Source organism: Telmatherina bonti, assembly GCF_933228915.1.
Source record: "Telmatherina bonti genome assembly, chromosome: 17".
Taxonomy (NCBI): Eukaryota; Metazoa; Chordata; class Actinopteri; order Atheriniformes; family Telmatherinidae; genus Telmatherina; species Telmatherina bonti.
In genome coordinates, this window is record NC_136615.1 from 8,480,494 (window position 1) to 8,624,672 (window position 144,179).

The window sequence follows — 144,179 nt, forward strand, 5'->3', positions numbered from 1 at the left end:
ACCAGTCTTTCCTTAAACTTATCCACGTGGTTTGTGTTTCTAAAAGTGGCATTTTGTTGCATAAACATAAGAAAACAAAGTAAGTGACACATAAAGGAAACCAGTTGTGTGTCTGTTCAGCACTGGTCCTACTGGAATGTGCAGAAACACTTTCCATCATGTAATGGTCTGCAACCTTTCAGACCAAATAAAACCATAATCTGTGTGAAGAGATATTTGCCGTCGATGGAAAAGGGTTTTATTCTGGAAGCTGTAGGTTTCTCTTCTGTCAGCCTGTCGGGAGAATACTGACCAATCAGGTTTTAGTGGCTTTGCTTCTGTGCTGGTTTTCACGTGGAAAACAAAATACTTTTCCAAGAATCCTGAAAGCTTTGTCTGTAATCAACCAACGTGCCGAGTTTTTACCAGATCCACAGAAAACCAGACTCCGTGCGGGGACAGGGGAGGGGTCTTGGGAAATAGCTTTAGCTTTAGCTTCTCTAAAGCTCAGAAATAGTGAGGAGATAATGACTCGCTAGTTGTTACTGATGCATTTTCACACAGTTAAGCCAAAGGATTTAGTTTAGACTGAAACGTTAAACTTGGTTTTAGCAGGTGCAATGTGACAAGAATTTTATTTTCACTGACAAAGACGGTAGAGTCCAGTAGAGACCAGCTAACAACTAGCCGCCAGCTCGGTAACGGCAACACTTTTTATTGATTTCTGAAATGATAAGACTTAGGATATGGATATGTTTATAAGGTCACATATATGGGTTTCTGTTTTATTCATCTTTATTTGGCCAGGTATTAATTCATCACTCTATTAAAATAATAAAAATACATATGTCTGGTTTTTTTTTTACATTTCTGGTTCAGTTTTTTGTGCTTTTAGAAATAGGTGGTGATTTGCAAATGAGAATAAGTTCTTAAACATTTTACCTGGACAAATAAAATTAGTAAAAGAAGGAAAAATCTGAATAAAATTCATGTCAGAAATGTTTTCATTTGTAAATTTATGATGATTTGAAAAGTTTCAGATCTAAATGTTTGTTGTAAGATGTTATTTTAACATCCAGTCTTAGAAATAATCATAAATATTATATATATATATATATATATATATATATATATATATATATATATATATATATATATATATATGTATATGTATATATATATATATATATATATATATATATATATATATATGTATATATATATATATATATATATATATATATATATATATATATATATATATGTATATATATATATATATATATATATATATATATATATATATATGTATATATGTATATATAGATATATATATATATATATTTATTTATTTATTTATTTATTTTTTAAAAAAAAGCCATTTATGGGTATTTTAAATTAAGTTGTGGCTTTCTGCTTTCAGTAAAATAGCTTTATACCTCCACTGAGATATGCCGTCTCATAACATCTGGGATGTTCCAGATAACAAAAAGCAGACTCCATCAGTGTTTCCAATTTCAGAGAAAGTTTAGAGGTGACCCCACATCCATTTTCAGCTGTTTCAAACTCTAAATAGCTCAATCTGAATGATTTCTTATCCTTTTCATGCTCACTGGTGGAGCTCTAAGCTCAGGGAGGTCAGGCTGGAAGGTCAGCGCTTTGTGTCCTTCCAGACCAAACTGTGAGTCAGCTGATGGAAAGACTGCAGATGAAAAGAGTGTTTTTGTCTCTGTAAAACTCTCCCGCTGTCTGTTGCATCCGATCAAAGCTATTAGAGTCCACAGCAGGGAAAACAGGAATCCAATCTTCCTCGTCACCTGCTCCCACCACAGCTGCTGAATCGAACACGTCGGTGCAGGTAGCGAGCACTCATGTTTGAACAAGTGATGGAAAAATAATTTGACACAAACAAAGAGAGGCAGAAAAGACCCACTTCTTATTCGTCTTCTTCATTTGTCTGTTTATCAGGATAAACAGCTGCTTTCTTAGAAAAGTTAGGTTGGAAAAAGGGAGAATTTGGCTTGTTGACACAAGAAAGCTGCGACCGGCAGCAAGAAAGAATAACTGCTGGGTGTGAGTGATGATGAGGACGGAAAAAAAGAATTAAAACAACAAAATTTCACAACTTTTTAACAAGTGGACATTTTTGTAAAATGATAGGATGTGATTATAAAGTTGTCAACATTCAATCTGTTGATTTGGCCTGTTCCTGGTAAATAAAAGCAGTTTATTTACAAGAACAGATAAAAACAAACACATTAATCAGCTTTGACTCATTTATGTGGTTTGTGTGTTTAAAATAATAAAAACTAGAAACACATCTGACTGACAGAACTCTGTCTTCCGAAAGTAATTGTCACTAATGAGAACCTAATGATGGTTTATAAATCAATTATAATCCATAATGTTTACATTTAAAAGCCTTTAATCTCTGTCACCCTGCACAGTGACATTTAAATCCTTACACAGATTTACCCATGAATGTTTCATGTGATTAAAACATGCACACAAATTCATTATTCTTTTGATGAAACTAAGCAACATCAAGCAAAATCATCTGATCCATGAAGAAAATTCATGTTTAAACAGATTATTTTCACACTAAATGTTTGTATTTATATGTAATAATTGTGTTATGCACAGATTGCACAGAATGTTTATTGAACCTGCCAATCGCGTAGCAACAGAGAAATCCTCTTAATATTCATTTTATCGGCTATAATTTCCCTTTTTCTCCTGATGTGTCTTACAGTCATTTAGCTTCCTTTTCTCAACATTGTTGTTTTCTTGCTTTCACAGTACGAGGCTGAACAGTGGTCAGGATCGTGCAGAAGGATTGCATGTTCTCCATGTGCATACATGAGCTCTGCAGGAAGCATCCTCCCATAGCACAAAGACACGCATGCAAGGTAACTTCATCACTTTACATTCTGGCTTGGCGTCAGCGGGAGGTGCTTGTCTGGCAACGGGCAAACCAGCCAGAAGGGCCCTCTGAGGGCCAACCCACTTCGAATCAAAGCAGATCAGTGACAAGGAGTTTGCAACAACAGAACTCCCTGAAGGGGCTCCACCTCTCAGTCTTACTTCCAGCTCTGTGTCATGCAACCAAACAGGAGAAACCAGGTTTATAAAAAGGATTTTTTCAGATCTGAAAGTGAGAAAAGAAAAAACAGGAAGAGTAAAGAAGAGACCAAGACAGTAAGTAGTGCAGATAATCCAGACTGTAGCTCACTGCAGCTCAGACTGTCCTCCTGGTGACGGTGTGGGTGTCAGGAGTATCAAAAAAATATCAAAAAAATAACTTGGATGATATCAGATTAAAGTTCAGTTTAAAGCTGACAATGTTGAATAGAAGAAACCTGAGCGCTGTTGTGTGCATGTGGTGTCCACTCAGCTTTCTGCTTCTGTAAACTACTTCTGTCTCTATTAGCTGTAAATATGATCCTAACAGGTCATGATGCAGGTATCAGCACGTAGTTTAATATTCATAAATCACACTGCTTCTGCTTAATTTAAAGGAAATGGTGAATAATGAAGTAGAGACCAGTAGATGAAATGAACCCTGTTAAAAAGTTTAAAAGTTTAAAAGTTGGAATTGAAGAGTTTCATGCTGTAAAAATGTCAGGGTTTGGACTCTTTGTGCTTTAGTTTTAGGTTTCCCGTTTTATTTTGTAGTTTTTCCTGTTTAGTTCTCTTCGTTCTTGTTTTGCTTCATTGTTTTCCTGTTGATGTAGTTCACCTGGGTTCATTTAGTAGATTTGTTTCACCGGTGTCTTGTTGTGTTCAGTGTATTGATGCCCTGTGTTTCTGTTCAGGTTTTTGCTGGATCATTGTGTTAGTTAGTCCTGAGTCTCTGTGTTAAGTTAAATCAGCCGAAAAACCTGCATCCCTGTGCCGTCATCCCTGCATTTGCCATTCACCCCCCACGCTGCCAGCGTGACAGAACAACATCCTTACAGCCATTATGAACACATTATTGACATGTTTTTAACAATAAAATATCATATTAAAAGGAAAACTATCATCTCCTTCTTCACTGCTGAGACTATGAAAGCTGTGCACGTGTCCAGTCGACTTTATGCTTCTGTAAACTACGTCTGTATTAGCTGTAAATATAACCCTAAAAGGTCATGATGCAGGTGTGGTGATGATGAGTCGGTTTAATTAGCTATGAAGCCACATGGATAAATAAAAATAAATGAATAAATCTACAGAAATTCTCAGAAAGTACAAACATGGGGCATATTTTCCATTTGGTGGATGATGGTTTCCAGCATGAAATATCCAGTTTGAGCCAGTTGTGGGCAAAACTATCATCAGAAACCAGAGAACCATGAGCTGCACGGTGCAAATCACACACGTCCATAAAGGCTGCAGGAAATGAAAACTGCAGGCTGTGCAAGCTGGGAGCTGCTGTTGGTAAACATACAGAGCATGGAGGGATCAGCGGGCATTTGAACGTCTAGCAGGAAAAAAGCTTTCACTCATGCACACCTCGTGCACAGTCCATCAGGTAAATAAATGAGAGGGATATTCTGTTTCTGCACTGGAGAAGGGGGGGGCGTAGAGAATGCATGAATTCATGTGCTGCTGAGTCGACATCGTGATCTATTTTCTCTCTGTTTGTCTCTTTGTTGCAGGATATTGATGTAAACTTCCATGAAGCTGTGAAACTGAGCTGATTACTCTTTCATGGTGTCTGCTTCAGATAGTTTCACACCTTCCAGCTTTATTCCGAAGATTTTCTGAAACATTTCTGCGATACGTTTGGCCAGAGACGAAGTCATCAGCTGCAAGTTGGAAACAGACTGGTGTTCTGACCTGCTGTCTGAGCAAACAACACCGCTGCGTTGCATGATGTAACGTTCTTCACACGGCCTCCAGCGGTCTCCGTTTCATCAACTGCAGACGCCGTCTTTGATGTTTCCTGGTTTGTGAGGAACTCTGGATAACCCACCCTGAAAATGTTTTATTCCACCATCACCTCACGCCACACGAGCCGTCTCTTCTTATCTGCAGCAGGTACCATCACAGCCGGACTCCACCTGTCTGGGTCTCCATGGAAACACCACCTCACTAGTATTCATTGTAATTAGGGTCCGAGCCATACGAGGAGCCTATTATTTATTATTCTTCTCATCACAACTCGCCCCTTTATGACCCCCTTAACCCCCGTGAAAATTTGCGAAACTTGGCACACAACTCAAACCTGGTGAAAATAGCAATTATCTATGGTCCGCATACAATTCAATGCAAAAATGCCTCGACAGCGCCCCCTAGAAACGCCAAAAATGGTGCATAGAAAAAAAGTTTAGTTTGACGTAGGAGAACGAAATTCAGCACACGTGTCTATCATGTCAAGACGAGTAGAAAAGTCAATGAAACACACATTGCCATGACAACAGTGGGTCCGCCATCTTGGCATTTACGACCATTTTTTTGTCCGCTTTTTTCAATTTGGGCACATTGTATTTGAATGAATTAGTCTGAGGGGATTCATGCAATTGGCTCCACATTCGGCAGAAAGCTTCGTGACAAGATGGGGACCAAAAGATAGTGAAATCTTTTCAATAGGACAAGGTGTGTTACCATGGCAACCCATGAAAAAAAGCCTTCTCGCCATTAACACGGTTCACTCATATCTTCACAGAAATACATCTGATCTGCACCAAAATTAAAAGCATTCATATTTGGTTGGTCCTTGACACATTGAAACATGTTTTGTGGGGGGGGTCTACCTAGGGGTCTACTTCAAAGTAGACGTTTGACTCCTAGGTCAAAGTAGACGTTTGATGTCAAACGTCTACTTTGAAATTCGGCAGACATGTGTAACATCCCAAGACGAGAAAAAAAGCCCATTAAGTACTCCTTGCCATACCAACTTTGTGTCCGCCATCTTTGCGTTTTGGCCCATTTTGCACTGTGTGTGCATTGTTTTTTTCTAAACTTCTTTGGGATTCATGCCACTGACTTCAGACTCACCAGTGAGCTTTGTAATGAGTTCGGGTGGAGGGGTCGGCATGAGGCTCGGACCTGTTGGATGGCGCTTGTAGCTTTAATTAATTTTATGATTTTAGATGTTCATCTTTTGCAGTTAGATTTTTATTCATGTTTATTGTTATTTCAGTTGAAATGAGTTAATATTCAGTTAAAGAAGAAGAAGAAAAAGAAAGGAGAAGCTTCAGAGACTTCTGGATACCTCTAGTCTTCAGTCGAGTCCCTATGATAACTAAACACCCCCACCCCATGAAATCACTTCTGGATCAGGTCTTTGTAGTTTTGTTTCCAGAACATAGAAATGTATTTTGCAGAAATGTAAACGTTCAGCTGTTTGGCATCAGTGTAAAGTTGCTTTATCTTTGCTAAAAGTCTTCATCTATTCAGAACTTTGTTTTGCATTTCCGTTTGCATCAAAGTTTGTCAAGGTTTTTTATATATATTGTGCTGTTTTTTTCTGAAATGTAAAGTTGTTTTGCTCCTGCTAAAAGTGCTCGGCTTTATATTTTCGCTTTGTATCTATGTAAACATGGTTCCTATGGCATATGCCCCCATATAAATTAATCTAATCAAAGCATCTTTCACCTGTTTTTTTTTAGATAGATAGATAGATAGATAAATACTTTATTAATCCCGAAGGAAATTGTGCAGTTGTCCGTTGCTCACATTCATAAAACAGCAAAAGAGAAAATTTAAAGTTTAAAAAAACCAGACAAATAAATAATTCAACAGCATTAAAAGATAAAGTGCTACAGGTTAAGGTGCTACAAGTTAAGGCACTGAAAAAAACAAAGTTCAGGACTAGTATCAGTCTCTTTTTTCCTATCAATCAGAAGTTTATCAACTCTTTCTTCTAAATAACTGGGCCCTTGTAATAATTAATCATCAGCATCTTCTAGCCAGATGTATTCAGGCTGTGCGCTCCATGCTGAGTGCGCCGAAATGGAGCATGTGGTCCAGTGGTCACTAGGCTGGAATCTTTTGTTTTGTCACCTTAAAAACAAGTTACAGGTTTTGGGATGGCCTGGAACTTAAATCCTATTGAGAATCTTTGGTCCATCATTAAAAACAGACTCAGATAAATGGACTCCACCATGAAAACAAAACATATTGAGGCCATAATTCCCGCTTGGTATTTGGTGATTCCATGCCAAATCAGGTCCAGGAGGTATTAAAGAACAAGGGTGGACATACTTCCTATTGAAACGTAAAACAAGAGTTGAAATTCAGCTCATAAAGGTTATATTTTTATTAATTCCTGATTTTCTTTTTTTTTTTTCTTGATCAGATTAGTTTGCACAGAGGTGTAAAGGAGCGTTGTGATATTGTCTGCTCTTCCACCAAATTGTTCTGCTTCTGTTACATACTTAGAACATTGAGATAACATGCTTGTATGTGTGAATTTAGGACTTTACAGACACGCGGTGAGATCCAAATGTACAAAAACTTTATCAATAATCTCATCCAACTGGATGTAATCACACCATCTGCATCAGTGAAACCAGTTTAAAATACAGTTTAAATTATGTGTCAACAACTTTATTCCATGTTCTACTATGAAGATCTTTTAGTCAGCAGATTATTATGAACTCATTTAGACCCAAATTGTCCCCGAAGATAAGATAAGAGAGTTAATTCATCCCCAACAGGTGAAATTTAGGTGAATTTATCCATGAGCACTACGATGTTAGTCATGATTAATCCCAGTACAATCCAAGACCACAACAGACAGAAGTAGATAAAATAAGTTAGAAGCGACTATTAAAGTTCACGTTATGGACTCTAATATCAGGACAAGCGACCTCCTGATCCTCTCAGTCCTAAAATAATATAAATATAATATTACATAAATATTTCATATATTTCAATAAATGCAAGTTCACATTTATAAACTGCATTTACATTTAGATTTACATCATTTCATCCTGCCTTGACTTGATCCCCCGTTATGAGCCAAATCATATCCATCAGCCACTGTCGCCTTGACAACGCAAACAAAAGTTTAATAAACACAAATGACAAAGTTGTGTTTCTTTTTTTTTTTTTTTTTTTTTTTTTTTTTTTAACCTAAAATTACTTTAGGGGGTACTTGGCTAAAAAAAAATATTTTACAAGGTTGCAAAAAAGGTTGAGAACCGCTGATCCATGGTGATGATATGTGGCATGATGGAGACCTGTAGAGTTGGACGTGTCAAAGGTGAGGGGATAACCATGGATGTTTGATACCTACATGCAGAATCAGGTCTAAATGGGTTAAAAACAACTAAAAGCTTCACTTCCTGCATCAAATCAATCCGTTTGCAAACTCCAGACTCCACTCAGCCTGAGCTGTTTACCAGCCTTGGGGATTTTTTCCAACCTCGACTGTAAAGGTTGAAGCGATGCTTTCTGTGTGCACAGAACACCAATGATTTGCATGTTTATCAGTTTGGAAGTTGAATCTATTTGAAGGTTGTGTTTTCCAGTCCTGATCCTCAGGCCTTCTTGCTTTGCATGCTTTTTTTTTTTTTTTTTTTTATGTTTTCCCGCTCTAACACACCTGATTTTAGAAAAATAGGTCATCAGCTGCTCGTCAAGCTCTGCAGCGGTCTGATAACGATGCAGCCGTTTGAATCGGATGTGATGGAGCAGGAGAAACGTGTCAGACATGCAGAGCAGGGAGGCCTCAAGACAAAAAAACTGCTAGAACATGGTACATAAATTTAGATATCTGCAAATGGTTGCATGAGCATTGATGGAGAAGCTTAACTGGGTGTGCAGGAAGAGCAGACTGGGAGCAGAGAAGCCTGCAGAGGCTCCTTTACTGGTGGAGAGGTTGTGTCTTTGCCAGGAGCTGGCGCCAAGTCCAAGGTCATCTGTCATGGCTTCTGACTGCTGCTTAGCTGCGAGGTTGTAAACAAAATAAAGCCAGCAATAGGACAGTTATGTCTGAATGGTTTAATTAAATTTATTATCAAACATGTTGGATGTTTTCCCAAATTCTACAATATAAAATCAGATTCATGATAAAGGAGCCACTCTAATTTTTTTTTTTTTTTTTTTTTTTTTTTTTTTTACTCAGTCTTAATTAAAATGATTTATATAGATTCAAATATGAAAAATAATTCAGGATTATCATCAATTTATTACAAATATGAATTTTTCACACATTAATGAATCTTAATTATGTGAAAGATCTTGATTCCGATTTTCCTCTGAACTCTGTTTTTAAGTCTATAAGTGACACCAAATTACTCTGGAAAAATGTGCTTCTTTTGTCAAAAAAATTAAATAATTTAGAATATAACTCCATTTTTATAAAAATTGTGTAATGACCAACGAATATTCCTTTGTTTCCTTATATGTGCCCCACAGAGCAGCAGCAGAGCAGCAGCTTGGCGAGGGGAAAAGACAGATTAGATGTGCTTGTGTTGCCCGGAGGAGTCCTCACTCCTCATACAGTGTCAGATATGAAGAAGTGTGTTAGCCAAGCCAAACTGACACGGTCACATCTGATTATCCCACAAAGGGCTCTTTAAACAAAGCATTTCTATCAGATATGCAGATTAGAGGAATCACTGTGCGCCGCTGCAGCAATTACTACCATAACTTACTAAGCATGTTATTACTGCTTTAGATAATTCTAATAATCTGACACTTTATTAAATGTAGTATGAAGAGAGAATTTAGATTATTATGTTAATTGTTTAACCAAACATAGAATGTCCTTTTGTAATAATAATTCAAGAGTAATTTGTTTTATATTTTCTGTATTATTTATTTATTAATGTGGGAATGAAGCATGAAGGCAGAAAATCTGAAGCGGCTTTATTTGACCTTATCTCACACTGAATTATGTAATGAATGCATTACTGATATGATGTTTTTGTGATGCGGCTGTTCTGATTGATTTGCAGCATCACAGAATTATATATAAATAGGGTTTTGTTTTTTTGTTTTTTTTTTAAAGCAAACACAGAGCAGTAATTTGGATCGGACGACCTCTGCTGCAGATCTGCACCTCACACGATGAACCCAACAATTTCTAAAAGCCAGCAGGCCTCAGAACTAATAACTCAGTCATACTAGAACATCAGTGATGCTAGTTTGTTTTCATGTCAGCACACATTATCAATAATCTGTCTGAATCCTGATAAATCTGCCAAACTTCAGCTCAAACTATAAACTTATAAAAAAAAAGAGAGACAACTCAGCTTCCAATCAGGGAGCTGGAAGATGCTTTAGCTCTAACTGATGATTGGTTAGTTTAAGGATTTAACCCAGGGGTCTTCAACTCAGTCCTACGAGGGTTTCCATGTTTTCCTGCTTCAACACACCTTAATCAAATTAAACTGATCTAACAGCCCATTCTGCACAATGACACATTAAACTGAGTCAGCTCTGTTGGAGCAGGGATACATGAAAACCTGCTGGACTGCAGATCTCCCAGGTCTGATCTGAGTACTCCTGATTTAACCAGTTAAAATCCTGTAATTATCACCTGAAATGGATAAAAGACTTGTTGTTGAACGGCTATTTCTCTGATGGAACCGGAAGGTTTTTGTTGCCGTATTATCTGCTACTGAAGTACATCATGGTGTATATTTGTAAAAATGTAAATATGTATAAGGGTACAACTATATACAGCTAGGTATCATTATGTATGTGTATGAATGTGTAGGTATAGGTATAGGTATATATATATATATATATATATATATATATATATATATATATATATATATATATATATATATATATATATATATATATTTATATATATATATAGCATGGACATATTGCATTTTCCATAAATTTCACCTGAAAGCCAAATATCCCTAGCTTTTTGTGAGTAGTGTATATATATATATATATATATATATATATATATATATATATATATATATATATATATATAAAGTTGACCTGTCTGAAATAAAAAAAAAAAAAAAAAAGACAACAACAACAAAAAACAAAACAAAACGTAAATTGCATTTGCAACGGGTCTGAAATAAATGTTTACTGAATCTTTTCTAACTGTATGATTACAGTCTGGAAGGTATATATCAGGGTCATTCAATTCAAACTAAGTGTATCCAACAGCCTATGAAGTTATGTACAACAAGTCATAATTTGAGTTAGTAAGGCAGATTGCAGCAGGGAAACATTGAAAACCTGCAGGATGTTCTGGGACTAAGATGAATGGCCTGGTATATATCATTCCCATCTACAGAATATTGGCTTAGTACTTAGTAAAATACATATTTATATGTCATATCCTGCCCACACGTTAAGCTCTTTTTAGGCAACAGACCTTAAGAGTCATGGGGGATGTGTGTTACAGAACCAATCAAATTATGGGTCTTTCTGAAGGTTTAACACTTTTCTACAAAACTGATGACATGACTGTGACGGTGCTTTGATTTATTGATAATCACACGATCCATATGCATGTGACGCAAAAAACAGGTGATTAATGCTGGATCTGTCTGTACAATTTTTATTAATGTCAATTTTCCAAAATATTTACTGTTTCTTATAAGTATATTTACACACCATTTATACGACTTTTATTCTCTCTCTTTTTTTAAAGGTTTTTTATTTATTTATTTATTTATTTTTATTGGAACCAAAAATATTTTTGGATTTAATGTATATTTATGTCTGTAACTATTTGTTCATAACTATTTTTATTTTTTATTTTTTATTTTTTTTTATGAATTTGACTGGTCATTCTTGGAAATGAGTTAAACCTGCATCAATAAAGTAAAAAAGTTAATGAATAAATAAGACAAAAAGAATTAAATATGACTGCTTTTCCTTGTTGATGATCCAGATCATTCTGCTGTTAACAGTTGCCACAATCTTTTAATTCCTTACCACATTTTTGTTATTTATTTATTTATTTATTCATCCATTTATTTATATGTTTAGTGTGCATATTTATTGGACAAATCTACAGTCAGACACCAGCAGCAGCTTCTTCTCCTCCCGCTCCTGCAGGAAAGGTGAACTGCGCCATCTAGTGGCGACGCGGCGCCACAAACAGCAGGATTTCTGTCCAGATGCAGCTGGTAGCATGACAACCAGGATCAATTCAAAGCCAAATCAGATCGGATAATTATAGCCTTGCAGATCATGTATTGATTAGACGTTAAATGAAAATTCCTGGGATTCTTCATGACTGAAAGTGTGTGCAACAGCTATTTGTGTGTGTAAAATAATCCTACCAGAGTGTTTGCGTGTTCTACTGAACAGGCATCTGATTTCTTTAACTTAAATGATTAATTTGTCGTTTTTGTGGTTTTTGAAGAGCTGACATATAAAAATAACGCACATTTGATTTTGGAAATCTGCACTAATAATGTTTGAATTGTAACTGATGAATCAGATGGATGGATTTAAACAGGTCGTCAATTGTTTATCAGTATCTAATATATAATCGGCTGACAGATGTTTTGTCAATCCCTGAAGCAACTGATTAGCTAAACAAATTGTTTTAAGGTTTAATAATAAACCAGTATTAGTCATGTTTCCATTAATGGTATAAAAGGAATATAAAATGATATTATATTTGATGATGACTATATTTATAAATGAATATAAAATGGGTATGTAGCCATCATGATAGCTGACAGAATGACTATTTAGATCTTGTTTATGTTTTTATCTGCTTGTGTACTTGTTTGTCTTTTGTATTGAGGACTACAGACAGCAAATTAGCATAATGCTAGATCTGGCCCTGGTCCCCCAGGGTGTCTGTCTTGGGCACCAGGTGTGTGCTTGCCTGCACTGGGTGGCTGCCTAGGGGAGCCTGGTCTTCCTGGGCCTTGGGGAGGCTCTGCCTTGGGGGAGTGGGTTGCTTTTCAGCCTCTGTCTGCCTCTGAGGGGCTGGCACCTGGTTGCCATCCTGTGCCATCCTGTGCCACCTGGGGCCTGCGCTTCATGGCTGCGGTCCCCCTCTACTGCCTTTTGGGTGGATATGTAGTCCCTCTGTGGTGGTGGGCTGGGATATGTGGGGTGGCTGCCGGTCTTCCAGGTCCCGTAGGCCCCCTTGTCTGCCTCTGATATTTGTGGGGGCCTGTTAACACTTATATCGTCACAAATCACATTCATTCCTGATATTTTGCTCCACATTTACTAACCTGCTGCCGATCCAGCCATTGTCTCGTCCAATGGGTCTAATCACCAGCTACAGCTTATGTTTCGCTTATTGTGTGGACAAAGTTTTTTCTTGAAACATTTTTTCCTCCATTTACAGTTGTGTTCATATGTATTCATCCCCTTTCATTAAAGAAAAGGCTGAATTTACAACAGTCACTCAAATAACTGGAGACTTAAAAAAGGAACAATAACTAAAAATGTGCAAAAATATCATTTAGTAATATAAGACACTGTTTTTTCATTTAATTGAGTTGAAGAAAGAAAAAAAAAAACAAACAAACAAATGTGTCCTGGACAAATTAGAGACTTTTCTGTTGAACAGTGGGACAAAATACCTGTCAACAGGTGCAGAAGTCTGACTGAGAGGAACAGAAAACACCTGACTGGAGCGGAAACATTAAAGGATTGTTCTACTAAATATTACTTTATGAGTGATGTAATATGTAATAAATTATCTTATTTGTTTGCTTTTTAAAAAATATTTCTATTGAACCAGAATTGGAAAATAATGTAATGATTTTCATAAAATTCTTATTTATTATTACTTTAGTCAATTTCAGCTGATTTTACAGGCAGCTGTTTTTTTCATTCTTTAATGAAAGGGTATGAATGAGGTGCTACAAACATAATGATCATGCTAAAAACATCCTGGTGACAAGCTGTGTGAAACAACAGATGTAGATGACATTGTGGTACATTTGCCACATGTACACCTATTAACAGGGACATAAAAGGCGAGTATAAAATGTTATTTTTACCAGGTATTTTATTTAACAGATAGAATGTCCTGATGCTGCTACAGGTTGAAATGTTTATAAGTCACTTTAAAGTTTTAGGTCCTTCTGGGCCTTCCTTCAGACTGTTTCCAAACTGTTTTTTAAAGTAACATTACCCTGGCGAAGCTGGACTTTTATACATGTGGTGGCCACAGAGGTGGCATGACTTTATCAGATCGGCCATGTCTGACCACAGTGACTTATGTTACAACACATTTATTCTCATTTTCATGCTGTAGCTACTTTAAAATCTATTAGCAGCCCTACTAGCCTCCTGTTTGGATGCTGTATCACGTAGCTGTCTCATGTAGCAGTATCATGTAGCACCAGCTTTGATTATTTTCAGCTACAATGACAAAATCTTGATTAACTAAGTAGACATGAAGTCCCTAAATATACTCTCTGAAAACTAAATATCACATGGTTTTCCCACATAACATGGTTTTCCAGCCTTTGACTGCATTGGGACTTGAACGTAGCTTCATGCTAACATCAGGTTAATAGCCTTACATGACATCAGTAGTTGTGCTTGAACAGGAACAACATATCTTGTCAAGAAATGCACCAAAATATCCAGATTTTAAATGGTGACAAGTTAGGAAACTTCTTTGAAATTTACTTCAAACTGGTGCAGTGTTACTGGTGATCCATGCTGGTCTGGAAAGACCTGCCAATCATGCCAGATGGTACCTGGGGTGACCAATCAGACTGGCAACCTGTCCAGCTCCACCATTGTAACGTTGTCCTCAGTAACATCAATGATTTTCTCATTATAGAGGAGTGAGGAAAATGTGAATGGCTGCCCAACAATTTATTGATTTAACTCTACATGCTGTAACTGTTCCTCCACTAACACACACATACATCTGCATTACATCCAAACTCGATACTCAGACCGAGAGTGCCGTGACACACAACGGTCGCAGCATTTTGCTCTATCAGTTTCATTCAGAAGAGAAAAGATAGTCCACATTTTCTGTTTTATATCCAGCAGCATATTCAGAAGAAACCTGCAGACTTCTCAGCTTCTTCACATCAGGTAAGACACAAACCACAACACCACTTGTTGAGCATGTCATCTGAAGACAAAAAAAACCTGTTTAATAGTTAAAAATGTTGTTTTTGCTCTGGATTTGGAATTATTCTTTGTAGTTTTCTGCTAAAATTTAAATGTGCTCAAAGAAAATGTTTGAGTTTGTACTTTCTAAAAACAATTTACTGCATCTCTGACTGGTTTTTTTTTGTCTCCACATGAATAAAAAATGCATTATAATATCGATATAAAAGCAAACATTAGGAAGACAGTTACATCCTCATTGTGAGCTGTACTATTTGAGTTTCTCTTGATAGTTTGTGAGTTTCTGTTACACTGCATTGTGTGTGGTACCTGCCTGCTTAGATTTTTTTCACTTTGTATCAGATGAATATACCAGTGTGCAGCTTTAGTGTTACCTGAGACAGCCATGAGTGACTGACAGCTGCTGATAAAGAGAATAAGCCTGAAATCAACAAATCTGAAATGTTTGAAAAAACAAAATATTTGAAGCATCTTGCGCCTCTAAAATTCCCCTCATGTGTCATCCACCAGTGCATTTCCCAGGTGTAAGGTTGTTAGAATACACCTGGTTTTAAGTTTAGATCATTTAAAAATCATACACTGTTGTACAAAGGTTGAATCTTCTTAAAAAGTCGCCTAATCATTCCATAACTCCAAGCTTTGATGGAAATTTGTTGCAAACTTCAGCAGACAAAAACCACAAAAAGTTGCATGTTCGCTGATGTTTATTTATGCTGCTGCTTATCATCTCAGTGAATAAAAACCTCTTGAAACATTCTTTATTTGTAAATGAATCAGTGTAAACATTATTGGATCTTCTGATGGCATGTTTATACGCCTTTTCCATTAGTATCAGCTTGTCTCAACTTAACTCGCCTTAACTCGGTTTGTAGGGTTTTCCACTCGGCTGTTGGAGGTTCTAAGCGAGCTGAGTCGGGTTGTGTGTGATGTCGCCAGACTACATGCCGCTATTAGTCAGGGGCGCAGCCAATCAGAGGTCAGGGTGTGACATCACTGGAAGAGCGACTACAACTCATAAAAAAATTTAAAAAAATTTCCTTTACGTGACGACAAAAGTCTGTTCCATGGTCCAACACTGAGGTGGAGACATTTGTTTGCTTGGTTGCTGAGGACAGGATACAGAGGGAACTAGATGGAGCGACACGAAATGAAAAAATCTATCAAGAGCTTTCAAACTCAAGTTTTCAGCAGTGTCGAGAGAAGCTAAAAAAGCTCAGAAGTGACTATCGGCAGGTCAAGGACCACAATGGTCGGAGTGGATCAAACAGACGAGACTGGAAGTAGTTCCAACAGATGGATAAGATTAATGGTCAACAACCGGCGAGCCACAGACCAAGTAGCAGATTGCCTCTAGGTCCTGTGTTGTTATAGAGCTTGTCGTGCACAACACTGATGTCAGAGTGATTTCACACAAACCCGCCCCCTTTAGACCTGGTACTAAACTGTAATGGAAAAGAAACAGGACCAAGTTGAGACGAGTTAAGCTGAGACAAGCTGATACTAATGGAAAAGAGGCATTAGATGGTTTCTTGACAGGCCAGTTGCCACCCTCTTTAAAGAAATGTTCAATCTGCTATGCAGGTTGTATGCAGTCTAGAAATGTCAGTTTGTTGCAGTTGTGTAACTTCGATGACAAGCATGTATGAATGAATGAATAAAAATCATGATGCCACCTGTTGCCTGGGTGTGTGGGCACAGCTTGGCTCGGATGGAGCATAGCCTGTAAGCATGACCTGCAAGCATGATCTGCAAGCATGTTCTGCAAGCATGTTCTGTAAGCATGACCTGCAAGCATGTTCTGCAATCATGACCTGCAAGCATGTTCTGCAAGCATGTTCTGCAATCATGACCTGCAAGCATGTTCTGCAAGCATGTTCTGCAAGCATGACCTGCAAGCATGTTCTGCAAGCATGATCTGCAAGCATGTTCTGCAAGCATGATCTGCATGCATGATCTGCAAGCATGTTCTGCAAGCATGACCTGCAAGCATGTTCTGCAATCATGTTCTGCAATCATGACCTGCAAGCATGTTCTGTAAGCATGTTCTGTAAGCATGACCTGCAAGCATGTTCTGCAAGCATGTTCTGCAATCATGACCTGCAAGCATGTTCTGCAAGCATGTTCTGCAATCATGACCTGCAAGCATGTTCTGCAAGCATGTTCTGCAAGCATGTTCTGCAAGCATGACCTGCAAGCATGTTCTGCAAGCATGATCTGCAAGCATGTTCTGCAATCATGATCTGCATGCATGATCTGCAAGCATGTTCTGCAAGCATGACCTGCAAGCATGATCTGCAATCATGTTCTGCAATCATGACCTGCAAGCATGTTCTGTAAGCATGACCTGCAAGCATGTTCTGCAAGCATGTTCTGCAAGCACGATCTGCAAGCATGATCTGCAAGCATGTTCTGCAAGCATGTTCTGCAAGCATGTTCTGTAAGCATGACCTGCATGCATATTCTGCAAGCATGACCTGCAAGCATGTTCTGCAAGCATGTTCTGCAAGTATGTTCTGCAAGCATGTTCTGCAAACATGATCTGTAAGCATGTTCTGCAAGCATGTTCTGCAAGAATGTTCTATAATCATGTTCTGCAAGCACGTTCTGCAAGCATGCTCTGTAAGCATGTCCTATAAGCATGTTCTGCAAGAATGTCCTGCAAGCATGTTCTGCAAGCATGATCTGCAAGCATGTTCTGCAATCATGTTCTGGAAGCATGTTCTGCAAGCATGTTCTGCAAGCATGACCACAGCTCACTCGTTCCTTTCCAGAAAGGTTTGGGCAGAAATGATAAACTAACCAAATAAAATGAAAAAGTTGTGATTGTAGTAAAATGTGACCTTGTGCAGCCTGCATGAAGCAGAACGATGCCATCCATGTTGCAGCTTGCAGACTTCTCCAGAGCTTATCAGCCTCCAGCAAGCTGAGGGTTAGCACTGGCAAATGATTTGTTTGGCTTGTTGGTGTGGGGAAAAAGCTCTTTTTTGTGTGTAAAAATGGCATTTTTGAGTTGTATTTTCTGAAAATTACTCTACTTTCCCCCCCTTGACCAAATGTTGCCTCCCTATATGGCTCTAAAAATGACACCAATATGCTGAAGGTGGCCAGCAGCCACTACATTTATTTTCATATGATCTTAACAGAGAGGCTTTAATGAAAGATATTTATAACTTATACTTAGAAGTTCTATTTAAATACTCTGTTATAATTTGTTTTTGTCATTTTTGTACATGTATAATTTACTTTCTGGGGTTTATATAGTATTTTTTTCATATAATTTTGATTTATGAACATTTATGGCAGCAATTGTCTGAAATTCTTATTATTGTTCGGAAGAATGGTGTCCTGGATGTTTGTGCTCTGGAGTTGTCACTGAAAAAAGACTATAATGCATTTTATTTCCCCTTTTTACATCTTCGAGTGATAAAATTCTGCTTTTAGGATTCAGATTCAGTTGAACATTATTGGTCATTTAGGTGTCAGTAACCGTCATGTATGTATTACATGAAAAACAAAACAGACTTCTGGATGCTTTGGTTGTATTTCAGCTTTATTTTAACATTTATAAATATAATTAGAATAAAATAAAATGTCCTTTCTGTGTTCAGGCTGCAGAGATTAGTGGAATATAAACATAATATGACTGTGTTGACCTGACAGACTTGATAATCCTGAACATTATGAACTGAAAAATGTCTATGTGCTAAGAATGCTACTTATTACACTCTCTGTGTGTGTATGTGTGTGCGTGGCTGTGCACATGAGTGTGTGCATGACTGCACTCATGTGACTGTCCTTCACAGTCACTGATCAGGCTTCAGGAACTAGTGAACAATCAGAAATGACATGTATTGATCAGCCTAGAAACCTCCCCCACACCAGCTTTAGAGAGAGACGCCTACGTCACGAGTGGACAAGAACACTCATGGATCGGGTCACCATGAACTGATGACACCAAAAACTGAAACAGAGAAACTCTGATTTCATTTGTTTTCATTTGCTGAACAGTTAAACTAAAAGTATAATCTCAGATTTCTGATGTTCCGTCGAACAATAACAGTCATCAAAATACCACTTTTTATTGAAATAATTATTAATTCAGAATGGTAACGAACGACTGTGTTAATAGTTTATGCTTTTTAAATAAAAATAAAAAAAAATCATCAGCCTACTTTTATGGTTTGCAGCAGCCCATAAAAGTTGGGCTGGAAGCAGCATCCATGAACAAGCGAAGGTTTTTTTATTTTAAAATTTTTTTATTTTAGAACGAATGTATGAAAGAAGATAAGAAAAGAACAAATATATGTACTTACCTGTACATTTGTATGTATTACACACACTTATACATACACTTACTCAGGAGAAAAATAATAATATTCATAATATTAATATTTTTAATAATAACATTAAAAATAATTCCTCATCAATTCAATAATTAAATAAATTAAGTGAAGAAAAGGAGTTTGAAAATAAGGAGAGGGAAGAAGGTTGGCCAAATATGGGAGAAAATCATTGAAGTTTTAAAAAACAATGTTTCTCACAGGAAGACTGGAAGAGATTTGCAGATTTCTCCCTCCTCAGAGCAGATTTTTAAACCAGTCTGGAGGAATTTCAGAGTGGGAGCAGGTAGTGGGATTTCCAAACTGTCTCCTCTGGTTTCCATGTTCTGAGCCACCGTGCGGTCCTGAGGGGCCGTTGGGGGGTTTTCCATTGAGTTTTCCTCTCGTCATGGATTGAACTGTTGAGGTTGCAGTGACATATGTGTTGCCATGGGAACCTGCAGGTCATGTGAGTTACTGTAGGGCCAGCAGGAATCCTGACCAGAGTAGGAATCATCTCATCCTCCATGTTTCTGCACGTCTCTTCCAGGATGGACCACCATGACTGGCAGCAGGGGAGGAACAGAGGTCACAGGCACTACAACGATGACGATGGTGAGGATAAAAAAAATCCCCGGGTTCGCCGTTTGGTTTTGCATTCAGAAATGTTTCCATGTTTGGAAAACTGACATATACACCTCATATGAAGGGAACAATGTTTATTTTTAGTTTGTCACAATAGATTTATGTCAGCCGATGTGTTGAGGCATTTATCCATCAACCAGTCGATAAAAGGGCGTGTCCTGTCCCTTTAAAAAGGTTGTGTTATGCTCTTTGTGGATGATTATCCACTGCAAAGTCATAAAGTCAATATCGAAGAGAATAATCATCTCTCACTGCCCTTAGCTGTCTCAAACTTCAGTTATTTGATGTTTGTTTTTTTTACATAAATCCTGTCCAGTGGCTAATTTGGCACCAGAATAAATAACTGCTTAGATTTGTCCGTCCACCAGTCAATTGACTGACCAGGACAGACGGAGGTTTAGGTACCTGTGTACCTAAACATACGTAATGCAGATAGTAGCACCGTGTAAAACTAAAGTTCAGTCTGGGCTGCTTTCATTAAAGAGATTATTATAATTATGTACAGTAACAAAACCCACTTAAAATGCTCAACATTGGCTGTTTGCTCAGTTCTGGAAGGTACAGCTGAGTACAAAGCAGGGAAGTAGGGCTGTGACGACATGCTTTTGTCCCGATTCGATTACGATTTGTTGGGTGCCGATTTGATTTAAATAACAATTCTCACAATTCTTTGATATCGCTGATTTTTGTAGATTAAAAACAAAAAATATGTCTAAAACTTTTTTTTGCTTGTCATTTTACTTGATTTGAATGAGCAAAAAACAACACAGTAGCCAGACCATCATTCTGCTGCTATAATGTCCAAGAAGACAGGTGAAAAGATCAATAAAATCAATAAAAATGAACAAAATTTTACAATGGATTATTTTTGTTTATTTGGGGAAAAAAAATTTTTTTTTTAACAAAAAATCAATTTTAAAATTGTGAAGCAAAAAAAATCCAGATTTTTGGATTTTTCAATTCAATTTTCCCACTCCTACAGGGAAGCATCGACAACTAACATTACGTCAGGCACTGTTTCAGTCAGGAGGAGTTTGGGAAGAGTTGGGATGTGAAGCAGCTTGATGAGGATGCAACAAGCAGCAGGAGTTAATACGTACAAAAAAGAAGCAAATTGATGAAATAATGTTGTAGGATGAGACTGAGCAGCTGACATGCAGCACATGGGAGGAGCTTTATTACACAGCTTGCTTTAGCTTTAAGCATTTACACAGGATTCATGCTCTTTCTGGCAAATATTAACAACTTATTGAGCCTTTCATCACACATCTAATACAAAATTATAGCACAGTGAAGTAATGGTTTAATGCAATGCTTAATTTCTAAACTTAAAACGGTACGCTCCAGACTGATTCACTGAGATATGTACATTCCTAGCGCCCATGCTTAATAACTTTATTTTCCTTCCCTGGTACATCACATTATAGCTGTGTTTTGCTTTATGAAACCACGTCAAAGGCCAGTGTCTGAATATCAACACTGTTTTGAACAAGCACATTGCCTGATTAGGGACAGAAACACAGCAGCACATTATTGGAGGAAGTGTGGACAAGAAAGACGGAAAGTGACAGATGAGAAAAGAGTCAACATCAGACTGACTTTTACCTGCTGGAGAGATCTCAGAGAAGAGACTGGATGAAAGGTGAAACATATGGGCTATTTTGTAACGTAGCGTCATAAAAGTAGGGTCAGTGCACATCATTGTGGATGATTTTATGTCAGACGAATAGCACATGTAAAGCTTGTTACATAATGTAAAAATACACAGAAGTTTGTTCTTGTTATCAAGATGGTAAAAACAAGAAAAAGTTTGTTTTTGCTCAGTTATTTTATACTTCATTACAAGCCTAGTCTGCAATAAGGTGCTGATTAGTGAGAAGTGGTGTCCGTGTCTTTATCTACAACATACAAGTGTCTTGGTTATGTGCATGCGGGGATGTCTTTATGCTGCATGTGTTAGATATTTGTACTTTCTCACCACTTCATCTGGCTATTCTTTCAACCTATTCGTTCAACCTTGTTCAATCTTACTACTTTCAGTTTCATGCTGTTTCAAATGATGACGCCCACTTAAAAATTTCCAACCAATCACTAACTTGCTTTCTGATGTCGAGTAAGCAAAACATTCTGCTTGTCTGATGTGTGGAAAACAAGACACAAAAATTTCTAACACAGCTCTAAAAGACGCCGTTTTGTAACTGCGGTCTCAACAGCGTTACTTCTTACGGAGTATAACGGCCTAAAGGCCAGAAAAATATGATTTGAAGCAGTCTGTCCAAAACCAGTTTCATTATTACCGTGATCGATTTTTTTTTTTTATTGTCATTTCCTTTTTATTGAGGTTTTGGTTTTTTTGGCTGAATTTCCCCACAAAATCCTGTCCTTCTCTTTCAGATGCCCAGCCATTCTACATCGGCGTTCCAGTTTCCCACAGGCGGAAAAGGCGCCGACGTCAGTCCCGTGCCAGCGACCCTGACCGTGACTTTCGACACATGCACTATGACCACCATCCACACTACGAACATGCGCCGCGAGGATACTACGAGGATAGAGAGGAGCACTATAAAGATGATGAAAGCAGCACAGGGTGTCAAGAACCCGCCGATCCCTCAGGTTAGAAACTGGACCTCAGCTTCACCAACAGGACTATTTAAAGATAAAGTCCAGTTCTTCATAATCATTATTAAATTCAATCATATTATTGTTCATTGTTTCTATAATATAATTTCATGCTCTTTGCGAAGGAAAATATTGCATCGACGCTTCTTTAAATCAGTCCTCGTCCTGAGCGGGGACCAGCAGGCAGGAAATGCAATAAGAAGGTTCTGTAGAGAACATCTCTGTTCCCAGCTATTATTGAAATAATAGCAACGGTGAATGCTCATTTATTGAACTATGATGAATGATTGAAATAAAATTGCACAAGTATAAGTAATTGGAAAAAAAAAAAAAGAAGCACAACTGACATTTTTTCCTAATAGCCCCACATCAGGATTGAACCCATGAACTTTTGTATTGAAGCACACTGACTTCCTCACTACACCACTAGCACGCTTAGTTATGACTTGGAAAAAGCGTTCATGTTTTTTCCACTTTTGATGGGAACGCCTTTTTTTTTCCCTTCCAGCAGGGTGTAATTAGCAGGATTGCAAAAACATGTGCGAGGTTCAACTAAACTCCAGTGAAGACATGAAAGACTTTGTTCAATGTGAAAAACTTTTTTAGCGTGTTTGAGGTTTATCAAAGTCTTGAAATGTTGCAGGGAGCATTGTTGGAACAAATCCTTCATATTTGTGACATTTGCAAATAGATTCCTTTGCTCCTTGAAGTGTGCAGCTGAGACCAATAGTTCACATTGTGCAGCCTGCAGAACTGCATGCCATCACACAAGCAACAGCCAACAAATGACAGCGGAGCTATATGTTAAATGCTGCATTTGAACCTGTGCCTTGGATGTGTACCTGTGTACTGGTGCACAAAATGGACCAATCGCTGAGCTGACTTCTATATATCTAAAAAATGATAAAGATTAGAAATGACAAAAGTCGTAGCACACTTCTCCTGAACGACATGCAGGGTTTAAGATGTGAATGGTTGAAATGACTAGAACAGTGTAGGAGGAGTAGCACGGCAAAGTTTGGCGGAATAATAAAAATGGCTGAACAGAATCTCAATAGGACATTCACATTAATAAGAATTTACAGGAATCAGCATTGAGATTAACTAAGATGCTAAACATATTGGCACCTTTGGTGGATGAAGTGATTTAGTGCAGACCAGTGTGTGTAGTGAAGAGAAAAATAAAGCATCCATGGACGTCTGGGGTTGGTGACTACAGATGTGTATCCTGATGGTCAGTTCCACTGGTTTAATCCCAAAATACCAGTTTAGAGCTGAATGGTGAGGAGATGCAGCAGTACCATGTCCATACAGCCAACAGTCGTATGGAGATGGTTCTGTAGAGAACATCTCTGTTCCCATTCAGTGAGAGGCCTCCAAGTTCAGACAACATCTTTAACTGTTTCTGCTGCACATTTATTTGGATAATAACAAGTTTTATAAATCTTTCCCCAAGAATTCCTGACTTCTCTAAGACTTTGTCACTGTAGTGAGAGGCGCGTGACCTGATCGGACGTTTGTTAGGCAGATAATCCATAGATCTTGCATTAACAGTGTGTGAAGAGGCATGCATGTATGTGCTGAATATTTTGCAGCATGGTTACTGTTCCCAAGGGGCTATGAAGTCCGAAGCCTGTAAGCTGATTAGAGCTGAGGAACTCCAAGCTGTGTGCGCGTGTGTGTGAGTACTGTATGTGCGTGCTATTTGATGTGACTGTGAGTGGTCTTTTTTTGTGGCAGGCTTTGTGTTTTTGTCCATTCCACTCAGGATTGTTTTACAAATGTTTACAGCAAAGACCTGAGCTGGATAGTTTGAGGCACAGATGCAGGACTGTTTAGGAGTTCAGAGTCAGCAGGTTGAAGATGTTCTTGCTTTTCTACAGTGTGAGCTCGAGTGTGTGTGCATGGGAGGAGAGTACTCGACGGCCCTGTGGTGTGTGTCAGCCCTCTTAAAGCCTCTGGCTCTTTGCTACGTTGGAGATTTTAGTGGATTTCTAGCTCAGAGACCTTCTCTTAGCGAATGAAAGGTGCAGTAACCTTTCTAACTGGTACAACATGAGAACGGAGTAATCCCTGAAGAAGGAGAGAAACAAGCTGAGAGAAAGCATGGGAGAAGGTGTGAAAGTAAATCACTTCTGTCCACTCATGGTGGCGACTGAAGAGGTGTGAGCTGAGGACTCTCAACTTTAATAAGAGGACAAGAAACAAGAGGCCTCCTCGCTCCAAAGCAAACCTGACGACGGCCTTTTTCTGGTCATTTTTGGATGTAATTTTGTCAGAGGATCCAGCGAACATGCAGAGCACTGAGGTGCCTTTTCCCTCCATAACGGCCTCTCGCTGGACCTTACCTGGCTCACAAATAGGTAAAGATGGCTGTGATGAAAATGGAAAAGGAAAGTAGAAGTTACTGTGGTTAATATTTTGTTGTTTTGTTATTTTTTTGTGATCTGATGTAGAATTTTTTAAAGAATGTAGACAGCAATAACAGTATTTACTTACTATTTTCATATGTCTTACATTTGAGCATTTATTAATGTTAAAACAGAAATTACACCAAGTAATTCATCCACACTTTGAAAATATTTGTAGTAATTTAGGAATAAAAGATATAAAGTCCTTTAATGTTTGGATTAATTAAGGTTCCCACTGTGGTGATGGTTGATGGGTGATGGACCCAAATGCAGATAAACATCCAAACAGCGAGATTTTCTCATCTAATCAGCAAACTAACAGGCTGAATGCAGGCTGATGATGAAATCCTAAAGCAGGTTAAGCCGTTAGAAAACAGGAAAAAACTGAAATATTAGACACAATCAGGCAGAGGAGACACGACTGGAGAGAATGTATCTGGTGAGGAGGGGTTGCAGACAGGCGTGTGTTGCAGACAGGCGTGTGTTACAGACAGGCGTGTGTTGCAGACAGACGTGTGTTACAGACAGACGTGTGTTACAGACAGGCGTGTGTTACAGACAGACGTGTGTTACAGACAGGCGTGTGTTACAGACAGGCGTGTGTTACAGACAGGCGTGTGTTGCAGACAGACGTGTGTTACAGACAGAAGTGTGTTACAGACAGGCGTGTGTTACAGACAGACGTGTGTTACAGACAGGCGTGTGTTACAGACAGGCGTGTGTTACAGACAGGCGTGTGTTGCAGACAGACGTGTGTTACAGACAGGCGTGTGTTACAGACAGACGTGTGTTACAGACAGGCGTGTGTTACAGACAGGCGTGTGTTACAGACAGGCGTGTGTTGCAGACAGGCGTGTGTTGCAGACAGGCGTGTGTTACAGACAGGCGTGTGTTACAGACAGGCGTGTGTTACAGACAGACGTGTGTTACAGACAGAAGTGTGTTACAGACAGACGTGTGTTACAGACAGGCGTGTGTTACAGACAGACGTGTGTTACAGACAGACGTGTGTTACAGACAGGCGTGTGTTACAGACAGGCGTGTGTTACAGACAGGCGTGTGTTACAGACAGGCGTGTGTTACAGACAGACGTGTGTTACAGACAGGCGTGTGTTACAGACAGACGTGTGTTACAGACAGGCGTGTGTTCAGACAGGCGTGTGTTACAGACAGGCGTGTGTTACAGACAGGCGTGTGTTGCAGACAGGCGTGTGTTACAGACAGATGTGTGTTACAGACAGGCGTGTGTTACAGACAGGCGTGTGTTGCAGACAGGCGTGTGTTACAGACAGGCGTGTGTTACAGACAGGCGTGTGTTGCAGACAGGCGTGTGTTGCAGACAGGCGTGTGTTACAGACAGGCGTGTGTTACAGACAGACGTGTGTTGCAGACAGGCGTGTGTTACAGACAGACGTGTGTTACAGACAGGCGTGTGTTACAGACAGGCGTGTGTTACAGACAGGCGTGTGTTGCAGACAGGCGTGTGTTGCAGACAGGTGTGTGTTACAGACAGGCGTGTGTTACAGACAGACGTGTGTTACAGACAGGCGTGTGTTACAGACAGACGTGTGTTACAGACAGGCGTGTGTTACAGACAGACGTGTGTTACAGACAGGCGTGTGTTACAGACAGACGTGTGTTACAGACAGACGTGTGTTACAGACAGGCGTGTGTTACAGACAGACGTGTGTTACAGACAGGCGTGTGTTACAGACAGGCGTGTGTTACAGACAGACGTGTGTTACAGACAGGCGTGTGTTACAGACAGACGTGTGTTACAGACAGACGTGTGTTACAGACAGACGTGTGTTGCAGACAGGCGTGTGTTGCAGACAGGCGTGTGTTACAGACAGACGTGTGTTACAGACAGACGTGTGTTACAGACAGACGTGTGTTACAGACAGGCGTGTGTTACAGACAGACGTGTGTTACAGACAGGCGTGTGTTACAGACAGACGTGTGTTACAGACAGACGTGTGTTACAGACAGGCGTGTGTTACAGACAGGCGTGTGTTACAGACAGGCGTGTGTTACAGACAGACGTGTGTTACAGACAGACGTGTGTTACAGACAGGCGTGTGTTACAGACAGGCGTGTGTTACAGACAGGCGTGTGTTGCAGACAGGCGTGTGTTACAGACAGATGTGTGTTACAGACAGGCGTGTGTTACAGACAGGCGTGTGTTGCAGACAGGCGTGTGTTACAGACAGGCGTGTGTTACAGACAGGCGTGTGTTACAGACAGGCGTGTGTTACAGACAGGCGTGTGTTGCAGACAGGCGTGTGTTACAGACAGGCGTGTGTTACAGACAGGCGTGTGTTACAGACAGGCGTGTGTTACAGACAGGCGTGTGTTACAGACAGGCGTGTGTTGCAGACAGGCGTGTGTTACAGACAGGCGTGTGTTACAGACAGACGTGTGTTACAGACAGGCGTGTGTTACAGACAGGCGTGTGTTACAGACAGACGTGTGTTACAGACAGGCGTGTGTTACAGACAGACGTGTGTTACAGACAGGCGTGTGTTACAGACAGGCGTGTGTTACAGACAGACGTGTGTTACAGACAGGCGTGTGTTACAGACAGACGTGTGTTACAGACAGGCGTGTGTTACAGACAGGCGTGTGTTACAGACAGACGTGTGTTACAGACAGGCGTGTGTTACAGACAGACGTGTGTTACAGACAGACGTGTGTTACAGACAGACGTGTGTTGCAGACAGGCGTGTGTTGCAGACAGGCGTGTGTTACAGACAGGCGTGTGTTGCAGACAGACGTGTGTTACAGACAGACGTGTGTTACAGACAGGCGTGTGTTACAGACAGACGTGTGTTACAGACAGGCGTGTGTTACAGACAGGCGTGTGTTACAGACAGGCGTGTGTTACAGACAGACGTGTGTTACAGACAGACGTGTGTTACAGACAGACGTGTGTTACAGACAGGCGTGTGTTACAGACAGACGTGTGTTACAGACAGACGTGTGTTACAGACAGGCGTGTGTTACAGACAGGCGTGTGTTACAGACAGGCGTGTGTTACAGACAGACGTGTGTTACAGACAGACGTGTGTTACAGACAGGCGTGTGTTACAGACAGACGTGTGTTACAGACAGACGTGTGTTACAGACAGGCGTGTGTTACAGACAGACGTGTGTTACAGACAGACGTGTGTTACAGACAGACGTGTGTTACAGACAGGCGTGTGTTACAGACAGGCGTGTGTTACAGACAGACGTGTGTTACAGACAGGCGTGTGTTGCAGACAGGCGTGTGTTACAGACAGGCGTGTGTTACAGACAGGCGTGTGTTACAGACAGACGTGTGTTACAGACAGGCGTGTGTTACAGACAGGCGTGTGTTACAGACAGACGTGTGTTACAGACAGGCGTGTGTTACAGACAGACGTGTGTTACAGACAGGTCAACAGATCAGATGCCGTAATCAGAACTCAAAACTGATGTGAAGCAAAACAGAAAGCACATTTTAATTCAGTTTATATTCTGAAGGCTTTAGTTTAAAATCCATGTTTACTTTTGGTGTCCTTACTGCTTGTTTGGGTTTAGGAAAACATCATAACTTACCTGAAAACAGATGGTCTCTCACCATGTCCATGAGACGAAACAAATGACAGATATTTACCTGCATTACTGAACAGTTAAATTAAATAGACTGAATGAAATTTGTGGAAATAGACTAAACATTTTCTCTGTCATAATCCAGTTGTTTGGCCCATTACTGACATGAGTTTGAACAGATGTGTCACACACAACTAGTCCCCCCACTCTGATGGTGTTATATCTTTGTTTATATTCAGATTGCCTCATGATGCCAGTAAACTACACGCAGCATAGATGCACCTCACACAACATATTAAATATATTCACGTTGGTGCACACATCATTGCTAATTGCAGCATTTAACAAGCCATAGAGTCCAGCTGAGGAGGAGGAAGGTTGGATGTAGTGGCGTATCTGAGACATTTTCCCTGGGCTGGTATAAACAAGACAAGCGTTAGTGTAGTGTAGATATCCCTGTTACAATCTTCAGATGGATTATTGATAACTTTGGCTGGAAATAGTGTGAGAAATACAAATATTCTTAGTAGTCTTGAACTTTGAAAAATTAGTAATTCGTACCATAAATTCAGCAAGTCCTTTATCTCACAGAGGGAAGTAGAAAGGCTTTCAACATGTTGCTGAGTAAACACACAGAAAGACCAAAGATCAGACAGTCAACAAGTGCAGCTATAGTTGCTGTTGGAATCCACCAAATGATGTGCTGCTCTGTTTAACGGGGGGTTAGCCACCAAACCCTACAGTTCCACTACCCCACTCCCATGTCCACCCAATACAAGGTTGGCTACATTTAACATATTGGAGCCAACGTTGGCTCTGATCAACTCAACTTTATTTAAACATCATTTTGTTAAATGCAAAGGAACAACTGTTTTTACAGCGCAAAAAGGAAGATGTAAGGGGCACAATGGTTAAAGCTGAGATAAAAAAAACAGTAAAACAAGCTAGAAGCACTCAGACCTCTACTAAGCCATGATGCTGCTCACTTCAGACATACACCAAAATACCCACTATGTTTCCAACCTCATGCCAACACTCATCTATATTTATGCTATTATCACGATGTATGTGCATCTTCAGGATGGATATCACGTCATATTTAGAATCCTTGACCCTGGAATGAAAGCCTTAAACACAAAGACAAAGTAAATGGCTTCAATACTATTGAATTTCCTGAAGAAATTTGTGTTTTTTTCCATAGACCGTGTATGAAAGATGGACGGAGCCTCCGGCGGTTAAAAGTGAAGCCTATTCAGAAGTGCATAAAACTGCAGTTCCCCCTTCATCCACTAGGGGCTGAAAAACAGAGCGAATCCCAAGTTATGTGCAAAAGGAATGTGTCATGTGCAAGTTGCACATAATGATGAATTACAATACAGACGGTTATAAAAGCAAGAAGACAAGGGTTTATTCTACTTCCCATGTTGACGAGTTTGACAAGCCACCCATCAGAATTGCAGTGGCCAATAAATGGATTTAACATGGTGCAGTATCGGAGGACTGACTCATTTTAGCTTCTTTTTTCTGTCCCTGAAGTTGCAGCTTGGTATGGTGTAACATGCATTTGAAGGAATGTGCACGTTTTTCCCCACTGGCCCAAAAATGACCCATAACTTTGCAAACATAATACAGTCTGATCTCCCTCTGTGGGATTACGTTGGCAGCTCAGAGATCAGACATGAATAGCATAACAGCATGAGCATGAGACAAACATGAGCTCCGATGGGACCTGACTTGATGGACTGATGGAAACAGCAGCCCATCAGTGGAACAATGTACTAGAATTACACATCTCACTATAATTAACAATCATGACATAATTTTTCCACTTACATGGAAGAGTTACACTATTATGGTTACAGTCACATGAGGATTAATAAGAATGTGATTGAGTTCATTTCTCTGTTTTTCTTCCCCGTTAGCTTTTTTCTTACATTGAGGAGCAAACTGATAATAACCGGCGACATAAACATCCCGGCATTGATCAACACACATACATCCACACATAAATGGTGGGATGTAAAGTGAGGTGTGCCTCCAGGCCTGGGATGTTAATGGAGATTGATCTGGGCAGAGCAAACTTACAACAAGAGGTGTCAACTGATAGATTATGCATGGCGACCAGACAGGCATTAGGTGAACTGGCTCTTGTTTGCTTGTTAAAGATGACTAATGGGGATTGTTTAAATTAGACATGTTGTTAATGCTTCACAAAGAGGGGTAAAAACACCAGTGGAAGACATTCTCTGTCAGAATATACTAAAGAAAACAACATTTAACAGAAGAATGTAAACTGTTTTTAGCCTGCTGCAACATCTGACAACACCAAACACAAAATGCAACTAATCATACTAGTATGATTCACTGATCACCAGATACAAGATGCACAAGAGAGAGGCTGAAGGTACTGCTGTCCCCACAATTTCCATGAATTCGAGAGATTTCTTCATGAACTGTAAACAGAAATAGACACAAGCTACCAAGTCAAAGGTCTCGATCAGTCCTCAGTTCTCTGTTTTGCATCCAAGCGGCACACATTTTTGTAATCTTTAGAAGTTGTCTTGAGGAATAGTTCTGCAGATGTTTTTCTTTGGACATTGGCTGCTGTTTCATAGACATAGAAGTCTCCTAATAGAAGGGACGAACCAGTGATGTGTCAACACACAACCTCAGGACTTGCTGACAGCCTACAGAAAAGCTGATTCCCAAAGAGAAATGAGCTGAAAAGGTGGTCTGATGAGAGGAATCTCGCCTAAAAACAGTCTGAAACAGGAACAAATCCAACAAAAGTCATTCCATGTACCTGGGAGATACAGTTGGACCTTTAGCTGTTCCATCCACAGCTGGCTGAAGGCTCATCAGGAATGGTTAGCTGTAGCTCAGGAGGAAAGGCTTTCAATTGGAGGGTTGAGAGATCAATTCCAGGCTTCCAGACTTCCCCAAACTATGTGCCAAAGTGTCCTTGGGCAAGACACTGAACCCCAAGTTGCCCCCCCAATGTGCCTATCGGGGTACGAGTGTGTAAGTCGCTTTGGATAAAAGTAAATGACTGTAGAATAGAACAGAATAGAATAGAAATGGTCTCCATGGAAACGTGGCTGTCAAGAAGCCATTTTGAAGGAAGGGAAACTGGGAGAAAAGGGTGACTTATGCCACATGACACAGAAGCTGGACTAAAAATCGGTGGCAACAGCTCTGATGGAGGACTGAATCCTCACCTTAACCTCAGTGAAACAGGGTGGGATCATCTCGACAGAGAACTGAACAAAAAGCAGCAAACATCCAAAGAAGAGAGAAAGAACACCAAGAAATCTGGAGAACTGCAAAGTGCATCTGTTCCTGTTTCATTAGCGATATTTAAAGTAATGTATGTTCAGTTTTCCAGTGTCACTCTCCAGCTCCACCCCGCTGTCTAGATATGGTCTCTTCTGGCTCTAGAACTACACATATTGTGACACTTCTTATAAAAAGTCTTTGGGCTGAAACAAATAAGCAGACCAGCCAACATTTCTAACCATGAAGCCACAAGCAACCCATATGAGCAGAGCAAAAACCTCTAAGCTTGACATTAATGTGGTCCAAGTCAGTTAGCCCACCTTAGTTCTGGTTTTACTAAACTGTTTACTGGTTGGTAGAAACTTAAAAGTTGACCTAAAATGTTTTTTTATGCTTTCTTACCAAATAAAATGAGTCATTTAATCAATCATCCTGTTGGTTTTATAGCACAAGCATCCCACCATAGTTGCTTTTTTGCTCCAAGGGTTTATAAAAGTCTTAAACGGAGTCTGTCTTCCAGTTTCTCCTGCCGCCGATCGACTACGCCAAATACTGGGTGATGATGATGGCACCCCAACACCCACACTGTTCACGGAGATGGACACGCTACAGCATGAGGGGGATGAATTAGAGTGGAAAGAGTCTGCGAGGTATAAACACACACACATACACACCTTCAGGAGTGTTTGTGCTTTCATTAGTTCAGGATTTGGGGTCACTTTTGATAGGATTTAAAGGTTGACGGTTGTATTTTGAGACTTCAGTAGCAGGACTTTAACACCACATGTGACTGAAGCAGTGGAAGTTATGCAACAGTTTCCTGTTGATTTCTCCTCTCAGGCTGAGACAAGTCAATAATTCTGTCTGTCTTTCAGTGGTCAGACAACAGAACTGCATTCCCTGAGCTTTTTTTCCTCCTGTGTAGGTGGGTGAAGTTTGAGGAGAAAGTGGAGGAGGGAGGCGAAAGGTGGAGCAAGCCTCATGTTTCCACACTGACCCTGCACAGCCTGTTCGAGCTCAGGACCTGCCTACAAACAGGAAGTATTCTGCTCGACCTGGAAGGCTACTCACTGCCTCAGATTGTGGGTCAGTCACACTAAAAATTAAAAACTAAGCATAACCATGCACGGTGCACATGGAGCCGCATCAGCATTTCTCTTGAAAATACCACTGGTAGCGCCAAACAACATCCCAACTTTTACAGGAGTCTCATTCTTTAAACTTTTTTACACATCAAATGTGGAGACTTAAAAACGTTTTTGGCCTAAAATATTTATGTTATGAGGCTTGTTGAATAGAAGATTAAATTATTTTTAATTATGTAATCATAATCTGTACTGGTGTTTTTCAACCACTGTGCCGTGGCCCACTATTGTGCCGTGAGAGATTATCAGGAGTGTCCTGACCAATTTACCCAAATTGATCTAAAAAGCAGCGTGTTCATTCAAACATACCCTGGTGAAAGGTAATAAAATTCCTTTTTCTTGTGTTTATCTTATTTCTATTCGAGAGGCTTTGGCTAAATGGACTTAATATTATTAATGTGGACTTTAAAAAAAAAAAAAGCATTTTGGTTTGTGGTGTGCCTTGTGATTTTTTTTTTAGTGAAAAAAGTGTGCCTTGCCTTAAAAAAGGTTGAAAAAACACTGATCTATACTGTGCAAAATATGTACATTTCTTTATTTGTCTTTATCATGCCTTATAAACTCTATTTCCCTTTCTGTTGGCTAAAAGTTTAAAACAAATGAGAAATGACACAAGACTATTTGCACACATTAGCAAACTAAAGCCATACTTTAAAAAACTAAACTGAGCTTTTTGTCAATTATTTCTTGAATAGTACCAGTTGATGTTGGTTGTAATATACATTGCTGGAAAGCTTGATAACATAATTGTAAAGATCAAACATGTAAAATGAACAACACCTTTAAACATTTGGGCCGTGCCATTAAATAATGCTAAAATCACCAGTAATATTCTCCTGTTGGGATTCACTCTCATTTGGAGATTTGGAGAAGTCTCCATCCGTGCTTTCCACAAAATGTTTAGGGAGTCACATTAGCTTTGGTTTGTGGCCGATTAGCTTCAGCTAGCCACATTTAGCTTGTACTAAACAGCAAACTGCAACGTTCTGCAGCTCATCAGGCCCTTACTGCCAGTGTTCTGAATAAACGCTGCTAAAAGATGTGGAAAAGTTCATCAGCTTTTGCACAACAGGCAAAGAGCTAGTTTAGAACTCTGCTAACACTGAGGCAAACAGAGTGGGTTTTACATCCACACTGCTCTTTTGTCAGACTCCAACCAGACTATTCTTTGCTGATGTGGACTCGTGTCTTTCCTCTGGACCGACTGGCCTCCTTAGACACAGTTTTCCCCTTCTTACTTCCTTTAGCCATGACAAACTTTAGCTGGAAGATGAAGAAAAAAATAGCACAAAGCGGATTCCTCTGTGTTTATAGAGTGGAGGCCATAAAGCAAGGCCTCCAGGTCACATGATCCCACGACAGATACTGACTGCATACTGACCCCAAAAATCATCCGTTATTACTCACATCAGGCTGCTGTTTGGGTTGGAAGTTACATGGTTTTCCTTTAAAATGTGTGTGATTCCAATATGAAAAAAGTGGTAAATACACATCAATACATTCATGATTTATCAGATGTCAAGCTGCCTTGTTGATGGATGCAAATTCTTACTCCAGAGGAGATTGTGGATCGGCACATAACGGATGGCCTAGTTTCTCCGGATCTGAAGGAGAAGATCATTTTTGTGTTGCTCAGGAAGCATCGTCACCAGACGAAGAAGCCAATCCACCGCTCTCTGGCAGACATGGGAAAGTCCAACACGTCCTCCAGTGAGTGTACCTGCTGTGTGTTTGCATCTTCATTTACCAATCAGCAGAGTCTAACTGAGTGTCTGATTACTGTACATCCTAATGCTTCCTCTGTTTTCTGCCATGTTGATCGCCACCTGTTTCACCTTTCCTCGTAAAATCACCTCTTCTGTGCTCATTGTCTTCACATCTGCTGCTGCTGCTGCTGCTCTGTCAGACCGTAGTCCTCAGATTAATCTGAGTCGTAGTACTAGTACAGCTTCTGGGATCCACCGCTCCACAGAAGACCTACGCTCTCGGCAGTCAAGCAGCCTTGGGCGCCTTAGTGAGTCTCAACACACCACACACACACACATTAACACCATCTATGTATGTACATAGCACACATAAAGTTAAATACGGAATCAAAAATAAGAATATGGTTTCACATGCACACAGATTTCCACAGGAAGACACTTCTTGAGTAGTATTTTGGTGCTTTTGGATCACTCAGTACTTGCAGTCAGGTTTGAATCTCTCAGATTTCACTTTCTTAACCCAACAGCTTTTCTGCATCTGAAATGAGCTGAGCTAACGTCCAGCCACTGCATGATTTCAAGGCTTGAGATTGCTTTATGTGTGCGTGTGTGTGTGTCTATCTATATTTTCATCATGATTATATAATGTGCTGGGCATACTGTGTGTTTACTTAAGAGATTTTTGGTCCTATTGTGTGCACCTTTGCTGATTTCTTTTGTGGACCCATCTGGGTGAAGGGGATTATTGGAGGATTTTGTCTGGATTTCTTCTCTGTGTGGTATGTTCTTGTTCACTCTCATGTTTGGTTCTATTTGCTACCAAATCTGCTCAAGAAAAAAAGAGACGTGAGCCATTAGGGTTTAATCCTCCACAGAAACAGGTGGCCATGGTGAAATTCTCACCTGCACTCTCTGCTGCTGCAATAACACCAATAACACAAAATGAACTTTTCTTTCAGCTGCTTCCTTATGTAAATAACCACAAAGCTGGTCTTTGCATTCTTTTAATGTAAACCAGCACGTTCTGAGTTGCATTTCCAGTGCCAGAAATAAATATGTGCTTCGTTTACAGATCCTGCTCAGAGCCGAAGCATGAATGATATTTCTGATACACCCAGCTCTGACCAGGTACTTTTTCTTTTACATTATTTTGTGGTTGTGTAGCCATATGCTTATTTGTGTACTTTATCTGTGTTCAGTCTAGTCATATTAGAAGGTTCAAATAATAAAATGGACTTTGGACTAAAGTTTTTAAACATTTAATATACTCAGTTTCTGTGTTTACATGGGAGTTTTACTTCCTCTTTAGTTCTGAATAAACTGATACAAAATGACAATGGAAACACATAATTCCTGATGCAAAAGTCTATTCAGAATTAACCTTAATTCTAAACTAAGTGGCTGGTTTATTTGCATTTTAATTCTTCTGTCATTTAAAACTTTATTCTGCTCTAAGTTCATTCGTTCTGAGCATGCTTGTTACCCTGTCTCTCCCCGATGATGCGCGTTGTTTTGCCTCCCGTCTTCGGTAGTCTATCTTCCTTTTCCCTCTCAGTTGCTGAAATTTAAGTAGTATGCCCGTGTTAAAGTGGTACTTCAAAATTATAATCAAACTGTGACAAAACTGGAACTTATTATGTAGTTTTTATTTAAGTTACGACTGAAAAGAGGAGAAGCAGGGAGCCAACTTTGTTTATTTCAGGTATACGTCATACGTCACGTGCTCCCTCTGTCCAATCAGAACCCTTCCCAGCCCGCCGCTCTAAAGAGGAATTAAGTAAGGACGTGTTTTTTGTAAACCTCCATTCCGAATTAATTTTTCCAAATAAACTCGAAGGAGAACACGTTAATTCCGAATTATTTGATTTGAATGATTAATCCAGAATTAAAAAAACATCATGTAACTATAGTCAAAAGATCTTCAAAGACACTAAAACTGAGTTTAGTTGGTGCAAATTATGATGAATTTCTAATAACATGCTCTCTTAAATTCTAAAAAATCTTCTTTTCTATGGGGCAATTCTGACTTATTTTACAACTAATAACATTCCTTAGCATAAACTTAAGGGAACTGGACAGAGTACAGAGCCCTGTGGAACTCCTGGACTAACTGGTGTGTGCAAGTGTCATTGTTTACAAAAACAAATTCTGACAAATATCTGATGAATATGACCTAAAACAACATACTGTGGTTCCTTTATATAAGCGCTACTGAACATTGGATTGAATTGAATGAGGGGTCTGTGACAATGGCTAACATCCAGCTTGCATCCTGCCTCTACTCTGAGCTCTCTCCAACCAGTGAAAGTCAGTTTAATGTTGACCTTTGTCTTATGTGTTGTTCTGTTTCCATCTGTCTTCCTTTTCGTGTTATAATGTCCACCTGCATCTCTGTGATGTATCAGCCACGATGCGCGTTCAAAACATCCAGTGTGTTGATATCCAGTTGCTAGCGTGAAACGTTGTGCATAAAGCAGAAATTGTCCCTGAAGTAAAAGTTGTGAAGATTGGTTTCTTGAGATGTTGCTGGGCAACGATGGTGCCAGGAATGAACAGAATAAACACTTTTGTGCCATCAAAATGAGTCAGAAACACTAAAATATTTTTAAAGTTATAAAGTTCTGTAGTTAAAATAGGCAGATGTGGCGCCCTCTAATGATGACTGATTCTTCTCTCTTTTCTGAGCTCTTTCCATTCAGCCAGGAAAATTCAGTCGAAGGTTAACTCTTGCTCCATAACTGTTGGTGTGTTTGTTTTGAGTCGGAGGTCAGAAGTCTGATCTGGGAAGTAGTGTAAGATAGGATGATGAATAAATATTGTATTGATCCAGAAGGAAATGTGGTAGAAATGGGTGAAATCACTGCAGTTATTGAGTATTCCCTGACTTTTGGAGTTGGATATTTGACTTGCATTTCTTTGCTAAATCAACCACTTTCAAAACAGCCAGTGAGTTGATATCCAGTTGCTGGCAAGTGATGCAGTGCAGAAAACCACAGCTGTCATGTGATTCTCTGGCCTTGAATGCAAAGCTGTTGAGAGTCTCAGCCTCAGGACAGTGTGCTCAGAAGAGTTTCCTAACAAATGTTTTGATGGAGTTGGAGGTATGAAGGTTCATATAGTAAAGTTATAAACCCAACATGTTGAACCCTTAAAATTTCAAAACGCTGCAAACAATGATTTCAAAAGGAAAGGCTTCCATTATGATTATGTGATGCTTGGATTTAAAAACAAACCCACTTGGTTACTCATAGGCCTGTTGCAATACGCAATAAGTCAATTAATCGCACGATAAGAAAAAATGCGTGCAATAAGTTTGCCGGATGCAGTAAGGATGCAGTTTCACTTGTCTTTCTTTTGAGCATGAGTGCTGCATTTGTTTTAAGATCATATTAACTGAACATTGCAATACAACAAGCTTCTATCTGCATTTAAAACACAATCATCAACTGCAGTTTTCCCAGCTGGATAAAAAAAAACCTCAACAAACAGGCTAGCTCCATCTTCCCGACAGTCCACGATCAGCGGGGAGTTTAAAGACAGATTAAATACAAACAGGACGGTGCAACATGGCGTGCACTCAGACAGCGTGGTTGGTAAAGCGATGCTGCCCTTTAATATTGTTAAAAAGGCGACATTTTGAAAAATGTTGCAAACATTTCACAGCCAGTATGAATTGTTTCCACAACTTTACAATGATATGAAAAATGAAATACTGAAGGCGATCAAAGACATTCAATTTTACCATTCCACCTCTGGTCAAGGCCAAACATCTCCCCTTACATGAGCTGACCATAGACTATGTAACTGTGTTAGATGGTGTTTAAACACCACATGTTCCAGATAACCACACCAAAACCCCAGGAGAAATCCTGCTCTGTTTTAGAAGACTGGGGACTGGATGAGCATAAATTAGTCTCAAAATGTAAACAATAATCGTTTTGTTCAATATTATCGTCTATCACGATAATTTCTGAGACAATTAATTGCATGGCAAAATTTGTTACAGGTCTAGCTACTCATTAATTCAGGGGTCTCCAGCTTCAGTCCTCGTGAGCTACCATCCTGCAGGTTTTAGTGTTTCCCTGCTGCAACACACCTGACCCAAATCAATGGCTCATTAACAGGCTGGTAAAAGAATATGACAGCAAGTTGTTGGAGAACATTTTCATTTGAATCAAGTGTGTTGTACAAGGGAAGCAGTAAAACCTGCAGGATAGTAGCTCATGAAGAGCCATGCATTAATTTTCCTTGTATGTCTGAGATTAACTGCGGAAAAAGAAAAGATCCGTCACTGCAACGGATAATTTAGAATTATTCATGTGATAATTATAGCAATCCCAAAGTCATCAAAGTATATCAGCTATCTGTGTGAAGCAGATTCCTGCTTGTGAGCATGTTTAAAGCTCACAAATGCTGTAGTCATATAAGCTGGTCCAGTTTTTAGCCAGCAGAAGAAAATAGCTTAGTCTGACTATTTTCAGCAGCAAGTTAATGCATGGAAGTATTTGGGTCAGCAGGGCGCCGCATGTGGGACTGAATCAAAACAAAATGCAGCGTTTGTTTTCATGGTAATGAGAAAACCGACTGCATCAATGTGAGCTGTCGATGTGTTGGCACTCATTGTGGGACAAAAGTGGAGCCTAAAAACAGACATAACAGCTCAGCAAACAGGAGTTTTTAGTTGTTGCTTTCTCTGAATGTAACCTTTTAAATAATTCAACAGTCATTTCAAGGCTACTGCGGTAAAAAGAAGTGAAAAGGGTTCACTGAGATTTTCCTTTAATGTTATGCATAACACTACTACATACTCTGAAAAACATCCAATAGTTTATGATATAAAAAAAAAAAAAAAAAAACTAAGAATGATTAAAACCAGCTGCTGTTTGCAGATGGACCAATGGATATCAATGAACATGTACCAGTAGGACACATTGTACAATGTTCTTACCAAGATCAGGACCAAAGGGGTGGACTGGTGGACCATGGGTCCCCCTAAAGACCTATTGGTCCCCACTATGTGCCACAACAAGAATAGACGGTTAAATTCTAATAGATATTTAGAATAAGCTCAGCTGCCTAAGCGGAATGCAGCATGCGATGTACTTCCAGATGTTGCTTTATATCAACGCTGTGTTAGATCATGATGCAGCATTCATAAAGCATCTCGCTGAATGTCTTTGTGGGTAATATTTATCTGTCCAAACAGCTTATACTTTACAAAAACGATGTAAAAGCCATAAAACCACCAGATATGACTAGTTTACGAAGTAAAACAGCCATGAATTATGAACTACATAGTGATTAGTCGCTGTTACATGCAGATCCAGCAGCGGGCTACATGGACCAGCCTGCAGAGTCTGATTTTTATAAGAACTCATTAAACATTTAATTTATGTGAATAACATGAGCACTATCACTACAAAAATAATCCAAAACTGTTAAATCTGTACCAAAGCGAAGCGTCAAAAACGGTGAAAGAAGAACTAAAAGGATAAACCACTGAATTTTCCCAAAATGAAGACCAAACCCAGCATGTGGTTGCTTTAAATATCCTGCACACTCCTTTACTGAAGATATAAAAACACAACTATCAGTTCTCAAAGGGAATGCTTGTTCCCTTCAGCTGAAATAAATCTGAAACCGTTTGTTTGCTCAGCTTTTCACGCTGTCAATAAGACAATAAGCAGGGTGTACACTCAGTTTTTACACTCATCAGAGTTTTCTCCCTCCTTTTGCAGGGTCTTTATGAGAGCTTTCCCAAAGTCATCAGAACCACTTAATACTACTAATCCACACAGCCTGCTGGCTTAGATGTGAATTTGTTAAACTGTGGAGTACATGCATGCCTGTTTGTACAGAAAACTGTGTGTGTGTGTGTGTGTGTGTGTGTGTGTGTGTGTGTGTGTGTGTGTGTGTGCAGATTGATAAGTTCCTGTTGTTATCATGAGCTTAATTTTATTTCTCCGGAGAAGGATAACAGTGAAAAATCCTACAACTGTCACTGTCTGCTTTCCATTTGTACCAAAACACTCTAGACTTTCAGTCTTTGAGCACTTCAGAATGAGAATTCCTGCATTTCTGGACAAAGTCATCACCTTAAACAAATTTATATCGTGGTTTATATCCTGTAAAAACGATGCATTTAAGCCTTTTTTGTCTTTTTACGTCCTCTCTCTCTGCTGTCTGGGATGTTGATGAGATTCCTCTAATAGACTGGATGGTTCATTACATTTTTATGGTGGAGTAAAACATTAACTTTATTATTCTTTTATGTCTTTTTGCTGCATTGACTCGTCTTGCTGCATGACTCGCATCCTTTCTCGATGCAGATCATTAACGCTTCATCCTTTTCTGCCAGAATTCGTTGCTCCACCAGCAGCTGTGTTTTCTCTCTGTTATTAAATGAAATTTAAAGGAAAATGTAGACGTTTCTTTAGAAACCGGTAAGTTTAACACACCTCTTTTAATTGGTTTTATTGCTCTATCGCTAATGCAGAGCAATTGAACAATTCACAATTGATCTATAACCGTTTCCAGCTTTTATGAGCAGCAGAACCCATATTTTCCCAGTTCCCTAGAAACCTGCTTTGTTGGGGTCATGATACACTTTCCTGTCCTTTAAGTAGAACAGAGTTATTTCTCAATAACTCAATGGACAGTTGTGATAGTTAGTTAGTTAGTTAGTTATTTAGTTAGTTTTGTTTGTATCAGTCACAACCAGTTTGTCCATTTCCAAAAAAACCCAAAAACAATCAAGTAAAACAAAAACAAAACAGGCAGAAGAAAAGCTTGTATATCTAATAATGTACACTTACAAGTAGAATTACCTTAATTTATACAAATAACAAAAATAGATGCATTCCATACACAATGTGTGACTTTTATAAAGAAAAATCATTTATAAAGTTGCTTATCTCTTAAAAATAAACTGATAGATCCTTAGAAATAAAGAATTACAATTTTTTTACCTCATTACTGAGTTTATTCCACGGTTGAACCCCTGAAAGGACAAGCTTGTCTGTTTCACTCCTTTCCTAGATGTTGGAACAATAAATTTACAGCTGTCTCTAAAGTTATATTTACTCTGCTGAAGCTTAAAGTAGATTTGAACACCTTCTGGAAGAATATTTTGTTTAGCTTTAAACATAACTTGTATCGTCTTATAATAAACCAAATCATCAGATTTCATGAGTTTTGATCTAATAAATAATGGATGTGTGTGATCATAATAACTAACATTATTTATCAAACATATGGCATGTTTTAGTAGAATAATGTCATTCAGAGTTGTCCTGTGGGCGCCGCCCCACAGTTCAACACAGTATGACATATACGCAAGTATTAAGGTACAGTAGATTATAGACATATATATATATATAGGCCCTGCGATGGACGGGCGAGCTGTCCAGGGTGTACCCTGCCTGTCGCCCAAAGCCAGCTGGGATAGGCTCCAGCTTCCCCGCGACCCTGAATTGGATTAAGCGGTTCAGAAAATGAATGAATGAATAGATTATAGACCATGGTTTTTTGGTAATAAATCTTTAATTTTGTACAAGAGTATTTTTGAGATTTTAACCTTTATGTGATGTACATGGTCTTTCCAGGTTAATTTAGAATCTATTATAACCCCTAGTAGTTATGGGTGATATACATCCTACATGCTGTATTTAGATGAATTAAATTCACCTGTAAGGATTTGCTGAATGCCTGATGATGTGCATAAACACAGAAAACTCCCAGTCTTGCTGCTGCTGCAGTTTAACAGCTGTTTCTGTCACAAGCACAAATATCTTCACACAAACTTTAAAGAAAGTGAGAAGGTAACTCAGACATGTGACCACTGAGAAATGACTCGTTTGCAGACACTCAAATAGCACCTTCAGCTTTCTTTGTCTTTCTTTCTTACTGCAAGTTTACACTCATAAAGCTGGAACAACGTGACGTTTTAGGATAACACAAGGGCAGTTTTCCCGCAGATGTTCATGTCGCTGTGGCTGCAGGTAGCATCAGACGCTGCAGAGAGAGAGAGAAATGATTCTAAAATCAGTTCTTGCCATGTCTTGTTTGTAGGTTCTGAACAGTGAGAAGTTAGGGGAGAGTGAAAGGGGACCAGCTGGTGAACTGACTCTGAAAGCAGCATTAACAGATTATGCAGAGATTTTAATTTAAGCACCCACCACTCCACTTCCACGTGCTTCCTTGGTGAGGAGGAGGAAGAAAGCTGCACCAGAACAGCTGCAACGCGTTGTTGTGTAATTATTTTACTGTATGCAGATGATATGACAGGAAACAGTCACACTGCACACTGGAAATTCTTTCATTTTTTAATTTAGATTTAAAAATCCTGGAGTTATCTCAGGGAATAACTTCTACAAGTTGTCGTTGTTATTAGAAGTTATCCTGTAATTACCGACCCATTTCATCGTTAGTGGTTTGGCTTTGAACGGTACAAAACGAGCGGTCATGCAGGATTAGTGCCTGTTTTTGTTATTATTCCACATTTTCAAACAATTTCTGCGTCACAAAACAGAACGACTTCTTTCCTGAAGCATGAAACGGCGTTAAACCCAAGAAAAACACATATTTGGTAAGATTTAACAAAGTTAATGTTCTTAAAAAGTGTCATGCACTTTTCACTAAAATGAGATTAGCTGAAAAATATTCCCAGAAAGTACAAAGCCTGGTACGACGGGGCTTTATGAATAAATGAATACTTCTCATATGATCAAATTAACCCAACGCTTTCATGTTTATGCTGACAAATACTTCATGTTTCCAGCTTTCTCTGAGCCGTCCACCATAAAGTTATTATAGGGGCACACTCTGAATTTAGAGCTGGATTTCTAGGTCATAATAATGATCATTTTTTCATCCATCTTTAGGGATGGAATACGGAAAATAACTTTGCTACGATCTTGCATATTTGCATTTTATGCTTATTAATGTGCACTGCTCCTTTTTAAAGATAAAATAAACTGAAATAAAACCACCAGTATCATCAGTGAACTTCCCATTTTCATGCTGGGAGCTCTGCTGGTGGCTTTTGTTGGCGGTCTCCGACACACAGCATGATTTAACAGTGCTTAGCCTCTGACGGAGCCAACAGGTCACGTAGAAAAGAGGATGAGAGTTGTGTAACACCTCACATGATTTCTCTCCCTCCTCTTCCAGCTAAAGAATAAGTTCATGAAGAAGATTCCCCGGGATGCTGAAGCCTCCAACGTCCTGATCGGCGAGGTGGATTTTCTGGACAAACCGTTCGTCGCCTTCGTACGTTTGGCTCAAGCCACAACTCTGGGAGGCCTCACCGAGGTTCCCGTGCCAACAAGGTCAGCATCCCTGCTGCCTCCCGCTTGCCGTCACTTTTAAATGCATCTTTTGCTTTAATGAGCCCTTTGCACATTTTCCTCTGCAGGTTTCTCTTCATCCTGCTGGGTCCTCAAGGCAAAACCAAGTCCTACAATGAGATTGGCAGAGCCATTGCTACTCTCATGGTGGATGATGTAAGAGGCTGTGCAGCAACATCTGAGACAGACAGACAGACACGTCCGAGTTGTTTATTGAGATCGTTCCTTTTCCTTTCAGCTGTTCAGTGATGTTGCCTACAAAGCAAGAGAGCGCGATGACCTGATTGCAGGTGTGGATGAGTTTCTGGATGAGGTCATTGTCCTTCCTCCAGGCGAATGGGACCCAAAAATACGCATCGAACCTCCCAAGAAGGTTCCTTCTGCAGAAATGAGGCATGTAAACATGTTTTTGTTTGACCTGGAAGTTTCTTAGTCGATCTTTTAGGTTCATTTTTGGGTTTGGGAGGCAGATAACGAGATTTTTTCCAGCATATTTACTGGACTCCTTCCTAGATTGGGATCTAATCTGAATTAACACTGGACTATTTGTTGTGTTGGACTTTTATGCAGTTTGGTAGGAGGTCAATGTTCTCCAAAGTACAATCCCCATCTTGACAGATTTGGTCTTGTCACATATTCCATCTTTTTTCCATAAGTCTTAAAGCAGAATCAAAGCCAGCGATCATTTTTAATCGTTCTTCTTCATAGGAAGTCGGTGCTGAATCTGAATGAGCTGGGTCAGATGAATGGCACAGCAGGTGGAGCAGCTGGGGGAGAAGATGAAGAACTTCCTGCTCCACATGAGCTGGGCGAGGAGCTGAAATTCACTGGAAAGTAAGGAAAAACTGGAAAAAAAAAACTTTGTTTGAGGATCTCACTCAACCGTTAATGATGATTTTTTTATGAGAATCCTAAAGTTTAGGCCGAAACTGTCAAATATGAGCTGAAATGAACTTAAATAAACTTTGGGGAAACAGAGCTGAGGGAAAAGAAAACGACTGAATGTGATCCGGATTGAAACATGATGTTGCAGCCCAGCGACATAAATCCACTGCTGGTTAATATAGTCCAGGCCTCCACTATATCTGCCTTTAAATCTGTACTGAAGACCCATCTGTTTAAGCTAGCTTTCTGCACAATAGGTTGACTCTTTAGATCTGATTTTATTCAGATTGTTTTAATTTGATTGCTTTTAGATGTCTGAATTTTCTTTTTTTAAGTTGTCCTAATGTATGTTATTTATTCTTTTTTTTTTTTAACCCCCCACAATGTGGCACTTTGGTCAACATTGTTGTTTTTAACGTGCCTTAAAACTAAAGTTGTATTGTATTGTTAATAAAGTTAAAAATATATTTACAATGTCTGACACAGAGGTGATCAAGTGTTAAAATACACAGGAAATCTTTTCAATAAGTTTAAATGCTGAAAATATTGCTCCCCTGGTGGCCTCTTTTCCCAAGTACTCATAGATTTAGCTTGCTAAAAAAAAAAAAAGTTTGTTTCTACAGCAGGTAAGATGTAAACTTAAATAAATACACTTCTAACAGCTAAATATCCTTTTATTCAAACACCTGCAGAGCAGCAGGGATTAATAAGCATCAGGAGGCCCGACACACCTCTCAGACCAGCTGTGTTTAAACACTGAGTCTAACTTTGTTCTGTTTTAACAGGATCGGTGGTGGACTCTGGCTGGACATTAAAAGGAAGCTCCCATTTTACTGTAGTGACATCTACGATGGCTTCCACATCCAGTCCATCTCGGCGGTGGTCTTCATCTATCTGGGTTGTATCACCAATGCCATCACCTTCGGAGGACTTCTAGGAGATGCTACTGATAATTACCAGGTTATTCAATTCCACTTTATTTGTATAGCGCCACTTCACAACAATGTTGTCACAGGACACTTTACAAACACATCATTTCAAGCCAATTCCTACATATCCTATAATAGAAACCAACTGATTGCATCGAGTCATGACTTCAATCCAATCCCCCATCCTGAGCTGCACGCGGCGACAGTGGGAAGGAAAAAACTCCCCTTTAACAGGAAGAAAACCTCCAGCAGAACCCGGCTCAGGGAGGGCAGCCATCTGCCTCGACTGGTTGGGGTGGAGAGGACAGGAAAGACAGATCAACATGTACAACTGCACTTATTCAGGAAGACCTGCGGAGAAAAGGAGAAATAAGTTAGAGACGGCAATATTGGCATATATTTATACATTAATATATTAGAGAAATAGAGCGAGGTACTTCTCAGTGCATCAGGTAACATCCCCATTGCTACATAAGTAATGGATGGCTAGACTATCCATAACTATAAGAGCAATGAGCAGAACCTGGATAGTTGTTAACTAATCCGGAGGCGGTCAGAGTGTTTTGTCTGACTGGCGTCTGTCTGACGGTCCCTTCTCTTGCTTTCAGGGGGTGATGGAGAGTTTCCTTGGCACTGCTTTAGCAGGAACCGTCTTCTGTGTGTTTGGTGGACAACCGCTCATCATCCTCAGTTCAACTGGACCCATTCTCATCTTTGAGAAGCTTCTTTACGAGTTTAGCAAGTATGACACACAAATGCCAGAGCAGGTAGACTTTACTAATAACCACATCGTGCAGAAGATTCATCCCTTGCCATGCTCCCAACGCGTTCACAGGAATAACGACATCGACTACATGGAGCTCCGCTTGTGGATCGGGCTGCACTCGTGTCTGCAGTGTTTCCTGCTGGTTCTGTCGGACGCCAGCTACATCATCAAATACATGACCCGCTTCACAGAGGAAGGCTTCTCCAGCCTCATCTCCTTCATCTTTATCTCTGATGCCATCAAGAAAATGGTAGGTGTTGTATTTGGAGGTATCTATAAAACCTACGACGACACTGTTTAACACTCTGGGGACTCCGGCATCGTCGGCGATGCCAGGGACCATGTTGTATTTAATCGAGAATAGCTGTCAAACCATAAAAGATAAAAACTTACTTTTTTCCCCTCTTAATCGGGAGACTCCAGGCTTTCAGACGGTAGTTCTGGCATCACTGTAGCCCATTCATAGGTGATAAATAGGTGTCAAAATAGGTGTTCCAATCAGAGCCAATGATGCCTCAGGAAACTATGCATTGTGTCATTAGCAGTCGGATAGCTGCCTTCTGTATCTACAAGGTCGATAAATTATGAAAACAACAGCTTTTATGCACGCATACCATGTATAATTGCTCAAACAAACATTTGCATTAATCAAGCAGTTTATTTCAACATAAACGACACGACGGCGTCGTAACAGATGTATAACTTGGTAACAGATACAGTGTGTGCAGCTGACAGTGATTTCAGAAAACCTGCGGTGCTTCAGTCCCCTTCAGTACCTTTAGTCATGCTTCAAAATTATAATACTCTTTATTTCAAGCAAAGGAGCCTCTTTTACATAGCAGTTTATGATATTTCAATTTTAAAAAAAACAAACAAAAAAAAAAAAACAAGGTATGGGACATTATGGGGCATTGAAAGGCGGTGTTTATTAGCATTTAAACTAAAAAAAAAAGTCAGACGAGCTTTATTTCTCTAAAATACCTTTGGTCCCCAGAGGGTTAACGTGACGCAAAATGTTCTGTTTTCCACAGGTAGGATGCTTTAAGTATTACCCAATCAACCGCGGCTTCAAGCCCGACTACATTACAGCCTACAAGTGTGAATGCATCGCTCCAGACCAGGGTGAGTCTTCCAATTTAATAAGCAGGCTTGTTTTAATGCGGTTATACCTCCTCCTCTTTTTATCGGATCTGAATCTCCCGACTGGTTTTCTTACATGAAGCATTTTTAATCTGATCAGACGTTTTTTCAACTTGTTGCTCCCTCCTGCCTTCCTATCATATGCTAACTTTTAGTAACCCTGTGTTGAGTCAGAGGAGAGGTTTCCGTATCAGAAAAAACAACAGAGTTTTTATGGAAGAAGAAAAGTTTAGGCCGTGAAATCCACACAGAATCTGTTTCATCTTCCTTTCAGGCAAATTTGCAATGACTTTATTTTTGTGTATCTTCTTGTGTGTTGTTCTGCCTCATTTCTGGATGCTGCCTGACAAAGTAAGTACTGTGATGATACTGTAAGGCCAGAGGAAGCTGGTCTGCAGTGCAAAGTAACTGAACAACTGCTGCTCTCCTCTCTGCAGCATCTGCTCTGGGTTTGAATGTTTCAGCTCCACTCGGAGACGATAACGCGACTCTGCTGGTAAGTGGCATACGACACAGAGGTGTGAGTTTCTCATGGATCCTTTTGGTTTCCATTTGATGCAAACCGTTTTTGAGTTTTTAAGCCGTATCGTGCAGTTAGCATCTCAGATAAAAAAGATGGGGTGAGGCTTTTAATGGCTTCAAAAACAAACATTAAAAGTTTAAAATTATTTGTGAAACATGCTGCGAGCCACTGGAGAGGTTAAAGGAACGCAGGGTATGCAAAAACGGTGCAGATGTGATAAAACCTGCAGCAGAGTTTCTTGTCTTTAAGATGCCAGTTTTATGGTCACCGTGGCAACAGGATGACAAGTTCAGCTGGATGAATATCAGCTGAAAACTCCTCAGTGGGAAGGAGAACGCTTCCATTTCTTTCTACTGTATTGTGTTTTCTTCTGTTATCGTTTTTTTTCTTCTCTCCTGCGTCTCCTCTCTTCTGTCAATCCTTCTTTTTCCCATCTTCTGTTCCCATTTCCACCCATGCTCCTCTTCTTCCCCCCTCCATGCTGTCGCTGTAGTTTAACTTGACAGATCTGGACTGGAGTCAGCTGAGTAAGAAAGAGTGTGTGAAATACGGCGGCTCGCTGGTGGGGAACTCCTGTAAGTATGTTCCTGACCTGGCCCTCATGTCCTTCATCCTCTTCTTCGGCACCTACTCCATGACTGTTTCTCTCAAGAAGTTCAAGTTCAGCCGCTACTTCCCAACGAAGGTAAGTGAGCTCCATCCGCTACCGATGCTAGAAAATTCTTCCTAAACAGCGTTAATAGTGGTAGAAACCCCCCCACCACCATCCTGCACAAGGTAGCTGCATGTGAGCTTCCTGTAGTTTACAGACAAATAAAGTGTTTAAATTCCCAAAGTGAAAGGAAACGGCTGGTTATATTCCTGTGTGTCAGAATATACTTACAGGAAGTGCTTAAAACACTGAATATGTACGACATTTCAGGGTCCTCTAGAGGAGTTCAGGGTCGAATGTTTGTTAGTTTTGCTACATTTCTGTTTTATGAATTGGTTAACACCAGAGACATGAATTTAAACATCCGAAAGTGCATGTTTGGTACAAATTCATGACTTTTGCTGACTTACTGGTCGTGAACAAAGTTGGGGTCAAAAAAGCCAAGATGGCGGATGCTATGGAGGGAACATATGTCTGAAGTTTTTCAGTTTTGATGGAAGTTAATGGACAAGATGCCTTTAAAATATTCAATTCAATTCAGTTCAATTCAGTTCAATTCAGCTTTATTTGTATAGTGCCTGCTTATACCAGGTTTATAAGCTGATTAGTGTGGTGAGTAGGTTGGATGGATGTGGACATACTGACAATTAGTGGATTTAGCGTGGACAACATCGTAAATAGAGTACATATTTTGGTTGTGTCACTGTCTATATCGCTGCACCGGGGGAATAAACCGCCTCAACAAAGTACTGACGTCGCCATCGTCTCATTAACATCGCAGAGCCCCATCACATTTCAATATAAAAGTATATCACAAAAGTGTAATAGAAACTTATTTTTCTGCGTTTCCGTGTCGTCGGATGTGACCTAAGTGGTCATGTGACCAGCTCATTTCCAGTCAAGATGGCGCGTTGTGGAACAAAGGACAACAAGTCCTCTCCGAGTTTTACAGTGAGCTAGAAAAGGACATGAGGGAGAAGGGCTTCTATAAGCCGTTGCAAATTCTCTGCAGCATGTAGAAAATCCCAAACTAACTCTACGTAGCTACCTCGCATAAAACACAATTCCCGTAAAATCTCAACAACCGGACGAAATTTTACAGGAACTGAGTCTTAAGCGCTAAACGCTGTTCAATGGAAACACCTGCTAATCGCAGTTCTTGTTTGTCTGCACTTAAATATTGCTTTTATTTTGCAATTAATGTTGTCTTCATCATAAAGTTTAAATCCTTCTCAAGTTAAAATGCATGTTTTACTGTTGTCAGCTGAACTGCAGAAACTCTGCAATTATGCGAACTCCGGCATGCATTCGCCTGACTGAAATGTCCACAAGCCAGTTTTCTTGATGTCTTATTGTAAAATCCTCAGCTGACTCCTGTTTTTAGGGACTTGAAGTAGCTTTGATCAGTTAAATGTTTTAAATGATCGATGCGACCAAAATCAACACAAATATGAAGTCTAAGACCTCGTCTGCCAGGAGCGCTGCTTCACAGTGCGCTGGGTCGCCCACCGCTTCATTTTACACACAACTGAATACAAGCAGATGGGATTCCCTGGAACCAGAATAAAGATTACTGTGCAGTTTTGACATCGTGATTGGATGTTCAAATGGTCACATTTGGGGAATATCTCCAGCTTTTTCCTTTTAAATCAGACAAATGTTGCTCTGAGCTGCAGGTTTCCTCCTCTTCATGTAAACCTCTGCCTCCTCACACCGCCTTGTCCATCCTCATCTTTCCTCTTTTGTCCCTGAATGCCGTTCAGCTCCGTTCCCTGACCAGTGATTTTGCCATCATCATCTCTATCCTGGTCTTCTGTGGGTTGGACTGCCTGCTGGATCTGGACACACCCAAACTGCACGTTCCCACTAAGATCAAGGTCCACTTTTACCTAAACACCTCATCCTCCACAGATCCTCGCTGCTGCCTGCGCTTCTCTCTGCTGTTATGGAGTTCTTGTTTATTTCTTATCAGCTGTTTTGTGGATTTATCTGTAATGATTCTTTACACAGTTTTTCATCTCTTCTCTCTCTTTCTTTGTCGTCATGTCAACGTGTCGGCACCTTTGTTCTCTGCACTGAACATATATCTCCCTCCTGACTGCCTTGTTACATGTCTGCTTCCCCTCCATTTGTCTCGGTGTGTGTGTCGGTGTGTGTATTTGTGGACCTTTAGATGAGGAAGCTAATCAGTGATTTTTCCATCTTCATGTCAATCATGTCCTTTGTGGGCCTGGACATGTTGATGGGGTTAGACACCCCCAAACTAATTGTGCCCACTGAGTTCAAGGTATTTGATTCCTCACTAAATTATATGTTGGAATACAGTTTATGTGCATTTATGAGATAAATAAAATGTTTCTTGTGTGCATGTTTGCAGTGGTGGGAACTCTTTATGTATTTATTGATGATGAAGAGTTTATTTGTTTTATTAGGTTCAGCCTTTAGTGTTGATTCTATTTGTTGTTTTCTAAATAAAGACACTCTCACTTTTCCAAGTTAAAGGTCTGTTCTTCATCTGCACAAGCTTGAGATGGTTATTACTAGTTAGTTAACTCTTGCTAGTAGAGATAGTTTGATGTGAAAACTCAGCCATGTAGTTAAGATTGATACATCAACTTCTCCTTGGTGGTTAAAGCGGTGGTTCCCAAACTGGGGGGCAGGCCCCAGAGTTATTACAGGCTAAATAAAACTTGGGAGTTTTTACACTAAATAAATTTGTAAAAGTACTTATATGAAATGATGATAAATCAACAAGAGAGACTTCAAGTAATAAAAAAAAAGAACAAACTATGATGGAGCATTTCTGTCCCTGCTTGACCAGTAATAATAATAATGAGCAATGGTGGGTAATAATCAGACCATAGTATTTTCGTCTCGTAGAAAACTCACCTGGAGTAGTTTGCAGAGATTCCTGGTTTAAAATGTTTCACACTGAAGCAGAAGAATGGAAAGTAATACTGACACAGTTTTAAATACAGTTACCTTCAATACAGCCACTAAAACTAAAGACGCATTTCTTAGTATGTTTCTTTGGGTTATGAGACGGGAGGGGGGGCTCGACATCATTGTTGTTGTAGAAAAGGGGGCCCTGCAGGAAAAGGTTTGGAAACCACTGGCTTAAAGCATGCGGTGCGATCCACAAGATCTGCAACTCAGATATTATACATTTCAGTAGCACTTCTCCCCAGAGGAAAGTATTTAGCTTGCTTTAGTGCTGCGTCTGAATTGACAATTAGAACAAGGATGAAATATTTTTGATCATACTTGTTTGGATTTAAAGACATGCACAGCTGTGTAAATCTTGTTTAATTCTCCCACTGCTGCATGCTAACACACTAACTGTATGTTTCTATCAATATGAGGCTTCAATCACCTTCAAACATTTGATGTGTATTTATTTTCCATTATTGTGTGTGTGTTTGTGGTGCAGCCGACACGTCTTGACCGTGGCTGGTTGGTTCTGCCTTTTGGTAAGAACCCCTGGTGGTGGTATCTGGCCAGCTTCGTTCCCGCCCTCCTCGTCACCATCCTCATCTTCATGGACCAGCAGATCAGCGCCGTCATCGTCAACCGCAAGGAAAACAAACTAAAGGTCCGCAAACTTAACGCAGCTTGGACGTTGAAACTGAAATAAAGACAAACGGTCTCCGTTTAGTGAAAAGCTCAACGTGTAGATCACGTTGACCACGTGGTACTCCTGACCGAACCAAATACGACCCGGGGCTCATCGGGTCATCACATTTTGGTTTATTACTCAGACGTGATGAAATTTAAAGTGAAGGGTGAAGAAAGAAGGTGATACTTCAACCCTGAGCAGACATGATGTCGTTTTGAAGATTTTAATCCATCAAATTCTGGAATTATCTCTAAAGAGAAAAAGTTAATTCAATAAATAACATTATTATAACAGTCTTAACCAGTGTTTCTCAAATGGGGTACAAAAAAACCTCTTCCCTCACCCACCCTTCCCATCTTCTCTGGGCAGGGCAGGTGGGTGTTCACCTCCAGCTCGGGTTCTCTACCAGAGTCCTGGGAACCTGAGGGTCCTCTTCAGTATCTTTGCAGTTCCTAGGACAGATCTCTTCTGGATGGACATGTCTGATGTCTCTCTAGGTATCTCTCTAGGAGCCATTTCTCCAACATGGTGGACACGGTCTCTAGTTCTTCCTTGAGGCCTTGGAACTTCTCCAGTTTCTCATGCACCTTTTTCCTGATATTTCCATCATTGGTGATGGACACATCGATTGCTATGGCTTTCCTCTGCTGCTTATCCATGATCCCAATGTCCAGTTGGTTGGACACCACCATGTTGTCGGTCTGAATCTGGAAGTCCTAAAGCACAGGTGTCAAACTCCAGTCCTCGAGGGCCGGTATCCTGTAGGTTTTTGTTGTCTCCATGCTCCAACACTTCTTACTGAAATTGATAAACAGGTTGATAAGAAACTGCTGGATCCATTTGATTTGAATCATCTGTGTTTGTCGAGGGAAACAACAAAAACCTACCGGCCCTCAAGGACTGGAGTTTGACACCCCTGTCAAAAAGCGTCTTAGCCCTTTAATTCTTCACCACCTTGGGAGGCGTCTCCCATTGGGACTTAGGGTCTCCAGTCCATATTCTGCACAGATGTTTCTGTATACCACTATGTCGGCTGTACAAACGTCGGATTGTTTCAGGGCTTTCTTTGCACAATCTGCACCTGGAGTCCTGCCTGGTGTGGTAGATCTGAGCCTCTATGGCCCTGGTACTCAAGGCTTGCTCTTGTGTAGCCATGATAAACACCTTAGCGCTGTTCTTCATTCCAGTCCTCTCTCACCGTTGGTAGGACTTGTTCATTTCAGCCACTTTGGCAATCTGTAGGCGGTACATCCCATGCAGGGGCTACTCCTCCCATGATGGTTTCTCCATTTTGTTCTCCTGCAGGTTCCAGCGCTGAGACATTCTCTGAGCGCTTTCAGAAAAATAACCTTTTTTTTCTTCATCGTTAGAAGATGACTAAAAGTTCTTGTCCTGTGATTCTGACCTGCAGAAAGGCTGTGGCTACCACCTGGACCTATTCTGGGTGGGTGTGTTGATGGCAGTGTGTTCCTTCATGGGCCTGCCGTGGTACGTAGCCGCCACCGTTATCTCCATCGCGCACATCGACTCTCTGAAGATGGAGAGCGAAACCAGCGCTCCGGGAGAGCAGGCACAGTTCCTGGGAGTCAGGTGAGATTATCTGAACATTGTGGCAAAGACAAACCTCTGCCTGGTTGTTTATGACAGATTCCACAGAGAAACTTACCGTCTGGTATTTTCCAGAGAGCAGCGGCTTACCGGTATTCTGGTGTTTGTTCTGACTGGCCTCTCAGTCTTCCTTGCGCCTGTCCTTCAGGTCAGCATAATGTATGACATTGCTTTTATTTATGTTTCGTTTTTTCTTTCACACTCATCCTTTAATACTCTTCTGTTTGAACTCAGTACATCCCAATGCCAGTCCTCTATGGGGTCTTCCTCTACATGGGAGTGGCCTCCCTGAGTGGCATCCAGGTACGCCGAGGAATCTCTGCATGCATGTAGGGCTGTTGGCTAACATTTCTAAACAATTTGTATAAGACAATGAAATTAAATGTCTTCTTAGTTTACATGTATGGTACATGTGTAAGATTCAAGGTTAAACTAGGGCAGGGCTCTACAACCTGCAGCTCTGGAGGGGCACATAGTTTTTTCTTTCCACCATCTGCAATGGTTCTGGATGATATTGGCAAAAAAAAAAGAAAGAAAAAGTTTTTCAACTTAAACATAAATAAATGCAGGTTTAAGTAGTTTTTCTTTCATTTTTTTCGTCTAAAATATCTATATTTCATAGAAGAAAATTTATCTGTCGTCTTTTTGCAAAAGTTTGATGTTTTTCTTTATTTTAAAGCCTAAAATAGAAATAAAATTGGAAAAGGCTAAATTCCCAATATAGATATTTATTAAAAATTAAAAGCAGTTTTTTTTATCAAAATGGGATTTTTTTAGATATTAAAACTGAATGAGTTTTATTTAGCTGCCTGGGGGCAAAATTGGCTGCATTGTAATGGTTTCAGACCCCTTAACTGTCTGAAACTGTCTGTTCAGCGCTTACGCTCTCTGGATGCCGTGTCCCACGGTGCCTTAAGGTTTGTGATGGTCTGCAAAGCTCTGCACCATCCTTTATGCCAGAGTTCAGTGGGCTTCCTTGTCCACATGCAGACTTTCACATTAATATTCATTTATCTATAAAAGCATTTTTGTTCCGTTCCCAACAAACCTTTGTGAATTTATTTCATTAGGGTTGAACTATTGTTTACGATCTAATCACTTTTTTTCCACTGACAATCTCTAAAGCTCGAGCTGAACTTGCCAAAAAGGCTTTCAAATTCTCAGCTTGCCGCCTGGAGCCACTTCCAGACGGACTTAAAGCTGCAGGAGCTGATCTCAGAGCTTTTAAAAGGGTTTTACATGGCTGGGAGGCATCTCACGAGGTGTCTGTAATGGCTCGTCCAGCTGACTGTACATTCTCTATTCTTTTAGGATTATTATATTTTATTTGTTTTACACACTGTATGTTTTATATAGCATGTTTTGTATGGTTGTGTTAATGATTAGGGTCTGGAATGACATTTGGACTGCTGCTGTTTTGTTTTGTTGGGCTTCCTGCTCTCTCAATGGGACTTACCTGATAAAATAAAGGTTAAATATGAGGGTCCATCAATAAATAAAGTACATTTTTCAGTACAAGTACTTCTAATACAGATAGAAGCTTACTTTTTTTAATTTTTAAATTTTTTTAAATTTTTTTTTTTTATTAACTTTTCAACGTAATCTCCTAGCACTGTCACACACTTTTCCCATCTCTGCACAAGCTTCCATATTCCCTCAACGTAAAAATCTTTGGACTGATTTCTCAGCCAGTTCCTCACAACACTTGACTTTATCGTCACTTTCAAACTTCATGCCTCTCGTGAACCTTTTTAAGGGACCAAACAGGTGAAAGTCTGAAGGGGCAAGGTCTGGGCTGTAAGGGGGATGAGGGAGCAGTTACCAGCCCATCTCGTTGATGGTCTGCACCATTTGGGTTGCTGTGTGAGGGCTTGCGTTGTCATGATGCAAGATGACTCCTTCAGCCTTGCGTTTGTTCATGTTTTTTTTTTTTTAACTGCCTCAGCAGTGCACAGTAGGTGGCACTGTTCACAGTGCTTCCTTTTTCAAGGAATGAAATGGTGATTGGGCCTTGCATATCCCAACAACAGTGAGCATCACCTTCCCCATGGACTGCTGGGATTTGAACTTCGTCTTCACTGGAGAGCCTACGTGCTTCAACTCCATGGACTGTCGTTTGGACTCAGGCTCATAGAGCCAAACCCATGTCTCGTCACATGTGGCCACCTTCTTCAGAAACTCATCACCATCCTTCTCATAGCGGGAGAGACACTGTGGGACGACTCGACACCCTCCTCTGTTTGTGCTCTGCAGTATCCATCTTTGGCACCGATCGGGCAGCTGACCTTCGAGTAGCTAAGGTCATCATGGACAATTTTGTGTGCTGTCCCAACAGATAAGCTCAAAGTCCTTGCAATGACATCCACTGTCACCCTTCTGACAGACTGAATGAGGTCATTGACTGATTCACTTCTGTAGGTCTCCCAGGCCTGTCTTCCTCCTCAACACGGTTCTGTCCTTTAAACAATTTAGCCCACTTGTAGACATTTTTTTAGGCTGAAACGTGGCACCATAAACAGCTGACATTCTCCTATGAATTTCAACAGGTTTACACCCTTCAGCAACCAAAAACTTGATAACTGACCGCTGTTCAATCCTGGAGCATGCTTCTTGGTCGGCCATCTTTGTTAATCGTCAAAACCCTCAAAGTTTTCTTTTTTTAATCTGCAAAAGTAATTAAGTCCATGTGAAAAAGACTTAAAACAAAGAAAAGTAAGCGCCTATCTGTTTTAGAAGTCCTTATACTGAAAAATTCCACTTATTTATTGAATGTAAATAAAGTATATCTTAAACTAAATTAAATAAAAGAATAAAGATCAGCTTAAAATGAGCTTATTTTTAAAAAAAAGAAAGCATTTAAGATTGAGTTCAAGTTGTTGAAAAGTGAAATAAACAGGAAGTGAAAACGTTGCTGTTGAACTCAGGTCTGGTGTTATGAAGTCCTGTGAGTTTCCACCTTCTCCTTTATGAAGACTTTGCTACTTTTCCATAATTCGAGGCTCCAGAATGACTCTGTGTATCTCAGAGAAAGCAGCAGCGTTGCAAAAAGAAAAAAAAAAAAAAGAAAAACAGAATGAAGTTTTGGGCTTGAGAATGGATTGCAGCAGCAGCTGATTTGACACAGCCTGGAGCTCCACACCTGTCAGTCAGATATGCAGGAGCCTTTCGGATGAGAGGTGAGACGCCTTCAAGGACGCCTGGGAATCTGCAACAACACACCCGACTTGACAAACAAACCTCAGCTCATACCAAAACTCTGCAGAAGCAGTTGTGATGTAAAAATTTGGCCTTTTTTCTGCAGAAATGACATCAACAATGAATCGATTCTCAAAACACTCGTCTTCCTCTGCTCAGCCACTCGTTTCTTTTTATTCTTCAATATTTACTTTATTTTCCCCATTTGTGCAAATCAACCAATAAAAATGTGTCTATCTATGAATAATGTCCCAAATGATGTCGTGCTGGCATTTTCTGATGAAAAAAAGTCTCGTGTGAAAAAAGAGTTATCTGCAGATCATCGTGCTCTGGCAGAAAGGATGAACCTGACGACCATGAAAATAGATTTGTATGTTAAACCTGATCTTTCCAGGTGGATATCTGAGTGGTAGAAGCTGAAATATAGCGTCAGCTGTCACATAAAGCTGCCTATGAATACAGAAAAGACGCTTGTTTGTTTTTAAGGCCAGTTTTATGATGGGAAATCCAAGCTGTGAAAATGAATCTCTAACGTTCGGCATGTTTCTCTTCCAGTTCTGGGAGCGCATCAAGTTGTATCTGATGCCTCCCAAACACCAGCCGGACTTCTCCTTCCTGCGCCACGTTCCCCTGAGACGTGTCCATCTCTTCACCCTCGTCCAGATCATCTGTCTGGCCGTCCTCTGGATCCTCAAGTCTACATTTCTGGCCATCATCTTTCCAGTAATGGTATGTGTTTGTTTCCCCTGTTTCCCAGCTTTCTCGTCACTTTTCCATCTGTTAGGCTGCAGGATGACTCAGCATGTCAGAGTAAACGATCCCACACGGGATGAAACACACTGGTGGTGCCACATTTTAAAGCCTCAATTCAGGGTTTTGGATTTCCTCATCTTTTACCACAAAACACAAAAAGCCAACAGAAATATAATTCCCATAATTCCTGTTTCTCTTCCTCTAAAATCCATTCTGGTTCATGTAAATGAAAACTTACCGGCGAGTCATGTTGAGACTGGTAACTCACGGGACGATCCTGTCGCTTCAAATGTCGTCTCAAACATATAAAAGGCACATAATAGCCATACAGTAATAATATACAAAATAGTCATGCTTGGATAAAGCAAACTTTACTGACAACTACATTTACATATCTGAAAAAAAGAGTGGGAGGACATTAAAACTTCTATTATCCCACCCATATCCTTACGAGTCATTAATAATACATCTGTTATCTTCCTGTCAACAGCACGATATTTCTAATGATATATTCGATTAAATTCCATTCAACTTTAATTGTATAACACCACTTCACAACAATGTTGTCACAGGACACTTTACATGCACATAATTTCAAGCCAATTCATACATAGCCTATAATAGAAACCAACTGATTGCATCGAGTCATGACTTGGATCCAATCCTCCATCCTGAGCTGCACGCGGCGACAGTGGGAAGGAAAAAACTCCCCTTTAACAGGAAGAAAACCTCCGACATATCATTATATCCTTATCTGTAGCCTTAACAACAGTATTCTATAAAATTATAACTACATGTGGAAATTGTAACAGACGAAGAAGCAGTTTCTCACTTTGATCACGGAACAGCGTGTCGTTTATTAGAGGTTTAACACTGAAAAGAGAGCGACAAAAAATGGCGTAGCTTCCTTTTATCCCCAAAACCCCCAGAAACCCCTTCTTTAAAGGGACAGCATCCTCTGTAGACCAAAAGCTGGCTTGGGGTTCCTGAGTAACCGAGAACATACTTTTAATTACTTCATGGTGAATTATGCATGAATATATGTAAGAGTCACTACTCCCCTTTAACAGGAAGAAAACCTCCGGCATATCATTATATCCTTATCTGTAGCCTTAACAACAGTATCTATAAGATTATAACTACAACACATACATAACTGAAGATGACACCAAAGTACCTTAATAACAAAACTTAATAGTGACATCCATTAATATTCAAACATCCTCCTCATTTTTGTACCTTGTAAAAAAAATTTCTTTATATATATGTTTTTTTAAACTGAGCTATATTTGGACATTCCCTCCGAGCTTTTCCACAATTTAACGCCGCAAATTGAAACACAAAAAGTTCTCCTTGTAGTACGTGCCTTTAGTATTTCTTAATGGGTTCGGATATTTTCTCAAAGTGCAACTTGATGGCCATTAAATGCAGATTTAGCACGCGTCTATATCACCTTTAATGGCTGCCGCTCGTGTCGGATGGCGGTAACGCAACTGGCTACACAACTACTGCCAAGTTTTGTTGTGTAGTTTGATGTCATCGTTTTGTTGTGACGTAAAATAGCTGCAGTTTATATTGTTGTTATACTTTTCTTAAACAGACTTTTTCCAGTTCCATCTTATTTACACAACATTAACCCCTAAAATCCAGCAGTTTTCAGCTAAAGCGGGTTTTTATGGACGGAGGTCTTGTTCTGGACCACCTTGCTGGAGTCACAGCAGTGTTGATGTTGCTGTATCACCTGCTACTGGGGTACATCATGGCTTCCAGGATAAATTGAATTTGTGACCTTTCTGAAACACGTGTTTAATGAATCAGCAGCTATGTTTGCACCCTGCAGTGGTTTACATCATCCACATGACAAGAATCTCAGCTGGTGTGTAACATGCGCGGTACTACCTGGAAGGGAGACAGAGTACATTACATATTCAGACCCTCCAGGACGTCTGGTAGCAGTGTGTTAATGGCTGAGTGAGAATCAGGGGGTTGTTCTTATCTGATCTGACCTTTTTTAATCCCAGATGGAAATGATGAAAAATGCAGGATGTCACAGACTCTTTCCACTGTGCACAGATCCTGGGACTGATGGTTGTACGGAAGCTGCTGGACCTGATGTTCTCACAACACGACTTAGCCTGGCTGGACGACATCCTGCCGGACAAAGACAAGAAGAAGAAGGAAGATGAGAAGAGGAAGAAGAAAGAGAAGAAGCCGATTGAGCCGGAGAGCGATGAGGAGGTGAGAAAATGCTGTCCGTCTGCTGAACACTCCTGTAATCTCCAAAGTTGTGTCTCTTTTCTTGGTTTTCAGAGTAATTTAATGTGTCGCTCCATCTGTTGCGAGTTTGTCGCTCCTGAATTCGCTTTCTCTGACTAATGCTGGGCGTTTCTCCTCTTTGTTCCACAGTGTTGCTGAAAAGGCACTGTATTATGCTTATTACAGTCTTCATGTCCGTCCGTCCTCCGTCTGGTGTGTCTGTCTGACACTCAGCAGCCCTGTAGAATCACCCTGTTTGCTTATTTGTTCCCACTGTGCTCATGTTTCTGTCCAGAGAAGGCTGCTGCTGGTTTATGGCTTCGTTACTGTTTACAAGACGTTCAACATGCAAAGTAATGATTGAGACTTTGAACATCGTGGTGCTGCTGGGATGGAGGCACACCTCTCACATGTTAGTTTCTCACTGCTGGGGATATTTTTTCTGCTTTGGTTAATCTACACCTCCGTGTTTGCAGCTACAAGACGATGAAAGTGTGACTGATTCATCATTTTTGTCTTCTCAGTAACAAAGACATAACACACACCAGCCTTCTTTCCATGCATTGTTTCTTTTAAAACCTGGGGCCTTTTTTCATTCTGTTTGGATGGAAGTTATTGATCGGGGATAATTTCCTTGCATTGAGACCATTGATCAGTGAAAACCAAACATAATGGCACAATCATTCAGTCTGATGCCTTTTTCAGTTCTGATGTTCATCAGAACAAAGTTTAAAGACTTTTGGTTCCTCTGGACATGCAGACGAAGAAAATACAACCTCAGATAGACGTCCACATGTATTTAACAAAAAGTAAAAAAAAAACACAAACAAGATGAAACCAGATTGTTTAGTTTCATTAAAGTTTGTTGTTTTTTACTGAAACATTTTAACCAAATGGAGGTTTGGACTGACGGGACCGTGTCAACATTCTGGTTCTTATTTTCAGTCGTTCTGCTACATGTGCTGCTGTTTTTGAGATCGTTGTCCAGTTGCTTGAGACAGTTAAACTAGCTGCCAGACATATGACCTCACATTTGACACGGGGAGTTTATGATCTATTCAGTGACTGCAAGGTGTCCTCCAGAACAAGCCCAGATCATCAGCCCTCCACCACCATGCTGATGGCTGCTGTGAGGGTTTGTGCTGATAAACATGTTGACTTTGGTGTGCTTTGTGTAAAGAACATTGTTCCAGAAGTCAAGTGGTTGGTTAAGATGCATGTCAGGAACTTACTGCTAACTGAGACGTGGAGAGTCTGAGATGCAGCTTTTGTTTTTTTTATTTGTGTCTTTCAGCGTCTTACGCTGAAATGAGGCTGAACTTGGTGGGACATCCACTCTTGGGAAGATTGGCAGCTTTATATTTTAGATTCCTCAAAGTAACCACCTTTTGCTTTGATGACAGCTTGGCACTCTCATGACATTCTCTAATTCAGCTTCATGATTGTACATTCATACATTGGTAGATACATACATAAATATATTGGCACATACACACTTACATTTGCATATGCATACATAGGTCCATACAGACATCCATTGGAACATATATACATTGCTACATAAATACATTGGTACACACATTCATACATAGGCACATACATACATACAAAATACTTACATAGATACATGCATGATAGGAACATTCATACATAGGCACATACATGCATAAACACATATATACATACATATATAGGCACATCAATATATACATACACTGGAATACACAGTAACATATATATGTTGAAACATGCATTTGCACATGCATACATACAATGGAATGGAATATACCTACATAGGCACTTATGTACATACAAACATACATGCATCCATCCTTACATATATATATATATATATATATAGAGAGAGAGAGAGAGAGAGAGAGAGAGAGAGAGAGAGAGAGAGAGAGAGAGAGAGAGAGAGATATTGGTACACACACACATACATACATACAAATATACATACATTCAGTGGCACATGCATACATAACCTGACACATACATACACTCCCACATGCATGTATCCATAAATACACACACACATGCATACATTGGCACTTTCATTGCCACATACATCCATCCATACTTACATACATACAGGGGCACAAACATACATACACAAATATATACATTTGCACATACAAATATAAACTGGCACATACATACATACATACATATAAACATACACTCATATATACATTGGAACATACATAAATACATGTATCGCAACATACATATATACACTGTAACATACATACATAGGCACATGCATACATTGGTAGATCCATCCATCTATCCATTTTCTACAGCTTATCCAGCTGTAGAAAGTGGATAAAGGCAGGCTGGTTATCAAGTGGTATTGCACTTGATAACCAGCCTGCCAGGGAGGCCAGATGTAGATAACAGCACTGGTTATGGGTCAGACCGAGTTCGTGTTTTGTCAGACTTCAGGTTCTAGCAGTCTCCCCCGGACTCTGAAACATCCAAATCAGAGATTCCGTTTCCACCAAGCCAACCTGACAGCTTTTTCGTGTCATTTCCCGTCCCATGGACGAGCTCTGGAGCCGCAACCAACCTGCCAGTTTGGGCCAAACTGGCATCCAGTTTACGGTTCAGCTGAATCAATGCTTGAGTCAGTGCTAAATTCTCAGCATAGTTTGTCTCAGATCTTCCAAAGTTAGAGTATACATACGTATATGTACACATACATACATACATACTGTCATTGTCTCCTAAACTCTTAACATTCAAGCTCAAATAAATACCGATGGTGATCAAATTCAAACAATTCATCCAAAAAGGTTAATAATAAAAAATAATAATAAAAGCTGGAAATTTCCTCTGTGGAAATTGTTGCATATATAAACGGTCAGAGAAGAATTTTTCTGACAATAATTTGTAATCATCACCTAAATGTCCCCAGTTCTACACATCCTAGCCAGTAAAAGGAACACAAGAACTGTGTTTGTCACAAATTTGGCTTCATGAACATATTTAAATGTCCAGTTTGCTTTACGGTACACTGCTGTTGTTTATCACTGGTCATGGCGTTCTTTCAGAGTGTGTGTCAGATTACAGAAGCTTTTTAGTCACTGTTTACACCCACGCTGAGGAAAAACAGGACCCAGGTTGAAAACCTCCACAGATCCCAGTTTGATCCGCATGCCCACTGCTTCCTCTTCCCTCCAGCCCAACAGCTCAGTCCCGCCTCCAGTGAAGATTCACATGGAGGCCATAGAGCCAGACCCCTCCCACGTTAACCCCTCCACCCTAAACCAAACCTCTGAGTGAGTACACCAACACCTCCCTCCACCTCTTGTGTTTGTTTCTGCACACGTGATCATGTTTCTGCTGGCAGATACTGTTCATGATGTCGCAACAGTCTCGAGCTTTTTCATTTTACTGTATGAAAAGAGCAGAAAATGTAAACCTGGTACCCAGAAAGAAAAGCATGAGGATCATTTCTGTTATCACTGAAGTATCTGAACATTAGAAAGCTGATTATAACAGAGTGAAGATGTTTTATTCCAGCTCATTAGAAAACTGTCAGATAAAACTCAAGATTTTAGTGTTTTTACGCATCTAATGATGTTTTTGTGTCTTTGTGTTTGTATCCATGCACATGCTTGCTTTGTGTTGTTCCGTGCACATGCTCTCTCTGCGTCTGTCTGCCTTCCAGGAGATGAACCCTTACTCGACAGTCACGTCCGACCAAACTGAGCTAGACCGCAGGTACTGTGTGCTGAAACTGCACGTCCCCTACAGTGATCTGATATATTCACCTGACAGGAACACAGCCTGGGACCCCCCCTCCAGACCTGCAAACACATAGTCACAGCACAGAAGCACACACTCTGCCCAGCGCTCAGCTGCTGGATGATGTGTAAAGTATGCTGGGTGGTGGTTTTAGACCAGAGTGGGTTTAACCGTAGAGTGTTTTTAAATAGCTTTTATTGTTTTTATTTTACAAGCATTTACTGTAGTGATTACTGAGAGATAATTCAGTGCATGATGTGCAACTGTTGTCAGATTATTAAGAGATTTTCAACACCGAAGGCCTCAAAGTTTGACGCTCCACTCTGAGGAGTTAAACCTAATTTCCTCTTACATCTGTGTCCTGTAGCTAGTAAATATAATCATCCCCTCAGTCTTTGATGTGAAGTATTTGACTGAAGGAGAGCAGAAAATACGGTTTGATTTGTTTGAGGGTCTGACTGAAGTCCATGAAAGTTGCTCAACAAAGAGAGACTCGGCTGAAAAAGTCAGACTGGAACTAGCGCCAGCTCCTAGTTCAGCCTTTCAGAAGAAACTCAAGCTTATTTAAGACAGACTTGCAGCGTCTGGCTTCGTGCAGCACCAGCAGTGTCTGACAAGCCCGAATGACTGGCTGAAGGAAACAAGGAGGAACTGAGCGACACTAGACACTTCATAAACTCACCAATAACAGGCCCAACTGCAGCCAGAAATCAGCCAACAAAGCCCGTGTTGCATGGTGAAACCTTTTCCACTCATGGTTTTCTATTGGGAGTGAAAGAGGAGGGGTTGTTAAACTGGTTGTTACTCCCTTAAATACGGTGGCCCTGAAGTGCAAACCACAATTACAAAACAAAAAACGCAACACAAAATTAAAAAACAGCAACAAATTGAAAATGACAACAAAATAAAAAAAAAATACACAATGACAAATTAAAAAACACAATCAGTTAAATTAGCACTACCAAAACATTCTAAAAAGCACAACAAATAAAAAAACATGAAGAAAATTATAAAACACAATGACAAATAAAAAACAACGACATTAACATACGGGAAGAGGTAGGTACCAGCGGGCAACAAGAGAAATGGCTGATTGGACGACGGTGCCAGACGGCTTTTGAACCGGAAGTTGTTGTGTACGTAGCGCAGTTTTCAAAACATGAACGTAACCCGGAGCCCAAACATAGCTGCTGCTATCCAAGAATATTTTGATTGTTACACACTTTACACAAGATGTGTCTTAATCAGCACACTAAAACTACTTCCAACACTTCTGTAGTATTTAACACAACGAATTTAGTACTACTTCAGCCTTTCCTCTACTCCAAACTGAACGAGGTACAAAAGTACAACTTCTGGGTCAAGAGCCGTCTGGCACCGTCGTCCAATCAGCGACTTCTCTCGTTGCCCGCTGGTACCTACCTCTTCCCGTATGTTAATGTTGTTGTGCTTCTTCTAAGTTCCTTGTCGTTTTTTATTTGTCATTGAGTTTTATAATTTTTTTGTTTTGTTTTTTTATTTGTTGTGTTTTTTGGAATTTTTTGTAGTGTTAATTAAATTTGTTGTGTTTTTTTAATTTGTCATTGTGTATTTCTTAATTGTTGTTGTCATTTTTAATTTGTTGCTGTTTCTTAATTTGTTGTTGCATTTTTTTGTTTTGTATTTGTGGTTTGCACTTCAGGGCCACCATACTTAAAGTTTAATCAAGCTCAAAATCGTTCTTGGATTTTCACAGACATTTATTGATGGACAGTGTCTTCAACTTGTCTTGGAAGATCCTTAATTGTCCCAAAAATGAAATATGAAAAATGAACTAAGAAAAGAAATACCAAACTCAAATGAACTTAAAACAAAACTGAGTTACATAAATAAAAAAGGAATCCACGAGACATAGCGAAAGGTAAACTTTTCTGCAATACATCAAATTAAAAGCTTAATTGGCATTACAGTTAGACTAAATTTACATAACGAACCAATTAACAATGAAAAACAAGTAAAAATTGCACCTCATTGGCCGCATCAACTCCAAGGGAATGAAAAATATCCACGGCTTCCCACAAGAACAAAGAACTTATCTCCATTCCCCTGGTGCATACATGCAACCTGTCTCTTGCAGACGCCGCATGCACAGCGCCTCATGTGGCTCCCTGAGTGCACCAATCAACTACATCCCCCGAGGAACAATGTGGACCAGCGGAACAAAAAGAAAATGTTCCCCCCGTTCTTCCATCCACATAAACAACATGCTTTTACATGAACTTACTGAATGAATAAATAAATAAATAATAATAATTATTGAACATTTTATGAACTACTACTTGGATGTGAATATATATGGAATGTGGAAATAATTAACTAAATTTATGACAGGTGCTTCTGACGGCAGCTACACTGGTAGATCCCACCATCTGATAATTAATAATCATTAGTGTTGTCGTTTCTTTGATCCTCGAAAGTTCTGTTTTACATGAATAACTTTGTGTTTTAGATTTAATGTTAAATGCAGTCAGACTTGTTTCCTCTCAGATAAACTATGTTTCACATCCGAGCTTTTACTTTTGCAGTATTAACGTCTTTATTTTATAAACCATAAAACATAAAGTTATCTGTTTAGAATAGATTATAATATGATCTTGTTACGTGGAGTTAGGTGGGAATTTATCTGGAAAAATGCTGGTTCAGGAGTCCCGTGTTAACTGGTTGGACCCTCTTTGAGACGAGCTTTGAATAAACATGGCATCTAAGCTCGTTAACCAGCACTAGTCACCGTGGTAACTAGTTAGCTCAGCTGGGACTGATTTAAACCATGTTGATGGAACTAAACTCCCAGCAGGGCACCTCTCATCTCCCCTCCACCAGCTGATCTGACCCAACAGCTTTTACTGAAAACCTCAGAGAAAATCATCACATATTAAACTTCATTTTTCATTAATCAAGCTGTTTATCTTTCAGGTAATCACCTTCAAAGACATAATTCGCTTTGTCTTAAAATGTCTGAACATTTGCATAAATACATAAATAAATCTCCACTTCCATCCTTCTGCTTTTATTCCTATGATGTAAAAAAAACAACTAGCTTTTAGATGTGATACACAACGCTGATGGTTTCATGCATCATTCAGACTCTAGCGAAGGTGGCAGGAAGCTGTAGAGCATGTCATATTTATCATTTATAACAAGATTAGAAAGTAAATCAAATGAAAATGTCCTTTTTTTTTTTTTTGACTGCATGACAGGCTTAACGACACTAAACTCTGACCTTCTAGTTTTCTCATTAAAATTTAAATCAATTAATCATAAAAAGAAATAGTGTTAAATAAAACATGTTTGCATGGGAGCGCTTGAAAACACTGATGTATTATCAGAAGCTGCAGCTCAAACGCAATAAAACATCATTATTAGCTATTTTTACTGTTTGAGACTCTGCCAGATCGCTCTGAACGCCTGTAGAAGCTAAAGTGTGTGTGTGTGTGTGTGTGTGTGTGTGTGTGTGTGTGTATGATTAAATACGACCCTGGTAGTTAAAACTTCTGCCTGGTCCGGCTGCAGCCGCCGTGTTTTCACTCCAAAAATAAAAATTCAGTTGCCAAAGTTTGTGGAAAGCAGGAAATATTTGAAGAGAAACACTGCGGTGGGTATCCTACACCTGCACAACAGACACACACCTGCACAACAAACAGCAGAGGAGCAGCAGTAGAGACTCACAGCTCCTGCAGGTTAAATGAAACAGCGCTGGTAAAAGAAAGGAGCGTTCCACTTGACTGTTAACACAGCAAACTGCGCTGCAGCTAATCCCTTTACTTCTATGGATTGTGCATCAAAGCTGCTGCTGGAGCTCTAATCCTGTTAGACACTGAACCAAACATCACAAATCCTGTTGTTTTACAACACCTGCCACCTTCGTCCTGCACAACCCTCCAAGTGACGCCTCCGTTTGGAAACCTTTGCTCCGGATCTGTCTTTAAATGTAGATCCTGGTACCTTTACCATGACGGATCTCCGCTGCTGCGCGTGGAAATCATGCCTCTGCACTTGCTGCTGATACAAACTGCATTTATAGTTCCAGTCTAAGTAATAATGCTTCGCAGCTCCATGTAAACACGTGTCAGGCCTGCGTTCTGGCCGGCTGTCGGCTGTCTCTGCAGCAGCTATGAGAGGTTAAGAGGAACGTTTCAGCAATACGAGACGGAGTAACAAAAAGGTGGAATATAGATTTATTCCATTCTAAATCCTTCTGGAAATGTTAGTGAGGCCTTTAGCTACTTCGGTTTAATAAGCTCAGTTCTGATCAGAATGATTAGTGACTTCCAGAGAGAGTTGTTTATCATAAAGCAAAACGCTGTCATTTTATGATCAGATTATAATCAGAATTCCAGCTGATAATAACACTGCTTCTATTAATCACACAGATTGCAGTAAACTTGCAGGGTTTCAGCCCTCCGGCTACTACAGCAGTGTAATCAGTGCAGAAATTAGACTACTGTTGTCTTTTTCCTTTGTTTTCACCGCCTCTTCAATGGTCTGAGACTGCAAACACACAAAGTAAAAGTCCAGTCCGGCAGCTGTTCCGACCAGTCGCAGAACCAGCTGAATTTAATGAGCAGAGTTTATTTTCCAGGTAAACCAGCCTATTAGTCTAAATGTACAGGTAGATCCAAAAACACGGCAGGACTTTTACTTTCTGGACCAGGAGTTGCCGCCTCTGGAAGTGACCATGAAAAGAAAAGCTGGAGTTTCTTAGTGAGCTGCTGTTCTTGCTGCAGCTTCGTGGGGGTGTAAGGCAGGAGATGCAGATGCAACATGCATCTTATCGCAGGGTTCTCCTGTTTCTTTTTGTTCCTCTGCAGAAGAACACAGGTTAAATAACCTACTTTACTTATTTACTCTCATCTGCAGCTTATAAATGATTTCATAACATTAAAAATTCTGCTGCAGGCTGATTAAAGTTTTAGGAAGCGCCTCACATTCCCTGCCAGACAAATAGTTTATGATCTAATAGACGTGCAAACGTCCCTCTACAGCAGGGATCCCCAACCCTGGTCCTCCAGGACTAGACATAAAATTGTTGGGTCCAGATGAAAGTATTAATGAAACTATTTCAGGGAGACTTTCTTCTGCTTCCAGCTGCAGTTTTAATGTCATTTAGTCTTTTATCTGTTCCACATATAATCTGACAACGACAGTAACAACCTGCTGTCCTCTACATGCACGTGCTCCGTCTCCTCTTCAGGTGAACATGCCTGCAGGCTTGTGGAGCAGCGCCCCCTGCAGGCCACTAAACATAAATGGATTTAAACTCCTCAGGAGAAATTAAAAATGCTTTTCTTTCTTTTTAACATTCTCTGCTTATTGTTATTAATAAAAAAAAAAAAAAAAGCAGAGTTTACATTATGCAGGACACAATTTAAATCAAGCTCATTGATGCATTCAGAGAGCATTAAATCCTCCCTCTGAGTTCAGGTTGGGTTTTATTTCTTAAAACTTTCAGGAGAAATGTTTTATTGCTGGCTTTCAGGATTATTTTATCTTGTAACAATAAGAAAAATTAAAGTGATGGGTATATTTTGAGTGACAAGTTAAAGTTTTATCTTATTTCAAGTTGAGACAAAAACCTGGACAGAAAGACAGACGAGCCTCTAAAGCTGAAACTCTGCTTTTAGGTTTATTTATATCTGCTTATATCTTCATTTCATTTGTTTTTCTTCAGCTGAAGCTGAATATTCTGATGAAGAAACCAACAGGTTTGATGGTGAATGTTTGTGTCAGCTGCAAAGCTTAAATATAAAGGAAGTATCCCTTTCCTGCTTCTCACATGTTGGGATTTTCATGCTTTTCTTTTGTTAATAAAGAAAATGTTTGTTGAGCTTTAGTTGAACTAAATAAAAGCAAATGGAAATAACGCTTTTAGCAGCTGGAATTTTTTATATTTAACGTCAGTCTGACTGAATGAAGAGAGAAGCTACAAACAAAACATGGAGGGAGGATTTGCAGCAGGGCTGTTTACTGGTTTAGCTCCTGAAGTGGAAACTGTGTGTGTGAGAGATGGAGAGTAAAAGTGTCCCACCACCACTGTTCCCCAGCATCACTCTGCACCTGAGGATCTCCTGCCCCCCCTCACCTGCCCACTCCCAGACGAGCCTCGCTCCCGTGGACCCCGAATCACAGAGGCCGCTTCGCCAGGCCGTGCCGCGGGTCAGCATCCAGGTGGAGTCAGACTGTGAGGAGTCTGGCTTCTACTCCCACCATCAGCACCAGCTCAGCCCGTACACACACCCTGACCCGCCAAGACAGCCTGAAACACAGAGAGACTCTTCCAGACAAGCTCGCAACAACTCCTGCGCTGAAACCATCCTGTGAACACAACCTACACACACAACCAGTACAGCTGAGATCCACCTCAGTTCTCCAGTTAAACTCAGTTTATTCCACCTCAACAGTGCTCAGTATTTAACTTTATAGTGTCTGAACTCCCAGCTCCTCTGAACCGTCCCGTAGTGACAAGTGTTTTAATGCACCAGCCTTTCCTGAACCAGTCTGTCTCAGATCATGCTGGTTTTGTGCATCTTTTTGGTGACTTTGTGTAAATCCCATCACCCTTTCAACAAATAAAGTTAGTCTTCTGGTTTCCACCCAAACCTGACCAGTGTGCTTCCTTCCATCATGTTTTTCTTCACAGTTGGAAAAAAAAATTGAGAAACTACAAAAGTATAACTAAACAATTTCAGCCCTGCTACAAAAAGCAAAAGGAGCCTCATTCTGCATCACTAAAGGCTCTTAATGTGAAAGTATCTAAGTGGAGTACTACCATGTTGTAGGTCAGGAAGTTGGCTTGTAGCAGGATGACTGGCAGGCCCAAGACAGTCAGCATGTCGCACCTCAAAGTGTTCAAAATGTTAAATTCCTCTGGAAGTGTGCATCAACTATGAAACAAAGCAGATTGTGATCAGGCTTTTATTGAACTTTTAAGACTCAGCAACATTTCCACGCTCAGCTCTGTAACAAAGACATCCAGGTTTCAGATGAACAGCTTAAACTCTGAACTATTCTCCAAATGCATTTTCCACAAAACAGATGTCAGAAAGCAAAACAGAACTCAGGAATACCAAAACTTTATTGAAAATAAAAGGAATGCACTTTCAACATTTGTAATAAAATTTGCACAAATCTGAGCAGAAGCAGCTTAGTTGCCGCCACGGAGACGGAGCACCAGATGGAGGGTGGATTCCTTCTGGATGTTGTAGTCGGAGAGGGTTCGGCCATCTTCCAGCTGTTTGCCAGCGAAGATCAGCCTCTGCTGGTCAGGAGGGATGCCTTCCTTATCTTGGATTTTAGCCTTCACGTTCTCGATGGTGTCGCTGGGCTCGACCTCCAAGGTGATGGTCTTTCCGGTCAGGGTCTTCACAAAGATCTGCATACCTCCTCTCAGACGCAGGACCAGATGGAGGGTGGATTCCTTCTGGATGTTGTAGTCGGAGAGGGTTCGGCCATCTTCCAGCTGTTTGCCAGCGAAGATCAGCCTCTGCTGGTCAGGAGGGATGCCTTCCTTATCTTGGATTTTAGCCTTCACGTTCTCGATGGTGTCGCTGGGCTCGACCTCCAAGGTGATGGTCTTTCCGGTCAGGGTCTTCACAAAGATCTGCATACCTCCTCTCAGACGCAGGACCAGATGGAGGGTGGATTCCTTCTGGATGTTGTAGTCGGAGAGGGTTCGGCCATCTTCCAGCTGTTTGCCAGCGAAGATCAGCCTCTGCTGGTCAGGAGGGATGCCTTCCTTATCTTGGATTTTAGCCTTCACGTTCTCAATGGTGTCGCTGGGCTCGACCTCCAAGGTGATGGTCTTTCCGGTCAGGGTCTTCACAAAGATCTGCATCTTGATGCTGCACAAACACAGTAAGGTCAGAATTAAGCATTGTTACAGTTCAAACATGGTCAGTTCACCATGATTTCTTTCCAGGATAAATAAAAAGCTTAGTCCGTTTTTAATTTCACAACCAGAGCTAACCAGTTGCTTTCCAATGGGGATACTGTTCTGGTTTCATCCTGTTTTACTTTTCACTTTCCAGCTGAATTGAGCCTAACAATCCACACCTTATCAATGTCTTAACTTCATACAGCAGCTATTTTGCACAGCTTACAGGGAAATGTACCAGTTTAAAAAGGGAAAAGTTGTAAAGTTCCTGAAAACATTAACCATAGATTAAGTTAACCATTTAAGCCATTGCTAAAATGACCGGACACGGATAAAAAAACGGTTCCATTTCGTCGTGTTTTCATACGATTTCATGGTACATTTGCTCCTTTGAAAAGTATAACTTAAGTCTGTATTCAACTGAGCAATTCTAAAGCTATTTATTTATTTATTTATTTCTTTACTTTAAAGTAAAGTGAGAGAAGTTTAATGTAGGCCTTGCTAGCGACCAAACCCGGTGACGTCGTCAAAAATAAAGCCGCTACAAAATAGTTAACCCGGGAAACATTGCCGAAAAGTTATAGAAAACAATATGTTAATAAAATTTAATCCTATTTTCTTAATAAAATATATTTTAAAAGCTAAAATTACTTACAAACAAATTGTTCCCTCAACTGTTAAGAGTCTCTCTCAGTTCCGGCTCGGGAGTTGGCAATGGACAATCACTGCGCAGCACAGTTGTATTTATACTCAACGGCTTGTATCCTTCCGCGAGTCCAACAGGCGGAACTATAAAATGCTATTTACAAGATGCTGGGCAGGACAGGTTAAAAGATAAACAAACAAATAAATAAATAAATAAATATCATCATTATTCTATAACAATTTTTGTTGTTGTTTATACTTACAAAATTTCTATTTTTAATTATAGTTTTTTTTTTTTTTGTAGAAATATCTGTCTAATAATTAGGTAATATTTTGTGAAATCTAGTTTAGTTCAATTCAATCTAATTAAACTTTATTTATATTATATAGCGTCAAATCACAGCAATGCCATCTCAAGACGCTTTACAGACAGGAAAAAGAAAACACACTAAAAGCCAATTCATAATAGCCTATATAAGGAAACCAACAGATTGAGTTGAGTTGAGATATTCATCCTCCTTTTAGAGAGAATTGAAAAACTGAATTTACAGTTCTGAAAATGAGATTATATGGTTTAATTACAGCTTTTAATGGTGACATAGCTAATACAGTGGTGAGTTTTTAATCATGATGGCATTTGTATCCTTCAGTCTCATCTTGAATTTGTTTAAAATCTTTGTTTCAGTCCAAATAACACAAGCTTTGATCTTTTTTCTTTACACTGACTATACAATGAGGAAGATTTCCTATCTGCATCTATTTGAGATTGTAGATAAATACACACAACAAGAGAAAACCTTTGGATTAGACTTTGATTCTTATTGATGTAGAGAATGATTAAATCTTATTCATGAAGCCCTGCGAAAATTGCATCACAGGAGTACCAAGCACAGGCTAAAAGAGATCAGGGACCAACTTTTACAGTCAAGGCATTGGTCTGAGGTGTTGATTAACATATCTTGCAGGAAAGTCAATGAAACAATCACAAACAAAAGCAAAGTGAGGACAAAGAGACAAAGCAGCGACAGAGAGATATGTCAGACAAAGAGACCGAAACTACAAATGTCCAAAAAGAGACAAAAAGAAACCAAGTGATGTAAGCACTAAAAGGGAGGAGAACAGAGGTGGCACGAGCAGAGGTTGCATCTTGTATCTCAGAGGGAACGGAAAAGATAAATATAAAATAAGCTAAATAAAATAAAATAAGAGAAACAGATCAGGCAATAACGGTTTAAAAAGCCATTAAAACAGTGATGGCAACATTACAAATGCATATCGAGACTAAAAGGAGACACAAAAGAACCAAAACAATTCAGAACGACTGCAAAGAGAAGAAGTTAAAACAAGCCTGAAAATAAAAGAAAACTGAAAACAACCAGAAAGAGACAGAGTACAATACGTAAGAATACATGAGCTCTGAATGGGATGTGAAAAACTTTGCCAACTGCAGGATTATAAATTACAACACTAAATCAGTTCACAAGACACCTTGTAATGAAACCTGTTTCTGCTTGATTTTAAATGAGCAGCAATCTCTCAGGGATTCGCACCTTTCAGGGTGGAGCTTGCAGTGGTGCATCCTGGAATGGTCAAACATGCTGGAACTGGGAAGACCGGACACTTTTAAAGTCTTGAAAATGCAATCAGGTTGTTTAATTTGCTGTTTTTATGCGAAAAACAAAGAAAAGAAGAACATTTCAGACAGTCCAGCTGATGTATTAGTGGAGAAATTAGACCAGTCAGAAAGTGGACATAACATGCCAACATAAAAATACCAAGGTGAAAATTTCCTGTTAAATATCTCAGGGTCTTGTTCACGAGTGAGGGAAGGATGGAGCGTGGGATGGACAGACGGATCGGTGCGGCGTCTGCAGTAATGCGGACTCTGTGCCGGTCTGTCGTGGTGAAGAAGGAGCTGAGCCAGAAGGCCAAGCTCTCGATTTACTGGTCAATCTACGTTCCTACCCTCACCTATGGTCATGAGCTGTGGGTCGTGACCGAAAGAACGAGATCTCGTATACAGGCGGCTGAAATGAGTTTCCTCCGCAGGGTGGCCGGGCTCTCCCTTAGAGATAGGGTGAGGAGCTCGGTCATCCGGGAGGAGATCAGAGTAGAGCCGCTGCTCCTTCGCATCGAGAGGAACCAGTTGAGGTGGCTCGGGCATCTGGTCAGGATGCCTCCTGGACCTCCCTGGTGAGGTGTTCCAGGCACGTCCCTCTGGGAGGAGACCCCGGGGAAGACCCAGGACACGCTGGAGGGATTACATCTCTCGGCTGGCCTGGGAACGCCTCGGGATCCCCCCCGCAGAGTTGGCAAATGTGGCTGGGGAGAGGGAAGTCTGGGCTTCCCTGCTTAGCCTGCTGCCCCCGCGACCCGACCCCGGATAAGCGGCAGAAGATGGATGGATGAAATTTCCTATATATATATCTCCTTGGAAAACTCAAATACGATAATTTCCATATTTCATAATAATTTTCACCAGTGCTTTTTTTAAGTTCTTCCTCAGTGGTGCGGTGCGAGTTTGACCCTGAAAGCTGCTTGTACTGACGATCGTCTCTTCTTGTTTCTGCATTCATCACGAGTTTCTCTCTCTGAACACCAGCAACTAAACGCTGTGAGTGCAGACATTAATTCTGGCTTCGTGAACGCCTTTCGGTTCATTAAACTTGTGTGTGGGTAGCACTGAGTGTCTTCAGAATGACAAATATCATCAAGCATCTGGTTAAAAGCCTCTTAAGAGCTGAATTAAACACAGCAGGAAAGCTGCTGGAAATTGCAGTGGTGGCAGGAAGCCTTATGCTGCTATTTCTGCAGTATTCATGGCAGCAACAGAGGGATCATTAGGACATTAGAGAGGGTTGGAGGTGGGGAAAGGCTGCAGGGAAGGATTTGCCTCCCACCAGTCATGCCACAGAAAAGCCGTTTGCAAGCAGAGGTGAAAGTTTGCCTAGCAGTGAAATTATGTAGCTTAAAGTTTATATCAGTAACGCGACTCATATCTACAGCATCTCTCAGGTTGTTAAGCAGTTTTATAAAATGAGGTATATTATGGGTACTGCGGACTATTCAGATTTACGCAGCTTTTAGCTTTTCCTTTACATTCCCAATTTGCAAACAAATCATATTAAATCTGAATTAGACAGAAATGAAACAGCTTTGGCATTTCCCTTGCCAATATGCATTCTGTAGCTTATTTATTAAATTATTTAGACAGATTTATTTAACAATTATAGCAAAGTTAAGACACATATTCTGGGTGCAACTTTGACACATCATCAGTGATGCAACCTGGTGTCACCAGGTGTGTCAGACACCTTCCTCCAGGTGGCCCACTCAGCCACAGACATATAAATCTTCTCTGCAGCTGATCTGATGCTCTTATACTGTCATGCTCTGAAGATTTCCTGGGATTTCAGACCTCTGGTCTGGTCGCTGACTCACTAATCTTCTGTATCCCAACTCAATCGTGTCACATCAGATTCAGAAAACTTTATTTCAGCCTCCAACCACTGCTTCAGCACTCCCCAGTCCCAGCTACCTCCTCCCATTAAGGCAGCTTCCCTCCAGTTTTGGCACAGGTCATCCTTTACGCTCTGAGACCTCCCCCTCCAGAGATCAGCTGGCTGCTTGTGTCGCTGCAGCCCTACGGCTGGCTGACAAGCTGCCCCCAACCCCTGCTCAGACCCCTTCCAACTGGCACCTCTACTTCCTTTAAGCTTTGTTAGAAGGTTTTATTCAGACCCAGTTTGTCCTGCTGTGACTGCATCCAGCCCAGCGCAGCAGCCATGACTCCACCAGGTCAGCTCCTCCCTGCACCCTCCACACATTGCCTGGTTTCACTTTGACGTCAGGACGCTGAGGGTCATCTCTCACGTCCTCCTGCTCCCACACAAAGATGGACCGTGTCGTCCAACACCTTCCATGAATAATAAGTCCTGATGGTGCAACGAGGCTCCTCTGACAGAAGTTTCTGGAGTGGTTCAACATTTCTTTTCTAATCAAGCTTCCAGGGAATGCTGTTCCTGTTTTCCTTGATTTGATTATTTTGTCTTTTGCAACCGTTTAAAGACTCTAGTTTCACGTTACTGGCTTCCAGGCAGGCTTGTTTGGTGTTAAACGTCTTCATGCATCAGCTCGATCTGCTCCAGCTGTACGCCCCCTCCCGTTCTCTCAGGTCTGTTATTCTTAGTGGTCCATCAGACCAAGAGGGGATCATGTGTCGTCAGTCATCATCCTAAAACTGTGGAATGATCTACCGCTGCATTTAAGGCAGGCTGATGAAACTTCCTGATTTGTTTTCTGGAACTAAATGACTTCAGACCAGTTTATAACTCAGCCTGAGATGTTTGCAGGATTTATTATGAATTTATGTTTTTACCTTTGGATGCACTACAAACAAAATTTGCCCAATTTTGACAAATAACTTCTATCCACATAAAGTCAAACATATCATATATGATGAGGTTTCTGAGACATTTGGCATCTCTTTATTGGAAATACTTTGATCCAAATCAAGTTCCGATCCTGATTTTGCCCCTGAATCTATACCATGAAACAAATTACAGTATGATAAATGGTAATTAATCGGAAATATCCGCTAAAAATTCTTCATTTTTTTTTGTTACAATTTGTTAAAGAGCCTAATAAAGACCTCTTTTTTTTTTATATTTTGTCATAGACTGGGCCTTAAAGGGTTAAATAAACTTTGTGAGTTGACTTTAAGTGAAGGCCTGATTTGATAATAATGTTTGCAGTCATAATAACGGCAGAGTCACCGTTTTGCTAACAGCTCCTGGTGCTGACGGTCAGTCTGGGAGATCAACATGGTGTGATTTAGAGAAATCCAATGAGCCCGCTGTTGTTTCCGTCTGCGTTTGCAATCAACACAACAGCTGAAGGCGTCCACACAAGCAAAAAACTGAGTTTTTTTCTGGACAAATTACTTTAATTACTGAGAAATCTATGATAGTCTGTCCGGAACAAGCGTTAAGTTGATTATTTTCCAGCTCAGACCAGAAACAGCTGCTTAGTCGTGTTATTTTGCCAAATCAGAAGGGATTTATAAAGTTTGCAACTTTTTTTTCATTAAATTCCTTTGTCCATTATAAAAGGATTTTTCTTTTTTTTTTTTGCTTCCGTGTTTTCAGTAACAGTTAAATGTCCCAGTTTCACTGATTTCTTCTGCAATAACTGTTCTGCTTAATGCCTCTGCAATTCCAACAAAGTACTTGTCACTTTCCATTAAAAAAAGGAGAATATGTACATTTTAATCCACCGAAAGGCATGCAGGAAACAGAATAACAAGATAAAAAAAGTAGAAAATGTTGGTAAATGGGAAGCACAGACTGATTAAACCTGCAAAAGAACAAAAAATAAATAAATAAAAAATACATCAATGTTTACAAAGGAGCTTTTGCATTTTTTTTATTCAAGTTTTACTATTTATTTAGGGAAACTTAACATTCGTCTTTTCATAATGAAAATGTACATTTATCAATCTGCATAAAACATCACATATACAGTACATCAAAATAAATACATCATCTGGTGGGTTGATCAAGTTTGCATTTGAATATTGATCAGTTAACTACGTCTACGCTGTTCACATCTGCAGCAATCCATGTCTCTCATTTTGCTCTTTAGTCATCAGCCGGTCCAGACCTGGGGCCTCCAGGGGCCAGTTTACAACGGCCCATCAACCTAACTACACGAGAGAGAGATAAAAGAGCGGCACTGCGCCGGCCCGAAAGTCGGACATTTAAATACCACTTAACTACAGCTAAAGCCAGAAGGGGACCGGCTGGAGCAAAAAGCCTTGAAGGTGACAGCAGGCAGGAGGGAGTTCGGGGACGGGAGACGTTCAGTGTCCAACCGACTGCGTATGAAATTAATTATCAGTCAGCTGCAGCAGAGAGGACGACGCATGAATGTGAAGAAGCACTAAAACACACCACCGCACTGTTTTAGCACTGGACTGGAATTGAGACTTCTGGTGAATTATCACCACCTTGATTACCATGGTAACAGCAAAAAAGGCCATTTCTGTCTTTAGATTTATCACACTGTGTTTTCTTATTTGTGTATCTGCTCATCCACGCCAGGCCCACTCAGACTGGATGTCGAGGTATTCTTCACGGTGTGTTCTTGTTTCCTCTGAATGAAATATTGAATGAGTCATCCTGCATCAAATTAAATGCTTGTTTTGGATTTTAAATGTCAGTAAAGCTGACGCAGAATGGTGCCTGATAAGCAGCGGAGATGACCAAACCAGCGCAGACAGAGCTCTTTGTGAGGAGGGGGCATCTGTTGTCATAGAAATCACATAAACATCTCTGGGTAGACGACACTGTGCAGAACATCTGACCCTTCAGGTCTGCAGACGATGTGAAAACACCTTTTCAGCCGAGATGTTAAAAATCACAGAAGATTCTGGCTTTGTAAATATAAATTATTGTGTTGTAATTGTTTGTGATTTTTATGGCATAAAGTTGATGAATTGCCTTGTTATTTGTACCTGCGCAAGTCTAAATATGCAAATGAGGCGCGACTGCAGAGCTCGGCTGGCTGACTGACAGGAAACAAGACGAGAGCTGTCAGCTGAAACAACAGAGAGGACCACAAAACTCCCCGTAGAAGCTAATTCAACACAACATGCAGTAAAAGATGATGGCTCCCGGTCAGCTGAGTCTGTAACTGAGAGCAAAACAAACAGAAAGGAAAGGTTGTGAAAAGGGAAACATCCAGGAGGAGCGATGAAGACGTCAAAGCTTCAGGACAGGAAAGTCCAGGTAAAATGGCTGAAAACAGAAAATGTTCAGCAGGAGAAACAAATGCAGCATGTTTGTTAGAAATGTGCCAGAAAGCAGCTGAAGAAGAAGAGAAAAGCCAAACGATGGGCTGTGATTGGATGAAAGGGATACTCAGTGATAAACCATCTGTTCATATTGAAAAGGTCCAACGCAGAAGACAAAGAAACCAGTCAAATTTACACTATTTTAGATGTCATGCGAGTTATTACAAGTAAAGAACCAGAGGAGATGCAGTCGGCACCGCTACAGGAAAACATACAGGTGGAGGTTCAGAGATGCTGAACACATTTTTCCAGCTGATAATGCAGCTTGCCACAGAGCGAAACGTCTCCACGAACTTCTTCCAGAACGACAAGCATGTCGTTTTACGACAGGTGTGTCTTACAAAGCCAGAATATTCCGCTGGAAAATAAAAATAATCTGAGATTTAACACAAACCTGTAAATTCTTTTTAATTTAAAGTCACTGGGACGATGCAGGTTTATGAACATCGTTACTAAAAATGCAACTTTACGGCAAAAACCTTGACCTCCATCTGCATTTCCACGGCAGGTAAGAAGACATGAACATCCAGTGCAGCAGTTTCTGCCGCAGCTTGCAGACTCTTAGCCTGACACGCGAAGCTGCAAACACCACAAAGCGGTATTTGCAATCAGCTTGGAGAATGGGATTAATACATTCCCAGAAAGTCATTATCCTCAGAGTTTGCTGCCGTCGGCGTGGAGCCGGATGCAGCAAACTGTGGAAAGTAAGCTGCTAATCACAGCGATCCTTACATACCCGCTGGTCATAACATCTAGATTACCGGGACTCTCACCTGTTGATGGATGCAGAACCACCGTAACGCAGAAGTAATGCGTTTGCTGCGTGAAGCAAAGCTGTGAAACTCCTGCTTGTTGCTAATTTGTTTCGTGGAGCAGCTGCTGTGTTGCAGCACAACATCTTGTCTTTAAAAGATGCAGATTTCATGTTTGCAGCCTGACTGGGTGAAGGATGGAGGAGCATGGGAGGACATGTGGAGGGAAAAGCCAACGCACACGTGCAGCCGCAGCACAACTCGCCTGCATGGTTAAACACAGAAACGGAGACTGCGCCAGCAAACAGAACAAAACAAACTGCAAATACTTTCATGTTTTACTGCAGGAAAATGTTAATCGGAATATTAACTGTATAAAAAATGAGCTTCAATTAAATGGAAGTCTTCATGCCTCCAGGATTCTAATAAATTATGTACAATAGAGAAAAAATAGCAGAAAATGTTTTGATCCCTTTCTTCTCCATCCTTCCTGCTGCGTCCTTCCCCACACTCCTCCCCCCCTTCCCCCCTCCGTAACCTCTTCCCATCCCATTTCACACTCATCATCCCATCATGTGTGATGTTCCCAGATGATATCTGATCTCCTCCCTCCGTCCTCCGTGGCCCATCATCCCCCACCAGTCCACCGTTTACCTCCTGCTTGCTACACATTCCTTCTCCCGTTTCCCATCATGTCCTCCTGTCACATCCAGGGAGGAGAGAACAGGATCAGTCACTGCGTCTCGTGGCAGAGAAGGGCCGGACATCATTATTTGTATTTACATCGCCTCCTTCAGGGCGGAGAGAGGCGGGCGGGCGGGGGGGGGGGGACGACATGAAGACTTAGCACAAGGCGATCGGTCCTTTAAGAGCCTTTTTATATTGATACTTCATATTCACGAGTGTCCTGCTGATGATGAAAGAGGAAGTGTTAGATAAGAAAGGAAAAAAAAAATCAAAGGTTTGCTCAGTTAGGCGTAAAATAACCTTTTAAATTTCCTGGACACTTACTCCTCCTGTCTCATAGAGCGGGTTGTCGAACTCTGTCTCCACAGTGATCTGTCGGTAAGGGTGGGGGTAGATGAGAGGCAGCCTCAGATTGGAGTGATACCGGCACCTGTTGGGTACAATGGACACAAACAGAAAAATATAAAAGGCTTTCCAGAGGTGTCATGAGATTAGAAGGAGAAAGATTTTTAATCAGTTTGAAGCCGGAGAGGCAAAAGAGAGCTGCCGGCTTCTCATTTCCCAAAGCTCTATCAGCTGGTGATGCCAGCTTATCGCTGGCCAGATTTGGATCAGCAGGAGGACAGTGATGCTCCATCCCTCATCAGGAAGGGGGGGGCAGAGAGCAAAAACAGCCAAACTCCCTAAAGGAACTTTAACCTACTTTGACAAAAACTGGATTTTAAAGACAAGATTTTTACTGACTTATGAGTTTATTTTACTTCTTCCACTAACATCTGGTATGTGCTCCAAGTGTCTGTAGCATCAAGTATGTTGGAGGTACGTTGCTACAGTTCAGTTGTTTGTCATCAGCCACTTTATCTGGTCGACCATGTTCACACTGGGCTGGAGCCTTTTTCCTTCTGAACTGCCGGAAGTCTTGGCAAAGATGCAACAAGGTGGAAACATCTCCAGAGATTTTTACCAATATTGACATGAAGCATCACACAGTTGCAGCAGATCCATCATGAGAATCTCCCGTTCCACCTCATCATGATGAGAATCTCCCGTTCCACCTCATCACCATGAGAATCTCCCGTTCCACCACATCATGATGAGAATCTCCCGTTCCACCTCATCACCATGAGAATCTCCCGTTCCACCTCATCACGATGAGAATCTCCCGTTCCACCTCATCACCATGAGAATCTCCCGTTCCACCTCATCATGATGAGAATCTCCCGTTCCACCTCATCACGATGAGAATCTCCAGTTCCACCTCATCACCATGAGAATCTCCCGTTCCACCTCATCATGATGAGAATCTCCCGTTCCACCTCATCACGATGAGAATCTCCCGTTCCACCACATCATGATGAGAATCTCCCGCTCCACCTCATCATGATGAGAATCTCCCGTTCCACCTCATCATGATGAGAATCTCCCGTTCCACTTCATCACCATGAGAATCTCCCGTTCCACCTCATCATGATGAGAATCTCCCGTTCCACCTCATCATGATGAGAATCTCCCGTTCCACCTCATCACCATGAGAATCTCCCGTTCCACCTCATCATGATGAGAATCTCCCGTTCCACCTCATCACCATGAGAATCTCCCGTTCCACCACATCATGATGAGAATCTCCCGTTCCACCACATCATGATGAGAATCTCCCGTTCCACCTCATCATGATGAGAATCTCCCGTTCCACCTCATCATGATGAGAATCTCCCGTTCCACCTCATCACCATGAGAATCTCCCGTTCCACCACATCATGATGAGAATCTCCCGTTCCACCTCATCACCATGAGAATCTCCCGTTCCACCACATCATGATGAGAATCTCCCGTTCCACCTCATCACCATGAGAATCTCCCGTTCCACCTCATCATGATGAGAATCTCCCGTTCCACCTCATCATGATGAGAATCTCCCGTTCCACCTCATCACGATGAGAATCTCCCGTTCCACCTCATCATGATGAGAATCTCCCGTTCCACCACATCATGATGAGAATCTCCCGTTCCACCTCATCACCATGAGAATCTCCAGTTCCACCACATCACGATGAGAATCTCCCGTTCCACCTCATCATGATGAGAATCTCCCGTTCCACCACATCACGATGAGAATCTCCCGTTCCACCTCATCATGATGAGAATCTCCCGTTCCACCACATCACGATGAGAATCTCCCGTTCCACCTCATCATGATGAGAATCTCCCGTTCCACCACATCACGATGAGAATCTCCCGTTCCACCTCATCATGATGAGAATCTCCTGTTCCACCACATCATGATGAGAATCTCCCGTTCCACCTCATCACCATGAGAATCTCCCGTTCCACCACATCACCATGAGAATCTCCCGTTCCACCTCATCACCATGAGAATCTCCCGTTCCACCTCATCATGATGAGAATCTCCCGTTCCACCTCATCATGATGAGAATCTCCCGTTCCACCTCATCATGATGAGAATCTCCCGTTCCACCTCATCACCATGAGAATCTCCCGTTCCACCTCATCATGATGAGAATCTCCCGTTCCACCTCATCACCATGAGAATCTCCCGTTCCACCACATCATGATGAGAATCTCCCGTTCCACCACATCATGATGAGAATCTCCCGTTCCACTTCATCACCATGAGAATCTCCCATTCCACCTCATCATGATGAGAATCTCCCGTTCCACCACATCACCATGAGAATCTCCCGTTCCACCTCATCACCATGAGAATCTCCCGTTCCACCACATCATGATGAGAATCTCCCGTTCCACCTCATCATGATGAGAATCTCCCGTTCCACCTCATCATGATGAGAATCTCCCGTTCCACCTCATCATGATGAGAATCTCCCGTTCCACCTCATCATGATGAGAATCTCCCGTTCCACCACATCACGATGAGAATCTCCCGTTCCACCTCATCATGATGAGAATCTCCCGTTCCACCACATCACGATGAGAATCTCCCGTTCCACCTCATCACCATGAGAATCTCCCGTTCCACCTCATCATGATGAGAATCTCCCGTTCCACCTCATCACCATGAGAATCTCCCATTCCACCTCATCATGATGGGAATTTTCCGTTCCACCACATCATGATGAGAATCTCCCGTTCCACCTCATCATGATGGGAATTTTCCGTTCCACCACATCATGATGAGAATCTCCCGTTCCACCACATCATGATGAGAATCTCCCGTTCCACCTCATCACCATGAGAATCTCCCGTTCCACCTCATCACCATGAGAATCTCCCGTTCCACCTCATCACCATGAGAATCTCCCATTCCACCACATCACCATGAGAATCTCCCGTTCCACCTCATCATGATGAGAATCTCCCGTTCCACCTCATCATGATGAGAATCTCCCGTTCCACCTCATCATGATGAGAATCTCCCGTTCCACCTCATCACCATGAGAATCTCCCGTTCCGCCTCATCATGATGAGAATCTCCCGTTCCACCACATCACCATGAGAATCTCCCGTTCCACCTCATCACCATGAGAATCTCCCGTTCCACCTCATCATGATGAGAATCTCCCGTTCCACCTCATCGTGATGAGAATCTCCCGTTCCACCTCATCATGATGAGAATCTCCCGTTCCACCTCATCACCATGAGAATCTCCCGTTCCACCTCATCACCATGAGAATCTCCCGTTCCACCTCATCATGATGAGAATCTCCCGTTCCACCTCATCACCATGAGAATCTCCCGTTCCACCTCATCACCATGAGAATCTCCCGTTCCACCTCATCATGATGAGAATCTCCCGTTCCACCTCATCACCATGAGAATCTCCCGTTCCACCTCATCATGATGAGAATCTCCCGTTCCACCTCATCGTGATGAGAATCTCCCGTTCCACCTCATCATGATGAGAATCTCCCGTTCCACCTCATCACCATGAGAATCTCCCGTTCCACCTCATCATGATGAGAATCTCCCGTTCCACCTCATCATGATGAGAATCTCCCGTTCCACCTCATCACCATGAGAATCTCCCGTTCCACCTCATCACCATGAGAATCTCCCGTTCCACCTCATCATGATGAGAATCTCCCGTTCCACCTCATCACCATGAGAATCTCCCGTTCCACCTCATCACCATGAGAATCTCCCGTTCCACCTCATCATGATGAGAATCTCCCGTTTCACCTCATCATGATGAGAATCTCCCGTTCCACCTCATCACCATGAGAATCTCCCGTTCCACCTCATCATGATGAGAATCTCCCGTTCCACCTCATCATGATGAGAATCTCCCGTTCCACCTCATCACCATGAGAATCTCCCGTTCCACCTCATCACCATGAGAATCTCCCGTTCCACCTCATCATGATGAGAATCTCCCGTTCCACCACATCATGATGAGAATCTCCCGTTCCACCTCATCATGATGAGAATCTCCCGTTCCACCACATCATGATGAGAATCTCCCGTTCCACCTCATCATGATGAGAATCTCCCGTTCCCATTTCATGATGAGGTGGAACGGGAGATTCTCATCATGATGAGAATCTCCAGTTCCACCTCATCATGAAACTGACCTTTATTCCTGCCAAATGTGATAAACTTAGATACTTTCAGCCTGAACTGCAGCTTCATGGCACAAATGGACAAAAGAATCAAGTGAAATATGAATTTCTGCAAATGAATCTCTAGATTATTTATGTTTATTCCACCCATCAGATTTGGATGATGATTTTATCATCTCAAAACCATCGCCTGAGTCCGCCCATTCCTCTATCCTGCCAGCGACGACGTTTTTATTCCTACTAGAATAAATGTAATGTCCCACTTGTGGTCTTCCCATAAACAGTATTCTAAATCTCCTGTACAGGTGAACTTAATGTGATCTTCTCTAAGCTTTTAAATGCACATGTCCAACTGTTAAATGTTTCAATAAATTTTGCACAAGTTGCTGTTCTCTAACAAGGAGCTTAACGGCAAAAATCACGGCAGGTGTGTGATCCTTGAATTGACCAATAAATGTCCTGGTTCAATTAGAGCTGGTGTTTAAACAGTTGTTCTCATCATGCTGTTCACATTTTGACATCATGAGACCAAGACGGCACCTAACAATGGAACAACAGTCCCTTGCCATTGCGATGCTTCAAACAGGACGTTCTCAGACAGAAGTGGCCACTGAGCTTGGAGTGTCACAGAGTGTCATCAGCAGGTTGCAACAGAGATATGGAGAGACTGGAAGAGTCACAGAAAGGCCTAGAAGTGGACGTCCTTTGGCCACATCCCGTGCTGATGACCGCTACATTGTGAACACTGCCCTGAGAAACCGGATGATGAATGCCACTCAACTCCAGACACGTTTAAGAGAGGTGAGAGGCACCCAAGTGTCACGTCAGACCATTCCAAACCGTTTCCATCAGCGTGGTCTGCGTGCTAGACGACCTGCACGGGTACCTGACCACACCACCAGGCACAGGCATCATCGTCTTGCATGGGCCAGGGAGCATTTACGCTGGACGAGGAACCAGTGGGCCTCAGTGCTGTTCTCTGATGAAAGTCGATTCACACTGAGCAGAAATGATGGCCGGCAACGATGTTGGAGACGTCAGGGAGAGCGCTATGCATCAGCCACTGTTGTCACCAGGCCAGCTTTTGGTGGTGGCGGTGTTACAGTGTGGGCAGGGGTGTCCACTTGGTACAGAACTGCCCTACACTTTGTGAATGGTGCAGTGACAAGCCCATACTACCTGAATAACATCATTAATCCAGTGATTGTGCCCCTACATGAACAGCACAGGCCTAATTTCATCTTCATGGACGACAATGCTCCTGCTCATCGAGGCCGCATCATCAGGGAACGGCTGTTGGAGACTGGTGGACCTCAAATGGAATGGCCTGCACTCTCTCCAGACCTGAATCCCATTGAAAACCTGTGGGATCAGCTGAGCCGTCGTGTAGAGGCTCGAGACCCTGCACCCCAGAACCTCAATGACCTGAGGGCTGCCCTTCAAGAAGAGTGGGATGCCATGCCTCAGCAGGCAATAAGTTGCCTTGTGAACAGCATGAGACGTCGTTGTCAAGCTGTAATTGATGCTCAAGGGCACATGACGAGATATTGAGACGTTCACATTTTTTGTTGTGGTGTAACTACCATTGTTGTTACCTTTTGTGTTGAATGAATTTTTTGAGATGAGGAAATCAGTAGTGCATCCTTCTACTTAAATGTCTTACTTTTATGATATTATATCACTGTAGCATGAACATATTGCATTTTCCATAAATTTCACCTGAAAGCCAAATATCCCTAACTTTTTGTGAGTAGTGTATATAGGTGTCTGTTATTTATGTGATCATGTATTTACTTAGAAACTTATTCTTATATGTGTATTTTCATTGTTCTTATTGTTCTTAGATTAATTTGATGTCATTCTGTTTTTTAACTAGTGTTTTCCTTATGGGGATCCATCCTCCATACTGGGGGCTATGCCTACTCTATCTGCTGGGTTTTTGCTATGGAGATGGTCCTGCGGTGGTTGGCGGGGTCCTGCACTGCAGCCTTGGCTATTATGTGGACCCCTGACTGCTCTGAGCCGAGCAGCTGCCATGGTGGGGCGGCTCCTGGTGTGGACGGATCCCCCAGACACCATTTCATCACTTCAGCACAGAGCCAGATGTTCTTCCACATGTATGTTTCATGAGTGTGCTGATGTGTATGTGTTCAAAACAGAGTATAATCAGATGTGTGAGGTTATATATATTTAGAATGATTTTTTATTACATAAAGCACATTGTGCTGCTTTGAAAGAAAGATACTTTATGAATAAAGTTTGATTTGATTGGATCACGTTCTGGGAGCAGTTTCTATGTTTGCTGAATGGAGAACATCAGCAGCCCTGTGGGTGAGCGCTGCAGTCCTGGATCTTACCGTGTGACGTAGACATACGCCCCCCCCAGCAGCACCGACAGCAGCAGGACCAGGATGAAGATGGCCAGCGCGATGTTTCCTCCATCCAGGGGGGAGCCTGCCGTCGCCTCTGCAACTGATACACAGTCCATGAATCACACAAGGTTAATCACAGGAAGAGTGTTTTCCTAAAAGCAAATAAAATCTGTAAAAGTCCAACAAAATGTGGTTTAGCAAACACAGGTGAATGGTGCAGGTAATCAGATGGATAAACACAGCTGGAAGGGCAAGCAAACACATGGGGGGGGGGTAGGTAGGCGGATGTTTAGATGCAAGCGGAGCAGACACACAGGAGTGAAGTATTTTTCTCCTGTTCTTTGTCTTTGTGATGGTTATTTATTTATTTGTCTGTTAATAAAACAATCAGTGTGGTCTTTTCAGCCCACAGCGTTAGAGCACGACACACACACACACACACACACACACACACACACACACTCACCTTCCAAAGCATGGTTGCCAAAGCAGTCATGGTTGGCTGCAAGACATCATTCTGTCAGTCAGTGCATATGAAAATCGACATCAGACTTTCTGTGGAGTTTGTATTTGTAACAACCCCCCCCATCTCACATATTCACATCACTAAATACACAGAAATGTTTGGTCGTTACCGAGATGGTTGTCAGATATCTAATAAGAGCAGATAAGACTTTAGATATGAACATCCTGGTATGAAACGGTGTGAATGTTAATGTGACTAAATGTCATTAAACAATCTAAAGAGATCAACAATAACACACAGAAATAAATTAAATGTCACCAAGCAGGAGCTCTTCTATGAGGATTAAAGGTTTTCACACTGTTTTTGTTGTCTGATGCTGAACAGTAAATAAAGGTCAATCCTACTACACGTCTTTCAGAGTAGTTTAAATCTTATTTAACCAGATTAACCAGTTCCACAGAGAAGTCACATCTGAGGCTCCAAGCACTTGGTGACGATAGAAAACACATTATTGTTCTGTCGTATGCTCAGTGTTTACAGTGAGCCTGTTTACTGTGAGCCATCTGAATCAGAATCACATATCTGGCAGTAATCAGATTATTATAAGAATCTGATCTACACATTCCCCAAAGTAAATGATTGGATTTACTTTGGGTGATGTACTTCCTGTTGTTTTCAACACGGTGTTCGTGGCGTCTAACTGGTTTTGGTTCAGAAACACACAAAGGAAGACACAATTTTCCTCACATTAGCATAACAAAGCCTCATCTGTGAAAATGGTTTGGCAAACTGTCAGCAGCTCATGATCAATCTATAGAAAAGCATGGTGGGGGGGGGGGGGAGGTTTTTGAGGAATATGGCGAGCATGCATACATCTGGATAAATACATAGAAGCATTAGTCATAAACAGCGCAGTGCAACAGTTTCAGACCCAGCTGGAAGTAGAAATAATTCAGTTTTATTTAGTTTTAATGAACAGTGAGTGTCCCATGCTCATACAACAGCATCAGTGGACTCACAATGTTTTTTAAGGTGTTTTGCAGTTTGGTAAGAATCTGCTGCGGTACTTCTGAGAGTCTCTCCATGTTGATCCAGACTGAAGCTGATGATAAAATCTAGATTATATTCAGTCTGTCTGTGTTCAGTAAGGTTCACCTCTTCCCTGTTTATTCCCCATTTTGCATAAAATATAGAAGTTATCTAATTAAAAGTGTTATCAAAATCAAAGTTTCATTAAATGTTCGGACCATAGACTGTATATAAAGAGATGGACGGAGCCTCCATGACGTCACCCATAGGTTTCTGAAGAGCTGAATTGAAGCTCGGTGGGCGGTTCCCATGTTGGCAGCATCATGTGTGTCGTCTCGCCCGGAGAATACTAATATGGGCAAAGAGGTGGAGCTGAGTTGGGAGCCGTGAGTATCATGGCGGATGATTGACATCGAGCGAACTCTGAGGTTTCTGTAGCTAAAAGCTAACCAAGCTAACCCCGAGATAACGGGAGCTAACCAGCTAACAGAGGTAAGCGGGCTAAAGCTAAGTCACGTTGTTAACCGGCTAAAAACCGCGGTTGTTCTACGTTCTTCTGACTTGAAGCCGGAGATCGGTACCTGCCAATCAAAAGGACACACCCCTAAATATGCCAAACTTCGAGATTAAATTACTTTTAAACGGGCGAGTTAGAAAAAAATTCACTCCCCCCACAGTTGTCATGAAGGTAAACCTGACCTATTAAACCTAAAATGGATTTTTGAACCAGGCTGTAAACATGTTTATTTCTGCTGTAAACATGTTTATTTCTGCTGTAAACATGTTTATTTCTGCTGTGAAGTTGGTCTTTTTAACATGGGAGTCTATGTGGATTTGCTCTGTTTTGCAGCCCCTAGTGGATGAAGGGGGAACTGCAGTTTCATGCACTTCCGCATCGGCTTCACTTTTAACCGCTGGAGGTTGCTGCTTGGTTCGGACTGATGTTTGAACACTTTTGGGTGAGTGAGACTTTTTTCCCTCTCTGTGATTTTCATTGATTTTCCTGAAGTGAAAACACAGAAGCAGTGTGTGAAAAACTAAGTCCACCCTGAATGGAAAAAGCTGCCAGGTGCTGCCGATCAATGCTTTTGAATGATTGATCATCATCAATCAAAAAAGGAGTTTTGTCAGTTTGCAGCTCTGCAGCATTCAGGTGCTTGTTAAGACTGTGCCAAGGAGGAAAGACATCAGCACTGATCATCCATCAGTCTGATGGGTTAGAAGGTCATTTCAGAACTACTTGGAGTCCATCTTTCTACAGGGGGAGATCCTTATCAAGTCAAACATTCAGACAGCTGCAGTCTGCTGAGCATGCAAAGCTCAGAAAGTACAAAAACCCCAAGAGCTTCATGACTTCTTCATCCAAGAATACTGAATAACTTGTTTGGAAGGGTTGCAGGTGAAGAGACATTTTACGTTAATGAACAGTAATGTTTATTAAAGCACAACGTCCCCGTAAAACTAAACCCATAACAGAAAAAAAGACTTTCCTTTAAAAAATGGTGCATCTGAAGACCATAGTGGAGACGTTCGGTCAGAAAACAAAGCGAATTTCAAGAAAAGAAGAGCGGCAGATCAGCAGAAACACTTTGTACTGACAGAGTCTGGTCTTCAGCAGCATATAGGCATTATGACATGGACATCCTAACTAACTCCAGTCTGTTTCTGATAGGGGGCAAAGACCTCCAGGCTCCATACGTGGATGGTCTCATGTGTCACTGGTATGCAATTCTCATCACTGGTCCAGATGTTAATTCATTCATTCATTCACTACCCTAACCGCTTGTCCAATGAAGAGTCGCGGGGAAGCTGGAGCCTATCCCAGCAGTCTTTGGGCAAAAGGCAGGGTACACCCTGGACAGGTCGCCAGTCCATCACAGGGTTATGGTCCAGACGTGAACTTAGGAATGTCTTTGTGTTCTTTACAGGGAAGCTGACACTAGGCGTGTTTCCATTACACCTAGAATTGCGCAAAAATTAAAAACCACAATAAAAAATGCTAACGGAAACACCAACATTTTTTAAAAAAAGTCATGTTTTTATGCTCTCATGAGGGTGTTTTTTTCAGACATTTCGATGTAGAAGCATGTCGCAAAAGTGTGGTGGAAACACTTTTTTCACATTTACATGTTTCCGGACGTGACGTGGGGGTCGACCAGTTCATCTCTGGTAAAAATGGCACAAACAACAGCAAATTCAGAGTTTTAGACAGAAAATTGAGGAAGAAAAAGTAAGAAACCCCAAAATACCACTACGTGGCTACTTTGCATAAGCTGCATTTTTATAAAATTGTGGGTGAAACAAGATTTTGCGAGACTTAAGGTTTATGTGCTACACACAGTTTAATGGAAACACCCATAAATTACATTTGTTGTTTGTTGAAACTTAGAAATTTTGCAAAAATATTCATGGAAACGCAGCAATTGACACTCAGTGGGATTTTCCACAATTGGCTTTAGGAGTCCTCACAGACTCAGATCGGTTTCAGATGATAAACCTTTTTATTATTCATAAAGTTGGTGTGTGGAACTCTTCACCTCCAAACCACATCACATGCCTCAAGTAGAGGGAATCAAGGCTTGGAGTTGGACTTGGAGCAGGATACTAAACTATTCTAGACTCAAAGCTTGCCTGAAACTGTATCATGCTGAGGAAAAAACTTTGTTTTTCACACACTGCAGCAACATTTTGGTTCAGTTTCTGTTCAGTAACGACGTTGTTCATTTTAATACCTAATCTAATATGATTTATTATGCTTAAAATCTTAGAGGTGAAGTATGTGGAATTGGACTATAACATCCTATATGAAGCAGGGGTTTGGAGGAGTGAAGTTCTTACTGAGGGCAGAGCAATGGGTTCGTACAGAAGGTAAAATGCCCAGCAGCCATTTTTATCTGATGTTGCCCTGTAGATTTTTTATATGGATAAAAATGATCATTTTAAGGGCCTGAAACTTTTGCAAAACACTGCATTTTGAAATCAATTACAGCAGATCCTGTAGAAGTCTCACCCCTGCAGAGTGGGAGTGGGCCGCTCCAAAACGATGGGTTTCCTAGGATGCATTTAATAGCAACCTCTCCTATGAGCTCGTAACCTTGGTAACAAACAAAGGTGAGCGACTCTCCAGGCAGGTACAGCCTCTTGGACAGGATCTGGTAGCCGTTATCGGGAAGGCCTGGGTTCTCACAGGAAACAGAATCCTCAGCTGGATGAAAGGAGAGAAGAAAATGAAAATTGGATGGATCCCGCCGCGTTTCTTAACACAAATCAGAGGCTTTAGCGTCGGAGCCCGACTGACAGATCTGACGAGCTCTGGCTGAGGTGACATGACTCATGCATAATCTCCACCCCCTCCTCCAGGTGGCGCGGAGCTGATTGGTACGGTGCATTAGCATTGCATTTCCACATCAAACGCTTCACACAGCTCTGAAACAAGCACATGACATATCGCGGGACAAAACGTAGAAAATGAAGGTTTTGGTTTGTAAAACTGCTCAGATGTTTGTCAGCAGAAAAAAAGAGGGAAGTAAGAAATGTCAGATCTCACAGACAGACAAAACAGCCTCTTTTTTCTGGTTAAGTGCCGTGTGCAGCTGTCTGTCCCAGTGACAGGCATTTCCCAGCCCCCCCACCGCAGCATCTCCTCGCCACATATTTGAATAAATAACACACGGTGAGTAAACCTGCTGCTAATTTCTCCTGCTTGAACTCATGACTGCCAGACACTCACAGACACAGTGAGGGAGTCGAGACGTCCACACAGGTGTCCCTGGCTCACGGCCGTAGCAGGTGATGGTGGCGCCGCCCTGCAGGATGAAGCCGGGGTTGCAGCTGTACTGGATGGTTGTGCCCACCAGCAGTTTAGGGTCCGACAGAGACCTGGTGGAGTGCTCCACATGGCCGGGGTCCGAGCAGTACATGACTGAGAGATAGACAAAATCAGGATTTGTAATTTCACAGTATCTGAAAAGAAGGATGATTTTTAACTTTCAGTACCCTACAGAGGCCATGCACCCACATCACTGCTCCATCCAGACCAGTGGTTCTCCAACTGGTTTAGACATTGTAACCACCTGTAGAATTTGTTTTCAGATATGTAACCCCTAAAGCAGGAGTGTTTTAGTTCAGGGTTCACATTCTGCACAATCATCTCCCCAGTCAGACCAGTAAAAAAGCAGCACAATAACCTGTAAGTAATGAAAACTGTAACGGAACGGACTCTACGGAAGCGAAGAACTGTCATCCTCATTAAAAAAAAAGTTGGAGCCTTATGTCATTATAACGTGATAGTTTCATGTTTTTACAATAAATTATTACGTTATAACGTGATAGTTTCATGTTTTTACAAAAAACTATCACGTTATAACGTGATAGTTTCATGTTTTTACAATAAATTATTACGTTATAACGTGATAGTTTCATGTTTTTACAAAAAACTATCACGTTATAACGTGATAGTTTCATGTTTTTACAATAAATTATTACGTTATAACGTGATAGTTTCATGTTTTTACAAAAAACTATCACGTTATAACGTGATAGTTTCATGTTTTTACAATAAATTATTACGTTATAACGTGATAGTTTCATGTTTTTACAATAAATTATCATGTTATAATGTGATAGTTTCACGTTTTTAATAATAAACTATCACGTTATAACATGATAGTTTCACGTTTTAATAATAAACTATCACGTCATAACATGATAGTTTCACGTTTTTACAATAAATTATTACGTTATAACGTGATAGTTTCACGTTTTTAATAATAAACGATCACGTTATAACATGATAGTTTCACGTTTTAATAATAAACTATCACGTCATAACATGATAGTTTCAAGTTTTTACAATAAATTATTACGTTATAACGTGATAGTTTCACGTTTTTAATAATAAACGATCACGTTATAACATGATAGTTTCACGTTTTTAATAATAAACGATCACGTTATAACATGATAGTTTCACGTTTTTACAATAAATTATTACGTTATAATGTGACAGTTTCACGTTTTTATGATAAATTATTACTTTATAACATGATAATTTCATGTTTTTACAGTAAACTATCCCATTATAACGTGATAGTTTCATGTTTTTACAATAAATTATCCTGTTATAACGTGATAGTTTCATGTTTTTACAATAAATTATTACGTTATAACGTGATAGTTTCATGTTTTTACAATAAATTATCCCGTTATAACGTGATAGTTTCACGTTTTTACAATAAATTATTACGTTATAACGTGATAGTTTCACGTTTTTACAATAAATTATCCCGTTATAACGTGATAGTTTCATGTTTTTACAGTAAATTATCCCATTATAACGTGATAGTTTCACGTTTTTACAATATATTATTACGTTATAATGTGACAGTTTCACATTTTTAAGATAAATTATTACTTTATAACATGATAGTTTCATGTTTTTACAATAAATTATTACGTTATAACGTGATAGTTTCATGTTTTTACAGTAAATTATCCCATTATAACGTGATAGTTTCACGTTTTTACAATATATTATCACATTATATCGTGATAAGGCCCCAACTTTTTTTTTTTTTAGGATGACAGCTCTACACTTCCGTAGTTTCCCTCCCATTTTAATACAAGGACTCCAACCAAATTCAGAATGCTGGTTCTGTGCTGCACAAGCTGCTGAATATAAAGGACACTTCTTCGTATCTTCTACACAACACAGCGAGGAAACAACAGTGTATTCAGCCAGAGGTTTCTTCAAGTTCACTGCAGGAGGTCATTTCTACCAGCAGCCATCAGTCCCCAGAAGAAAGCGTCAATCAATCATTCAGATATTATAATTTCTGTCCTATAAATATTGTCAACTTAATTTGATTTCTAACTCGCAACAATCATATTTCTGACATACAGAGCACAAGGAGCCTTCAGTTATCCATTTGCATCTCACCTTATTTGTTAAAAGGAAAATAAATCTGAACTTTGGACCAGAAAGTTGCACAACAGCTCTCTACTTTAAGATCAACTCCGTCATAAAGAAAAAAATTAAAGGTAAACAAAGTTTAATGAGCCACTGAAAACATTCTGGAGAAAATTCTGGGGTTTTATTTTCTAATAATCAGACTCAATTAGCTTATAAATATTGAAAAATTACTTTATAAAACGTTTTAAGAGTTAAAAGTACTTCAACGTGTTGTAGACTGTTAGAGAACAACTGGAGCTGTTAAAGTGTAGAAAATAACATTTAAAGTGATATTTTTTATTTCTCTCCAACTGTTTTAAAATGAAATGTAGTTTCCAGATATTATTAGAGCCTGAGTTTACAATATTAATATCCGTGTTTATTATTTGAGTCATTCACCTGCAAAAATCCATTTAAATGAAAGAAATGGTGCAAAAATATTGTTATGCAATTAATCAAGATTATTTAATTACAAAACCTGTGATTAATTAGATTATTTAGTCCCTCACCACTAATAATTTTATATTAAAGTATTTATAGAGAATATTAAAATAGAAAAAACTTTCCTCATTTAGATGTTTATTACAAGATGAACAAATGTGGGTTTAATGGGATCCAAACAGGGAAATATGTGTTGACACTCCAACGCCGCTTTAAAGATATATTAGTCTTATCTATTCCAAAATAATGTCAACGATGAAATTCTTAATGATGTATTAATCAGTTAATTAATTATGCCCATCCCTGACATCCATCATCTGCCTTTCAGACAAATAAAACCAAATACGAGTCACGGCAAACACCTGCAGAAGTAATAAAGGGAATAAACTGACTCTTTTCACAGAAGGGGGGCTGCGAGCTCCAGGAGAGGTCCAGCTGACACGTCAGCGTCTCTCGTCCCACCAGGTCGTAACCAGGATCACACTGGTAGGTGATCCGAGCTCCTCGCACCAGAGCAACGTGCGACGTGGTCTTCCAGCCGTTCTGGATCTCCGGCAGGTCCGGACAGGAGTCGTTTCGGGACACCTCTGAGAAAAGAAACAAAAGCCAAAAGGTTGATAAATGGCTGCGAGACGATGGAGTCAGGTGTCGAGGTGCAGGATGGGCTGCCACCAAGCGCTGTGTGTCTCCCAGCAGCTAAGCAGGTCAAAAAGCAAAGCCGATAAGCAACACTGCCAGAAACCCTGACATGATACTGGCACAGGGAAGACTGATGGATCTGTTGCACAATTACTTGAGCGTGTGACAGGATGATGGATTTCATCTGCTGTAGGCCGTCTTCAGATATAACCTCTCTGCTGTATCTGCTCTGATCAGGACGGATCGCTGCTGAAACTGATGTCTGCAAAAGCCACTCCATTTTCATTCTGAATTAAATTATTATTAGCTGTCAGATGTCAGAGACGTCACGTTGATGTTTGCCTCATGCGCTGTCAAAAGTCACTTTCTCATCAAATTATTTGTCTAAGCTGACAAAAGCCTCCAGATGAGAGCTGAGCCATGTGCTCTGAACGTGTCCATCCAGGACAGACGTCCACGCCAGACGTGGACCGCCTGGGAGAGAAAAGTCAGGAAGTTTCATCCCTGGTTCAGCTGCGGCTTCACACACCAGCATGAACGGATGAGGCAGGCAGGGAAACAGCAGGAGGTTCACGTCTCATGTGAATTCATCTGATCTAGAAGAAACTTTGCCATGATTGAAGACGTGTATCTGATATTCTGGTTAAGCTGCGCTGCTGCCTGAACTGCCACTTTATTCTATTCCTCATGTATCTTTTATCCTTAGATAAGTCAGGTTCAGCACCATGCTGGCGTCCAACATCCCACCAGCCTGTCAGAAACAAGCGCTCCATGTCTGTGTGAATACAGAGATCATGACCACAGGACTGCGCTCCCCCACCGATCTGGGATCCACAACCATCTTCTACCAATCACATTTAGTGTGCTTTCATGCATTTTGTCTTATTTCTAAAGCAACCTAAACCCTCTGAGCTCCATAAAGAGCTTGAACAAACATCAAAGATGTAAAACTTTCATCATTTCACCTGATGAGAACACCTCCTAGATTAACCCTTTCATGCAGAGTGGCCATACAGTGGACACATATTTACAAGCTTTTTTCTTGCATATTCATGAATGAAGATGATATTTTTGTAAATAAACCACTTCAGTGGATGTTATTGAGTCATCCAATACGTTTCCACTCACTGGAGAATAAATAAATGTGTGATATAATAGAACATAATGTAATTATACAAGTTTGCCTTTGTTATAAATAGGAAAAGAAAATGATACAGCTATATTTTATAGAATTATTACATAATTATGATTATATATTATTTCATAAATATTTTATAGAATACATTAAAATAAATCGTGATCAATTTTAAACATCACTAATTTAAAAAAAAAAAAAAAGTACCATTGCAAATGTCTGTAGAAGTAAAAAATACAGTATTTAAAAAAATGTTGCTTTTTTTTTTTTTTATTCATTCATGCATGAAAGGGTTAAACTGTATATTGGACCTTTGAGCCCATTTGTCCAGCCGGGCCTCAGGAATTTCGGGGTGATTTTTGATCCAGCAACGTCCAGACAGAAACTGAGAAGCATAAAAAGCTGAGAAGTTGTCTGAACTCCAGACAGAGAGCTTTGCTTCCAGACACCTACAACAGACTTTTTACTGACAGAAAGAGATCTGAGGCACTCAAGAGGCTGATGAATAAAAAGCTTTTATTATAACATGGCTACTTTAATAAAAACACGCCGACGCTGTTCAGCTAAAAAGGCCTTCGTCGGGCTGAGGGGAACTGTGTCTGTCCCTCAGTTCAGCTCACTGTTAACCCTTTATCAAGCAAGCGACTATTTTAGATCACTTTTTCTTTCATTTTCAGCAAAAAAACAAATAAAAAAAAGTGACAACAGAATGGAGGTCCTGGTACATACCAGAAGGACCATTTTAGGTTAACATATCTCATTTCGAGGTATTTCATTGAGTGCCCTATAAAGGGTTAAACAGTCAGGGACAGCTATCATGGAGGATGTTTGCAGGTATCAGGTAGAGAACAGACTGGCTACAGTTACGTGATGTTCTTTAATTCAGAAATAATCATTCGGAATGAAATTATTCCAAATTAACAGTATTTTCCTATGAGTTTACATGGAAACAATAAAAACTATTTCCATATAAACCTGAAGGAGAATACTGTAATTTGGAATAATTTCATTCCGAATTATTAATTCCAAATGAAAAAACGTCATGTAACCGCAGCCATTGACACTGTACATTACCCAGGTTTTCTTTTCTACATGTTAGTTTCTATGGTTTCTTAGACACAGGTCCTTAAAGAGACAGAAAAAGCTATTTCTCATATATATATATATATATGTATACATATCTATATGTATACATATATATGTATATATATATATATATATATATATATATATATATATATATATATATATATATATATATATATATATATATATATACATATATATACATATACATACATATACATATACATACATCTGTTGTTTTCTTCTTATTTATTTGTTGAACTCATCTTGTTAAATGATGTTTTCTTATCATCTTTATTCCTATATATTTAATTTTTATTATTCTGACTGTGAAGCACTTTGCAGTTTTTATCTGTGAAAGGTGCTGTATGAATAAAGCTTCCTTCCTAATGCATTTATGTAACGTTTATGCCTAATCCATCATATCTGATGTGATAAGAGTATTTTTGTGCTGATAATCATATTGCTCCTGTGGATTTTAATGCCGGATCAATCATCCAGTTTTTACTTTAACACTGAAAGTTGCTGCAGCTCAGAAACATGTAGAAATTAAATCAAGATGTACTTCAAGATAATGCTGATGTTAGTCTATTAAATCGAAGATTTAATGCATTTTTCTTTTTAACAATGACTACAAAGATGCTCTCTTTGTAGACAATTCAAACATAACTTTATCACTCCATCCATCTGATCACTTTCTTTGATCAGACAGCCTTTCTGGATTTTAATTAATTTCTTCATCTTTCTCTTTCCTAATGATTAAATCTGTTTAAATCAGAGGATCTTACGACTGGTTTGCATGTGGAGAACTTCCACTTTCCGCCTCACTGCTGTACCATCACTTCACTATTTTGTTATTGTTTCCTGATCATACGTTTAATCATACGTTTAATTTCTGCTCAGAGGAAGGACGAATCAAAGCAAAGCCTCCTCCAGAAGGCAAAGAGCATTAAGAACATTAAGACAATGAAAGACAAAGAGAAAAAAACCTTGCAGCCGAGAGAGATGTGTAAACACGCAGCTTCCCGCTGGGACTAGTGTGTGTGTGTGTGTGTGGTTTGTGTATCTGATGACTGATCTGTTAGTGTACAGTATTACGTAACACCATACAGTATAATAGGCCTATAGGGATTTGGATGTTGAAGTTCCAGGATCAATTATTCATTCTCTATTGACTCGGTCCTCCTCCGTTCAGTCTGAATGTGTGTGTGTGTGCGTGTGTGTGTGTGTGGAGGGGGTAATTTATTCTCAACACAAGCAGGCTGACACACACATACACATATATAATAATAAAAGACAGAGGACTCATGCTGTGTCAATAGATTTCTTTCTAGGGGAGGTGTGTGTGAGTTTATGGTGTCTCAGGTTGACATGACAATTGGACAATGTGTGTGTGTGTGTGTGTGTGTGTCCCTGTGTGCTGCTAAATTGGTGTCAGGTGTCGGATGTGGGAAGCTGTGCAGATTAGAGTGTGTAAAATGGAGGACTGAGCTTGTTTGGAGGCTTGTGAAACTCCAGGCTTGTGTGTGGATGAGCGGTGCTGTGCGACGGTGAAACAAATAGGATGTGATTGAATAAGGGCAGAGGGAAGTGGAAGGAAAGGGATATGAGGGGAGAAAATAGCAAAAGGAAAACAGTGTGAGTGGAAGTGATGAATGGAAAACTGAGGGAAAGTCAATTACTCCAAATATATTCACCATACTTCTCGGGTTCTTCTATGTTTGTCTCACTGGAAGTAAATCTAATTTCCCAGCATGTTGCTTCGTCTCGATACGAGCTTCTGTGGACTGGTTTAACAGTGAGACAATGTAATAACATCTGAAACAGCAATGCACCGTCTCGTCTACCGCGTTGTCCACCGTTGTTGTAGTGACAGGTAAACGATAAGAGTGTTTGCTAACGCAGATCCGGCCAGTTGGGTTTAACTGTGTCTGTCCTCAGCTGGTCATCAGCAGGCTGAGCGTCCACTCATAGGAAGGGACTAAAAAGTCAGCTAATCTTCACACGCGTGTACAACCTCACGTTTGGTGGAATGTGATGCTTTGTACTTCATGCTGGACCAGGACTCCTGCAGAAAGCTGCAGCTCACCTACTGACTAAAACAAAGAAGCATGAGCACGTCCCCCATGTTTTCTGCACCTTACTCTGACTCCTTCTCTGCTTTTCAGTAAAATTGACAGTTTTCCTGAAGGTTTTAATGCTTGAAATCTTTTGGCACATCTTGTCTGAGTGAGTTGTTGCAACCAGCAGCTCTCCCTAAAGCCTGTTCCATCCTCCGCGAGAAGCCAGAACTTCCTTCTTTTTCTCGAGGCTCTGAGAAGAAAATGACATAATTTTGTTCTCGCGGACGCGTTTGAAGACGGTTCTCGACACACTGGGCTGGCAGAACCTTTTTCTTGCGGCTCCTAGAAGTATCGTGTGATTGGTCGGACATTTGAGGTGGGCGTGGTTAACACAGAGAAAACATGAAGCGGAGTTGCTGCTTCCGTGTTTTTGCTGCTGCAGGTAAAACAGATTGTTTTGATAAAACAGCTGATCGAGGTGGTGAGAAAGTACCACGTGCACAACCCGCCCTGCCGCGTGCACGACCCGCCCTGCCGCGTGCACGACCCGCCCTGCCGCGGACGAAGCACTAGAAGAAACTAGAAAATCACTCGGAGAGCGGAAACCTCCACCAAGCACAATGTTAAAGAATCCTTTTAAAACATTCCTGGATCCAGACGGTGATCCGGATCACCACCAGAATTTAATCACTTCTTCATTTTCACATTTCCAACAACTCTTGACATTTTTATAAAAATCCGTCTGTAACCTTTTGAGTTATTTTGAGCACAAAGACGGCAGGAAAAACATAACCTGGTGGAGGTAACAACCGGGTTCATCGCACATAAAAGCAAACGTCGCCCCCCCCCGCAGTGACCCCTCCCCGCTGCAGACCTGCTTCTCCTGGAGGATGGATGGACCTGCCGAACAAGACGTTTTTTCTTGTTTATGCAGCCTCGAGGACAAGAACTGAGTTCTTGCTTCTCGTGGAGGATGGAACACGTTTATATCCAGACTAAAAACCAGAGGTGATGGAGCTTCTCTGTGGAGCAGCCTGCCTCTACCTGTCAGGTCCTCTCAGTCTTTGGGACTTCTCTCTGGCTTTCATTACTGGTTATCCTTCAGTGCTAGCTAAATGGAGTTTACCTTGCTGCTTCTGTTTGTGAAAGTAAAAGTCCAGTCCGGCAGCTGTTCCGACCAGTCACCAAACCAGCTGAATTTAATGAGCAGAGTTTATTTGCCAGGTAAACGAGCCTGTTAGTGAAAACACCTGTTCTAAATGTACAGGTAGATCCAAAAACAAACAGACCAGGGATTTCCACCTCTGGTTTTTTTGTATCTGTTGTTTCCCTTTTGGATTCTGAAGGAGTTGAAGGGTCGTCACAGTGAACCATTGCCTTCAAACTACTGAGGCGGTACGAAAGCTCCATTGTACTTTGGTAGTTTTACACCGGATGCTCTTCCTCTGCGTTTATCCGAGTTTGGGACCGACCCTCAGAGAACTTTGGTCTCCTTCGGGGCTGCAGCACAGCCGACCTTCAGGTCAGAGAACAATCGACTCAAAAAGCTGAGCCACTGCCAGACACTTTGATATGTATCTGTGGTTGAAGTGCACTGTGAAGCACTTTGGTCAAATGAAGCTTGTTTTTAAATGTACAGTATATCAAAATATATTAGACTGAATCAGGAGGACGTACCCAAGCATCTAACCCTGAGTCCGACTGTCCTCATCCACAAGAAGAACAACGTTGAGTTGAGATTAAAAAAGATTCTAACAGAAGGAAATGATGACATAAACTGTAAATTCTAATAAAAAAATCTATTTCTTATATCTTTATAATTCAAAATGATGCCAGACATTTTTGTCCACTTCTATACGACCTGCCTTACGCTCTATAACAAGGATGAGCAAAGTCCTGCATGTTTTGGATGTTTTCAGCACACCTGAATAAGATGAACTAGAGTCAACAAGCTTGAGCAACAAGGAAAGCCTTTTAAGTGGAATCAGGTGTTTCGGAGCAGGGAAACATCTATAACCCACAGAACTATGGCGAGAACCAGATTTGTCCATCCCTGCTTTGCATGCTCCATATCAACTATACCCAATTACAACTCAAACATGCCGCCATCGCACCACAACACAATATACGTCTGCTTTTCATGCCGCTGTTGTCGCTGACTGCCAGCGCCACGAGCTGCAAGTGTTTTCAGCCCTTCCACCAGACCAGAATACATCCACCCGAATGCATCAGGTCTGAAGTTCTCTCATCACTCCGCTGTCAAGGCGACGCATCATATGTGTGAGGACGGATGGGATCGCAGCTTTTACGGTGTAACTTTATTGATGACACGTTGCAGAGTCAGTTTGGTCAAAACTTTCTTGCACCTAAATCCTAATTTCTCCTTCTGTCTTTAATGACATGATAATTTCCAACAAGGTGAAGGAAAAGAGCTGCGATGGACTGGCGAGCTGTCCAGACTGTACCCTGCCTTTCGCCCAAAGACTGCTGGGATAGGCTCCAGCTTACCCGCAACCCTTCAGCAGTTAGGATGATGAATGAATGAATGAAGGAAAAGAGCTGAAGAAAAGATATAAGAAAGTCTTTTTCTTTTACTTTTAGAGCCCAACCCTGAACTGAACATTGAAGAGTTGGCGATTAAATGTCATAACAGATAACAAGGTCTCCAACATCCAACAAACCAAGCCCCTTTAAAAAAAACCCAAGTGAGACAGAAAGAAGTGAGTCTGTTTTAAAGACAAAGGAATGATCAGATCTTTTTTTTTTATTTTTTATTATTGTCTTGTCCAGCATGTAAGCAAGCAGACTGATGTTCTGAATGCTGTGTTCTGCTGAGCAAATTTATTTTGCCAAGGGGAACTTTTATAGATATAATGATCCCCTTGTATTTCTGGATTCTTATTTTATTTTTCTATTTGTTTTGGATAATTGTTCGTATTACAGAGTTTATGCTGCTGGACCGGACCGGAGAGGACAGAAGAGAGACAGAAAGAACAAGAGAAAGAGATAAATGCATACACATATAGACATACATACCCCCCTTCATACATATGTACACAGAGAGATCTTTTTTTATAATTTAAAATGATTTATTTTGTCAGCATTCTCAGCAAGTAGAAACTTTCTCACCCATGTAGTTGATGATGAAGCCTTCTCCCTTCCCAAAGACGAGCCCCGCCGGGTCCGAATGGAAGGTGACAGTCAGGTCCGGGGTGATGGAGGAGAGCTTGAAGGGGCTGCTGCCTCCGACGTAGCGCCCCAGGATACGAGTCGTGACCTCGTCTCCGTCAGTGATGGTCAACATGTCGCTGTCGCTGATGTTCAGCCTGAAAGACAGGCGGTGAGGAAACCAGAGTGACGGTGGGAGCTGAGAAAAGTCACGTCGACAGCCGACTGCGTGGGAGACCAGACGACTTTAAAGGCCAAACGCCGAACTCTTCCACAGGGGAAGTGTTAAATCATCTGTTAACATCTTGCCCATTGACCCCGACATGTTTCTTTCACCATGGCCTCCAGGCTTCTGGAAAATGTGAGGCTCTGAAAACTGACATGTTTGTTAATATGAGTGTAAGTACATTAGTGCTGCCAGGGAGTTTAAAACTGGACTGAATAGATAAAATAAGAAGTCATCTAATCTGAAGAAAGAAACTAGTCCAGTTAACACAACTTTCTTTCTACATGATGAACTGGGACGTCTCAGGACGGACTGACTCTATGACACGTTTTTATGATTCAAACAAGACAATTTCATAATCTGAAGGCAGATCTTATATTTTTATGCTTAAGAATATCAATCTAGCTGCAGTTTGTATTGTTTCCAGCACCGCTGCAGGTCTGCTGAGCGTCACTGGGTTACTCTGACGAACACGGCTGATGAGATCTGGCGCCATTTGGGACAAATTTCTGAGGTGAAATGAGAGGTTAGCACAGTCCTTCCACGCTGTTATTCAACTCCTCCTCTGGCTAAAATGTTTATGTCTGAATTAGTCTCGAATCAGAACAAAGTGGAAACAGAGTTTACAGTTTTATCCACTGGGGCCACATTAGCATGTTATCAGATCCCCATTTACTGCACCAGCAAGACACTTCAAGGCTGGCAACAGATTCTAGATGCAAACTTCTGAGGAGCATAGATGAGTTTTACGGCATTAATGACTGCTTAAAACTATTTTATCAAACTATGTTTGAGATTCAGAATATTTTGTTTGGATAAACATGTTTATTTTAATTTAAAATGCTCCCTGATGTGGTCAGGTTTCTCCTTAATGGCTCAGTCTGAGCAGGCAAACAGAAACATCAACGGCATCGCGTAGTCTGGGTGCCGGGGGGACCAAGCCTCCACACTTCCAACGTTTCATCAACTGAGATTGGTAAAAAGTGTTAATGTGTGTGTGTGTGTGTGTTTCTTACAGCTGCACATCGAGCAGCACTCGTTTATCCTCGCCCATGTGGATCCTCCAGCTGCAGTCCTCTCCCTCCCCGTACCACTCTGGCCAGTTGGGAGACAGAATCACTCCTCCTGGACCAGTCAGGTCGCCCCCACACTGAGCTGCAGGGGAAGAGGAGGACAGATGGAGGGAGAAGTTGGAGGAAAAGATAGAAAAAGTGAAGTGTCACATTTTTTTCATAGTTTAACCCTTTAACATCCTGGCCTACCACCTGGTAGAGGTAAATCTGCAGTGACTTTGGTCATTTTCTTTAGAAAACTGTGGAAATGAACCTGCCTGAGCATCTCTACCAGCTGCTTTGGCTGTTTGTTACTGTTTCACTGTTGTTACATTAATATTTACTTCTTTTTAACATCTCAACCATCTGCTAAACACATTTATTTTGTTTATTCTTGTCCAAAACAAACAGAGAAGCATTTTTCTGGCCTTTTTGTCAGTGTGAAAGTTAAAGAGTTAAGAAGCTGCAGACAGAACACGTGCACAGCAGCGCTTTCAGCTCCTCCGATGCTACATGCCGTTTCCTGCATCGGTTTGGATTCATGCTGAGGCTGGACTGAACTCTGCCGTTTTAAGATCAAACTAAAGTTTTACTCTTAAAAACAGCAGAGAAATGTAGATCATCGTTTGGAAATAAACAAAGCTGTGTGTCAGGTACCTTGAAATAGAGGAGGACATCGAGTTCTTTAGCCTCCTACACTGCAGGACGTGCGATGTGACTATTGCACACATGTACAGCTGTGTTCATATGTCTTCATCCCCTTTCATTAAAGAAAAGGCTGAATTTACAAAAGTCACTCAAATAACTGGAGACTTAAAAAAGGAACAATAACTAAAAATTGCAAAAATATAATTCAGTAATATAAGACACTGTTTTTTCATTTAATTGAGTTGAAGAAAGAAAAAAAACAAACAAACAAATGTGTCCTGGACAAATGAGAGACTTTTCTGTTGAACAGTGGGACAAAATACCTGTCAACAGGTGCAGAAGTCTGACTGAGAGGAACAGAAAACACCTGACTGGAGCGGAAACATTAAAGGATTCTTCAACTAAATATTACTTTATGAGTGATGGAATATGTAATAAATTATCTTATTTGTTTGCTTTTTTTTAAAAAAAAATCTTTTGAACCAAAATTAGAAAATAATGTAATGATTTTCATAAAATTTTTATTTATTATTACTTTAGTCAATTTCAGCTTATTTTACAGGCAGCTGTTTTTTTTCCTTCTTTAATGAATAAATATGAACACAACTGTAGATTGCAATGACGGTGCTCAAATGCTACATTGTGGAACATTTAAAAACACCTGAGAGCTGAGCTACCAAGGAGTTTGTAGCTTCTGGTCACGGAGCAGAAGGCAGTTTGTCTAAAACTAAACCATAGGGGCTGTTTTAGACACCGAGAGGTCACCTGACTCCTGGTTATGGGACACATGCTGCCTTCGCAGCTTGTCATGAAAATGAGGGAAGCTGAAGATATCACAAAAGTTCCACATATTGAACTTATTCATGATGATTTCATGATGAAAACCTCAAAGTCAGAAGAGTTGAGCACGGCTGTGACGGTCCGGAAGCCCTTATGGGAGCAGTAAACGGCTGAAACAGCAGCAGGTCATGATGAAAGCCTCCTGGACACAGTTTTACCTTTACAGAGTGGCTCTGTATCGTTCCAGTACGGATCTCTGGCGCTGATGCACTCAATCACAGGCGGTCCTTGTTCTAAAGAGTGGCCCAGGTCACAGGTGAACTGAACCACGGCTCCGACCCCGTACATGGGGTCGGAGGTTGTGAAGTTTCCGTTCTGGAGGTACGGCTCGTAGCAGTGGCCGCGCTCGAAAGCTGGAGGGGGAACACAAATGTGCCTTCATTTAGAAAGATATTCATAAAATGATTTTTGCTTTGATCTCTGGAACGCCTCTGTGTAATTTCATCCCTGAAATGTCTTTGCTAAGTTTCTCTCTTTCTCTTCTTTGGCAGGAGTGACACGTCGAAGGGAACATTTCCATCCTTTGGCAGGTTTACAGCGATGAAAACTGGAGAACTTTTGCAATTATCTCAGTAAGCAGCTCCTATCTGCTGGCAGATAGGAGCTTGGCAGGACATGATGTAAGAAGAAACTCAGTAATGATGGTGTTTGTCAGACAGCACAGCGTCTCGTGTCTGTTTCTGATCCCTTCCACTGTGGCTGTACCTTCGAAGCGGATGTTGAATCCCGTGTTGTGGTTGGGCTGATCGGTGATGAACTGGATCCTTACAGCTGGACCTTCGCTGATCACTCCCTCGAACGGTATCTGTCTGCCCCGAGCCGAGTCAAACAGAACCACGGAGCCAGCGTCCAGCCCGCTCCACAACACCAACCTGCAGGGACGGAAAAAGATTCTTTTATTCACAAGACAAAACGCTGTGAAACAAGACCGACGACAGACAAGTGATCAAGCATGTTTTGGTCTTTTTCACAACTTTAGAGGCCAAAACATTAAAAAACTGTTTCTAAATTCAGCCGAGGCTTCGAATTAGAACGGTTCAGTGGGAAATAAAACTGAAAGTTTATGTTTCTGGAAGTCAAAGCATATTTATACCAGCCAGTCTGTCTTTCCTCCTTAAGCAGACGTTAAAGGAATGACATTATTTTCAACATGGAAATGTTACGATGGGTTGTATGTAAAGGGGTGCTATGATGGTGTTTGGAGTTTTCTGAGCTTTCTACAGTGTTGCAGTGTTGAATCCTCATCAGACATGTGAACGACACTGTTTTTTATCACCTAAACGCATGTTTGAGTTTGAGTTTGAGTTCCAGCACTCTCTCCGTGCGGTTTCCATGGCAACGAAAAACGCATTGTTTTAGAGAGTTTTTCCTACTTGGAAATCCTTGTGACGTCCCGGGGGATAAGGTTCGGTGATTGGTTACCTTCTACTGGTTAACAAGGGCATGTACAAATACATCAGGCGGGTGGAAAACGTGGGATAAAGTTGTTTCCAACGATGGCTGGTGAGTTTACCAAAGAGAGACATCCTGCTGCATTCGTTGCTGTGGGTTGCTGTTTTCCACTTCGTTTTCAGGCTCTGATTCAGGTTCCAACATGTAGGGCTGTATGCTATGTGTTGACATGGTATTTAGTTTTTTTTTTATTGAGTTCATATGAGCCTAATCCTTCTGTTTATGAGATGTTACAATGACGGCGAAAGCAGGTGCGGTGCGCGCTCCCGATGTAGCGCAGTGGCGGCTGACCAATCAGTGGCAACTTATGCACTGCAAAAACTGAAATCTAAGTAAGATTAAAAATCTTAAATTGAGTACACATATGCTTATTTTTTTTTAAGGTAAGATAATTCTTAGTTTTTATGCCAGAGAATTCCTCTTGTTTTAAGAGTAATTTTACTTGTTTTGGGAAGCCTTGACAAACCAAATTTTCTTGTTCTGTTGGCAGATAATTTCTCTTATTTTAAACAACATTTACCTCATTTTTGGAGATTTTTTTTCTTGTTTTTTAAGGCTGAGTTTTTGCAGTGTATCTGTCAGGAGGCGGGGCTTAATGCGGAAGAGTCTCAATCCACTCGTTTTGCCCGCAGGCTGATCTGACAGCCTACGGAGAGGGTCGGTCTGAAGTAAATAAAGCCATTTGGGACAATAACTTGATCAATCCCAGCCCTTCTGGTCTCAGAAATAAAAATAAATTAGCCTGAAATGCACAGAATAGTTCCACTTTAACTGTAGAACAGTGGTTCTCAAACTGGGGTTTGGGACCCCATGAAGGTCGCAGGATCATTTCATGGGGTTGCCAGATGATTGTAAAGACACGTAGCCTAGACTTTAATCATAATTAAGCCAATAATGCAGATAAATCAGTAAAATCAGCAGCTTACTTTTTAACATATAAACAGCAAAGTGAGAGAAGCGTGTTGGGGGCGTGTAGACGCCTCGCCGCAGCGGTCAGTCCGCTAAAAACCACTTTATTGTCCTTGTTTATGAGGAGTTAATAAGACAGTTTTCCAGCCTTACATTTAGAGGATGCTGCAGGATCTGATACATCGCATAGTTTTACGATTTTTGTAATCTATTCATACCTCGTTCAGCATGTTAATCGTAACGGCCAAAAAAGGTCAGAAAGGCTGGATGTTTATGTGACTCTCCATAAAGACTCGTCTTTACCAGGAAAATCAGAACAATGGCAGAGAGTTTGACTGTTTCAGTGGAAGAGGAGAGAAGTCACATAAACGGAGGATAAGTTTAGAAATGAAGTGGGCGCTCCAGTGTAGGTTTACTGAGTTTTATGAACCAACAAGACCAGTAACTACCAAGTTAGCCCAGAAACACGTCAGACTACTAGGAAAGCAGCCAGTATTCCAGATGGCCAGTCTGTCCCAGTATGGGTTAAATGGGTTGTTTTCTTTCTATTTCAGTCCACTTTCGGCCGTTTTGTACCAGAACATGACAAATAAATCATTATTTTCTTCAGTCCACATCAAAGGAACAAACAGATTTCAGTCTGTTTATATCAGAAACAGCCAAGGCTACCTACGGAGGAGAGCCGAAGGTAACATCACAAGTTTAGTCAAAGTAAATGCGGTTAAAGATGTTTCAGACGGCTTCTGCAGCAGCTTGGAATAAACTCTGCAGTCTTCAACATCTTCAAATCTGCGTCTATGTAAAACATTTCAGCAGAATTTAGAGAATAACCTGCCTTCAGTGAGGAAATACTATGAAAAATCAACTCTTCTGGGCATCTTTGGTAGTAGTGAGAGTGATGTATGCATTAATGAGGTGGTATGGCGGCTGCGAACACCAACACATGTTATTTTGGGGCTCAAAACATCTAAGAACCACCGGTTTACAGGATGCCGCAATGGGTCATATTTACAGATATGATGAAATGATGTATTTAGTCCTTCTGACCGGAGGACTAAACGCGTCACCTGAGGATTACACATCGCTCAGATTCAATCAGACGATCGGATCACGTCTCAGTGGTGAGCTGGAGCAACCTCGTCACTTTTCTAAACATGCCTTGTTGTATTGATCCTGAAACACAGCAGCTCAGTAAAATATAACAAACACATAAACACACAGAGTAGCTTATTTATACAAGAGGGAAACACAATCCGGTGTAAATATAGCAGGAGCAGCCATGGACTGAGGCCAACGTGTGGGTGTGACACGGTTGATCTGCTGTTGTAGGAAATGCTTCTCCCACGGGTGTGTGAGAGGTGTGTGAGAGCACGTTGCTGCAGCTTCGGTGAACTGCATGTTGCAGGTATGAAGTAGTTTGTGATTGATCAAACTAGAAATGATTGATCAGCTGACAGCTTAGATGCCACAACAGACGCTTGTTTGATTGAAAAGAAGTGAGGTTTATAAATCTGTGGAGCTTCTCTGGTGGGATCATTGCAGCTCGGGTTTGGAAATATTAAACAAATGTAAATATGAGAACATTTGTCAGGTGAAGATGGGGGCTCCTACCGGTCCGTCGGTCCCAAAGCCAGTCTCTCCAGATGCAGGTGCAGCCTCTGGTCCTTAGGCGCCTCCAGGGACCAGGAGCAGGAGCGGTCCAAGGTGGTGTTGGGCCCATGGTGGGGAGAAGGGGACAGCACCCTCCCTACTGTTGCGTTCTTCACCGTGCCTCCACAAAGAGCTACGGACAGAAAACCTGTTAGTGGACTTTTATTTTGATCCGGTGATCCACATTACACACACACACACACACACACACACACACACACACACACACCCCTGCAGGTGGGCTCCTTGCCGCTCCACATCGGCAGCGAGGCGTTGATGCACGTGAGCAGCGGCTCCCCCTGCAGGTGGTAACCCATGTGGCAGTGAAAGCGAGCGACGCCTCCAGGAAGCAGGTCCAGCACAGACACCTCCCCAAAGTGAGGTCTCTTTGGCAGCGAACAGCTCAGCCTGAAAACTGAACACAAACCCAAGACTTTAGGTGAATATTTAGTTTATTCTGCTGCTTATCATTCTCCTCATGCTGAATAATTATGTAAGCAGTGTCATTTATTTCTCTTCAACACCCCATCTAACACACCAGCACAGAACAGCTGCTCTGACTGGTTGCTGTGGACCACGCCTCAGTCACATCAATATTCACAAAATCTTAGATTAATAGAATAAAAGATATTCTTCTGAAGACATCAGTATGTCAGAATAACTCATTTGTTCAGGACTACAGCTGCTTTCCTGCAGAGATCATCCCAAGAGAAGAACTGCAGGAAGGACCTGAAGTTAACAGCAGAGCCTCTCAGAAATGACCACAAGCTTATAAAAGTATTGTATACGCATCCAAGTCAGGATCATATGGAACAGTGATGGTATTAAAGCAATAATACTGAACTTTGGCAGGTTTTCTTATGTTGAGCCCCGAATGAAGGTTAATTCAGGGGCCGACTTACATCCTGTCTCTTCTCTGAGCGCTCTCCGGACAGTAAAAGTCAGCCTGATGTTGACTCTTGGGACCATAGGCTGTATATAAAGAGATGGGTGGAGCCTCCGTGACGTCACCCGTAGGTTTCTGAAGAGCTGAATTGAAGCTCGGTGGGCAGTTCCTACTGTCGCCATGTTGGCAGCGTCATGTGTGTCGTCTCGCCCGGAGAATACTAATATGGGCAAAGAGGTGGAGCTGAGAGGGGGGCTGTGAGCGTCATGGTGGATGATTGACATCGAGCGAACGCCAAGCTTTCTGTAGCTAAAAGCTAACCGAGCTAACCCCGAGATAACGGGAGCTACCCAGCTAACGGAGGTAAGCGGGCTAAAGCTAAGTCCTCTTGTTAACCGGCTGAAAACTGCGGTTGTTCTACGTTCTTCTGACTTGAAGCCGGAGATTGGTACCTGTCAATCAAAAGGACACGCCCCTAAATCTACCGAACTTTGAGATTAAATTACTTTAAAACGGGCGAGTTAGAAAAAAATTCACTCCCCCCACAGTTGTCATGAAGGTAAACCTGACCTATTAAACCTAAAATGGATTTTTGAACCAGGCTGTAAACATGTTTATTTCTGCTGTGAAGTTGGTCTTTTTAACATGGGAGTCTATGGGGATTTGCTCTGTTTTGCAGCCCCTAGTGGATGAAGGGGGAACTGCAGTTTTATGCGCTTCTGCATAGGCTTCACTTTTAACCGCCGGAAGTTGCCACTTGCTTGGGAAAAAAATGGGAACATTTAAAGAAGGTTGTGCTTGAATTTGGTGTCTCAGCTTGGAACTACTGTGTGGTGCATAAAAAGGTGAAAAGAGCAGCTGTTAATGCAGACAGGGCTTTGTGTGAACGGCTTCCTTTACTTCAGACAGAACTGGACATCGTGGCGTTTTAAATTCTCCCTCATGTAAAACCGTCTCAAATGATTATTCTCAACTGTTTCAGGGATTTTCTAAATTAGCACTTAAGCTCAGTGTTTTTGTTTGTAATATATTTGGACACTCACTTGAGAAATCAAGCAGCTGCGGGGACAGTTTAATTGAATAATCTTAATAAGCTTTGGATGCTGTGTGGGATAATAATCCTCACCTCTTTATGTTGATTGCATTTATTTTTTTATTTTTTTCAGTTTTAATCTCACCCACATCATCTCTGCACACAAATTCTGTTCTCAATCAGCGCTCTTCTTCTGCCTGCCTGTGATGTAAAAGGATCAGATAGCTGTGATTAATGGCACAGGTGGATGGAAACACTTGGATGCCTCCTCCTTTCCAGTCCTTGTCATATCCATTTTATGCACTGGCACGCCCCAACCTTGCACACACAAACATGCACGAAGAAGTCACACAGCCGCCATACCAGCCTCCATATTCTCAGCCTCTTAATGAGATGAAAGGCAATTAATCAGAGCTCTGATCAGCTAATTCACGCGACAGATTCAATCGCTGTGCAAAGCGATTCGATGAGAAGATTTCTGATTATGCTGTCAGGATGCATGCAGTGCTAACAGCCCCCCAGCCCCTAATGAAAGGACTCGCGCTTATTGAATTTCTATCATCTTTTGATACGTATGCTTTTTCAGAAATGAGTCGTTGCATGAATTGAGTATGTTTACTCTTTTCTCTGTGTGTGTGTGTGTCAGACTCACTCTGGTAGTGCAGCTGGAAGATGCCCATACTCCCGTCGGGCGCAGAGCGGTAGTAGACAGACAGAGTGTTGGTGGGACTGCGGATCACCTGACCTTCCACCAGCAGCGTGTGGTTGGCCAGAACCAGCAGGGCGCCGCGCTCATCGACGCCTCTGATGGACAGCTGCTCGCCATCCGACAGGTTCACGCTCTTCACCTGAAACACAGGAGTGTTTATGGTCCAAACTGATGGCTGACATAAACGATGACAGGTTTGAGCCGATTAAAACTGAAGATTCACAGATTTCTGATAGGATTTAGTCTTTTCCTGAACGTCCAATCGTTACTAATCGTCTCAAATCAGGGAGTCTGCTTGAGTTTATACAGAACATATTTAATCAATCACTTTTTCTTTTTACCATCTGCTGTGCTGTGACCCTGATTAAAATAATCTTTTTTTCCACTACGAAGCAAAAATAAAACATGTTTTTAGCTCAAACCGGAGCTAAATTGCTGCAACATCTAAATTTAAATTAGAGTTCCTAAAAGTTTCTTGTAAAGCTTCAAACTGTGTGTTGAAGCTTTACGACAGGCTAAAACAGGGTTTTTACTGGTGCTATGATGATATGCTTTTGTCCCAATTCGATTCGATTCGATTCGATTCGATGTTGATTTTTTTGGGTGCCAATTCGATTTATATTGCAATTCTCACAAATCTATGATATTGCTGATTTTTGTAGATTAAAAACAAAATAAATGAATAGAACTTTTTTTTTTTTTTTTGCTTGTCATGTTTTTTTCTTGATTTCAATGAGGAAAAACAACTCAGTAGCCAGACCATCATTCTGCTGCTATAATGCCCAAGAAGACAAGTAAAAAGATCAATAAAAACAATAAAAAGGACAAAAAAAAATTCTAATGGAATTATTTTAATTTTTTTGAAAAAAAAAAAAAAAAGTAAACAAAATTTTAAAATTGGGAAGCAAAAAAAATCCCAATTTTTCCTGAACACCACCATCACCTGGTGCTAATGCAGCTCAAACACAAAGTGCTGCAGATAAATGCAGCACCACACACTGGTGCAGGGTCAAAAATGACTGAGAGGATTTGCTCTAGAAAAACTGCAGACTCCTGGTATTAAGCACTAAAACAGGGGTGCCCATCCAGTCCAAGTCTGCTCCTTCAGATCTACTAAAAGTTACAGGATCGTCTATTTTGAGGACCAGACTTGGCCACCTCTGCACCAAAATGACATCTAAAAAACAAAATAATGCTTATTTTTTTGCATCATATTTAAGAAAAATTGGTCAATTTTAAGGCTGTTGTTGCAAGTCGGAAGTTTTAAACACAAATATCACATCTATTGGAGCAATTGATCTCATATTTCACTTAGAGAAATAAATCAGAGACAAAGAAAGTGGCTAAAACATGGACTGGCTTGTGGTCTACAACATGGACCAGAGGCTGGACTTTGTATAAAATACAGTTTTATTCAAGTGGAAAAAGGAGCTAATGATCATCTCTTCAGGGATGCAACGTGAATGGAAGGCGAGCTCCCACAGCTACAAAGTGATAAACCCGACAAACCTCCACAGTGTTGCCTTTTATCCACACTTTCACAAGTGTAAATAATTAAGGTGATTAAAGGTTTAATTCCATGTCTGCCCTCCCACTCTGATGGAGTGTAACTGTGTGTGACATCACAACACAGCTGTGGAAGGTTCTTAATAAAGGCATAATGCAGTAGGTATGAAAGAGCCCTCAGCGTTCATTTAAATACGTTTGAAACATGAAAAACAAAACATTTTCCAAAATATTCTTATTTGACTTCACATATTCAGGCTTTATAAAAGGACAACAATGGCAGTAATAACCAACACTGCCATCTTTAAAGCTGGGGTACGTAATCTTGCTCAGAGACATGTTCCTCTGGGTGAAGTGGTTCCTCGTCCTGATAGTAGTCTGTTCATTCTGTAATCATGAACAATATAAAATATAGTGACACCCCTCAGTTTACTGTAAATCTGTAAAAACTCAGAACAATCCAAACGTTCCGACCCAATTGAGGTTGTTCATTTCTTATATTTTGTAGCTTCTTCTCCCGGCTCCCCTCCTCCCCCTCCAGCAGAACATACCTGATAGCCACACCCTGCATATAAACAGCGTGTTAGGATGAAAATACAAAGTAGTGAAAAATAAACTCTGAAGGCAAACATGGCTGGGAAAATGCAGGAAGGACTTCCCGACCCAGTTCGGTTTATTTGCCTCCTCCTGCTAAAAAGCCGAGAAAGAGAAAATTGCAAGGGGCAAAACCAGAGGGGGAGGAGCCAAGACAGGGCACCACCTTCACATCTTGCTAGCTCCCCAACATTACCTATGCCAGTTTTAAGAGACATTTTTATGAAGCAGCAGGAGATGGGAGTGTAAACTCATCTCAAGTCAACTTGATTTATAAAACACTTTAACACAACAGCAGCTGCAACAAAGTGCTGAACAAAACATTAAAAACATGCAGTGATATCTGAATCATAGACGTTAAAAGAATAAAAGATAAAACATTCATTCATTCATTCATTCATTATCCGAACTAATCTGCTTAAGGGTCAGGGGAAAGTTGGAGCCTATCCCAGCAGTCTTTGGGCAGGAGGTGGGGTATACCCTGGACAGATCACCAGTCCATCGCAGGGCGAAAGATAAAACAATAAAAAGCAATCAGAAGTAAAGAAGAAAAACATTAAAAACAGTGAAAACAGTTGATAAGAGATAATAAGAAGCAGAGTCTCATACTAGATGAAATGCCAGGTCATAAAAATGGATCTTTAGGCGGGTTTTAAAAATCATCAATGTGGCTGACAAAGAATTTCACTGTTTTGGAGCGGCAACTGCAAATGCAGTTCCCTCTGAGCTTCCGCCTGGACCTCGGTACCTCCATCAGCTGATCTGAAGCACTGGGCCGACGAATAAGCAGCCCAGAGAGGTACAGAGGGGCCAGACCATGGAGAGACTTGAAAATAAATAAAAGAACCTTAAAATGAACTCTAAAATGTATGGGAAGCTAATGAAGTGATGCTGAAATAGACATAATGTGTTCTCTCTTACATGCTCCAACCAAAAGACAAGCAGCTGCACTTTGGACAAGTTAGAGACGTGAGAGAGACGACTGTGAGAGATACACTCCAATACAGTGATCCATCTGGGAGGTGATGAAGGCTGGGATTACTGTCTCAAAGTGTGGAGCGCTTTGAAATTATTTTATCTTTGCGAGTTGACATAGGTTAATAAAGCTCGACTTCACCACTGATTTAATCTGCCCATTCGGTTTTAAATCACTGTCCAATTTAAAACCCAAATGAGTGACAGCAGGTTTTTAAGAACCTGGACAAGGGACCTAGATCAACTGGGGAGGGGCCACTGGAGCCATTTGGCCCAAACATTACAACCTCTGTCTTTTTCTAGTTAAAGTTCAAGATGCTTAAGGGCGTCCACTCCTTGATGTCATGGAGGCATGATGGTAGCGGCGTGAGGGAGAAGACAACCTTTGTTTAGGGGTAGATATATCTGGTTGTCATCAGCATATAGGTGGGCAGAGACACAATGTCTTCGCTGGATGGACCTTAATGGTAGCAAATATAACGAAAACAGGAGGAGCCCTAAAGCTGAGCCTTGTGGAACCCCACTGGACACCAGAACAGTCACAGATTCAAAGCCAGCGATACTTACACATGGTTCTACCCGCCAAGTAAGACCTGAACCAGTCTAACACTGTACCCTGGATCCCTACATGGATCTGGAGCCGACGCAGCAGGATCCTGTGGTCTGCTGTGTCAAATGCTACCATTAAGTTAACCAGGACCACATAATCTCCGGCATCAGTAGCCAGAAGAACATAATTAACAACGCTCAATAAGGCTGATTTGGTGCAATGCAGGGGTCTAAAGCCAGACTGGAAAACCTCAGTTGACACGAAATTCATTTCTTATAATTGCATATAATTGGGAAATGTTCCAGCTTCCAGCGATCCCAAATTGAACACAGTAAATGGATGTTTACTGTACTAGACTCCTGCAAATAATCTGCAGGCTTAACTTTTGAAAGGTTCAGGAGAAGTTTCTGTCAAATCAAACTGAATGTTTTTATTATTTGCAGAGGTTGCAATTACTGTGGCATTTTCTGTGTCGGATGGTTTAATAAGTAAAGTCTGTTAAACTGACCCAACGCCTGTGATTATTCACTTCTCCTGACAGGATGGGAAGGATGGACGAATGTATACAAATAGTCAAAACAGACAGATGAACCCAGCTTTCTCCAAAAGGAGTGAAAGTTTCTCCTAATTGGTAAAACCTGGACAAAGCTGTTGTAGTTCTGTTCATTTGTCACATTCTCCTCTTGTCTCCTCCATCTAAACTTAAATCAACTCATCTAAACATAACAGAGCTCCAAGATTTGGGACCGACGTGGTTCAAAAGACCGGACATATGCAGGATCTTTTTATTGCTTCTGCTGCATTCAGCAAGTTCAATAATAAAAATTTCTCCATCATGTCTGGAGTGATATTCCACTCATCTGCAGTAGATGTTCACACAGGAACCTTTCTTCATCATCAATATTCTGGGAAGATGTTATAAGGTGTTTGTCAGAGCTATTTAATGTAAATTCCCTCTAAATGCTGAATTATGTGTTTGGAATTTAGCCAGCAGAATTCCCACAAACATAGAAAAAGAGTAAATTACTTGAATTCTTCAAGCCAGGAGAGATACAGCTGTGATGGGAGAGTACGATGCTCCATTGGCTTGGAAAGACTAACATATGAGACAAATATAAAGACTATAAACCTCTGGGATCCATCTTATATAAAGATATGGATTTTTAATGTCTTTGGCTATTTCTATTTTTTATTTTTAATATTTTACTGTGTTTGAGATGTTAGTATTTATGTAAAAAAGAAAATCCAATAAAAATATTTCTAAAAAGGGTTAGAAATGGTTGTATAGATGAACTAATTCAGATTTAATAATAATAATCCACAGTTAACTAACTTTTGCCTTTAAATCTCGCAGCTCCTTCACGTTTCAGAGAAACTAATTCACAGGCGTTCAACATCAACCAACACTTCAATTAATTCTTGAATCCACATCAGGGCAGATGTCCTGGTGTTTGTGTGGAAGACCAGTACCAACAGCTACCAGTAGGAGGCAGAGTTTTACCTGAGTTCCACATGGCGACAAGCATAAACACTGCAGCATCTTCCTCCAGGTGAAAGAGATGCTCAGCCTGATAACAGACTGCAAACAGAGGATGTGTGTGCTTGATTTGCTGATGTGTACCTGCAGCTCCACTCCGTAGCCAGTGTACACAGTCACAGTGTAGGTGCAGTGCAGGACGGTGCCGTCGGGCAGAGGGGGGTCGTCGGAGGAGTCTATGTACCCCTCTGGGTCGGAGAAATTCACCATGCAGCTGGACGCAGCTGAGGGCAGAGCAGAGAAGGTTGTTTAGCCTTGGCCTGTTTTGTTTTCTGTGCCCTGCCTTGTAATCCCTTTAATGTGAGCCTGAGTGGAAACTCGCTGGAAATCCCTGCTGCGTATAATTAATGATGGAAATTACGGGGATCTTAACTGCTACACAGCAGACGGGCACCGTCAGGACTCATGGAATAAATAATCACATTCTCATTTCCTGCAAGGTTCCTTGGAAGGTCTGTGACTTCGTTTCAGGCAAATCATGTACATCATTATGTACATAATTATTAGAGTGATTATTTTCATTCAAATCACATCACAGAATGAAAAAAATGCAATCGCATTAATGACAGCAGCTTGTCAATCACAAGGTGCTCCTGCTCTAATGCATGGTATGTGTCATTTTTACAGAAATGATAGGAATCTTCAAACAATGTAAAACAAGCAACACATTTCACCTGCTGCAGGATAAATCAGACTATTGCTGTGCAATCGTCGGTATTCACGATTCCTGATTTATTTTGCCACGATTCAATTATTAAATGATTATCAGTTTTTTCATACTCCATTCAGTGTCCATTATTTCAAGTAACCAAACACAATTATCTTCATTATCTGCTATTTGTGCTCAACTATAGATAAATAAAACACATTTTAAACATATATTTCATACTGTTTTTTATTTATTCAGGAGAAACTTCAGGGAAAACGTGTAGCAACAACAAGTTCCTCTGAACTAACAGAGCTGCTGTCACATGTTTATAGAGTTACTATTATATTTTATTTAGGTTTTAGACAACTATCATGAGGATTAAGTCTGGTCCAGGTCTCATGTCCATAAAAACCTAAATGTTCCCAAACGCTAGCCGTCAAACTCGTTGGGTAAATCCCAGGTTGTGTAACAGTAGCTGTCAGGGTCGCTGCCTGCTTTCTCTGGTACTGTTTGCCGCCTGGACACTTTAGGGCTTCCTTTAGCTCCCTGCCTCATTTTGCAGCTGCCTTTCTGTCAATAAATTATAGTTAAAAAAAATAATCAATTTTGAACATTTAGGAATCATAATTGAATTATTAAGTGTTACATTGAAATGACTTGATTAAATATTGAATCTTAAATCAGACTTATCTTTCATGTGTAGTTTACCATGAGAGAGTAGGGGTGGAAAAATGTTGAAAAAATAAATTATTATCTTTACTTTCTGAGGATTTTTCCCTGCATTTAATCTTTTACTCGGTAACAGAGAGGTTTCCAGTCTAGTGAAATAAAATACTTGGGTCAAAATGTACGATTTTCCTTATTTGGTGTGCCTCCCAACATGGCAGACTTCTCATCATTTTATTTCCAATATTTCAATCTAAAGAATGCTGCTTACTATGTGGACCAAATAAAACAAAAAGAAAAACAGATTTTAAGTTGTTTGCAAAGAGAGAGAACTCCCACCAGGATAGCCGGGGACCTCTACTGAGAAGGGAATTTAGAAAATGTTCACATTTTATTTTGGTTTGGGTTACTTACACACTGAGCTTGAATAAGGTGGACCAAACCACCTGAACAACATCACACAGTTACGACTGGTCTTTAGGACCTGCATTCCCTCATAGTACACAAGAAAGAAAAAGGAAAATTGGCTCATTGATTGGCCGGGACCAAAACTGGCACCAGTTAATGATGCTGACTGGTTTTACTTTGCTCTTCAAACCTGATGTGGTTTTGTCCTGCAGTAGAAGAGGCAGTAAGATATCTGTAATGTTGAACTATGACACAACCAACACCAGCATCTCTGGCCCACTGGATGGTCCATTGGTTTACACACAGTAAGAGAAAAGCCCTGGTTCTCAAGCAAACCAGAGTTCCCAAAACAAAACATACAAACTCTTGAAGCCAATTGTATGTAATGAGCACGAAGAGCCGCACCCATAGGGCAGATTTTAATCTTCAGAAAGGGCCGGACTTTATTCTGATGGGCACACCATGCGGCCAATCACATGCAAGAACAGACTAGCCTCGTACCATTGTGTGAAAGAATGAAGGAGGGCTGACTGGTTTACAGAGTTGGAAATACAGACCGGAAACCACATTTAAACACAGATATGTCTGTAAAACATGGACAAGTTTTTTAATGTTAAAACTTTGGTGTTGATTTATTTCATTTGTTCATTGTGGCTTTGTGTTCAACTGTTAATATATCGCTTTGATTAAATAAATAATTTTGTTTACATCTCTGAGGGACACAAAGTACTTTTCATTTCATTTAATTCATTTCAATAGCAATTGTGTTTTTTTCTGCAAAAATGCATAAAAAAAAGGCTTTCATGTAAAAAAAAAAAAACTACAGACTAAAATTGCTTACCACAGACAAAACATTCATAAGTGCTAAATTAGATTGAAATTGAAGCTCTGAAAAGTACAAAGTTAAGTCACCTGAGAGGCGAAAGAATCTCCACATCCCTCCAAATAAAACCCAGATTTCCATTATCCTGATTGTTTTGGGCCGTTTGTTTTATAACTTCAGGATAAAGTAATTTGTTGAGCATCACTGTGTCTTTATTTCATTTTAGGGCAGAAATGGGAGTAAAACCAGGAGGAATACCTACAGCAAGCAGCCACTGCTGTCTTATTAAAACATAAATGTTGTGATGAGAATCGTCCTTTATGTGCAGAAACTGTGAAAACAGCTTTTGTTTCCGTTGGACAGCCTACCTGATAACGGTATGTCGGTGTCTGTGTCCACGTCCGGCACGGTGCCCACCGTGGTGGTGTCAGCCTCTGGTTCAGGAGTGTGTGTCTGTGTGTGTGGAGGCTGAGCGTGTGTGCCTGTGGGAAGGGATGGAGTTGGATGGCTTCCTTGGCTCAACACTGCAGTTGGGGGTGGGGGCTTTACCCTCTTTGGTAATCCCCCGCTTTGATGCTCCAGGGGATGACTTCCAGGGAGGGAGCTGACACTGAGTCCTCTGCCCAGAAGAGGGAGCAGATTCTGGGGCAGAGCAGAAGGGAGGATGTCCCCTTTCTGGGACACCACCCGTCTTTTTTGGGCCAACACGGAGTGAAGCAAACCTCCTGGAACGGGGCTTCTGCCTTTTGTGCTGCCTTCCTTCGGGCTCCCTGGTGGCACCACTGGGGACTGGGTTGAAGGCGGGGCTGTGGGGACTTGTTTGTCTAGGAGGGATGGAAAAGAAAGGAAGAATTATTACAAGTGACAAGACAGGTGAGACAAAATATCTGCAAATGATGTGGAAGTCGGCTCAGGGTGGTTCTGTCGCTGCACTGCTGGTCTTATCGGGTTTGGGGTTATCTGGCCTGCACAGCCAAAGCCCAGTTGAGCTTACCTCCACTTTTCACACACAAAATACTGATCATGCACACATAAACACACACACAGCATAGTGAAGAGACAGCACACTTCAGCACGACAGAGCCGGGGGGGGGGGGTGGGGGGGGCGCGGGAGAAACAGAAAAAAAAAAAAAAAAAAAAGAAATGCACAGACAGGCAAACTGCTCTGCCATGCATGCTAAAATGCTATCTCCAGCAGCTTAGTTCAAAAACAGCACACAGCAGCATTTACACACATAAACCACGACTACACATCCACATGCAACCCCCCCCCCCCCCCCCCCCCCACCAGCTTCAAAACAACAGCAAGCAGCCATAGCTGCTCGTCCTGCTTTGTCTGCATTCAAGTGTCATTTCCAGCCCGCTCGAGCTGAACGACGAGGGACTGAAGGAGCGCCGCCGTTGTCTTTGTTTCCAAGAGAAGTCTGAGGGAAACCTCGCTGCACCGTCAGCAGCACAACCGCTTCCTTCACGCCTTTTTATCCCGAGATGGACCTTAAATAGCTCCTTTCTTTCATTTAAACTCTGGATTCACGTGCAAAGGGCTCAACGTAACACACCCATCATCAAGAAACTCATTTCAGCCATCACAGCTTGCAGTTATTTAGGCAGCAGCAGATGTTGACACACACACACACACACACACACACACACACTTCTAAAGACGCAGGAAACTTTTGATCTCCGTGCTTTTTTCCACTACAAATAATCTCATGATATCACAAAGTACATATCTTTATTTTTAGAGGAAATCACACAGACTTCAGGGTGTGTTGAACCTACATACGAGCAGTTTGGGGAAATAAGCAGAGCCTGATGAACATTTAGCAGGAATGATGGGATTCATGGCTCTTTGAACAGATCTGGATCTTGAAGAACTGTTCCTTTCAAAGAGCCATGAAAAAAACTGGCTTGTTCACTTTTATTTTTTTCTGTAACTCAGTGTAGCTTATTTTTAATCACCGGTGCAAATTATAAAGTAGGATCTAGATCAGTAGAATTCAATCTAATTATAGGAATTATTGTGAATTATTGTTGATGTTGCAACTTGTTTGTGAATGAATGCAATTAGAGGAATTATAATAATGTCAGAAAACATCATGTTAAATGTCTCACTGCATTTTACAGCATTTAAAAAACACTAAATAATGTGACTATTCTGTATTTTAATGAGATGAATGATGGTTTTGTTCAAATATATCAGCTCAAAAGTTCGTAAGAGTGCTGAGTGATTATTGCTCCAACCTCCAGAACGAATCCAGCATTTAAAGATTCTTCGTAAGTTCGTACGTAAGACGTCGGAGCAAATTAGAACAGGAGAAGTGTTGGTGATTGAGATCCATTCTTTGCTTCAGAGCAACGTTCACAATCATGTTTTACTATTTTATTATTTCAGCTTTTTTCTTGAAAATAATGTTGATAATAAAATTACACATTGTTACTTTTAATTCATTTAAAGTTGAGGACTGACGAGCCACGATGTTCAAGCAGCAGAGAGACTCAATGCAGAGGAACGCCTGCAGCCTCCTGCAGCCTCCTGCTGCCTCCTGTATCCTCCTGCTGCCTCCTGCAGCCTCCTGCTGCCTCCTGTATCCTCCTGCTGCCTCCTGCAGCCTCCTGCTGCCTCCTGCTGCCTCCTGTATCCTCCTGCTGCCTCCTGCAGCCTCCTGCTGCCTCCTGCAGCCTCCTGCTGCCTCCTGCAGCCTCCTGCTGCCTCCTGTATCCTCCTGCTGCCTCCTGCAGCCTCCTGCTGCCTCCTGCTGCCTCCTGCTGCCTCCTGTATCCTCCTGCTGCCTCCTGTATCCTCCTGCTGCCTCCTGCTGCCTCCTGCTGCCTCCTGTAGCCTCCTGCAGCCTCCTGCTGCCTCCTGCTGCCTCCTGTAGCCTCCTGCTGCCTCCTGTATCCTCCTGCAGCCTCCTGCTGCCTCCTGTAGCCTCCTGCAGCCTCCTGCTGCCTCCTGTAGCCTCCTGCTGCCTCCTGCTGCCTCCTGTATCCTCCTGCTGCCTCCTGCAGCCTCCTGCTGCCTCCTGTAGCCTCCTGCAGCCTCCTGTAGCCTCCTGCTGCCTCCTGTATCCTCCTGCTGCCTCCTGTAGCCTCCTGCTGCCTCCTGTAGCCTCCTGCAGCCTCCTGCTGCCTCCTGCTGCCTCCTGCAGCCTCCTGCTGCCTCCTGCTGCCTCCTGTAGCCTCCTGCAGCCTCCTGCTGCCTCCTGTGGCCTCCTGTAGCCTCCTGCTGCCTCCTGCTGCCTCCTGTAGCCTCCTGCAGCCTCCTGCTGCCTCCTGTAGCCTCCTGTAGCCTCCTGCTGCCTCCTGCTGCCTCCTGTAGCCTCCTGCAGCCTCCTGCTGCCTCCTGCTGCCTCCTGTAGCCTCCTGTAGCCTCCTGTAGCCTCCTGCAGCCTCCTGCTGCCTCCTGTAGCCTCCTGCTGCCTCCTGTAGCCTCCTGCTGCCTCCTGTAGCCTCCTGTAGCCTCCTGCTGCCTCCTGCAGCCTCCTGTATCCTCCTGCAGCCTCCTGTAGCCTCCTGCAGCCTCCTGCTGCCTCCTCCTGCCTCCTGTATCCTCCTGCTGCCTCCTGTAGCCTCCTGCTGCCTCCTGTAGCCTCCTGCTGCCTCCTGCAGCCTCCTGTATCCTCCTGCAGCCTCCTGTAGCCTCCTGCAGCCTCCTGCAGCCTCCTGCTGCCTCCTCCTGCCTCCTGTATCCTCCTGCTGCCTCCTGTAGCCTCCTGCTGCCTCCTGTAGCCTCCTGTAGCCTCCTGCAGCCTCCTGCTGCCTCCTCCTGCCTCCTGTATCCTCCTGCAGCCTCCTGTAGCCTCCTGCAGCCTCCTGCAGCCTCCTGCTGCCTCCTCCTGCCTCCTGCAGCCTCCTGCTGCCTCCTGCTGCCTCCTGTAGCCTCCTGTAGCCTCCTGCAGCCTCCTGCTGCCTCCTGTAGCCTCCTGCTGCCTCCTGTAGCCTCCTGCTGCCTCCTGTAGCCTCCTGTAGCCTCCTGCTGCCTCCTGCAGCCTCCTGTATCCTCCTGCTGCCTCCTGCAGCCTCCTGCAGCCTCCTGCTGCCTCCTCCTGCCTCCTGTATCCTCCTGCTGCCTCCTGTAGCCTCCTGCAGCCTCCTGCTGCCTCCTGCTGCCTCCTGTAGCCTCCTGTAGCCTCCTGCTGCCTCCTGTAGCCTCCTGTAGCCTCCTGCTGCCTCCTGCAGCCTCCTGTATCCTCCTGCTGCCTCCTGCTGCCTCCTGTAGCCTCCTGTAGCCTCCTGCTGCCTCCTGTAGCCTCCTGCTGCCTCCTGTAGCCTCCTGTAGCCTCCTGCTGCCTCCTGCAGCCTCCTGTATCCTCCTGCAGCCTCCTGTATCCTCCTGCTGCCTCCTGCTGCCTCCTGTAGCCTCCTGTAGCCTCCTGTAGCCTCCTGCTGCCTCCTGTAGCCTCCTGCTGCCTCCTGTAGCCTCCTGCTGGCTCCTGTAGCCTCCTGCTGCCTCCTGCAGCCTCCTGCAGCCTCCTGCTGCCTCCTCCTGCCTCCTGTATCCTCCTGCTGCCTCCTGCAGCCTCCTGCAGCCTCCTGCTGCCTCCTGTAGCCTCCTGCTGCCTCCTGCAGCCTCCTGCAGCCTCCTGCTGCCTCCTGCAGCCTCCTGCAGCCTCCTGTAGCCTCCTGCAGCCTCCTGCAGCCTCCTGCTGCCTCCTCCTGCCTCCTGTAGCCTCCTGCTGCCTCCTGCAGCCTCCTGCTGCCTCCTCCTGCCTCCTGTATCCTCCTGCTGCCTCCTGCAGCCTCCTGCTGCCTCCTGCTGCCTCCTGTATCCTCCTGCAGCCTCCTGCTGCCTCCTGTATCCTCCTGCTGCCTCCTGCAGCCTCCTGCTGCCTCTTGCTGCCTCCTGTATCCTCCTGCTGCCTCCTGCTGCCTCCTGCTGCCTCCTGCTGCCTCCTGTAGCCTCCTACAGCCTCCTGCTGCCTCCTGCTGCCTCCTGCAGCCTCCTGCTGCCTCCTGTATCCTCCTGCTGCCTCCTGCTGCCTCCTGTATCCTCCTGCTGCCTCCTGCTGCCTCCTGCAGCCTCCTGCTGCCTCCTGTATCCTCCTGCTGCCTCCTGCTGCCTCCTGTATCCTCCTGCTGCCTCCTGTAGCCTCCTACAGCCTCCTGCTGCCTCCTGCTGCCTCCTGTATCCTCCTGCTGCCTCCTGCTGCCTCCTGTATCCTCCTGCTGCCTCCTGTATCCTCCTGCTGCCTCCTGCTGCCTCCTGCTGCCTCCTGCAGCCTCCTGCAGCCTCCTGCAGCCTCCTGCTGCCTCCTGCAGCCTCCTGCTGCCTCCTGCTGCCTCCTGCAGCCTCCTGCTGCCTCCTGCTGCCTCCTGCAGGTGCATTTGAAAATCCCGACATCCCTCTAAATGTTTAGCTGAAAGTTATTTCCAGGTCACAGGCAGGAGGACGGAGGAGAGGCGAACGCAGGAGCTTCATGTCTTTGACAGCAGTTTTTCCCTCCTCCTCCTGTTTTGTTAGACTTCACTCTGTTCTTCTGTGTCTCATCAGTTTTCTGTGTCTCATTCCTTTTTCTTTTGCCAGCCAGGTTTTCACTTTGTTACCTGCTTGTTTCCTGACTTTTGGCTCCGTTTTGCTCCTCAGTTGGAAAAGCTTCCCTGCATGTGGAGTCTGAGCTGTTTGCTGTCAGTTTGAGCTGAAAAACTGATTCAGTTCCTTTGTTTCTGACGGAGTCACATAAACATGAAGGCCTGTGTTAAGTTTTAAAAAAAGAAAAAGAAATATTAGACCTTTTTTACTTCCCCAGCTCGCTCCCGCTCCGCCTGACTCCACCCAGACGGGCTGCGTACCACAGTTTGCAAGTTGAGCTGAATGATTTTGGTTTTGTTGGCTTTACAATGTTGACAGACTTTTCTAAAGCCATTGGTGTCTGACAATCCTTTGTCCCTAATTAGTCTCCAGTGTGAGCACATTTGCATTCGGCGTGCTTCTGCTTTGTTGTTGCTCTCTCATCCCAATTACCTTATTTATAGCAAGAGGGTCATCATCTGACTTTGAACCATCGGAACAATGATGTCTAATGAGAGGGACGCATAAATATACAAACAGGACAGGATGGAGAGGTTGAGAAGCAGATTCAAGACCAGCTTAAATCCGCTTCTAATATGGCCAGACTGGATTCAGAACGGACGGTGCACAGACGCCTCAGACGGTTTGTCCGCCAGAGATATAAAACAATGATTTAGTTACGGCTCAAAACTCAGCTTTAAATAAAAACCTTCTGCTGCGCGTCTGATAGAGCGGGTGGTGTTTATGGTCTTCTGAGATGAACCTTCACCTTCCTGACATCAGCTTGAGGTGGTCTCCATCATCTGGACCTCCTCTAAGCACAGCGTCTTATCGTCCTTACAGGTCCGTCCCACCACCGCAAGATCCCAGTTTCAGCATCTACAGTTTGCTGATGGAGTTGAATGCTGAGCTGAAGGCGACCGACAGTGTGGAGACCAATGGAGACCACACTGCCTCCAGACCAGTCCGGAAACTGGTATTGGTCAAGGCCGGATGGGATCTGTTGCAGCATCCCTGGTGTCCGGACCAAAGGCCAGCAGTGATTCAGCCCAGTAATGACAGGACGTTCTGGGAACAGGGACTGTGGGGACAGATTTCAGGGAGGGAAGATTAGCACATGGTTTCAGCACCCTCCCCGATACGCCACCCGGTCCTGGTGCTTCTGGTCCTGATGCTTCTGGTCCTGAAGCTTCTGGTCCTAGTGCTTCTGGTCCTGGTGCTTCTAGTCCTGGTGCTTCTGGTCCTGATGCTTCTGGTCCTAGTACTTCTGGTCCTGGTGCTTCTGGTCCTGAAGCTTCTGGTCCTAGTGCTTCTGGTCCTGGTGCTTCTAGTCCTGGTGCTTCTGGTCCTGATGCTTCTGGTCCTGGTGCTTCTGGTCCTGGTGCTTCTGGTCCTGGTGCTTCTGATCCTGGTGCTTCTGGTCCTGGTGCTTCTGGTCCTGGTGCTTCTGGTCCTGATGCTTCTGGTCCTGGTGCTTCTGGTCCTAGTACTTCTGGTCCTGGTGCTTCTGGTCCTGAAGCTTCTGGTCCTAGTGCTTCTGGTCCTGGTGCTTCTAGTCCTGGTGCTTCTGGTCCTGATGCTTCTGGTCCTGGTGCTTCTGGTCCTGATGCTTCTGGTCCTGGTGCTTCTGGTCCTGATGCTTCTGGTCCTGGTGCTTCTGGTCCTGATGCTTCTGGTCCTGGTGCTTCTGGTCCTGGTGCTTCTGGTCCTAGTACTTCTGGTCCTGGTGCTTCTGGTCCTGGTGCTTCTGGTCCTGGTGCTTCTGGTCCTGAAGCTTCTGGTCCTGATGCTTCTGGTCCTGGTGCTTCTGGTCCTGGTGCTTCTGGTCCTGATGCTTCTGGTCCTGATGCTTCTGGTCCTGATGCTTCTGGTCCTGGTGCTTCTGGTCCTGATGCTTCTGGTCCTCGTGCTTCTGGTCCTGATGCTTCTGGTCCTGGTGCTTCTGGTCCTGGTGCTTCTGGTCCTGGTGCTTCTGGTCCTGATGCTTCTGGTCCTGGTGCTTCTGGTCCTGGTGCTTCTGGTCCTAGTACTTCTGGTCCTGGTGCTTCTGGTCCTGGTGCTTCTGGTCCTGGTGCTTCTGGTCCTGAAGCTTCTGGTCCTGGTGCTTCTGGTCCTGGTGCTTCTGGTCCTGGTGCTTCTGGTCCTGAAGCTTCTGGTCCTGATGCTTCTGGTCCTGGTGCTTCTGGTCCTGGTGCTTCTGGTCCTGATGCTTCTGGTCCTGATGCTTCTGGTCCTGATGCTTCTGGTCCTGATGCTTCTGGTCCTGGTGCTTCTGGTCCTGATGCTTCTGGTCCTGGTGCTTCTGGTCCTGGTGCTTCTGGTCCTGGTGCTTCTGGTCCTGGTGCTTCTGGTCCTGATGCTTCTGGTCCTGGTGCTTCTGGTCCTGGTGCTTCTGGTCCTGGTGCTTCTGGTCCTGATGCTTCTGGTCCTGATGCTTCTGGTCCTGGTGCTTCTGGTCCTGATGCTTCTGGTCCTGATGCTTCTGGTCCTGGTGCTTCTGGTCCTGATGCTTCTGGTCCTGGTGCTTCTGGTCCTGGTGCTTCTGGTCCTGGTGCTTCTGGTCCTGATGCTTCTGGTCCTGGTGCTTCTGGTCCTGGTGCTTCTGGTCCTGGTGCTTCTGGTCCTGGTGCTTCTGGTCCTGATGCTTCTGGTCCTGGTGCTTCTGGTCCTGGTGCTTCTGGTCCTGATGCTTCTGGTCCTGGTGCTTCTGGTCCTGGTGCTTCTGGTCCTGATGCTTCTGGTCCTGATGCTTCTGGTCCTGGTGCTTCTGGTCCTGGTGCTTCTGGTCCTGATGCTTCTGGTCCTGGTGCTTCTGGTCCTGATGCTTCTGGTCCTGATGCTTCTGGTCCTGGTGCTTCTGGTCCTGATGCTTCTGGTCCTGATGCTTCTGGTCCTGATGCTTCTGGTCCTGGTGCTTCTGGTCCTGATGCTTCTGGTCCTGATGCTTCTGGTCCTGGTGCTTCTGGTCCTGGTGCTTCTGGTCCTAGTGCTTCTGGTCCTGGTGCTTCTGGTCCTGGTGCTTCTGGTCCTGGTGCTTCTGGTCCTGATGCTTCTGGTCCTGGTGCTTCTGGTCCTGGTGCTTCTGGTCCTGGTGCTTCTGGTCCTGGTGCTTCTGGTCCTGATGCTTCTGGTCCTGATGCTTCTGGTCCTGATGCTTCTGGTCCTGGTGCTTCTGGTCCTGATGCTTCTGGTCCTGGTGCTTCTGGTCCTGGTGCTTCTGGTCCTGGTGCTTCTGGTCCTGATGCTTCTGGTCCTGGTGCTTCTGGTCCTGGTGCTTCTGGTCCTGGTGCTTCTGGTCCTGATGCTTCTGGTCCTGGTGCTTCTGGTCCTGGTGCTTCTGGTCCTGATGCTTCTGGTCCTGGTTGTTTGTAGCTGCAGAAGCAAACAGCTTGGTAGCATTTCTCTGTTTGTCAACTTCCGAGGCAAATGGAACCAAAATGAAGCAAGTGCACAAAGTCGGGCTAAAGGCGGGTTCAGGGAAAACTGAAAAACCAAAACAAGGACACAGTCCAGAGGAGAAAAGGAAATAAAAGCTACATCAACACCACAAATCAGGAGCTTCAACCTCTTATATCCTGTAACAGAAATCATTTTCACTGATAAATCAATACGTATTGATGATGACTTGTAAAGTCAACGGTTTTCCTCTTGAATTTCAAAGCAGAGCTTTGCTGAGCATATTGTAAAATCCATTTTCTGGCGTGTACCAGAGGAATGTGCCGCCGCTCCCGAGCCGAGCTGCTACCTGAGTAATGAGGTTCAGTCGTCAGATGAATAATTAAACTCCAGATGTTGAGAAGTTCATTAAAGCACAGACTGTGTTCCAGGTTTCAAAGATTAATGTGCAGCGTTAGCTGTAGGTAGGAGACAACCGACGGCGAACTTTTAGGTTTGCTTGACGGAAATGAGCTGTGACGTGTGTTGTTATGACAGGTAGAGTATGATGGCGGCATTCGGCTTTTTAACCAGCTTGTCAGCCGGCGCTTGTCCCATACGGCCAGATCGCAGAGATTAAAACAAAGACATCTTCATTTGTCAGGTTCTTTAGGATCTTCTGACTTTATTCCAACAGTTTCCAAGAGCTCGAAGATTTCAGTGGTCCACAGCTTCAACCAGACAAAAGGAAAGAAGCCGTAAAATCAGCTGCTGCTTGTTTTCCAGCAGGTTTATGAGGCTGCAGAATGCAGACACCTCGCAGGAAAGCTGGGACAGAGAAGTCAACACAGTCAAGGAGAAATTAGAGTACCGATGCAGGATAACTCAGCAGCGGTCTGAACGCTGAGCAGCAAAGGTCAGAGCTCCACTGAGCAGGTAAGCGCTTTAGGTGGAAGCGATGCCACAGCCGGAGCTGGAAAGCGACTAAACGCTGGCAGAACCTGAACTTAAATGCTGAGGAAGAGGCTCAGAGCAGATCAGGTGCATTCCCTCCAACTTCTTCGCATCATTCTGCACAACATTAATCCGTTCTTTCATCTCGCTGCTCCTCTGCCAGCACAGGTTCTGCAAATTGTGCCCACCAGGGAGGGCTCATTTTCATGATTCAGGAAAAACATTTAGCTAGCTAGTAGTCGGTTCACACGAGCCGCTGAAGCACGTCTATTTTTATCACAACATCGGGGGAAAGATAAGCTTTTCTTGCCTTAAATATTCACTCTGCTAAAGTCTCTTCGAATATATTTGGATTAATAAAAGGAGTACTTATGTGACTGTGTTACTGCTGAAGATTAAATGAAGATGGCACATAGCCAGGTTCACTAAAAAAGAAGAAAAAAAAACACTTTCATGAATATCTGTTTAGATGCAGCTTCAGATTTACACCTTTATCAAAGCCTGGTACAATATTTTAATGGTCCAAAGAGACCATTTTGGCCCAGTTTGGCCATCTCACACTCCATCAGTCAGGGGTCCTCAGGTTTTAAAAGGACTCTTGTGTTTTTTTTATCATAGTTATTATTTGCGCTTTTTGTATTTTGGAAACATTTAAACAAAGTTAATCAGTAACTAAAGGTAAAAAACTGAAGCTGTTTGCTAAAGAAACTTCTCTGTAGCGCGTCATATTACTAGATTTTGTGTCTCTAAAGTTCATTATAAATGTAAGCAACTTTTTTTTTTTTTATCTGATTGCATGTAGGTCTGGATGTGATCTGCAGGTGCACACATGACAGGTAAGTGTTCCATCACCAGGCAGTAGGCGGTAAGAGCGCTTCTCTCTGCCAGAGCCTTGATGTCTGCTGTTTCAAAGGCACATAGGATAAGTTGAGTGGGGACTCCCAGGGGTGCAGTGGTACCTGGGTGACCTCTCCATCACAGCAAAGAGATGAAAAGCTGGTTCCTGTCTGAAGATTAGTAGAAAATAGGAGCAAGTACTGTAGATTACAGCAACTGGAGCCGCTATGTCTATTTTAGGACATCAATGGGGTATCGAGACACATCTATTGATTTTCATAAGTTCCAATCTGCCCAATCTGTGGTGACAGCCACAACAAAAACCAGTTTTACTGCTTTGCAGTCTAGACAGGTACTTTTCAGGACACACTGATGGGAGGAACTCTAAAACAGGAGGAGCGTGTAGCTTCTAATGCTTTGTATTTTAAACTTATGAGACAAATGCTTTGTCTTTTATTTATTTTGAGCAAATGTTTGCAAACAAACAAAAACCCCATAAACTGTGTCCCATTTCCTGCATGGAGCAGGTTTTCTCTCTTGATGAGCCAACTTTGCTCTGATTGGTCAGAAAAACAAAAGATTGGTAAGAACACCCGATCTTTCTAATCTTTGCTTAAAATATAACTTTCTGAATATATAACCAATGCCATTATGCAGTTTTACTTAGCAGGTGACCCATAAACAACCTCCGTACCACAGCTGTACAACAGTTCAAGGCTTCTTTTGTTTCATTCTGGTTCATAATGCTCTGAAACTTCTCAGCAGGTGACAGATGAGGATCGCAGGCAGGTCTGACTTAGTAATGCTGTTCTATTACATGGTCTGTGTTGCAGGAATAATAAGAGCTCCCCTACAAAAGACTAGTTAGTAGCAATTATAGCAATCATACACAGATGTTCACTTAGGACACGTCCACATCAGCCTTTTTGATTCGAATCCAAGTCCGTTTGCTTGGAAAGTCTGCTTCGTTTGGGGAAATGTCAACGCACCAAACAAATTCTGATTTGGACCAAAGAAGCACAAGTACCTTCTGGCATTTGGCAAAGCATTGCATTGTGGGTAAATACACAGCGATGGTGTTAAGGGTCCTCTGCCTCGTCTGGTGTTCATGCTGCTTCCATTGTTGCAGTGGATTTCTCCAGGATATTTGCATAAGACACAATAAAAACCCAAAACAGCCATAGTTTGGTCTCCATGTTTAGCTTGCAGGTGAGGGAAACAGAGTTTTCTTCTTCACGTGGGTCTTGTCCTCTCTTTTGATAAATCCTAGTGCCGTGGTTTGGCTCGTTTGACCAAAGTGCAACAAGAACACGATCTCGGTCTGAATGAATACACCCCCTACAATCGGACCGGGTCTAGAGCACTATCCAGATGTGAATGCACCCTTAAAGAGCACCGCCACCACTGTGACACAGTTTAAAACTCTGCTGGGATGGTGACCACCTAGCTGTGCTGTAGAATTACAGATAATTTGGTTGTTGGGGTCTCTTTTGGGTTGTTGCCTTTGTTGGGTCTTTGTCTGTGGTTACAGAGCTTTGATTCCTCTTTGTTTATTTTAGCTTATTGTTTCCTTTTGTTTAGATCACTTTGTAAATAAATCACATTTGAACCAAACCAAGAATAGTTTGTAGGGGCCATAAATGTAGTTTATGTTGGGAATTATCACTGGTGGATGGTTGATGTTATATTGTTGTCATGGTGATATGAATTGAGGTCACGTGGATGTGGATCGGTATGGGCTGAGGAGTTAAAAGCATCTGTCAGCCAGTCACTCGCGGTTTTGCTAGAGAGGAGGGCTGGGAAGCTGTCATTTTTGTTGACCGCTCTAGACACACATTTGACGTTGCACACTGTGACATATTATGCTGGTGAAATAACATCATACCCGATCATCAGGCAGTATTTGTAACAGTTTCAATAAATAAATCCACGATATCTGCGACCTATGTGCGTCATTTATGGGAACCACCAACAGCGCGTCAAACAAATAGACCGGACCCAGTCGTCGCCTCAGTAGCAACTGTGGAAGTCGCTACATAGTGAATGATGCCATGTTTTTTTCTCATTAACCCCACAGAGGTTGTAACATGGACGAGTAAAGTTAAATACAGCTAATACGGTTGTTAGTGATGGAGCAGGTAACGTCACATGACGGTGTCCTGGGTGAAAAAGTTGTGACCTGGTTTCTCAGCACCAGGATGCTGCTGGACAGTAATGGCTCCAAAATGTACATTATACATGTCAGTGTGCAATCAAAACTGCCTGGAGTGCAGAGTTTGTGTCTTTTAGCCCTAAATGAGCTTCTAAATATTTATTTTAAGAATTAAAAAAGTCTAAAAGTCTTATTTTAGGTCAATTTTTGTCATTCAATCAAAACTGACGACATCCAGAGGGTCTTAAGATGAACATTTTCTTTTTGTCTGTTATTCGTTAAGGCCCATTTATGTTCCTTATGTACGTAAATCGGGACATCCATCCATAAAGTGTCATCACAAGTTGTCACTCTCACACTTCCATGTGTCTTTTATGTTGCTGTTGTTGCTCCGTCAGTTCATTCAGTGCTGAGATGCGCTACGATAAAAACCGTCCAAAAACACCAGAAGTAGAATTTTCTCTGCATCTTCTTCGGGTGCTTTATATTTGGTGTTTTTAGATGTTCCTCCTCTTCTTCTCTGGTTTGTTCCTTTCTATGTTTAGCATGTCAGCTAAACAACTCAACACTGCCCCCACGATTTACGGCGGTATTGCTTCGTTTTCTGCGTTAAGTGACCGATAGCCAAGCTCCTTGAAAACTGACCAAATCAACAAACTAAACTGTTAATATGCCCGCATATCCGTCTCCTGCATCAAACATAAATCAGACTTTACTTGATTAAATAACATGTTTTTCTAGTTTTTATTATTTTGAAAAGAAAACTGTGTTGCTGGCACGAATTGCTTGTTGGCAACGTTGAATGAATGAACTTTAATTGGTCTGAAAATGATGTCTGAAATAGTTGAAGGGTGTTTTTATCAGATGCTTAACTCGCAGGTGAGGGAAACAGAGTTTTCTTCTTCAAGCGGGTCTTGTCCTCTCATTTGCTAAATACCAGTGCTGCGCCACCTTTGGATGGAATGGGGATATATTAATTTAATGGTTTGGCTCGCTTGGCCAAAGTGTAGAGTGAACAGGATCTCCGTCCGCATGGTTATACCCCCCTACAGCTGAGCCATGTCTCCAACGGACCGAGTCTAGCAGACCCTCCTGATGGGATTGCACCCTTAAAGCACCTCCATCATAGATGCTCCAATGAAGCTGGATAAGTGCTCTTCTTTCTGGTCTGGAGGGTGAATAATCGATGATTTTTACCTCTCATCAGTCTGAACGCCAGTGTAAGGAAGGCAGCTGTGCTTCTGGACAGCCTTTATCCTCATTATTACGCATCTCTTACTGAAAATGTCATCTAAATAAACTGGTATGTACTGGTATATACTAACTTCACACTTTTAAATGGCACTTGTATGATTTACAGTAACCGTACCTTGATGGGTTTTCTTTGGATCGTGCAGATGCTCCTGCCGACAAACCTACTTGCACACACTTCCCTGCAGGTCTTCCTGTTTCACCCAAAATGCCAATCTTGTACGACACAACATGTTACAAAGATCATGAAGTGCATGACTTATTGAAACACCAGTGGAGAAGCTATTGCATAGACCAGTGGTTCCCAGCCAGTTTTCCCCCCAGGATCCCCTTCATGCAATTCCAAAAAGTTGTGGATCCCCCTGCTCCTCTTCAAATTATGCTTTATGGCTGATGCCTTTCCTTTCATAAAAACTTACAGCCATTACCAACAATCTAGCCTACTTTTTCCTTTCAGAACAAGGACAGATAATGTTTGTCAGACATGTTTTATTAATGAAATAGTGAAGTAAAAATCAAGGTTACCAGGACAGACAGCTACATGCAGCAACTTCACCAGTTCACCTACCTCACTAAACCACACTCTACATGCACCAAAGCTGGGTTTATGTACATTTATTTATTTAAAAGATCCCATATTATGCTAATTTACTTTCTAAAGGTTTCAAACAGGGATATTTGTCCTCACTGCCTGTTTCAGGCCCAAAATGAGAAAATTCTGTCACATTCGCACATATCACACTCGCTTAGGCACTTTAGAACGAATGTCTGTTTAAACAGGTAAGTCTGAGATCTTTGCGTTTGTGGACTCACAAAGGGACATAACCATTCCGCCCAGTACGCAGTACCAGAATGGACTGGCTGAAATGCAGGACTAAGCCTGACTTTGGGTTTATACACATAGAAAACAATGTTAAATGACCTCTGACATCCAGATGAAACTGTATAATTTGTGAACATGACCTTAAAGTAAAACCAATCTGGCTCTGAACAGTCATGGACCCCCTGTGGCCTTAGGGTGACCCCCTCAGGGGTCCACAGACCGCAGGTTGGGAACCTCTAGGATAGTTTTGCTGCGCATCTCGATCTTGAAAGCAGCAGCCTCTGTCAGTGGCTGACAGTTTGGGTATCATAAAAGGTTGAGACGTGGAGGCGAGGGTTGCACAAAGCCAGTCTGCAGGGAGAATGACAGAATGTAAATGAGATCAAAAGAGCATAGATGGCGAAATGGCTCAGAAACAATGTGCATGAATACTGGAGCAGGGCAGTGTTATCAGGAATAAGAAGACGTTTATGAAATACAAAAGATAACCAATACCAGCCGGTAACATCTTCATAGAATCAGGTTGTCTGTTACAATATGTCACTGTTAAATTTACAGCTTTTTCCCAACCTTTAAGTTGGTAAAAAAAAATCTATTTATTCAAGTTCAAGTCTTAAATCTGACTGAGTGTCCGAGTTTTAGCATTAAAGAAAGATTTTTCAGGTTGTTTGTGTCATTAAGTCCTAACAAGCCCTTCTAACCAGCTGACATGAACTGATTCCTCTTGTACGTTGCTCAGTCATGTTTTCTGCTCATCCAAAACATAAAGATTCAGCTCTGATTGTGAGGTTCCTTTAACCAGTCACAACTTTCATGTTTCATGTGTAACAAGGTTTAATTTCAAACAACGTCCTCAGAAACTCTGACAAGCAGAGAAAGGCAGCGTGTTTTTATGTAATTCTGCTGTGAAAAGAAAGAAAAATATGGCGAGAGATGATGTGGGCGGTGAGATGTGTCTGATGTTCAGCAGTGTTCAGTTTTATTTCCATCACAGCACAGTCTTAGTCAGGAGCAACATGTAAAATTAGGCTTCAAACAACATTCACACCAGCTCGCCACAGTTTATCCTCTGACAGCAGCCATGTGGCCAATCCAACAGAGCCGGCCAACATTTCAGAAACGGTTCACGTATTCCAAACAGACAGATTGTTAGGCTTTCAAAGAGTTGATTAAACACTGCAGATCACTTCAGACAGAATCTAAAAGGCACAACTGGGACACGATTTAGAATTGAGTTTCAACATTTCTGCTGAGATGAATGTTATTTCTGAGTGATCATGAAACCTGTTTTCCACAGAAATACCTCATATAAACACAACCTCTTTCAATAATTTAATAAAATCACAAGAGAGAAATGAAAGCTCAGAGGTGACCTTGTGATGTAGGGCTCAGAAATCGCTTTACCACACCAAATCCCTGCTGTAGAAGAGGGTTTTAAACATGGGGTCATAAGAAGACATGCAAGATGTTGATGTCATTTTACTGGCATCTGCTGTTTTCTTACGTTTCTGATAAATGAGTGGATGTCCCAGCAAGTTCAGCCCATCGTCAGACCGTGTGAAGCTCAGAGAAACTGATAAAACTAAGGAGCTACATCTCAAATGGGATTGCAGAATGTGGGGGGCCTATTTGGTGGGGTGCACATTTAGGAGGCGTTTCGAAGAAAAAGTGCAACAGAGGTCACCAGAAATCTTTGGCAGCCAGCAGGGCCAGATTTAAAGTGCACAGGCCCCTGGGCCAGGTGTGTTCCAGGGACCCCCTTCCCCACCGCAACATTGTGAAAATAGTTAAAGTGGAACTATTATGTGCATTTCAGGCTAATTTATTTTTATTTCTGAGACCAGAAGGGCTGGGATTGATGGAGTTATTGTCACAAATGGCTTTATTTACTTGAGACCGACCCTCTCCGTAGGCTGTCAGATCAGCCTGTGGGCAAAACGAGTGGATTGAGACTCTTCCGCATTAAGCCCCGCCTCCCGCCACTGCACTACATCGGGAGCGCGCACAGCACCTGCTTTCACCGTCATTGTAACATCTCATAAACAGAAGGATTAGGCTGATATGAACTCAATAAAAAAACAAACTACAATGTCAACACATAGCATCCAGCCCTACATGTTGGAACCTGAATCAGAGCCTGAAAACGAAGTGGAAAACAGCAACCCACAGCAACGAATGCAGCAGGATGTCTCTCTTTGGTAAACTCACCAGCCATCGTTGGAAATAACTTTATCCCATGTTTTCCACCCGCCTGATGTATTTGTACATGCCCTTGTTAACCAGTAGAAGGTAACCAATCACCGAACCTTATCCCCCGGGACGTCACAAGGATTTCCAAGTAGGAAAAACTCTCTAAAACGACGCCTTTTTTTCGTCGCCATGGAAAACGAACAGAGAGCGTGCTGGAACTCAAACTCAAACTCAAACATGCGTTTAGGTGATAAAAAAAACTGTCGTTCACATGTCTGATGAGGATTCAACACTGTAACACTGTAGAAAGCTCAGAAAACTCCAAATACCATCATAGGAACCCTTTAATGATACACTGTGAAACGACATTTCTAACATCTCTCAGCCAGTGGTACCAATAGCAACAAACCAAGTGGGCTTGGACCCTGGGTCTGTGCTCACAATATCCACTGGATAATCTGGCCATGGCAGCCGGTGAGTTAAATGTTAAAGCTCACGACGGTAACATGAAATGAACAAGGATGGTTTGTTTGAAAGGAGAAAGCATCTCGTCAGCAAGCACCATGGCAGCACAGGTTAGGTTTGCAGAGTTACAACTGAACAATTGGTCCTTTTCCATAAGTATCAACTCGTCTCAACTTAACTCGCTTCGACTCGGTTTGTAGGGTTTTCCACTCGTCTTTTTTTCACTCATTTACCGGTACTTTTTTTGTAACTCCTCAGCCCAGGTTCTAAGCAAGCTGAGTCGGGTTGTGTGTGACGTCACCAGACTGCATGCCGCTATTGGTCAGGGGCGTGGCCAATCAGGGATCAGGGTCAGGGAGCGATATCGCTGGAGGAGCGACTCCAACTCTCAAGTTGTTTTACATTAAGAGTTCCGCGGTCCAACTCTGAGGTGGAGACATTTCTTTGCTTGGTTGCTGAGGAAAGGATACAGAGGGAACCAGATGGAGCAACACCAAATGAAAAAATCTATCAAGAGCTTTCAGACTCAATGGCTACGGCGAGCAACGGAGTTTTCAGCAGCATCGACAGAGGCTGAAAAAGCTCAGAAGTGACTATCGGCGGGTCAAGGACCACAATGGTCGGAGTGGATCAAACAGACGAGACTCAAAGCGGTTCCAACAAATGGATAAGATTTATGGTCAGTGATCGCCGAGCCGCAGACCAAGTAGCAGATTGCCTCTAGGTCCTGTGTTGTTATAGTTTGTCGTGCACAACACTGATGTCACAGTGATTTCACACACACCCACACCCATTTTAGACCTGGTACTAAACTGTAATGGAAAAGAAACAGAACCAAGCTAAGACGAGTTGAGGCAGGTGTGAAGTTTAGATAAGCTGATACTAATGGAAAAGAGGCAAATGTCCTGCAGACAGACCAGACCAAAGATCTTTAGTCGGAATGTACACCCAGAGACAGTATGTCCGCACAAACACCTCATACCAACTGTCAAGCACGGTGGTGGAGAGATGATGATCTGGGCTTGTTTTGCAGACACAGGAGCTGGACACCTTGCAGTCAATGAGTGGACCATGGACTCCTCCAGAGACAAAGCTTGAGTCCTACTTTCTGGCAACTTGAACATGGCTGAAACTAGCTCGTGTGTCAGTATAAAGATCCTAAAGAAGAATCACGAACCTTTTATTGTTATTACGTATACAGCCTATATGAACAAATCTGTTTGGTAGTTCTCTGTTAAAAATAATGTGTAAAAAATACAATTAACTAACAATTAACAATTAATATTAACTGTATTGGTATCAGCTCAGTACCAAGCCTGTGTACTCGTACTAATTAGGTAGTAAGGTATTATTAAAAATGTACCGATACCACACCAGTCAAGCCAGCGCAGATGTGTTTGATGACGTGCTTCGGACGTGTTTTAAAAGAAATAAATGCCTTAAATATTTAAATGTGACATTTCTCGTTACAATAAAAGCTAGATCTTTGTTTCAAAACCACACATTTATAATTGTATTTAGTTAAAATGTGCCAAATCAGAATAAAACATGTTGAAATTGTTAGATCTGTAATGTTATTATATTTGTATTGGTGAGGTAACTTCAGAAAGGATGGGTCATTTATTACAACCTCATGAAATCTTACACAGTTATAACAGCAATAATAACCATAGTCACAATAATGTTCACATAAACACATCTGGTATCGGTAAATATTCACATTTCAGATATCGGTATCGGATCAGAACTCCCAAAAGCAAATCGATGCATCCCTACACTAAACATACACAACTAGAAAACAAAATGCATTTTCAACACACTACAGATCACAAGTGTGTGTAGTTATTATTTGATGCAGCAGAGAAACAAGAGAATGACTGAAAAAGAAAAGACTGAAGATGTTGACATGGTCCAGTCAAAGTCCAGGGCTCAGTTTGGTTGAAATGTTCTGGTGGGATCCTCAGAGAGCTTCGCAGAAAGAAAGGAGACTTGTGGTGCTGCTGCTTTGACTTCCATCAAATCAAATCAAATTTCCTCCATAAAGCATGTTTCAGACTAAAAAGCAGCACAAAAATAAAAACAGACAAGGCTTCACATATGTAACCTAACCGTATCGATATCTGATAGGCCCAGTAAACACTGGGAGATACCCCACTCATCCCCACAGAGGCCACAAACAGGAGCCCCACGGTTGGGGCAGTAACTGCAGCAGGGAGCAACAAGCATAGCTCCCAGCATGCTGGTTCCCCACCAGGAAACCAGTCAGATTTAAACTAAAAACAATCCTAAAAATCAAATTGATCTAAAAAAAGGGAGTGAATTAAACATGACTATGCAGGGAATCATCTGAAGGTGTCTGATGCTGTTTGTAATCAGATGGATGTCTGAAGTCATGGATATTAGATGACATGTCCAAGTGCAAACCCAGACCTGGTTCTGCTCGTCGGTGACCTTAAACGGCCCGACGGAGAGTCTCTGCCTGCAGTTCACTTATTAGCAACGCTACGCGACGGGGGAGCACCTCGTACGTGCTTCTTCCAAATGAAATGCAGAGAGAAAAACACTGTGGTTTTATTCGATGGTTCGGCTTAAAGGCAGAAAGTCATGAAAAAAAAGAGGAGGAGGAAGATGGAGGAAGAATTCAAGAGTCCTCAGTGGCTGCAGAGTTTCAACGGCACTCCAATACAATCAAGTCTGAGATGGTGAAGCGATGTCAGAAATGAAAAAAGAAAAGATTTCAGTGGTGCTGAAAGGAGGTGGGAGCGCTGGAGAGGGGCTCCTTTGTGGCTTTGTGTGTGCATATTTGTGTGTCTTTCAGAGCCTGAACCTCTGTGCTGAAATACAGAGAAAAATCTCATCTTTTTGTCCTCTTTGTTACTCTGTTTAATTTGTATTCTGGGAGCTGGTGGCTGTTTAAAGTGCTTTATCAGACCCAAGACTGGCAGCAACAGTATCTGGAATACATTCTCTGTCTACCATGTCTGTTCCCCATGGAGACACACCGCGATAAACACACACACACACACACACACACACACACACACACACAAACAGCGTGATTCAGCTGTCTGAATTCTGCACAGGCTATCATAGTTTTCTGCTGCAGTGAAAAGACAGGTCAGGTTATCATGCAGGGTGCAGGGATAACAGGTTTTTGCTCGGAGCTTTTCACGCTGGTAAATAAAATTCTGCTTGAATGAATCAAATTAAACTCCAGTTTTCTACAGCTTGTTATTTTTGTCATTTTGGCCTTCTTTTCAATGACTCTTGACAGTAATTGCAGAAACATCTGAAGTGAAATGTCCAGTATGGTGACAGATAAGATTAAGAGGAAGAGTCTGTAATAATCTTGAACTGTAAAAATGTCCAAAAAAAAGCCCCCACACAGACAGGGAGGGAATAGACTGAGCCCGAGGCTCGACTTTTATGACCCATCTGTCAGAACATTTTCCTCTCAATTTACTATTAGGTGCTAAAATCCATGGTTGTGATGTGAATGAATATGACTTGGTTTAGATGTTACAAATACACGATAAGTGAAAATGGTTGATTTGTGATATGACATGTTGGTTTAGTTTTCTTTCTGCCTATCTGGGTCGCTACAAAAGCCCCGCTGGCCCACAAGTAAATGAAGCAAAAGTAAGTAGATCACACCATCACAATCTGAGAAGCGGTTCTTCATTCTTTGCCTTAGATTAAAAAAACATTACGAAGTTTTCTGCTTTAAAGAGTGCTGACAAATCAGAGGATTCCCCTGCTGCTGCAACCCCAAGAAGCTGTGAAGCTCAGAGAGCAAAGGACTTGATTCATTTAACAAGAAGAGCAATTTCAATTTGTTTGGCTTGTTTCTGATCATCAAACCGCATCATCTTACATTTCACTCTTTAACAGCAATACTTTTACTTTCTGGTCTAAATCATGGGTCATAATGAATCTTTCTGACATATTTTATTTCAGTCTGATGCATTTGCAACCTCAGATGTGTCGACCTCTCAGATTCAGGCGCTGCAGAAACACACACACCTGATTTATTGAGTTTCTGTTTGAGAATTGATGAGTACAAACACACACACTAATTGATGCTGTCCTCAGATCGCCGCTTGAACTGCGGTCCAATTTTTGGCAAAGTGAACTAAAACCGACAAGGAGAGCAGCCATCGAATCACGGACCAGCGAGGAGCACATCCACATCCTCATCTAACACACAAACTTAGGCAAAACACACACACTGCAAATTATGTAGATAAGCTTATTAGCAGCAGAACAATTGCATGTGTGCAAATGTCAAATATATGCAGCCTCATTGAAACTCATTTTCTTCAATTTTCCAGCATCAAGTAACATAAATAATGACTCGAAATGTCTGTTATAGAAATGACGTGACAACTAAATAGGTGTAAGCATTGAATTTGACCCTTTAATTTTCACACTGACAGAAGGACCAGAGAAAAATGTTTCTCTGTTATTCTGTTTGTTTTGGACAAGAATAAACAGAATAAATGTTGTTGTTTTTTTTTAAACAAATGGTTGAGATTTTAAAAAGAAGAAGTTAATAATAATGTAACAACAGTGAAATGGTTAAAATTAACTAACTGAATGAAGTTAAAATAAGTGGTTGGAAGTAGAACAAATATTTAGTTCGGGTTTGGTAGAGATGTTCAGGCTGGTTTATTTCCACAGTTTTCTAAAGAAATTCATCAGTCATGGGAAATTTACCTCTACCAGATGGTAGACCAGGACCTTAAAGGGTTAAGCATCTGATTAAAAACACCCTTCAACTATTTCAGACATCATTTTCAGACCGATTAAAGTTCATTCATTCAACGTTGCCAACAAGCAATTCGTGCCAGCAACACGAATTGCTTCAATTATTTCTTTTAGAAATAATAAAAACTAGAAAAACCTGTTATTTAATCAAGTAAAGTCTAATTTATGTTTGATGCAGGAGACAGATATGCGGGCATATTAACAGTTTAGTTTGTTGATTTGGTCAGTTTTCAAGGAGCTTGGCTATCGGTTACTTGACGCTGAAAACGAAGCAATACTGCCGGAAGTCGTAGAGGTAGTGCTGAGTTGAACCAGAGAAGAAGAGGAGGAACATCTAAAAACACCAAATATAAAGCACCCGAAGAAGATGCAGAGAAAATTCTACTTCTGGTGTTTTTGGACGGTTGTAAACAATTTTATCGTAGCGCATCTCAGCACTGAACGAACTTACGGAGCAACAACAGCAACATAAAAGACACATGGAAGTGTGAGAGTGACAACTTGTGATGACACTTTATGGATGGATGTCCCGATTTACGTACATAAGGAACATAAATTGTCCTTAACGAATAACAGATAAAAAGGAAAAGTTCATCTTAAGACCCTCTGGATGTTGTCAGTTTTGATTGAATGATAAAAATTTGCCTAAAATCAGACTTTAAGACTTTTTTAATTCTTAAAATAAATATTTAAAAGCTCATTTAGTGCTAAAAGACACAAACTCTGCACTCCAGGCAGGTTTGATTGCACACTGACATGTATAATGTACATTTTGGAGCCATTACTGTCCAGCAGCATCCTGGTGCTGAGAAACCAGGTCACAACTTTTTCAAATGTGATTTATTTACAAAGTGATCTAAACAAAAGGAAACAATAAGCTAAAATAAACAAAGAGGAATCAAAGCTCTGTAACCACA

At 41.7% G+C, this 144,179-nt stretch overlaps 3 protein-coding genes across 3 annotated transcripts in view; 1 reads left to right on the forward strand and 2 right to left on the reverse strand.

Annotated features, from left to right (window-relative positions):
- Positions 1 to 19,843: 19,843 nt before the first annotated feature.
- slc4a5b (solute carrier family 4 member 5b) lies at positions 19,844 to 70,447 on the forward strand (the record flags this gene model as incomplete). The annotated part of the gene is made up of 26 exons (XM_079256993.1): positions 19,844 to 19,907; positions 22,332 to 22,550; positions 32,337 to 32,466; positions 32,742 to 32,902; positions 34,519 to 34,671; positions 34,868 to 34,975; positions 35,740 to 35,795; positions 43,839 to 43,996; positions 44,083 to 44,170; positions 44,253 to 44,411; positions 44,727 to 44,848; positions 45,685 to 45,859; positions 46,437 to 46,570; positions 46,664 to 46,844; positions 47,626 to 47,716; positions 48,172 to 48,230; positions 48,751 to 48,942; positions 50,673 to 50,786; positions 52,340 to 52,501; positions 53,937 to 54,115; positions 54,209 to 54,281; positions 54,368 to 54,436; positions 57,884 to 58,057; positions 60,155 to 60,319; positions 64,014 to 64,066; positions 70,171 to 70,447. 26 exons carry the CDS (start codon positions 19,844 to 19,846, stop codon positions 70,445 to 70,447), a joined length of 3,516 nt encoding a protein of 1,171 aa, XP_079113119.1.
- A 580-nt stretch (positions 70,448 to 71,027) lies between these two features.
- On the reverse strand, positions 71,028 to 72,708 carry ubc (ubiquitin C). Its single transcript, XM_079257247.1, has 2 exons — positions 72,655 to 72,708; positions 71,028 to 71,967 (listed from the first exon to the last, which is right to left on the reverse strand). Exon 2 carries the CDS (start codon positions 71,958 to 71,960, stop codon positions 71,271 to 71,273), a length of 690 nt encoding a protein of 229 aa, XP_079113373.1. The 5' UTR covers positions 71,961 to 71,967; positions 72,655 to 72,708; the 3' UTR covers positions 71,028 to 71,270.
- Positions 72,709 to 81,126: 8,418 nt separating this feature from the next.
- Positions 81,127 to 144,179, reverse strand: part of sez6l (seizure related 6 homolog (mouse)-like) — a gene marked incomplete at both ends in the record, with an annotated part of 97,552 nt that continues 34,499 nt past the window's right edge. The window contains 16 exons of the mRNA XM_079256571.1: positions 81,127 to 81,159; positions 81,261 to 81,366; positions 87,832 to 87,946; positions 88,313 to 88,348; positions 92,352 to 92,546; positions 93,072 to 93,263; positions 96,125 to 96,319; positions 103,785 to 103,981; positions 105,066 to 105,204; positions 106,748 to 106,942; positions 107,295 to 107,461; positions 110,562 to 110,733; positions 110,830 to 111,015; positions 113,172 to 113,367; positions 118,475 to 118,614; positions 121,305 to 121,760. Coding sequence (XP_079112697.1) covers positions 81,127 to 81,159; positions 81,261 to 81,366; positions 87,832 to 87,946; positions 88,313 to 88,348; positions 92,352 to 92,546; positions 93,072 to 93,263; positions 96,125 to 96,319; positions 103,785 to 103,981; positions 105,066 to 105,204; positions 106,748 to 106,942; positions 107,295 to 107,461; positions 110,562 to 110,733; positions 110,830 to 111,015; positions 113,172 to 113,367; positions 118,475 to 118,614; positions 121,305 to 121,760 — 2,720 coding nt within the window. The remainder of the gene's footprint in view (positions 81,160 to 81,260; positions 81,367 to 87,831; positions 87,947 to 88,312; positions 88,349 to 92,351; positions 92,547 to 93,071; positions 93,264 to 96,124; positions 96,320 to 103,784; positions 103,982 to 105,065; positions 105,205 to 106,747; positions 106,943 to 107,294; positions 107,462 to 110,561; positions 110,734 to 110,829; positions 111,016 to 113,171; positions 113,368 to 118,474; positions 118,615 to 121,304; positions 121,761 to 144,179) is intronic.

Excerpts from the sequence above, each read along its gene's own strand:
- ubc (XM_079257247.1), bottom strand. The coding sequence starts at position 71,960 with ATGCAGATCTTTGTGAAGACCCTGACCGGAAAGACCATCACCTTGGAG.